This window comes from Dysidea avara, chromosome 4 (assembly GCF_963678975.1).
Source record: "Dysidea avara chromosome 4, odDysAvar1.4, whole genome shotgun sequence".
NCBI classification, from domain to species: Eukaryota; Metazoa; Porifera; class Demospongiae; order Dictyoceratida; family Dysideidae; genus Dysidea; species Dysidea avara.
Window position 1 is genome coordinate 22,652,778 of NC_089275.1, and position 144,179 is coordinate 22,796,956.

Genomic DNA, 144,179 nt, shown 5'->3' on the forward strand with positions numbered 1-144,179 from the left:
CCATTAACATGACTTTTAAAAATGACGGGCTACAACAAAATTACATTGCTATCAAACACTGCTGGTTTTTCAACAGTTATGGAAAGTTAATTAACATAGAAGTTATGGAAGGTCACAAAAGACAGCACGTAGGACTGTCCGATATTGTCCACATTGACAATTGCAAATTTTTTAACAATCGTCAACTTGACCAATGCAGTGAAATAATGCTGGCTAGAATAATATACATAATTGTGACCGGATTTTCGAAAAGGGGTCTTCCACCCACATCCATTTCTATGAACTTGGAAGCCCATAGCTCAGTGTTCAAGGAAGGTACAAACTTGCAATTTTCTACATCTATTAACCTACGTTGGTACTCACTACTCTTCAAATTTCAAGGCAATGACTTTTTCCAATCTGAAGTTACGTATGAATAGCCAAAGTTCACAAATTGGATGTGTGTGGAAGACCCCTTTTCGTAAATCCGGTCACAATTTATGAACCTATAAATGTACAAATCACCAACTGTAACTTTCATCACAACAACTTTGAGGTGCTCCAAAAATCACGTAATTCCATCCCATCATATGCAAAAGTTCAAATCACTATTGCAAATACCACCTTCAAATCAAATAATTATGGTGTGCTGTTATCTCCGTCAGTCACGTCAACCTCCGCATGATTGGTCCTATACTGATTTATAACAACACCAATACTACAAGTGTACTTCATCTAAGAAGAAGTAAAGTAACATTTTATAATTCCACTTAGTTTACTCTAGTAGAAACCAACTGTATTGTCATGTATTATGACTATAAGAATTACTTGCTTCTTAAGGAAAATTCAAGCATTAATTTTGTCTACAATAAGTTTGAAAAGTTTTCCAAGATTGAGCATGATTTGCTTTCAAAGATCAAGAATCAGTATCCTCTTTGCTTTTTCAATACATAAAAGATAACCAATCAGATGACACATACAATTACTCAAATCATAATACAGTAATATCAGAACAACATGCTTACAATAATCTTCCCATCACCCACTGTAGTTGGTTACCACAGTCAGCATTCAATACTACAATACCACTGAAAGTCAACAAGAAATTTATAAAACACACCAATAGTGCAGGTTGATTTAATACCACAAAAAGCTAGAAAGAAAACAATGTGCTGTTGCAATACAAGCACATCCTATGATTGCAATAAAGATGTTCTTGATTCTGTGCGCCCTGGCCAAACAATGACACTTCACTTTTACATGGATGTGACACACATCAACAGGTTTAAATCTCCGGACATGATCATCACAGTTCTCAATGATGTGGATTGGTTACCACCAACAGCTTGTGTTGTAACAAATTATTCTATACAAACTGCCAAAAGCCATAGTTGTATTTCCCTGCAGTATTCTGTCTCCTTTCCTAATGATTACTGGTGTGAGCTTTTTCTTAAAGGATATAGTGATGGCATTGAGAAAATGGACATTTACTACATCAATCAAAAACCTTGTCCTGCCAGTTTCAGAAAAATCAATGGTATGTGTCAGTGTTATCCATTCCTCAAGCAATTCAATATCAAAAGTGACATTGACAAGTAGGCATTGATACGTACTTCTGATGTTTGGATACTGCCAATATATCTCAACAATGATCATGGCTACCAAATTTCACTACATTGTCCTTTCCACAATTGCCTACCTTACTCATCACATGTTAACTTCTCTACTCCTAACTCACAGTGTCAGTTTAGCAGATCTGGTATATTGTGTGGACATTGTCAGCAAGGTTTCAGTACCGTATTTGGATCCCCTCACTGTCAACAATGTTCAAATGTCTACATGTTTATTATTGTACCCATTGCAATAGCAGGTCTTGTGTTGGTCTTACTACTCTTTGTTCTCAACCTCACAGTGACTGATGGAACTACAGTATCAATGCATATAATTGTACGTCAACATCATTAGCATTAACACTACAGTTTCTTTCCTAAATTTACACCAGTATACACCTTCATCTCACTAGCTAATCTTGATTTGGGTATTCAAACATGTTTATACAATGGCATGGATGACAATGCTAAGATGTGGTTATAATTAGCGTTTCCCATTTACCTCATCCTCATTGCTACCTTACTCATCATAGTAAGTCGTTACTCCAATACAGTACAGAGGCTCACTGCACGTAGAGCACTACCAGTACTTGCTACACTCTTTCTATTGTCCTATACTAAAATACTTTTTACAGTATCCAGTGTCTTGTTCTTTTACTCCAACATTATTCACCTACCCAGTGGACACTCTACACTAGTGTGGTCTGTTGATGCCAATGTACCACTCTTTGGAGTTAGATTCATTACAATATTTCTTATGTGCATAATCTTGTTCATAATATTAATACCATTTAACATAATCTTGCTGTTTACGAGAACCTTGTCATTCATCAGTAAATTTAAGCCATTACTGGATGATTACCAAGGACCATACAAAGATAAATTCTATTACTGGACTGGCATGCAACTCCTTATAAGGATTGTGCTATTCAGAATATCATCACTAGACAGAAACATTAACCTTACTATTGGCATGGTACTATTCAGTATCCTTGGAGGACTTCACGGAACATTGCATCCATTTAAAAATGAGATTAAAAATTACCAGGAGCTTACAATAATCCTTAATCTTCAAGTGATGTACACAGTTTCACTTTATGGTAGAGAAAATGTTACAAGTGTTCTCCTCATGTTATGATTGCAATAACAGCAGCTCACTTCATGATCATTGTCTTCTATCATACCATCGCATATGCGAACTGTGGTGTAATCAGAAAACAGATGATGTTACAGATAAACAAATTACTTGGCTGTATTAATGATTTATGTGTTAAGCCACATGTTCTACAGTTTGAACTTGAAGCCTTGACAAGGAAAAGAATTTCTGAAGATCACTATCATGAGCCACTAGTGGGTCTAAGTTACTAGGACATGTAGTTGTTGTTGTTAACTTTTATGCATGCACACAATTTATGTACATGTACATTTGCATGTATATATAGTCCACAATTAGGATTTAGATGCAATGCACACAGTAGCACAGAGTTATGTATTTCAGGCTCAACGCATGCATGCACAACATCAGTTTGATCTCTAAATAAATTTTGTATTTGAGATGTGCACACAATATTGAAATGTATCACTTGGCTTAGTGGCATTACAGATCTAAATGCACATAATTTCTGCAGATTAACAAGTTTCATGGTTTTGTTTCATGATCACTCACGCTGTCTATTAATCATTCACAGACAGCTAAGCAACTGTGAAATCCATATGCATGACAATTACATTCTTCAAAATTTTATATATGTGTATGGTATGTTAGGATTTATAATAATTATCATACACTCGGAAATTTTCGCGGTATAAAATTTTCATGGTTGCAAACCAAAACAGGACTTTCACAACTTCATTTTCACGGTTCCATGCTAATACTGGATTGATTATAATTTTTTCTATCATGGTTCATGTAGTTACCTCAAGGTTTTCATTTTCATGGATGCAGAGCTGTCTTGCATTCGAGTTCGTGTTACACTGACTACGAGACAAATATAACTCATAACTTTAAGTCAGGGCTTTGCCAAGTAGTGTGTTGCAGTCGATCTTGCAGTCAATTTTGTTAACAGAGAGCTGAAAGTGATCTCAAGCAGTACAAGCACCATGCAACTATGTCCACTTTTGAAGTGCTACCACAAAGGGGTGTCTCACATTTCTATATTCCCCTTCACCACCTCTCCAATTGGGGGATTCTGCATCCATGATTGCAGCTACTGATGGTTAAAGTACTGGTCATTGTTGCTGGTTACAAATTTTTACAGATTTTATTTTCACGGTTATTATGTTAACCGCAAAATTCATGAAAATTACATAACATGATAACAAGAGTTAATAATAGTGGAGGGAGAGTGTCTAACACTGCATAAGCCTGTAAAAAATGATCCTGAGAAATTCAAAGGGATTCCTTCAGATGTGTAAAATGTTCACACAGGCAGAACAAGGTAATGTGATGATTGAAACAATCTTCACCTATGGAGAATACTACAAATTACAGAGTTTTACAGAAAGAATCCCTTTGAATTTCTCAGGATCATTTTTTACAGGCCTATGCAGTGTTAGACACTCTCCCTCCACTATTATTAACTCTTGATGATAATGTCTGTACATAATTATGGTATGTATTACACTATAATTATGTACGTTAAACTATATGAATCATTTCGTATCTCTTTATCTTTTTTGATAATCAATCAAACTAACCACACTTTAACCTGATGACACACAACAGAATTAAATGACTCTCCAACTATGGATACTATCAAAACATACTACTCGTGCAGTGAATGACACTAGCTGCGGTGTTTTGTTAACTGGAAGAACAAGTACAATTATTAGCTATACATACATTGCACATACACAGTTCCATGGTCCGTATGGAACCATTTTGAGAGAGAAGTAGACTTCCAAGTACAGTATATAGGGCAGACCATATGCAAACTTTTTACAGCTATTTCAGAGATTAGTGCCAAGCAATATGTGACCGGATCTGCGAAAACCCGATACAATAAATTTACGGTATAAAGCATTGAATACAATGAGTGAAATACATGCATATTGTTTAAAAATTCATTTTTTAAACGCTTTGTTTGTAGTGAAGAAAGGGCCTAACAACACAAACTACTCAAGAGGAATTTGCAAATCTTGTTTCATTGCATTAGACCTAAGGATACAGTGTTTGTTTACATCATGCCGAACAATAGTATGTGGTTGATTTTTCTGTACTTATTTCACCTTTTTATGTACTGAAAAAAAAGATGATACAAGGAAAACTTACCCAGTGATTGATTTCCTATTCATGGTAAATACGATGCTGCAAATTGCAACTCTGTATGTCATTCTGCTCATAAGTTACAACGGTTTTAGTAAGTGACTGTAATTTATTTTCTGAATACTTGCTATACAAATCAATTTTTCTGCTTTTGCCACTTTATATGGCTGTAACTCACAAAGCTATTGGTATATGAGGCTGAAACTTTGCCAAAGCATACACTTGGATAAGCAGATTATAAATGTTTGATAAACAGGAATTTGAAAAATGTTGGGTTTTCACAGATCCAGTCCCATGATTATACTGGCTATTTACATAGATGAACTGTAGTATTTGCTGTTGACACTCTTGACCACTGCAATACATATCATATTGCATACACTGCAATCATATCAGCTTGCCAGCACAATGAGTCTATCATGTTTAGAAGTTACTTCCATGTATATATCTTATTCTAGAGGTGGTACAGAACCAAGACATACATAGCAATAATTTAGTTACATCATGATATCAATCAGGTAGCTATAGTCATATTGTCTATACATGTCTACAGGTATACTATTATTATGAGTTTAGATCAGAAAGCTGGAAGAAAGTTTATTGCAGCATTTGACTGATTTACCAGAGCACACCAAATGCTGTATTATAACTAGTGCTTGATTTTAAGATGTAAAAGAAAGACGAGGACCTCTAATGTATTTTGCTAACCTTTCTGAATATCCTACGTGTGCTCCCTGAGTCTTATGCAACAACACTTAAATCTTTTCACTCAAACTACTGGTACAATAATGTTTATCAGAGCAGACTTAACAGCTAGCAATATCAGCCAAACAAGTAGACCACAGTTAACTTCCTCCTTTCTTCATAGCTAAATTATTATAAGGTCTTAATAATTATCTACCATGCACACTGTCCACAAAATGTCCAATATCTGGTTGTTGTAACTGTCTCTACCTAACTATCCATGCAACCTCTTAAAGTAAATGTTCTATTCTATTAGAGTGGCTGACTGCTCCATTAGAGTATCTCAATCTTTTGTTACAAGAATTGGCCAAAAATGGAGGGAGAAGGAACATTGTCTTCCTGCCATGTACCTGTATTGCATTTAATGCAGCATTTATGCCACAATGACAAAATTATGTACTCCTTTATACCACTGCCTGAGTTGGAGCTAGTTACTATACAATTGTGTTATTTTTGTTTTAGTTTACAGAACACTAACACTAAAATCTACCGTAATTCGCTTTATTTTTGTGCAAAAAATATTCGTGATAAAAATTTTCATGTAAAAATATCTTTGTATGATTTACGTGAATGACTGCTCTATTAGAGTAGTTCGATCTTGTATAAAAATTTTCATGCAAGAAATTTTCGTACAAATTTTGCATATGAAAATTATTTTACAATGGAAAAAAGCTAATTACGGTATTTTAGTAAGCCACTGTATTGTTTTACATAAAGGATGATGTAATAATCATTCCAATCACTTCTGTGAGCAGGCTAAGACGAAAATTGGTAATGGTAATGTCCTGGTGACGCATTTGACACATTGCTGAACATTTTCCTCGACAATTCCACCATTTCACAAATCCATAGTGAACCATAATCATTCCTATACCAAACAAAGATCCTAAGCCCATGGCACTGTTAAACATTCAAAAAAGCAGTGTGTATTGGTATCTTTATTACACTAAGAATTTGAATAATTGGTGTTTGTTCGTCGCAGAGCCCATGAAGCAATCTGATTGGCTCTGCCAACATTCCGGCAGTGGTCACAGAATGTGTGCAACAGTGACCACACGGTTTGTTTACCACCCCCAGACAAACCGTTTAGCACGTGAGATTAGACGCCCATATAGCCACAAATTACATTACATACTTTGTGGGGTCACTAACAAAAGGGGGCCATGCATTGCCTAAATAACTAAGACATGCATTGCTAGGATTCTTCAGTGGGTAGCCATCACTGAGGCCACCACTGCCATAGATTAGAGGGCTCTCTATAATCTTTGCCACTGCATACAACGGTGGCCATACTCTGCGCCACTTAAACATAAACGATCCGCCATGTGTCACCAGTATCGTGCACCCAAAATGTCACAGTTATAGCTAGTACCTCAAAGCTTTAGGCAGTCTCCTCAGGATCCGTCTCCTCAATTCTCACCTCGACTGATTAACTCAGGACTACTCATCAAAGGTTCTCTCTTCGTGAAATTTGGTATTGAGTAGTATACTGTCACTGGATCAGCTCTCAGATTAGTCTGTAGGCGTCCGCCCCTTCGCCTACTCTATGCTAAGGTGCGGGCGCCGCCAGGCTACTCTCAAGTGTCGCTGTCTGCTGCTCACTGCAGCCGAGACAATTATTAATAGATATAAAGACACACGATAGTGTGTCGTGCGGCCCAAGAAGCCGGCGCGCCACACCATGAGTATATTGACAGGAAGAAAGAAAACGTCATTTTCACACATTTGTATCTCGGTGATACCTCATCCGATTGGAACCAAATTTGCTGCAGAGTTGCCCGCCAGCTAGGGGAGTCTACATTCCAAATGTGAAGGAAATCACTCAAGCCATTTCCGAGATACGAGTGGCCAAAGTTTCGTTTCTTTTTCTTCGTTTTTTTTTCTTCTTCGTCTTTTCGCACACTTGCAAAAATTGCTATAAAACGCAAACTCGTACTCCAATCGCCTTGAAATTTGGCACACAGAAGGGGAGTACAAAGGCGAATCCTAGCATCAAATTTGGTGCAAATCCGATGAATGATTCAGGAGTTATGACCGATTATTCGCGTAAAACAAGATCGATTTGTTGTCACGCCTACAGGGTAAACCGCTTCATGGAATGAGTTGAAAATTGCTATGTAGATGGAGTAACCATCGTAGGAGTGCCTTTTGGTGGTTTGAAAGGAATCGAGATAAAGACCACGGAGATATGACACAAAACCCAACCTGTGTTACAATTACGCGATTGATTTTTAGGAATAAAAAAGTATTGGTTTTCACGCCTACTAGGCAAACCGCTTTGAGCAATGAGCTGAAAATCGGTGTATAGCTGGAATAATCTTCATTGAAAGTCCTTGCAGTAGTATAGAAGAATTGGATTACAAACCACTGAGTTATGATTCGAAAGCCAACTCCGTGTAGCAAATGCGAGATCGAGATACTCTAATAGAACAGTCACCCTAATAGAGCATTCAGCTAATTTATTTACTCCATTATAGAATTCTATCACCATATTCTGTAGGGAGTTCAGCTGCAAACAATTAATCTTATAGACAGTTCAGCAAGAAGCAAGTCACCCTATAGAGAGTTCAGCTACAAATATATCGCTGTAGTGATTCATAACATTGCAAGTCACACTGAAGAGAGTTCAGCTATAAACAAGTCATGCACCCTGTAGAGAGTTCGGCTACACTCTCTAGAGAATTCAGCTACAAACAAGTCACTGTGGAGAGAGTTCAGCTACAAAGAAACTATCCTGTAAAGAGTTCATCTATACAAACAAGTTACCCTATAGAGATCACCTGCAAACAAGTAACCCTGAAGAGAGTTCAGCTACAGACAAGTCACTTTATAGTTTATACAGTGTTCAGCTACAAGTAAGTCACTCTGGAGAGAATTCAGCTACAAATAAGTCACTCTGTAGAGAATTCAGCTACCACCAAGTCACTCTGTAAAGAATTTTGCTACAAACAAGTCACCGTGTAGAGAGTTCAGCAACCAAAATACTACTCTGTAAAGAGTTCAGCTATACAAACAAGTTACTCTGTAGAGAGATCAGCTAGAAACAAGAGAGGGTTCAGCTAGAAGTCACGCGCACCCTGTAGAGAACTCAGCTGCAAAGAAACCCTATAGAGAGATCAACTACAAACAAATCACCCTGCAGAGCATTCAGCTATAAACACATCACCCTGTAGAAAGTTCAGGTACAAGCAAATCACCCTATATACAGTTCAGCTACAAAAAAAATCACTCTGTAGAGAGTTCAGCTACAAAGAAGTTATGCTACAGTGAGATCAGTTTGAAACAAGAAATTTCAGCTACAAACAAATTAAACTGTAGAGAGTTCAACTATGAACAGATCATCCTTTAGATAGTTCAGCTAGATACAAGTCACCCTATAGAGAGATCAGCTAGAGGAAGTCACCTTGTAGAGAGATCAGCTAGAAAAAGTTGCCTTGTAGAAAGTTCAGTAACAAAGAAACCATCCTGTAGAGAGTTCAGCTACAAACAAATCACCCTGTAGAGAGTTCAGCTGCAAACAAATCACCCTGTAGAGAGTTCAGCTACAAACAAATCAACCTGTAGAGAGATCAGCTCGAGGAAGTCACCTTGTAGAGGGATCAGCTAGAAACAAGTCACCTTGTAGAGAGTTCAGGTACAAAGAAACCATCATGTAGACAGTTCAGCTGCAAACATATCGCCTGTAGAGAGTTCACACAGCTAGAAACAAATCACCCTGTAGAGAGATCAGCTAGAAGAGGTCACCTTGTAGAGAGTTCAGCTACAAAGAAACCATCATGTAGAGAGTTCAGCTACAAACAAATCACCCTGTAGAGAGTTCAGCTACAAAAAGATCACCCTGTAGAGAGATCAGCTAGAAGAGGTCACCTTGTAGAGAGTTCAGCTACAAAGAAACCATCATGTAGAGAGTTCAGCTACAAACAAATCACCCTGTAGAGAGTTCAGCTACAAAAAGATCACCCTGTAGAGAGATCAGCTAGAAGAGGTCACTTTGTAGAGAGTTCAGCTACAAAGAAACCATCATGTAGAGAGTTCAGCTGCAAACAAATCACCCTGTAGAGCGTTCAGCTACAAAAAGATCACCCTGTAGAGAGATCAGCTAGAAGAGGTTACCTTGTAGAGAATCCAGCTACAAAGAAACCATCATGTAGAGAGTTCAGCTGCAAACAAATCACCTTGTAGAGAGTTCAGCTACAAAGAAACCACCATGTAGAGAGATTAGCTACAAACAAATCACCTATAGAGAGTTCAGCTAGAAACAAATCACCCTGTAGAGAGATCAGCTAGAAGAAGTCACCTTGTAGAGAGTTCAGCTACAAAGAAACCATCGTGTAGAGAGTTCAGCTACAACGAAACCACCATGTAGAGAGTTTAGCTGCAAACAAATCACCTGTAGAGAGTTCAGCTACAAACAGATCACCCTGTAGAGAGATCAGCTAGAAGAGGTCAACTTGTAGAGAGTTCAGCTACAAAGAAACCATCATGTAGAGAGTTCAGCTGCAAACAAATCACCCTGTAGAGAGTTCAGCTACAAAAAGATCATCCTGTAGAGAGTTCAGCTTGAAGAAGTCACCTTGTAGAGAGTTCAGCTACAAAGAAACCATCATGTAGACTCTGAGAGTTAAGCTGCAAACAAATCACTCTGTAGAGAGTTCAGCTAGAAGAAGTCACCTTGTAGAGAGTTCAGCTACAAAGAAACCATCGTGTAGAGAGTTCAGCTACAACGAAACCACCATGTAGAGCGTTTAGCTGCAAACAAATAACCTGTAGAAAGTTCAGCTAGAAACAAACTACCCTGTAGAGAGATCAGCTAGAAGAGGTCACCTTGTAGAGAGTTCAGCTACAAAGAAACTCCCATGTAGAGAGTTCAGCCTCAAACAAATCACCATGTAGAGAATTCAACTACAAACAAATTGCCCTGTAGAGGGATCACCTAGAAGAAGTTACCTTGTAGAGAGTTCAGCTACAAAGAAACCGCCTTGTAGGGAGTTCAGCCTCACCATGTAGAGAATTCAACTACAAACAAATCGCCCTGTAGAAGGATCAGCTAGAAGAAGTCACCTTGTAGAGAGTTCAGCTACAAAGAAACCATCATGTAGAGAGTTCAGCTATACAAAGAAATCACCTTGTAGAGAGTTCAGCTAGAAGAAGTCACCTTGTAAAGAGTTCAGCTACAAAGAAACCACTATGTAGAGAGTTTAACTGCAACAAATCACCAGTAGAGAGTTCAGCTAGAAACACATCACCCTGGAGAGAGATCGGCTAGAAGAGGTCATCTTGTAGTGAGTTCAGCTACAAAGAAACCACCACATAAAGAGGTCAGCTGCAAATAAATCACTTGTTGAGAGTTCAGCTACAAACAAATCCCCCTGTAGAGGGATCAGCTAGAAGAAGTCACCTTGTAGAGAGTTCAGCTACAAAGAAACCATCATATAGAGAGTTCAGCTACAAAGAAATCACCCTGTAGAGAGTTCAGATAGAAGAAGTCACCTTGTAGAGAGTTCAGCTACAAAGAAACCATCATATAAAGAGTTCAGCTGCAAACAAATCACCCTATAGAGAGTTCAGCTACAAAAAGATCACACTGTAGAGAGTTCAGCTAAAAGAAGTCACCTTGTAGAGAGTTCAGCTACAAAGAAACCATCATATAGAAAGTTCAGCTACAAAGAAAGCACCCTGTAGAAAGATCAGCTAGAAGAAGTCACCTTGTAGAGTGTTCAGTTACAAAGAAACCATCATGTAGAGAGTTCAACTGCAAACAAATTACCCTGTAGAGAGTTCAGCTACAAAAAGATCACCCTGTAGAGAGTTCAACTAGAAGAAGTCACCTTGTATAGAGAGTTCAGCTACAAAGAAACCATCATGTAGACTCTGAGAGTTAAGCTGCAAACAAATCACTCTGTAGAGAGTTCAGCTAGAAGAAGTCACCTTGTAGAGTGTTCAGTTACAAAGAAACCATCATGTAGAGAGTTCAACTGCAAACAAATTACCCTGTAGAGAGTTCAGCTACAAAAAGATCACCCTGTAGAGAGTTCAACTAGAAGAAGTCACCTTGTATAGAGAGTTCAGCTACAAAGAAACCATCATGTAGACTCTGAGAGTTAAGCTGCAAACAAATCACTCTGTAGAGAGTTCAGCTAGAAGAAGTCACCTTGTAGAGAGTTCAGCTACACAAAGAAACCATCATGTAGAGAGTTCAGCTACATAGAAACCACCATGTAGAGAGTTTAGCTGCAAACAAATCACCTGTAGAGAGTTCATCTAGAAACAAATCACCCTGTAGAGAGATCAGCTAGAAGAGGTCACCTTATAGATAGTTCAGCTACACTTCAAGTCACCCAGTAGAGAGATCAGCTGCAAAATAATATCCTGTGGGGAATAATGGGCATGTAATAAATATATGTATATAATTTGTATAATTACTAATAAAATCAAAAATAATTGAAGTATTAAAAATCTTCTTTAAGTTCTTTTCTTCTTCCTGTGGTAAAGAAAAAACACATGGGTTAAAAAAAACCCAAAGCCAGCCATTGGCCGGCTTTGCAGTATACAAATACAAAAAGAAGTGATATATAATCAAAAACAGCCAAGCTGTAAAAAAAGGTGCGGCCCCCAAAAAGGCCATGGTGAAAAAAGATGTGAAATCCAAGGTGGCGGCCAAGAAATGGCTGTGATGGTAGGTTAATGGTAAAAATTTTAATAACGACAATTCAGATGAATTTTGTGCCGCTTGGTCTTGGCACCAAATTCACCTGAATTGTCGTTATTAAAATTTTTACCATTAACCTACCATCACAGCCATTTCTTGGCCGCCACCTTGGATCGGGCCTTGGATTTCACAATTTTTTTCACCATGGCCTTTTTGGGGGCCGCACCTTTTTTACAGCTTGGCTGTTTTTGATTAGATAGTAAATATCACTCGTCACTGGTAAATAAACACCTCGTAAAACAACAACGGCGAAACTAAGCGCGTGTACGCTTTTATGGCGCAGCGTCTATAATGAAGAATGTGTGCACCAAGTTATACGCTCATGCGTCATAAACCCAATCGTCCTTGTTGTTCAATATTCACGGCTTGGCGGGTTCTACCCTCTGCCCAGGTGTTGCATGTGTTGTCGCTATGTGGCACGAGGATGAGTATCACCATTACGACGATTACGGGGTAGATGATTATGAAAGCGAGGAAGACAGCTATGAAGTGAGTTGCCATTGTTGTACAACAAAGACTGGTTCTCGGACTGGTTTGGCCTTGTGTCATTGAAAGAGAGAAAGACTAGAGCGATATACTCTTGGTCTGTTCAACGTTGGCTGGGTTGCCAGTATTAGACTTTTAGTTCAGTAAATGCTTGAGGATTCACTCGTGCAAACTTAGGTCACAATTTGTGAGTGCTCCAATGCGTGGAAAGTGAGCTAAGTCTGTTGCATCCTGTGCTATGCTATCTGTGACTTATGCAGAGTGTTCAAAGGTAGAAACCCAAGTTGGTGTGTCCATATATACAGGCTACTAGTACAAATTGTTTAGTCACATGTAGTGGTGGATTGAGTGGGGGTGGTTGCAGTATTGCAATGTACTGTGTTGTTGAAACTGGACATTGAATACAAAATGTTTTGTGATAATGGATCCTGAAATTAACTTTAGCTACTCACAACACTGCAGTAACACAGAAAGTTGACTAATGCAGTCTTAGGAATTTCTGCTGACTTGGTAACCACAACTACAACAAGGTGTTAATGTATAACCATAGATAGTATACCACAGACTGTGGTATACTATCTATGGTTTAGGCATGCCAACCCATGTATTCCAACAAAAAAATTTTCGATGTGTGTTTTGCCATGCGAGGCCTCGTGGTCATTATAATCAGCAGCAGCAGTCAACAGAGTTTCATAGCCTTTATTTGTATACTCAGACATACTGACACCTAAATTCCACACATGACTTTCCCTAACAATGTAAGTGAACTTGTAGGCACTGGTACTCTTAAATGGAACCATTTGTGTAGTGTTGTATGTCATTTGTAATCTGATAACTGAATTATCCTTGTGTGTAAAACAATTTTATCATGTTATTGATCCATAATTGCAATAGCCACTATTCACCAGGTCCTCTTCATGAATGTAACTGTTTATTGGTAAATAAAGTGGGCTCAAATTCTTAGATCACACCAGCGCTGTTCATGCAGAGTGACTAGTAATGTGCTACCGTAATGAGAAAGAAATAGTCCATAGAAAAAAAACAATACCGAGCACTGATTGATCTGGTATAACTATGTGTACAGTGATCAGATGCTGTTACAATGAAACCTGAATACTCCAGTAATCTTAAGCCAATTTAATAGATCAGGCGTGCGTGTGTGTGTGTATACAGGGTGGTATAGCCTCCTGTAGGTTACTAGTCCTGCCTCAGAAGGACTTGTCTGTGCTAGGCTCCTGAAAATGTTTCACGAATATCCCAATGTTGTCTGAAGTGATACTATAACTGCTGAGTATTTGCTTTTGTGTGTACCTGTGTTTTTACACATTTGGAAGCTCTGTGTGTGTGCGTGTGTGTGTGTGTGTGTGTGTGTGTGTGTGTGTGTGTGTGTGTGTGTGTGTGTGTGTGTGTGTGTGTGTGTGTGTGGTGATATGCATAATTGCATTTTTTCCCCATTTTGCTGTACATAGGTTCCTACTGATGAGCTTGCCTCCTTTGAAGAATCATTGGCAAATGGAAAAGCTGCTCACGATAAAAAAGACTACAAGGCTGCTAAAGACCACTACCTCAAGGCCAAAGAAACAATAGTATCACTGATGTCATCATTTCCGTATAGCATCACTGCAGAGGATCGTGCCATTCTCTTGTACAGGATGGCAGAAAATGAGTTTGCCCTGGGCAATTTGGCAGGCGCAATGAATCTGGCACAACATTCTGTTGAGTGTGAGGAGACTGCCGAAGTATGTTTTAAAATGATAGGCCCTGTATTTGTGTACAGCAGAATCCCGATACTTTGTACCTTTCTTTGGAAGTCTTTATTTGTGAGCTGTACAGGTTTCAGGGATTTTAAATTGCTTGTGCACTAATGTAAATGGACAAATGTCTCTTGATTATCAAGGTGTTCTTTTTGAGGGACTCTTTTAGTTACTGTATGTATGTATATATATGTAAAGTCAATGGTGAAGCTTGTCTTGATCAGCTCTCTGTATAATATATAAACGACCATTGCTATCCAGAAGTCTCCATGTACTACTGCATGTCGCTTATGACAAAGTCGCCAGCCTATTGTAGTCACTTGCTTAAGAAGGCCAGGAAATTGTAGCAAAATTGGACAGATATCTACAATTGCATGGTGGCTTTCATTGCTGTGCATAAGCTACACTTTTGTCACTGCCCAGGATCAATAGCACAATTTTATAAGGACATTGGAATAGTATTCATAGCCTACATTGTGACCTGAAAAGAATCATCAAGCTTCAAATCATGTATGCATTCACACATTCCAAGTTATATTTTTATCTTTATTCTAAAGTTCTCATGGGTTCATTGTTGATAGGTAATGGACCGCCTAATTGATGTTAACACTCAAGAAATTTTATGTGTATATATATTACTGTACTTTATGGATAAAAATCTAAGGAATCCAGGGTGGTGTATGACTCTTATTGGGGGTGTATGACTCTTATTGGTGTACACCCAAGCAGCAATATGTTCTCCTTTGTATAGGGATATAAGTGCCTAGCAGAAGGGTTTGTGATCACAGCAAAGATTTCTCCATCGTGCAAAAGCTACAGTATGCAACAGCACCATTCACTGTACAAAGCAGTACAAAGTTATATTGAGTCTTATAATATTGAACACAATGATGATGTTTATTGCAAGGCCCTAATACATGCCGTGGACATTGGTAAGTGACTATACTAGTATTTCATACATGTTAGCTAGTTATAGAGAAGAAAGTGTTTAACTTTTCTGTACATGTGCTACCTGATAACTTTGACTTTTAATAAACCATTGTTCCATTACTGCTGGGTATTACTACATTTTCAGAGCATGGAGTAATATGATATAGTGATGTGTGTTTGTGTGTGTGTGTTTGTAGTGTGTGTGTGTGTGCGTGTGTGTGTGTGTGTGTGTGTGTGTGTGTGTGTGTGTGTGTGTGTGTGTGTGTGTGTGTGTGTGTGTGTGTGTACTCTGTGTGGTGTGTGTGTGTGTGTGTGTGTGTGTGTTACTCTGTGTGGTGTGTGTGTGTGTGTGTGTGTGTGTGTGTGTGTGTGTGTGTGTGTGTGTGTGTGTGTGTGTGTGTGTGTGTTACTCTGTGTGGTGTGTGTGTGTGTGTGTGTGTTACTCTGTGTGGTGTGTGTAGTGTTACTTTGTGTCTGTAGTGTTACTCTGTGTATGTGTTGCATATCAATACTTGTACCATGGTGCGTGGGCAGATCAAAGTGTGCCGCCATGGTATAACTAAGATACACCACTGGTTGTTAGTTAGGCCATGCTTAGCTGGCAGTTTGAACATGAGTCAAAGTGAGGTGTCAATGACACAGCACCAGGTAAGCAAATATAGTTGGCTTCGTGCTAAGTACTGCAGGAGCAAAGGAATGAATCTATGCTTCAACCATAGCTTTAACTAGCTTCTATTGCTACAGCGCACTACTAGTACCGGGTAGACTAGTACACATGGATACACATGTTTATGTAACTTTATTCTAATAAATTAGTGCATGCACGGCTTGTGATTTGTAAGGAAGAGGAGTAGCAGCAGTAATACAAGAGATAATGGGTTTAAGAAGCTATTTTCAGCACAACCCGTGAGTCCAGTCTACCAGTGTGGTGAGTCATGGTACAAGCCAGTTATATCATGTTTACTCGTATGATATCATAGTTCTTAACACTCGTCCTCGGCTTCGCCTCGGACTCGTGTAATAACTACGATATCATACTCATACTGTGATATAACTAGAACATGTCAAATTATGGCTTGAGTGCATGTTTATTTTTTGAAGTAACTTTTCGCTGAATATATGAAGCTGACATTATATGAGACCAGCATTCACATAGTACTTGGGATCAATTTCATATCTCAGTATTGTACTCTCCTTGATGGTGTTTTTCACAGAGACTCAAAGTTAAAGGAAGGCCACAGGACGTTTCTACCTCATTGTTTATCTTGTTATTTACATCTCTACACAGAGATTATTACTACACTAGGTGTTTATTTGAGAACTAGTGTGCAACCACGCATAAAACGGGACTGGCTGTAATTCCAGGTAGTACAGTGCAGTGCTTTTGAAATTTGAATATCTGGTATTACAATATACCAGTATATAGTTACTGTATTGCCTCAGATTACATACGGCCTGGGTATTTAGTAACCTTTTGTCCTAGCCATTAAATGGGACCGGTGACTACACTAGCTCACATATTCCTCAGAATCACCTTTTGTACCTCAGTGCCAGTTACGTATCATCATAAATGTTACTGTATGATGGCAAAATTGAAGTATAATATGTAATGTACTGGAAATAACATTGAGCATAATTCTAGCACAACAGGTGCTTGTTAAGTTGTGAGTAGCATCAACATACCACGTTTGCATAAAGAGATCAAGGTACTCTGATAGAACTAGCAGTCACCACATTTGAAATATCCTAATAGAGCAATTACACCTAGTTAACTTGGATTGCATGATTTGCATCATACTAGTGCAAATACAATATAGCTATCTACAGACATATTGGTATAGGATGAAGTGCACTGCTGGGTAATATAGGGTATTGGATTATTTTGCTATATCAGTGGAACATTTTTAGTCATCTAGGAGAGTGGGGGAGCATTACGACACAGTCGGTTTCCCAGTTCTATACAGCACCAAAAATGGTGAAGTGGAAAGATAACATCAATGAATGTACACCATGGAAATATGAAGAAGTTGACCCCCAGGGAGCATGTGGTAGCTGGTCTCATATAAACTAGTTGTTAGTCATGTTGTGACAAGTTACTTGAAAGAATGTATGACTGAGGTTCTTGTTGTCTCCGCAGTAACGATGGCTGTTCAATTAGAGTAGTTTATAACCAAATGTGTGTTTTAGTAGTAAATATTGTATTAGATAAGTTGACAAATTGGCCCACTTACCTGTACTACTATGGAATGGATTAATATTAAACCATTCTCCATAGGTTACACTGAGAATCTTCCAAAAAGAAAAGATTATACTCCGACCATTGGCAAGCTACTGGAGAGTGAATATGTTAAGGTGCATCATTTGGAGTTTCTCTTCATTCATGATTTCTCTCCAACTAAGAAGCAACTAGCTCTACCAAATTCTGGAATGGCAGATGGGCGATGTCGTACCTCTTCTATTCAGCTGGAAAACTTGTTGCAAAAACTGGAGCTGGGCTACAGTCTGGTTGAAATTTTACTGCGGCATGGAACACTTTCATGTCCCAAATCCATTGAGTATGCCCTTTCCCAAAACAATTATAAGCTTTTTGAATTGCTTACCTTAGAGTATGTTAAACTAGAGAATAGTGATTTGACATTTTTAGATTGCTCACTTCTAGTAAGCAAGTTTCATCAAATTGGTCCAAAGTTTTTGACTAAACTGCTTCAGAAGGGCTGCAAAGTGTCAGGAATTAATCCCAAACTACCAACACCACTGGAGTGTGCTGTGGATAGAGATAAGTATGACTTGGCAGTTGTCTTAATTGATCGTGGTGCTGAACTGGCTAAAATCCACCTCACCAAGTCCACCACTATTATACACGAAGCAACTAAAATTGCTTTACATACAGGTAAACACACTACAGTGGAACCTGCATAATGTGGACACCCTCTGACCCACTATAAAGTGTCTTGGTTTTAAGGTCATTTTACATACAGTGAAACCCACTTAGCAGCCACCATAAGGCCACCTTGTTATAGTGGCTGTCTCTATTATGCCCGAAGGGTGTACTACATGATCTCTTTAATAAGACCACCTCATTATAGTGACCATATCTCCCAACCATTGCTATGGTATACTACATTACCTCTTCAATAAGACCATCATTGTTGAGGCCAAATTTTGTGGTCCCAGAGGTATCCTTACTCACTGGTATTTTATGTACTTAAGGATACTTGTTGACTTCAACTATTTGTATGGATTATGCAGGTGGTCTCAGTGTCCATATTAACAGGTTCCTCTTACTGTATGCATACAATATGCTGTACTTAATATTGATGCGTACAATTTGTTTACACTATAGGTAAAATGAGTGTGCTCATACATGTGCTTGCCTCTACCAAGTTGCCTGAAAATGGAAAACTTGTCGATGGAAAAGGCCAGCTACCTCACCACATAGCAGTAGTTGAGAATACTGAACACAGCAAGGATGTACTTGAGTTGCTCTGCAGGAACGCCTTTGATGTGATGGTGAGAGACCAGAACAACAAGACAGCATCAGACTACTGTATGAAAAAGAGGGATCACTTAAAAGTCATTTTAAAAGGTAGCATTACGGCCAAATCACACAACAGTGACAGTAGTTGTGCAGAACAAACGGTTGACGAGAGTAAACATAAAAAGTCTACTAATTCTTGTAAAGAAAAGGCTGCTGTCATTTCTAATTCTACCTCTACTGCTGCCACTATTACTACCAATACACCTAAAGTGTCCACAATAGCTAAGGCAAAATCTGCCACTTCAAATCAGCCAGTAAGGACCGTTAATGAATGCAGTGCAGATGAGGTGGTATCTGTAGTTAAAGTTAGTTTAGTTGAGATTGAAGAGCAAGCAAAAGCCATGGTTGAAAATATATTGCAGAAGTCTGAGGACTATTTTGAATTGTGTGTGGCTGTTGATGCTGCAGAGAATGAAGTGTCTACAAGTTTTGCAACTCAGAGAAGTATGGATGTTACCTTGAACAATGATGACAACAACGACAATGATAATATGATTGGTAACTTGGATTCTAGTGAAAATGTGCATGGCAGTTTGTTTCAAAGTTGCTCATGGGAAGTGGAATGCACTGAAAATGTCTGGAAGATGCTGTCAAATTTAAGTAAGCCACAGAGAAGAGTAGCTTTTGATCGGATACTCTGTTTGGCTAGAGGAGAATGGCACCATGAGTTTCACAGTAGTATGAATCACCACAGATTGCAACTGTACAAGTTGCAGCTGCCTGGAGACATTTGTATCATTTGGGAACTTGCCATCGCATATTCACCACGCTGCACACAAAACCAAGATCCATCTGCAAACAGCCAAAAGGAGACATTGTATTCAGAAATAATTCGAATATGGAGTATTGTTACTAATCCAAATGATATTGATGATCACGTGAAGCAGATAGAGAAGTCACATGCACGGGGTCAGCAGAGTGCTGTGATCCAGAAGCTACTGCCTAAAATGCAGCCAAGTAAAAGTGCTAATTCAAAGAATGATAGAATTCCAAAATTCTTTTATGCAGTCACTGAAGCAAGTAATACAGGATTAACAACATTTTATCCACCCGCCAGTCATAAGGAGAATGAGTACAATATTGTAACATTTTATCCTGTTACTGATGAATTTCTTATCAACTTGATGTACAGTGAAGACCCTAGGAGAGATTTCCTGTTTAAGGTTTGCCAGGAAGAGCATGACATAATTAACATGAATCAAGAAGAGTCTTTGCTTCTCTTGGGTCGTAGTGGCACAGGCAAGACAACCTGTTGCCTGTACAGGTTATGGTATCAGTTTAGGCAGTTTTGGGAGATATCTGACGAGCCTCGTATACCACGAACACCATTGATAAAGCCCCTATTGTGCAAGTCACCTGTGGTTGGTGAAGATGATGCTACAGATGCTATTGAAGAGGAGGCGGTAGCTAACCCTGTGCGTACTACAGTGGAAACTGGACCAATGAGGCTATCAGTCTCCAGCGAGTACTCACAGAGTAGTGTAACTAGTGTTGCACTCTCACCTGACAGTCATACAGCTAGTGTCAATGATATGATAGACATTGATGCCACTCTGAGGTATGATGATGACATTGAGTCATGGCCAGGCAGTGATTGGGGTTCTGAGGAAGAAGAGGAGTGTATTGGTGAACTAGCTGCCTCGTCTGATAATGTTGTTGACTATGATGATACAATTGCTTATAAAGAGGACCATCTTCAGCAGGTGTTTATAACAAAGAACAGTGTCCTTTGCTCACAGTTCAAGAAAAAGTTTTTCGATTTGGCCCATACTGTACCTGCATTAAGTGAGCACATAGAATATGAGGATGTTGAGTGTCCTACCACTTTACAGGAGGTTGTTCCACATGCGTACCCTCTGTTTCTCACTTTTCGTGACTGGCTTGAGTTGTTAGATGCATCGTTGGAGGATAATTCCAGCTTTTTCCCTCGTGACTCCAATGGCCAATTGACAGTAGAAATTCTTGACATGGACTATAATTACAACAAGAGTATTGGAGCCCTCGTTATGTTGGATGAATTGTCCAGTGAAGATGAAGATGATACTGTGGACAGTGCAAAGCATCCATTACCCAAAGAGAGTGTTACTGTAAAGCAACGTAAAGTTGATGCTAACTTTTTCATTAATTCAATGTGGTCTAAAGTTTCAAAGGCAGTTCCACACAGTAGAACCCAAATAAAGCCAATATTGGTTTGGATGGAGATTAAGTCTTTTATTAAGGGTTCATCTCAAGCCCTGAAATCACCTAATGGACACCTTTCACTTGAAGAGTACCGCCATTTCGGAAAGAAAATGGCTCCCAATTTTGCCAATGACAGAGACACTGCGTATCAGCTGTTTGAGTACTATGAAGATATTAAGAATAGAAGTGGCTTTTTTGATGATTGCGATTTAGTCTTCAATTTGTTCCAGAGGCTGTCAAAACTTGATGATATCAACTGGTGTGTCCATGAGTTCTACATTGATGAAGTACAAGATTTCACACAAGCAGAGTTAATGTTACTTTTACATTGTTGCCGATGGCCTAATGGACTATTCCTAACCGGGGACACTGCTCAGAGCATCATGAGAGGAGTCTCCTTTAGGTTCAGTGACCTGCGATCAGTGTTCCATTACATCAGTAAACACGTGGACACATCCAAAGGGCAGAGATCTAAGGTGAAAGTTCCACGTGTTCATAAGTTGACACAGAATTTTCGGTCACATTCCGGTATTCTACAACTTGCTGCAAGTGTGATTGACTTGTTGATGAACTTCTTCAGGTCATCTCTTGACAAACTTCCCAGTGATCAAGGAATGTTTCCAGGCCCCAAGCCAGTATTGTTGTTATCCTGTAGCTACAGTGATCTTGCTTTGCTGCTGAGAGGAAATAGGAGAGAAGCATCTGCCATTGAGTTTGGTGCTAGGCAGGCCATTATTGTACAGTCAGAGAAGGCTAAAGAGAGCTTACCTAGTGAGCTAAAGACTGGGATAGTTTTGACAGTATTTGAGTCCAAGGGATTGGAATTTGATGATGTCCTTCTATACAACTTTTTTACTGACTCAAAGGTAAGGATAGTGTTTTTGTGTTGTGAGTATAAATGTACATTAGTTTTTATCTTGCTGTGCATGTAGGCTGATAAGGAGTGGCGTGTGGTCACCAGTTACTTGCTGAGACATCCTGAACTGATTTGCCAAGATCAGAATGTTGTAGAAGAGCCACGACCATTGGAGTTTGATGAGCGTCAGCACAAGATGCTGAACTCAGAATTGAAGTTCTTGTACACAGCTTTTACAAGGGCTAAATGCAACCTGTGGATATATGATTCAAGTAGCACAAAGCGAGCACCGATGTTTCACTACTTCCAAAAGAGGGACCTAGTCAAAGTGGTGTCTGCTGACAGTAGTAGTGATATTCAACAATCCAGTATGCAGTCTATGTTCGCTATAGTGTCTACTCCAGAGGAGTGGAAAAGGCAAGGAGATTACTTTAAGAAGAAATACCTTTGGGATCTTGCTGTTGTGTGCTTCAATAAAGCTGGGATGCCAGAATTGGCCTGTGAAGCTTATGCGTATTCATCCGTTTTACTTGGAAATAAACACAAGAGTGATTCAAAGCTGATGAGGGAGCATTTCTTAAATGCTACTATAAATTTCTTCAAGTGTTTACAATTACAGCAGTCGGCAAAATGGATAAAGATGGCTGCACTTTGCCTGTTTAATGCTCGTGAATATGGTCTAGCTGCACCATTGTTTGACAAGATCAGACAAGTAAGTACTGGTGTTGTTTTACAATGATTTTTGTATTGTTGTAATGCTGTGAAGGGCCCTTAATTGTAAAGTGGTTCTGCAATTTGAAATATAATTTTAAGGTGATTGTTAATTATAATAGAGTACAGTACATACCATTGTAGTATTTTTTTAAAGTCAAACCTATTTCATTGCACGGACACATAATTACTTTTTACTTGTGCATAAATTTTTAGGATGTTGCACTTATTGAGTCTGTATACTTGTCATTTTGCAGGATGATTATACCATTAAAGCTTATCAGAAATGTGGAAATTTTCAAGAAGTAGCAAATATTCAGCAACGACAGGGAAACATTGATGATGCCATTCAGTCACTGCTATCTGGGAAACTATTTCCTGTTGCCTTAGAATTAGCTGCTGCTTACTCAAAGGACCCTGTAGCACTGCCGCTTCGACCAGAATGTTCTCTGAATGAAGTAGCCCATTTGACTGCTGATTATTATGTGAGCATTAAGAATAGAAGTCTGGCAGTGGAGTGTGTAAAGCAGTATTTTGATAAGTCTAAAGAGAAAGTTAGCTTTTTCAAAGAGAATGGTTTTATAGAAGAAGCTATTGATGTGCTGTGCGGAGAGCAGCAGTATGATGATCTTTACCGTCTCTTAAAGGCTCAAGGTATGTTTTCTAAAGGAGCTAAAAAATGTGCAGAGCAAAATGACCACTACAATAACTGCATATTTCACCTGTTGTCTGTGAAATCCAGACTGTATGGCAGTGAGAGTAGTGAGAATGCTTACAACAAAAAGGCTTGTTCTAAGGACATTGCTGAACTAGAAAGTGTTAGTGAGACAATTAAGGATCTTGAACTTAAACTTGAAATCGAGCTGTTCATTGGTATATTAAAGAATAGTGTTGAGGATTGTATAAGAGTAAGCAAGAAGTTTAGAAACCAGTTTGGAGTAGTTGAAGCAATCAATGCTTCATTAAAGCTTTCAAGTACAGCACTGTCCAAATCTGTTGATACCATTTTGAAATGCTTACAAAATGCTAAAAATATTATTGTTGCCTTTAAGGAACACTTTCTGCCTTTTAGAGTTGCAGGTGAACTTTTAAAGTTCTACGGTTTTGAAAAATCTGGTGACAGATATTTTCTGCCTCCTCAGCAGTTTTACTGGCTGCCCCAGTTAGCTAAGCATTCATTTGAAATACGAGACAGCGATGGTATGACACAACTGAGAGAATCTGACGTCCATCGTACTGTAAATGAACATGTTTTGAATTCAGCCAGGCATTGGCTTGATGCTTGTAAACTGGACGAGCTCCTTTATGATGCCATCAATGCAGACAACTATAAACAACTAAATGCTGCTATCATGAAACCAGACAAAAACTTTGCTTCACTTTGCACACAGTGTGAAGGTTTATCTGCTTATGTTTGTTGTTGTATTCAGATAATGGAGCTTGGTTATTTTTATCGCTATCTTGATTGTAAGTTATCCATTAGAGATGATGGTGGCTTTCGTTCGGTGGATCACATGATCAACTATGGGTCCAGCAGAATTGTCAACATCTTTTCCAACCAATGGAATATTTATTTGCCAATCAAACAAACTGATATTGAAAAAATTCGATCAGTAAAGTTGGCATGTATAGAAATGAATAAAACCATTGATCGTTTTGTTGAAAGAAGGCAGTATGACCCAACACTGGACATTAATGGCTTTCTTTATAAATGGCACATCCGGAAGGTTACCTCATCTGATGTTTCTGAATTGGAAAATCTTTTAACAGAGAAGGAAGTGGCTTTCAGTGAATCAGATCGTAAGAAACCAAAGACACATTTACCACCTGAAGTCATGTTTCTTGAAGAAAGACAAGGTGAAAGCTTTGTCTACTTACACAGCTTCACGATGTGGATAAGGGCTCATAGCTTGCTTGTAACACATGGTAACTTTATAGAATTTGCCTCTACATTAATAAGGAAGTTTGTGCTTATAAATGCCAGTTTTAGGGAAATTGAAGCAAAGATATCTGTTCTAAATATTGTGTCGCTGCTTGAAGTTGTCAGTGTTGGCCTACTAGCCATGTTACAGGCATCGGCAATTCACTTAGAATATGAGGAGGTGACTATTGTTCTGCCAGAATTGTATTGTCACGCAGTACAATTATTTGATATGATCAATTGCAGTGGAAATGAAACGCATTTACTGAAGGCAGCATCTAGTACAGTTGTGAACATTCCAATTAAAAAACTTGCCAATCTTAACAGGGACTCATTCAAAATGCTATATTCCATAACTAGGCTTTTGGTTGGACTTCGTTTGCAATATTTCAATGTGCTAATGTATGCATTGGCCCGTAGTACTCAAAATAATGGATTTGAAAGATGCCTGGTCTTAAGTTTGATTCTTTTAGCAAATCTTGCTCCACTGCTGTCCAAAGAACAAGCTCGGAAAATTCAAATCAATTTGTACTCTTTGATTAATGAAATACCAAATGATTACCCGGAGCTTAAGGCTGCTGTTTATCGTGTAGGAGCAGCATCAAACACAACTGAAATATTTCATGTAGTACTTTCCTTGCAGAAGAAGTACAACAAAGGGATGGTTAGTATGAGCTATGATTATAACAACACTGCTTTTGAGTTTCATAATTTGGAAGATTCAGCAGACTATCCTGCATTTTGTCTAGATGTGATTCATGATAGTGCACTAGATCAGGCAGAATATGTTGCTAGCACCAGTACAGTATCTAACAAAGTAAGCTTTCCTGTCATCGAGAATCCTTCTCTACCGATGAGGCCAAATAGCAATTTAGGTGATAGTGTTTCCCACCCCGACATAGAAATTGTTGGCATGCCAAGTCACTCTTCAATGTCTTCAGCACAAGAACTGCATGCTATTGATAACAGTGAGACATCATTGTCACAGTCAGGTGAAGTGTTTGCTCCAAGCAATACACAAAGATCTCCAATATCTAGTCCTGTAAACAAACACAGGAGTGACCCACAAGTTAATGTGCCCACTCATGATCATGCTAGTCAAAATATCCCACCTCCTCAGTTCACAATAACAGAACATCAGTTGCGAGCCTTGATTACATCTCCTAACTTTAATCTGTTTGCATTTCTCCTCAATGCAGGCATGGCTCCTGAGTTAATTCAACACCATTTGTTGATGACTCAACAATGCCTTAATCAGTTTGCTGGACAGCAGTTTATGGCCTTTAATCCCACATCAGATCCATTCAGAATGGAACATGTTCAGCCTACATCTTTGCACCATCCTATGCCTGCAGGACACCACCATCCGGGATCATTTGTGTATCCTGATCAAAGAACAATGCATCCTGTACCTCCAAGTCATGATCATAGGCCTCCCATGGTTTTCAATGATGAAAAGCTTGCATCTGTACCTCCTACTGGAGCTAATATGATTAATATCAATTATCCTGCACGGCAAATTCCATCTTCTAGCATAAGGCATATTACTCTCAATCAGACATCTGAGCATATGGCTAGTAAACTGATCCATGCTGGCAATGCAGTTCATGGTACAGTCACATCTAAAGCTGTTGAAATTCCTTCGAATCAAGATGAAAATCAGGCACCATTACAACCTCGTGAAAATACAGAACATCCTCTTATGCAACAGTTAGTTCCTGCCCAGCAGGCTGCCCCTGCACTGATGCATTCAGCTAGTGCGGATGAAGAAATTGAGCAGATAGATGATTATTCTGAAGTGTACACTAACACATCTCAGGAGCCACAGGTTAATCCCAACAACATTTCTGAAGATTTTCGTGGTTATGATAAGTCATTCTGCTTAGTTTGTAAAACACACTTGTATCAAGGTACAGGTAGTGATCATGATGAGACTGTGGAACGATATGACCTTCATTATACGTCGGCTGTACACAAGGATAGGCAACTCCATTATGGCCAGTACAAGCAGACGCTTGCAGATTGCAAGCTTACTATGGACGCAGCCAAGGATATTGTCAGCACTAAGAAGAAATGTAAGAATTCCAAACTTCAGAAGAAGATTGGTAGTATTGATGAAAGTGTGAGGAGACTTGGCTTAGCCTGTTGTGTTACAGAAATGTCTGCTGAGTGGGTGAAGGGTGATGCTTCAGTTAAGAAGATTATCACGGAGCTAACCCAGCTGATTCAGGAGTACCAAGGTGTATTAGAAGATATTTTACGGCAGTCACAGTCATCAGGTCAAAGTGCTGAAGATGATGTTGCATTATTGGATGTTGGAGTGCCTACTAAGAGACAAGTACATTAGTTAATGTTATCAGGTACATTTATATTGTATGGATGATTTTAAGGCAAGTAATGATTTTTTTATTTAAGTCACTTGTATTTAAGCATTTTTAATCACGATCCAGATAAAGTTTTTTTTTAATGTTTGCACTTTATACTATAAAAGTATGTATGGTAGGAATCATGTTTTGTGATTTCCTATTAATTTCATTAAAATACACCATATGGTCGAACTGACTATAAAGGCTGTGCACTTTACATTTTAGTAGCCACTATGCTTGTCCTATTGCAATTACACCCTTAAGCATATGGGAATAGTGTCTCATGTCTAATTAGAGCTACTGTGTACAACGTGTGTAGTCAATAATTCCTACTTTCCATTAGTCCTCTCCTCATGGAGTATGATGAATATCTTAAATGTGGTCACAAGAGCTGTAAACACAACTTCAATGCACCATTTACTCTATCGCTAAAGGTAGCTCAGCTGTATATAGCATTTCTTACACTGAGACATGTGCTGTAGCTACTTTACATGCAAGCATTTTCCTTTCCTCTATATGTTACAATCATTATAGACAAACAGCAATATGACCATAATCCTCATCTCCAATGCATAATAACCTGTAGCTATACACAGTTTTTATAAGCTGTCTCAGAATGAGGTGTCCATTGAACCACCCATAGGCTCTCTAACATCATCTGAAATATCTAGTTCTGATATGTTAAGTACACAAAGCACCATTAATAATAGTTTCAGTACTATAAACCAATTCTTCTGTAAATATTACAATCTGAATGGTATACCATATACCCAGAATTTTTTGCGGCATGTATATTTCACATGTACAGTTACATACTTTGTCAGAATTTTATATTTCACGGATACTGTACCTCTTAGCCCAGTTCACAGATCATTGTTGCTTGATTCAAAAAAAATTTATTCTCAACCATACAGCTATGAAGAGTCTGGAATGATTTTTTACTTCATGCATCACAGAGATTGCTAAAGCGCATCTGAACCAAGTAACACAGTAGCGGCAATCTCTGTGCAAGGCATAGTCTAGTCTTGCAGTACGTCAGCTTCTTTTGTGAGCCATGCCCACTTTAATCTCAAGAATGTGTGATACTGTGTTTGTAAGCACATGTGGAGTCCACATATGCCTACAAACAGTATTACACACCAGGGTAGTCACGCATGCCAGACGGTTTGTGTGGGGGCGGCAAATAAACCATCTGGTAACTGTTGCACACATTCCGGGACCACTGCCGGAATGTTGACAGAGCCAATCAGATCGCTTCGCGGACTCTGTGACGAAACAAACACTAACAATTCAAATTCTTAGTGTAATGCACTTGTCAATTTCATGCCCCACCCCCAGGGCGGGTGGGGGAATACAGGGGATTTGACAAATCTTGGTGTCAAATTCCCCACCCCTGGGGCAAAATCGGCTGTCAAATCCCCACCCCTTAATAGGGGATTTTACAAAACCTTGGATTTTGGTTAAGTAACCTGGTTTGCACCTGCAGCTAGCAAAATTATAGCGAGTATGATTTTATTGTTTAGAAATGCAACTACTACGAAAATCGGTCAGTGAAGTGGACGACTGTCAATTTCCCCAGGGGTGGGGACAAGAACCAATGTCAAATCCCCACCTGGGGTGTGGGGACCCCGGGGATGGGGCATGAAATTGACAAGTAGTATTAGTATTAGTATTAGTGATTTAGGATACATAGGCAATGCCTGTATATGATCCTATTCTATAGCTAGCAAAATAAAATCAAACATAATTTAAATTAGCTACCAGTCATGATCGATAGTAAAAATTTGTGAGGAGAAGTGTTGATCCAGTAGGTTTTTAAAACTGTTGATAGATTGGGCTGCAATCACATTCTCTGGTAAATTGTTCCATACATTAATGCTCCTTACTGCAAAAAAGTTTGATCTTGGCCGGGTAACAGCACGTGGTTTAAAAAATTTGTTTGTGTGGCCCCTGGTAGAACTGCATGTATTGGTAGAAAAGAAGTCAGATAAGTGCATAATAAAGAACTGAATCTCGGCTACAGATTACTTTTTCGAAAGTTTAACAACGCCATATGCATGGGCTTAGGATCTTTGTTTCCCTAGTAAAGGGCTCTTAAGAGCGTAGGTAGAAGAACGATTATAGTTCCTTACGGATTTGCGAAACGGCGAAAATGTCGAGGAAGACGTTCAGCAATGTTTCAAATATGTCATCAGGACATTAGGCCAGGTCAAGTTAATTCACAGTTTATCATCACCGCCTGCATTGATTTTTCGGAATGGAGCAATAATTTCATAATTCATTATTTATCACGTGATAATCATTGCTTACGCTTCCGAACCCGATTTTGTATATTAAAACATGGTGTGTGCAAGAAACGTGACAATTATCCCCGGCTTGAACTCGTTCAAACCTCAGTTCAATAAATGCATGGATTTCTAAAGAGAGATTGTATAAACGAGTAGCTAAGTATTAACAGTCAGTCAGTGACGCAATCAAATAAGCTTACAATTATTGTTAAAGCAGCTAGCTATGTAGCTAGCAACTGTGTGAAGCCACTTTTTAAATGTTTTTCCATATTAAATTATGAAATATGACCTCCCGCCCGCATGACTTTTTCAAATATCCTGGACGATAAACTGTGAATCAACTTGGCCTAGCCTTACCAGTACAATTATCGTATTAGTCTGCTCACAGAGGTGATTGGAACAATTATTACATCATCCTTGGTGCAAAATAATACCATGATGTAATCTAATTACATTCCAGTGAGTTCACGGAAAGTGTGCAACAGTGACCAGACGGTTTATTTTCCGCCCCCACACAAATCGTCTGGCACGTGAGACTAACACCAGGGGTGGATCCAAGGAGTCTTTGGGGTCTCGACCCCCCCATCAGGTTGACCCTCAAACAGGAAATCTAAGAGAGAAACTGCAAAGAAGAAAGCAACGGAATATGACAGATCAATGTACACTAATATATAGAGCAACCCCTCTTATCCGGCAGTCTGGTACATAGCACTTTCCGTATCTCAGAAATGTCCATAACTAAGAAATACGTGCTAATAATTATGTTCAAGTAAATACAAGTAATGGCTATCAGTTATATAGTCCTATAAAGTTTAGGAGGAAATTGCCACGGAGCACTCCCCTGGCCTAGCAATGCATGCAGCCAAGTGTTAGTTATTATTAGTAGAATAAACAAGTCACCTAACAGGTAAACAGCAACCTTTAGGCTCCCTACCTCCTTGTGCTTTCGTCTAACCAAAAGTTCATTGTGGTCATAGACTGCAAGCCACATTACTACTTTTGGGCTGTCCAGACAATGGAGGTGCCCGGATAAGAGAGTTTCCAATGTACGAACTATTCTAAGGCAAGTTATAGTAACTGAATCAGGAATAGAATGGCCAAACTTTATTGCAAGCTGTTTAGCTCCTCAGTCATGCAGATACGTATGTTTAATTACCTCAAGACTGACTGTGACATGCTGTTTGTTATGAAGATTGAACTACTCTAATAGAGCAATCAGATACTATTATTGTAATATACAGAACTGAGAATTGAGTAGCCGCTATGTATGGTGCATGCAAACATTTGAAATAGATGAATTTCTAAAAGTATTTTGAAATAAGCAGTCACCAAGATCCAGGAGCTGGCAAGGGGAGGGGCACAAACAGGCTAAGTTGTAGGTGGGTGGGAATAACAGATTCTCTTGTTAGCTGCTTTTAGCAGGGAATAATCACCACTTAGTAACTAAGTGCCTCACTGTTGATTTTTGCCATTTTGAGCAGTAGGTGGTACCCCTATAGGCTTTGTTGCCACCTGTACCCGCCTTAGTTACTTTGTGGTTAAACCAATAAAAATAAGGGCTTTACAGATAGTTGTGAAGTCTCTAAAACTGTTTACAAGGCTATGAATGTCTTAAAACACCAGAAATAATAATTATTTTTAGAGGCACTTAGTGCACCCAATAGGTGCTGAGTGACAGATGGCTTGACAGTTGGTTTGACTTTGGCTTCAGGTGAGCCAGTTTGCAAAAATGGTGGTAATAATATATAATTATGCATATCTTTCATTTGATTTTGGCCTGACAAGGTAGTATTTCAATCAAAAGAGTGCTGCTCCTCCACAAGGTGAGGGGCATTTGCCCCATGCTGGATCTGCCATTGCATGATACAGTACAAAGGAGCTAATCAGTGAGCATAAAAGTTTGGTTGTTCCATTCTTGATTCCGGTATTATAACTTGCCTCTTCTAATAGCATATGATGATAGTGCACATGATATGGATTGTTTAAGTTCAGCAAATGGCAGAAGGCAAGGGAAGCACTATCACCTTGAATCTGGACTCACATCTATTTCAGTGCATACTACACTTTCCTGCTTTCATCAAAGCATGCTAGTCTAATACAACATTCAGAATTTCCATGGCGCATACTACATAGAAAGAATAATTATAGATTCAGAATGTCCACTTCCACTCACTAAGCTGCCTCTACTATTACTTAATATAGAAGATTACACAAATCAGATGTACCCCATACAACAATATCAGTGATTACAAATGCCATTGCTTCCTTGCAGTTACTAGCTCTTCCACTCACAGTAAATGCTTGTCTTCAGGAAGCAGTGCATACTATACCTGGACTGGATTCTGGACTGTCTATTTTAATATACAGTACATACTACACTCTCCCATGCTCATTGAAGGGCACTAGCTGGTTTCTTGAACACTCTAATAGAATGTTCAGAAATTTCATGACATTTGGCTAACATTTGGCGTAAGCTGCCTGACTATAATGTTTTAGTGCCAGCCAGTACTTTTAATTTCTTTTGTGGTAATGCACCTTACTCTGCCAACATTTGGTCTATATGGACAAGTGATAGTACTCAGTTGTTCTTGAGATCTCACCCAGAAGACACAAAATAAACTGAACTTTGGTCCCCAAAAGTACTCAGCAGTATAAATTACGGAGTGACACAGAAGTTAGCTACTTCAGCATGTCTTCAACTTGGTCAGGAAGCAGTGTGATGAACAAGAGCTGCATCACTCATAATAGCAGGAAGTTGTGTATGTAGCTACAATAGCATAGTATAGCAATAAGCTACACTAACAGCAGTGTAGGTTTCCAGCTAGTTACACATCATGCTTGTTAAAGTTGCCTAAGGGTACATTTATGTATGAATGCTACAGCTGTATGCCAGGATGTGCCAAGTTGCAAATGTGACCTTTAAGGGGTGAGTTTACCCTCCACCCAGCTCAGAACCCCCCCTTGATAAATCCTGGATCTGCCCCTGATCACACTAATTATTTATCAGCAAGGTGAGTTGAAGTTGGTAGGATACACATAAATTTAAATTTCATGCTAGCTTTATATACCGTGAAAATTATGTACCACAAAATTTCCAAGCATATGGTATGGATTTATAAAAAATAATAAGTACATTAATACAAAATTTAAAAGGGGGAAATTGGGATTGCTGAAAAAGTAACAAAACAAGAAGAAATTGCCGGAGTTGTAATGTAAACCGCAAATCCCTAGTTTGACTTGACAAAGCTTTCAAAGAAATATTCAACAAGGTAGAGTCAGGGATTGGTGATTTACATCACCACCCCAGCAACCTCTTCTTGTTTTGTTGCTTTTTTCAGTGATCCTTATTTCCTATTAATTTTCAAAAAAAAATTAAATGTATCTAATGATTATTATTGCACAGTCCAAACTAGCACTTCTATTATGACCACTAATTATCTGTATGATGTGTAGAAATATGTTAAAAGTGTACTTACATAGTGTCAGGGTAAATGGATGTAACTTAACTATTATTGTCTATTGCTTTCTAATTAGTCCAGCGAATTAATGCACACAAAAACAGTAGCACAAAAAGCATCATGTATTAAAGCTGTTTTAATTTCTCCTCAATTATTTCAGCAGCGGCATGAAGGTTATCCACTTTTCTAATCCGCTCCAAAAGTGTCTGCCAAGTGTGAGGTGTGGGGTAATGGTTAGTAGACAGCCATTTAGCAAACATTTTTTCACAACACTTTGCCAAGTCATTTTGAGATTCCCTCTCTATTGCCTTAACCTCATTGAAGTTATATTGTATGGACTATGCAACATTTTCCCATTCATGTTTGATTTGTGGAGTAACAATCTCTTGTAAGTTGTGCATATCTGGTTCTGTATGAAATGTAAAATTTCAAGTACAATTGTAAAATATACTTATAATTAACCACTTACATACCCTTATCACATCCCTAGCTGCTGGCACTGCAGTTGTTGATTGATAGTGTTCTGTAATGAAATTAATGCACATCATAACTTGCAATGAAATTACATGACACAAGTACATACATAAAATACTTGTAATCATCTCAGCATAGTTTACATAATTTTCTTTTTGTTGTCTCAATATTATGTACAGTGTCGAAAGAATGGGTTGCCAAAGTTTCTGTGTATTAGTTATGATGAGTAGTTTTTCGAATTATAGTATACAAGTACATAACAAATTGGAATTTTCAACTAGAGTAGGGACGATAGTACATCGATAAAAAGTTCTGAAACAAGTTGGAGTAGTGCATGATATTAAATTACAATAAACAATATGGAGCATTATGTCCCTACTGTGCATTTCCATTATGGTATCTTGAGCACAGTAAGGATATAACACTTATTATTTTACTGTGATTTAATATCGTGCACTACTCCAGCTTGTTCAGTACTTAATATCGATGTGCTATGGTCCATACTCTAGTTGAAAATTCCAAAACTTTTTTGTGCACTTATTTGTTAACATTTTGTAAAACAAAATTAGTATGACTGGTGAACCCACACATACTGCATCAAAAGAAAGAAATAGTGCTGCACACCCCATCTATATATCAAAATTATTATTTGAAAAGTGAAGTATCCATTGCACTTTGTTGTCAGCTATGTATGTTCTACCCGTTACACACCATTACAAATCAAGAACTGTTCGAAAGCACCTCTGCTATCAAAATAACCACCATGAAAAATACAGATGATTTCCGTTTCGAAGGGAAGTCATAATGTGCTACTGCCAAATCAACACCTATTGCTGTCAGCGAAGATGAATGGGATACAAAGGAGGACACTGGAAAGTCCATAAAGAATGCATTGTACATACTGCAGTGTGCCAAAAAGTACGTGTCCGGCTGAAGCGACGTCAAACATTGAAAAAATCAAGCCCGTGGCCTTAGCCGTTATCGAGTTATGGTTGTCTGAAGGCATCAGTCAGTCAGTCAATAAGTCAGTCACTAGAAAATTCCATTTAATAAATTTTTAAAATTCATAGCAACTTCAATCTAAAGGCTTCTTTGGACTTAGTTTTACCTAACTAATAGTGTTTCATTGTCATCAGGGAAAAGTGAGGCTGGTTTTTGGATGATGTTTTTTCATGGACCATGCCTAAGTGGTTCCTACCGTACTGTATAAAATCAATCTATACTGAACTATACACATCATAAAAAATTAGTAGTGAAATTCGCTAATAATTTCTGCCACAATTCTCACCATTTTAAAGTAGTGGTGTTCACTACTTTGTAGTGACCCTCACTAAATAGTAGTGAATGTCACCAGCGGTGGAGGAAGTAGTTGATATGAGGGGGGGGCTGACTGGAGTGTAGAGTCTCTGGCAGCAGGAGGTCTGGGGGGCTATGTAGCCATTATAGCTTTCACAATGTCTCAAAGTTCACCAAAATTAATTATAGCAATTTTGTACGTACAATTTAACTAAAACACCAGCTTTTAGTCAAAACAGGCTATTTGCCAGTTAAAAACTAGCTTTTAACTGTTGACTACAGGGTTAATGAACATGTAGCATTTATAAGCAGTACAAAACAGCCTATAGCCACCTGGAAACACTTGAAACAGTGGTAAGACATGAACTCTTTAAAGTAAAAGGTACCTGGTTAGATTCCCGCTGTAAGCAACTTTTTTTAAAAGCTACTTTTAGGAACACATTTTTATGAAGGCCTGAAGTGTTCTATTAGGGTATTTGAGCATTCTATTAGAGTATATCGATCTTTATCATGGTTTTCATCCCCCACTCCAAGAAGGATAATTTTGGCATGATATCATTCTGAGGGGGGCTTCAGCCCCAAAGCCACCCCCCCTTTCCACCGCCTACGAATGTTACTACACAAAAATAGTTAGTATTGTGGCAGAAATTAGTAGTAACTGTAGTAGTGACCTTCACTAGTTTGTTTTTTACTGTGCAGGGGCTTATACAGTACATTTGCAGTCATAACTTTCATTTGCATTGATTTACATTGTAATTTGGCTTAAAATGTTCACCATGACTTGGCAAAATGATTAATAGATGAAAGTGTGAACAACGAAATTGAGATGGGTTAATTATGCTGTTTGTGGGTAATATGTTGGACTGGTGTGTTTGTGTAGGGTAATCTCTGACTGGGTGATGGCAAAAGAAAGAATAGCCACTCAATTTAAAGAACATAACTGTTTTATTTCGATGTAGGATAAGTCAATAGTGAATTATTGAGTGAATGAAGCGCAGATGTAACCAAATGTTTGTGTAAGGCAAACTGTGGTAGTGGGAGCATGTACTTACACACATTTAGCACACATGAAGTAGCAGTATCTTTTCTATTTCTTTAGCAACATAATGTAGTGAGTTGGCATCATATGAAGCTACACCACAGTGAAATGTTCAAACAACTATACACCTGGCAACGGAAACTACCAATACACACTCATAGAAACTCAAGCGGGGACTCTTCATTCCATTACCATTCACTAGAAGGATAAGTTATAGAACCAGTTTCGTATAAACATTGTCTTCCTCTGCATAAATGGCTAGTTTCACCATGAATTATGTAGTTTTCCCTATAAACTTTATTACAAGGAATGCTTCACTGTTTCGTGCAATTTATGGAGTCATTTCCAATCCATGTCCAACATATAATCTGTGGTTTTAGACAAGTACAAGTCCACAATTTCTTTGCCACTAATCAGTATACAGCACATCATGATAGTTATGCATGGTGTTAGTGGAAAACAAACACTAGCTGATAGGGCTATGTGATTCTCTGCCTTTTACAGGTGGTCTTCACATGGGTTCCATAATGAGTATAGTACTTACTAGACTAAGAGTGTGGCCGGAGAGAATACACTCTTTGAGACTAAAATTGAAACCTACAGTACGTAGCAGCTTCATCATAGATAGATGTCATTATTACCAAAATTTCATGGAACATTAAGCTATTCGACAAACTTTATGGCTTGACTTCAATTTTAACGCACTCAACTGTTTGCAATTTAAAAGTTTCACAATAGACATAATTATACTAATCATGTATGCATATACATATGCAAATTAATTGGTCAAATTAGATTGACTTAGCAGCATCTTTCACCCACCTATGCACAAATGATACTGCAGAATTTGAACTAACACTCTCTGAATGCATATTGATATATAGTTTTAGTGCATAATAAACAAGTTGCAAATGACACAATATAATGTATTATTTCTATCTAATTAAAAACAGCTAAGCTGTAAAAAAAGGTGCAGCCCCAAAAAGACCATGGTGAAAAAAGATGTGAAATCCAAGGTGGCGGCCAAGAAATGGCTGTGATGGTAGGTTAATGGGCAAAAATTTTAATTACAACGATTCAGGTGAATTTGCGTTGCCTCCTCCACTAGGATTTGGCACCAAATTCACCTGAATTGTCGTAATTAAAATTTTTGCCATTAACCTACCATCACAGCCATTTCTTGGCCGCCACCTTGGATTTCACATCTTTTTTTCACCATGGGCTTTTTGGGGGCCGCACATTTTTTTACAGCTTGGCTGTTTTTGATTAGATATCACTTCTTTTTGTATTTGCATATTACAAAGCCGGCCTATAGCTGGCTTTGGGGCTTTTTTAACCCATTTGTTTTTTTATATATTTACCACAGGAAGAAGAAAAGAACTTAAAGACGATTTTTAATACTTCAACTATTTTTGATTCTATTATATAGTAATTATACAAATTATATATATATATTTATTAAATGTCAATTATTCCCCACAGGATAATTTCTTTGCACCTGATCTCTCTACTGGGTGACTTGAAATGTAGCTGAACTACAGGATGGTTTCTTTGTAGCTGACTTCTCTACAAGGTGACTTGTTTCTAGTTCATCTCTCTATAAAGTGGTTTGTTTGTAACTGAACTCTCTGCAAGGTAATTTGATTGTAGCTGAGCTTTCTACAGGCTTCTTTCTAGCTAATCTCTATATAGGGTAACTTGTTTGTACCATGAACTTTCTACAGAGTGGGTTCTTTGGAGCTGAACTCTCTACAAGGTGACTTGTTTTAGCTTATCTCTCTACAAGATGAATTTTCTAGCTGAACTCTCTACAGAGTGTGTTCTTTGTAGCTGAACTCTCTACAAGGTGATTTCTTCTAGCTGATCTCTCTATAGGGTGACCTGACCTCTCTGTATACAGTGACTTTTATCTAGCTGAACACTGTACAGGGTGATTTGTTTGTAGCTGAACTCTCTACAGGATAGTTTCTTTGTAGCTGAACTCTTTACAAGGTGACTTGCTTCTAGCTGATCTCTCTAGATGGTGACTTCTTCTAGCTGATCTCTCTAAAGAGTGACTTGTATAGCTGAACTATTTCAGGTGATCTGTTCATAGATGAACTCTCTACAGGGTGATTTGTTTGTAGCTGAACTCTCTGCAGGATGGTTTCTTTGTAGCTGGTCTCTACAATGTGACTTCTGCTACTACAGGGTGACTTGTATCTATAGCTGAACTATCTAAAGGACGATCTGTTTGTAGCTGAAATCTCTACAGGATGATTTGTTTCTAGCTGAATTCTCTACAGGGTGACATGTTTCTAGCTGATCTGTCTATAGGGTCACTTGGTTCTAGCTGAACTCTCTGTTCTTTGTAGCTGAACTCTCTACAAAGTGACTTCTTCTAGCTGACCTCTCTATAGGGTGACCTGATCTCTCTGCAGGGTGACTTTTATCTTGCTGAGCTCTCTACAGGGTGATTTGTTTGTATCAAAACTATCTACAGGTGTGACTTTTTATACCTGAACTTTCCACAGGGTGATTTGTTTGTAGCTGAACTCTCTACAGGGTAATCTGGTCTCCCTACAGTGGGTGATTTGTTTGTAACTGATATCTCTACAGGTAGATTTATTTGTAAGTGAACTCTTTGCAAGGCGATTTGTTTGTAGCTGATTTCTCTACAGGGTAGTTTGTTTGTATAGCTTAACTCTCTACAAGGTGATTTATTTGTAGCTGAACTCTCTACAGGGTGATGTGTTTTTAGCTGATCTCTCTACAGGGTGATTTGGTTGTAGCTGATCTCTCTACAGGGTGATTTGTTTGTAGCTGATCTCTCTACAGGGTGATTTGGTTGTAGCTGATCTCTCTACAATGGGTGATTTGTTTGTAACTGAAATCTCTACAGGGTGACTTGTTTCTAGCTGATCTCTCTATAGGGTAGCTTGTTTCTAGCTTAACTCTCTACAAGGTGATCTGTTCATAGCTGAACTCTCTACAGGTTTATTTGTTTGTAGCTGAAATCTCTTGTTTCAAACTGATCTCACTGTAGGGTAACTTGTTTGTAGCTGAACTCTCTACAGGATGGTTTCTTTGTAGCTGATCTCTCTACAGGTTGACTTGTTTCTAGCTGATCTCTCTACAGGGTGACTTGTTTCTAGCTGATCTCTCTACAGGGTGAACTTGTTTCTGGCTGGACTCTCTACAGATGATTTATTTGCAGCTGAACTCTCTACATGGTGGTTTCTTTGTAGCTGAACTCTCTACAAGGTGATTTCTTCTAGCTGATCTCTTTACAGGGTGATGTGTAGCTGAACTTTCTACAGGGTGATTTGTTTGCAGCTGAACTCTTTATATGATGGTTTCTTTGTATGTACAAGGTAACTTCTTCTAGCTGATCTCTCTATAGGGTGACTTGTTTGTAGCTGAACCATCTGCAGGGTGATTTGTTTGTAGTTGAACTCTCTACAAGGTGATCCTTCTAGCTGATCTCTCTACAGGATGACTTTTTCTAGCTGAACTCTCTACAGGGTGATCTGTTCATAGCTGCACTCTCTACAGGGTGATATGTTTGCAGCTGAACTCTCTACATGGTGGTTTCTTTGTAACTAAACTCTCTATAAGGTGATGCCTTGTAGCTGATCTCTCTACTGGATGACTAATTGTTCCTAGCTGATCTCAATATAGAGTTATAACCTTCTCTATAGAGTTATAACATGTTTGTATAGCTGAACTCTTTACAGAGTGGTTTTTTGATTGGTTGCTGAACTCTCCAGCTACACAGTGACTTGTTTGTACTACAGAATGACTTGTTTGTAGCTGAACTCTCTACAGAGTGAGTTACTTGTAGCTGAACATTGCTTAAAGTGACTTGTTTGTAGCTGATCTAGATGAACTATCTACTGGGTAGCTTTTTTTGTAGCTGAACCCTGTACACAGTGATTTGTTTGTAGCTGAATTCTCTACAGAGTGACTTGTTGTAGCTGAACTCTCTGCAAGGTGACTTGTTTATAGCTGAATTCTCTTCAGTGTGACTTATAATGTTCTGAATCTCTACAACAACATATTTGTAGCTGAATTCTCTACAGGGTGATTGCTTGTAGCTGAATTGTCTATAAGATTAACTGTATGTAGCTGAACTCCCTACAGAATAACTTGCAATGTAATATAATTTAATAATGGAGTAAGTTATAAACGTAGCTGAATGCTTTATTAGGGTGACTGTTCTATTAGAGTATCTCGATCTCGCATATGTTACACGTAGTTGGCTTTGGAATCATAACTCAGTGGTTTGTAATCCGATTCTTCTGTACTACTGCATGGACTTTCTATGATAATTATTCCAGCCACACATCGATTTTCAGCTCACTGCTCTAAGCGGTTTGCCTGGTAGGCGTGAAAACTATTAGTTTTTTATTCATAAAAATCGATCGCGTAATTGTGACACAGGTTGGGTTTTGTGTTATATCTCGATGGCCTTTGACTGGATTCCTTTCAAACCACAAAAAGGCACTCCTACGATAGTTACTCCATCTACATAGCAATTTTCAGCTCATTCTTTCAAGCGGTTTACCCTGTGGGCGTGACAGACCTTCGACCTTATTTTACGCAAATAATCGGTCATAACTCCGTGAATGTTCATCGGATTCCTACCAAACTTGGTACTGAGATTCGCCTTTTTATCAGCCCGATTGGAGTACGCATTCGTGTTTCATTGCGGATTTTGCAAAGTGTGCAAAAAGAAGAAGAAAAAAAACGAAGAAAAAAACCCAAACTTTGGCCACTCGTATCTCGGAAATGGCTGGAGCGATTTTCTTCAAATTTGGAATATGGACTCCCCTACCTAGCCGGCACTTCTGTAGCAACTTTGGTTTCAATCGGATAAGGAATCACGGAGCTACAAAGGTATGAAAATCGCGTTTACTTTCTTCCTGTAAATATACTTACGGTGTGGCGCGTCTGCTTCTTGGGCCGCACGACACACTACCGTGTGTCTTGATTGTATTGTATTGTATTAATGCTTTACAGTGACCAGCACTGAAGGTCTGCAGGTCTGCAGCAACATGTGCTGCAGCCTTAGGATTACCTAACCTAATTTCAAGGACTTAGACTTAGTAACTTATAACTGAAAAAGTGTAACAGAAAAGGGGCCAAAGTAAGGAAAAAAATCCCTCCAACCCCAGGAATCGAACTGCAGGTCACCCAATGTCTAGTCGGGGCCACACTCAGTCTCCTCCAGGAGGGATGGATTTTCTTCCTTAATCCTAAAGTATTTATTGTATTAATGCTTTACAGTGACCAGCACTGAAGGTCTGCAGCAACATGTGCTGCAGCCTTAGGATAAAACTGTCCTATATGACATTTTGTCTTTTTGTTATTATAAGCTGTGATGATATCCTGTCTCAACATTTAGCAGTGCTGTGAATCAATTTCCTCTCAAATTCCACAGAATTTAAAAATTATGTATAAAAAATACTGTATATACATTTGAGTATATAGGGGATCCAAGGATCACAGAAATAAAACGTCATGTTGCCTACACTTTCAACTATTCATTGCACATTTTGAAGCTATATACATCAGTGGCATATCTAGACTCTTTGGTTTGGTAGCACCAAGAACAAAAAAAAGGGTACTGCCTACTCACAATGGCAGCCTTCCACCAACTATAAATTACATCACTGGTAATTTAAAAGTGGATGCTTATTTATAATATATGCAGTGCTTCTCTGAATATGTGACTGCTTATTAGAGTGATTGACTGCTCTATTAGAGTATCTCAATTTTGCATACAAATATACCTCTGGTATAATACCAAATTCTTTGATGGGCACAGGCCCACCTAGGCCCACCCCTAGAATGTCAAGTTAATACACTATTATCATCACAACCTTATGCATGATGATACACAATTACACTTAATGGTGTACAAAACGTAGTGATAGTATTTCCTGGAGCTGGAATTCTTTTTCTAGTAAGGATTTTTCTACTAAGTTTGTTTATTGAATTGTTGTCCAAAGGGTGTTCGGAGTACCAATATACCTGATTTAAGATGGCATATGTTCTGCGAACAACTTGTACGTAAGTTGCCACCTACACTAGAAGAGCACATAAAGCATGTACATTACATTTACAAAGTTAGATATGGTACCAAGCCACTATCATGTATCAACAGCCTTTTGAACCACTACAATTTAGTCACTATAATAAATAAGGACACATGCAGATGGTCATTTGCTGCTATAGTCACCACACCAAACCTTCCTGACATTATTGAGTTAGTTAGATATGCCAGTGCAGAATTGACTGCTCCATGCTAACATGCATATACTCATCCTGATGCAGCAGCTTATAATTACCCTGCACAGAATTGTGTTTGTGTGGTACAGATGGTGAATGTCCTGGATTTTCTGGGTATGCAAAATATTGAATATTTGCCGCAATTCTTTGTCAATAAGAGGCTGACATATTGAGAAATTTGCGTTATATTTTCAAACTAAAAATTGGCTATACCATGCAAGCTTCTATGCAATTTATACATTGATTTTAGATTTCCCATGCTCTATAAGCTTTCCAAGTTTGCTACTTTGACCGAATGTTTATTTTTTAATGTAGTGAACCTGCATGGCTGACTACTGAGTGCAGATTCTTATTTACAAAAGTTGCAGCCAATCACTGTCACAGTGCCATATTTTCAATGGGCAAATGCATACTGTATACTCAGAAATTTTTTGCACTGTCACACACTTTGAGTCATAAAATGAAAATGACTAAAGATGTGAGTTAATGGAATGCTCCTCTACAATGAAAAATATCCAACAATAGGCAATTACTGGTTTGAAATCGCTACTATACTGAAGTCCAAATCACTAGAGGGTTCCAGAAACTTGAAAAACCCTCATTCTATACCGGCACCATGCATGCATGCTTTTTAAATACTTCAGCACTGATTAGGTAACAGTGAAACTTGAAAGGAAAAATTTTGTGGTTTGAATGCTTTGAGATGGAATCTGAGAGTATTTTCAGTGGTATACATGTGTACATGAATAGGATATACTCTTAGCTATAATACTATGGTGGCAATGACTATCTCTAATAAGATACTTATACAACTATATACATCAGTTAATGAAGACTGGCATTTCAGATAGACTCATGCTCTTGATTATGTCATTAATGGAGAGAGATTGAATTAATTGCATATAGCAACTTATATAGCAACCATGCAGCTTATAAATTCCGTTGAATGTTCTATTAGAGTAGTTAGCTATAGGTGACTGCTCTATTAGAGTAGCGGCTATCTCGATCTCGTGCACTCCCAGCACTGCATGTTCAGTCAATAGTTGGTTTACTTTTTTAGCAACTGCATGGGCATTGCAGGGCACTGCCCTCCTATTTTTCTGCCCGTGAAGTTATACAGACCAATTCCAGGCTCCTTATCAACCACTCTTCTGCGTAGTCGGTCTGGTCCCGCCTAGTCTGGCGCGGCCACCCCTTCGATTAGAGATTAAGCCTAGTCTGGCGCGGCCGCCCCTTCGATTAGACCTTAATCTCTAATCGAAGGGGCGGTCGCGCCAGACTAGGTCCCGCCCTCCCTTATATGCGAAGGGGAGGGGCGGCGCCAGATTACCTTCTGCATACAGTTCCTCATATTACAGCATGAATAACAACGTAATGACTTCTCTCTATATAGTATCACTATACCGTTTATTAGTGTTCCCGTAGATAATATATACGGTATATATTATCTATGGTGTTCCATTCCTGATTCCAGTAAATTCCGTGGGAATCACGTGACTTCGTGGTTACTCTTGACAACCAGCTCTCAATTCGAAGACCTGAGCCACCGAAGGAATTGACAATTTTAATTCTCTTGACTAGAGTAAGTAGCTGATATTTGTATATGCTCGGCACTAAATAGTTTATTCGGAGGGCCGTATCACCTGGGGCTTCGGAAATTTTAACTTGCGTTCGCAGAAACTAGCTATCTATACAGGCCGCAGGGCTTTGTACAACAGGAAACTTAAACTGATTTCTCAAAAGTGGGTTACGAAGAACAAGGCAAGGAACAAGGGTTTTTAAGGAGGGATTTTCAACCAAATTAAAATATTTACATTCCTTAAATTCTTTGATATGGCAAATAGTGTGCTATCTCTTAGAATCATCATAGTGCAAATCCCACCTCAATTGATGGTTCCTATTAAGAGATATCAGCAAAAGAAGTTGATAGATCGGTGATTTTTGATTACGGCATTTTCAGGCATTATATGGCACCAAGCACAATATCATAAGTGTCATAAAGTTGAATATGAAACTCCTAATGACATGAAACTTTCACCACAGAACCACTTAGTGTAGTAAAATGCATGAGCTAGGTAAAACTTCTCAAGAATGACCACTCCTCTGTAGAATGACCAAATGTAATATGTTTGATTACTGCATGTTCTGTGCAGAATTAATAATACACATAATCAAGAGCAATAATAAACCGTCTCTAACCAAAAATACAGTCATTGCAGCCAATAACTGGAGTAGGTACATCAGTATATCTCAACAGGTGGTTGTACAACCTTACAGGTTTGTATTACATGCTAAACACCGTTTTCTCAGAAGTTATCCATGACTTTGCATGTAATAAAGCAATTCTGCACAACACAACACACTACTCACTTTCGAACTACACTTGGATAGATGCTAATAGATGCCTTGAATTCCAGGGTGGTTGTTACGCAGGATTCTGTACAGTCCTAGATGGTGGTATATACTGTATACCTTTTTACTAGGTGTATTTTTGTCATGAATCACCGGAAAACATCTTTTCACCAAAAAAAGATGGAAAATTTGAAATCAGCATATCTTCTTTGCCCAGGGTCACTTCTTTCAGCTTCATTGGCCACAGAAACTTGCAGAAAACTCGACAACTTTTGACTATAAGTGGTGCTGTAAACTCTCATAGAATTCTGCATACGATTATTTTTGTATGGGGAATTTTATTTTCCAACTTTGATTTCATGTATTTAAATAAATACTGCATGAAATTTAATTCTGTAAAGTCTGGAAGATCGTAGGAAACAGGCACGTCTGATGCTGTTGTTTAAGTTTGTAAACAAATTAATTTATGTTCCAAATCAGTATCTGCCAGTGTTATCTCCTGCAACAAGTACCAGGGCAAACCATCCCTTGAAGCTATTACAGTTGTATGCCAGAACAAATCGATATAGTAACTCTTTCTTACCAAGATCAATACCAGACTGGAACAATTTAGATATGGAAGATCTTGACAATATAGACTTACTTACTTTCAAAAACCGTTTGCAAAATCCATAGACATTAAAATTTTGTTTTTGTACATTAGCGATTTACCCAATGGGTTTTGCTAATCAATAATAATAAATAAATAAAAAGTACATTACGAAGTATGAAGCTTTGGCTACGACATACTGTAACAGTAACTCATCAAATATTTGTTGAAGGTGTGTAATTTGATTAGCAAAAATATACATGAAAATTCGATAGGTTGGAAATTTTTAATGTAAGTGCAAAAACCTTTTTAAGATAGAGATACTCTAAAAGTAATCAAATAGAACAGTCATAAGTCTTCAAAAGAATCCAAAAATGCGTATATTCATGGGACACCATTATGTCATGTGAATAGCCACAGTGCACTAGGAAACTTTGGATGAATGGATGTTCTATTGATCTCAAAAACCATCAGTGTCAATTGTCTAATAACTGAACGTAAAGTACTATATATCCATATTGTCTGCAGAGTATTATAGCTAAATTGTGGTTTGTAGGGCGAATTTCTCATTTGGCCCAAAACTTCTTGGCATCAAAAGCGCCCTTATTTATTTATTATTAATTTCTTACCTACTGACTGTTCTGGATAGTCTTCGTTACAATATCCATCCTTCACCATTCCTTTAAACAGCCCCTAACGACCACTACCGAGACTATGTTCATCCTGGCAGAGTATCAAAACATGTTTTTTATTCTTGCATGCTTTCCTATATTTCTTGTACTGTAAGTTATCGTGGCTATTCATATGGGTATTTGTAATTGTATTGTGTATTTTAAACATCTCAATGATTATTTTTTCTCTCACACAATGCACTGTTTTTTGTTACTTTTTGTTGCATTTATTTACTTTGCTCCTAGACAGTTTTCTGGTTTACTGTAATGAAATGTGTACTTTTCTCAATATTTGACTGCCACTTATTAAGACCTCAGATAGTAGTATAGTAAGGTTTAATTTTGAAAATTCAACTTTCTGAGATTGAATTTGGTGGAAATTTTGACTAAAATTTGTAAATGTTTATGGAAATTCAATAATGGAAACGTGAATGCTACTGAGCTTGTAGTAGCTATAAGTCGGTCTACAAAAATATTGATCTTTTGAGAATGATTTTGGTGGTAGTTTTAAAAACACAGATATTGCTGGCATGTGGTGTGCAGGTGCATGATTTTCATTTCCAGAGAATTTCTAGTCATAGGGTGTGGATAGAGTCAGTACATAACTCAATTTAGAACAGGTGTTTTAGTTAGTTGTTTAAACTGACAAGTAGTATGCTACCCTTATTAGAATAAATGACTGTTCTATCAGAGTATCTTGATCTTTAAATGTAGAGGGTACTCTAACCCACCTAGTTCCCCTTGTGCTATGCTTATAAGGGTAAAAAATTGCTAGAGACAGATTTATTATATTACACAGTCATAAATTGTAAAATGCAGTCATAAACTGTAAAATATTTGAATTATGTCTAAGGTACCTAGCCATATATTCAATGAGCAACACTGTAAAAAAATTCTGAAGGATGGAGGGGCACTGGCCCCCCTACCAGAATCTGCCCCTGTATGTAGTGATGCTGAGAAGATTAAATATCATTTTACAACTCACAAAATGTCTTTGAAAATACATTTTAAATCTTTATAGCCTATTGTTGCTGTAATTCCAGACATTTTTTTTTTTTTGAAAAATGACCACCGGCCCATGTATATGAAAATCTGAAATCTAGTCCAGTTTTTCTGCATAATCAGGGTGTAATTCAGTCACCAACCAAACTAACTTTGACTCAATACTGTTCTTTCCTCAAACATTTGGGTGTATGGCTATAAGGCCTGTGATGATAATTTTGGTCAAGGTCACATTAGCATGTTACACAGCAACAGGAAGCTGGTGCAACTACTATACGAGAACTCAACCAACATGACTTTCACACAAGGGCAACTAGCTCCATGACCTGATAATGGAATGAGAGCACATACAGCATAGTATAGATGCAGGGATATCTGGGAGGCACAGATCCCTACATTTTCAGTATATACACATTATACGAATTGTCAACAGATGTTCCTAAAACATGCCTTTTATATGAATTTTATGTAATCATTATGAACAATGCCAAAGAAATTCTCAAGATCTCTTTTTATAGTAGATATAGGTTGGCTGATGCTGCTTCCCTTTTAAAATAATACTTAAACAAAACTGAAAGAATCCATGAAAAATATTGGTGCTGAGCTCAGACAACCCTAATAGTCAACTTTGAGGCAAACCGGTTGCATACTTATCTGTTTGATAGCACTATATCAACGATTTTGTCAAGGCAGCAGCAAAAAGCACATTAACAAAAACATAACCTTTCGTTAAGTGTAGCACTTACTTGATGCAATAGTACCATCAAGGTAAGAAATATGTATACAGCATATGTTTGAATATATGAAATCGTATTTTCTTTATTCCTCATATGTACACTGGTGTGGCATGCTAGCTTTCTTGGTCACACAACACTCTACTGTGTATCTTGATCTGTGGTAAAATGTAGGATATAGGGTTAGCACCAGTAGTAATTTCATAAGTAATTTCCAACCCAAATCAGCACAAAAACTTTTGCTTATTAATCATTTGTAAAAGTGGAATGCACTTGTAGGGTTGCTTATCCTGTTTACCATTTTACTTAGAAGTAGTATAGCATGTAATGAAAGCTCTACTATTAGAATATCTCATTCCTCAATGAAATTAGTCTGTATTGTCTTGATTGGAGGAGAAGTACTTGCACTTAATGTCAGTGAACCCCCTGATGCTATCCCATAAATTGGAATGGTAATATACCAATACTACAGTACAAAATAAGACACCTTTCATATGCTTTTACTAGGCATTTTTAAGATTTATATGCTTCCAAATTTTGCCTCAGTTTTTTTGTATCTGATTCACTCAAATCATAATTTTATGCACTTTCTAGTCAAAGCCAAGATTTTCTTGGGGGTCTGGGGCACAGCTACAGCTGCAGAGCGACCTTGAATATTGTAATGGTCCAGAACTCAACAGGTAGATTGCTATGTTTCATGGGTGAGATAGTTAATCATGTCCCTGGGACAAAGCTACATATCTAGTGGGCCTACACATGCAGACATAAATCTACTGACAAAAATAGAATGGCTAGTAAACAATCAAAACATGTTTTGATTCCAAGTATGTGTCTTGTATACCCAAGCGCATGATATAAATACAGGAAGTCTATCTATTCCCACGCATGACAAAAACTGCAGGCTAGCACCCACATTCATAATGTTCAGTATTATTATCAGGTCTAGAAATATTCCTTCTTCAATAAAAAACTCTAAAATGTAACACTGTACATCATTTTCAACAATATAGTTCCTTTTCACAGTAAAAAATCTGTTAATACATGGATACCTATATGACTGCTCTATTAGAGTATCTCGTTCTTAAAACTGAACTTTTATAGGCTCATCTGTAGATCATTTCTCTGAGAGATGATTGCAAGTTTTATGTTACTACAAATTGTTGTGCTATACTGCATGCTGTTACTCATTCACTCTTGTACTGCCAAACTTAGTGTATTATAAACTAGTGGAGTCTAAATTTCAAAGGGAGGTTTCCTGGAAGCACCCCTCCCCATGCCCTGATGTACTGAATTTGTACAGTAAGTGCAAGTGACAAAAGTGGATTTAGGGGGTGCATGGAGGGCTGAAGCGGGCCGCCCACAGAGGGTGGCAACTGGGGAATTTTTCCCAGGACCCCAGCCTGAAAAGGGCCCCAGGAGACCCCATGAAGGGACCCTTGACTACCTGTTTAAAAGATCGATATACTCTAATAGAGCAGTCAGATCTAGATACTCTAATAGAGCAGTCACAGTATTCTTCAGAGAAGCAGTGTAGCAAGCTTATAAATAAGGAGATATGGTTGGTGAGGGGTAGCTATTGTCATTATTAGCATGCAATAACCTTTTTTTTGGTCTTCAACTTACAGCTTGGGTGAAGTTGTGATTCAGAATGGAAACCTACTTGGCCCTGGGGCCCCACTTTACTCTTTTCCCTGGGCCCCTTAATTTCTCTGGGCAGACCTGGCTACAGTACAGGCGCAATTACATCTAAAGTGTACATGGGTGTTGTAACAATAGAAAGAGTGAGAACAGAAGAGGTGATCTCTTCTAGGATTAAATTTATGGGGTAAAGCTGCTAAAAAAAACTGCTGAACATTGAAATACTCTAATAGAACAGTCATCATTAAACTTCTTTAAAGCTATAAATAACAGAGACCACTTCCTAGACCCATTGAACTTGAACTCAAATCATACTGCAGCATTTATGCTGTGCCCTTTATAATTACAAAAGCTAGTTTACCACTGCAAAAAAACAATAGTGATTTCACTTTAATAGCTAAAGTGGCTCACAACACTTATTCAATAAGGTTCAGTCAAAATTATTGCTCAGAAAGCTAAATTTTCTATGAGGACATACCTCCAGACATCTGTAGATAAAGCATGCAGAGAGTGTGCTTCTCACACTGTACTGCTAGTTGTATTAACCAGTTGTTACTTTTCTAAGCTTCCACTACAGATGTTCTTAGCTTAGCACCCTCCTTGGGAAATCCTAGATCTGCCCCTGAGTGAAGTAGTGTAATTCACATGCACAAGTATAATTTATTGCAATGCCTAGTATTGCCTACAAGGCAAAACTACTACAAAACATTTTTGCAAACCTTTGTGGACATGGTGCAACCTTTTATATAGCAATCAAACATAAATGAAAGGAGTTATGTGTGAAAACAAAATTGTAACACCTTAACAAGATTTATATTGAGATCAAAACACACAATAATGTGTCATGCGGCCAAGTACAGCTGCAACAGACTAGTGTGTATTTTACAGGAACCAAGAAAACACCATTTTCGTAGCTCCATAATTCCTAAATGGAAATTAACCAATTTTGTTATGAAAACTTCCTTGGAGTAGGGCACTTCCCATTCCAAATTGAAATATAATCCACCAAGTCATCACTGAAATATGTGCCTTCAATTTTTTTCTTCATATTTTTCTTTTTATAATCTCCTTCTAATGTTAACCGTGGTCAATGCACTTTATATTTGGAGTACTACAGGAGCATAATACAACACGTGTACGGTCCAATTTTCATACGAATCAGATAAAAAACAATAGAGTTATGTGTGATTCTTCAAAAATACAAAAGTAATTTATTGTCACACCTATAGAATAAACCACAACTTGAAAATCAGTTTGTACATGAAATAACTATTAATCATTGTAGAAGAGTCTTTTAGTTGTTGAGAAGAAATTTAGTATAATGTGAAAACCAACCAGTGTGCAATCAAGATACTCTAATAGTGCAGTCACCCTATTAAAACATTTTAACTACGTACATTAGAAGCCACCCAACAGAGAATTCAGCTATATTACAGCTAAACCAGTAAAGAGTGAAGCTATGTCAAGTTACCCTGTGGAGAGTTCAGCTACATTACAATCTCCCCAAAACTCTTCTGAAGAATATAATACCTGGATATAGATATAGGAGTTTTCAGTAACAGCTCCATCCCCCCCCAGGACAGAGTAGAAACTTCAGCTACATTAGAAGTCTCCCTGTAGAATGTTCAGCTACATTACAAGTCTCCCTGCTGAGAGTTCAGCTATGTAACAAGTCATCCAATAGAGAGTTCAGCTATGTTCAAATCTAGCTCTAAGTTTATAAGGAAGAAGTCAAAACCTGCTTCAGAGAATAATACTCCTACTACAAAATGGCCACAATTGTATTACATATGTATGGTATTAATTTGGCTCCTGTGTAGTATGTATTTTTCTGTGGCATGTCTGCATTGATTAGGAGTGTGCTACCTCATTTCAGCACTACATTTTAATGATCCCTACGAACTCATAAATTATACTTTCACTTTCCACTTGTTTGTTAATTCTTATTGTCATTATAGCTACTGAAATGGGTGACGGTACTGCTGCAGCTAGTACTAATATGCCATATTGTACTGGCCAATGGCTGCCCACTGATAAAGCCATTGTTGAAGAATGGTTACAAAGGAACATAGAAGAGATTGATGGCTTTGTTCCTCATGTACCAAAAGATGATATTGATGAGCCTGATGATGACTACCCTTTGCACCCAGTTGTTAAAAGCTTTAAGGATGCCATTGAAAATAGTGCTGAACTTTCAATGTACTTTCATCAGATGTTTAACAAAGTCCCAGAGAACAAGTCACCACAGGTTGGAAATTATCATCAGATGTTGCAACTTTTGAGCCATGTCTTGACAAAAGCCCCAGAATTTAGCCCAAATGGTGTCTTGGTGTCCGTTCCCGTGTTTGCAATACTCAGTCAGCCAATAGTAACGGTGGGTGGGTATGCTGCCTTTTTAAACACCACTGTAAATTTTCATTTGAAAAAGATTCTGAATGCCTGGGGAATATTTTTGAAGTCACCAGCATCTTGCTATGTCCTCACTGGTGATGGATGGTTTAGCCAACAAGCACTTGAGAACTTGGGAGGAAATTTTGAGAAAGATTTCAAATGTGATCCTAGCAAGCCACATTATGGGTTCATCTCTTGGGATAATTTCTTCACTAGAGAGTTGCAACCAGATGCTCGACCTGTTGCTGATCCAGACAATAACAAGGTGATTGCCAATGCATGTGAGTCTGCACCATTAAGAGTTGAAAAAAACATTGCAAAACACAGCAAGTTTTGGATAAAAGGCCAACATTACAACTTGAAATTCATGTTGGCAGATGATCCACTAACTGATGAATTTGTTGGAGGCACTGTTTACCAAGCCTTCCTTAGTGTCTTTAGTTATCATCGATGGCACAGCCCTGTGGATGGTACAATTATTAAAGCATATGTTCAAGATGGTACCTACTATTCTGACCCACTACTAGTGTTCAAAGAAGGCAGAGATGATCCTGTCACTGCTGTTATTGATGCGCAACCTTACCTCTCTGAGGTAGCAACAAGGGCTTTAATTTTCATTGAAGCAGACAACCCTTACATAGGCTTAATGTGCTTTATGGGTATCGGCATGGTAGAAGTGTCCACCTGTGATATCAAGGTCTATGAAGGACAGAAGGTGAAGAAAGGCCAAGAGACAGGGATGTTTCACTTTGGTGGTTCTACTCATTGCCTAATATTTCAACCTGGTGTGGAACTTGATTTTGACTTTCATGGTCACACACCAGGTTCTTCTGCAACAGATATCCCAATCAATGTAAAGATTGCAACTGTACCAAAGTAGTATACATAGTAGTCTTCAGGTATATGCATATATTTATAGCATTATGTGACTGTATCTATTGAGCCATATAGACAGTTTTTTTTTTGTAAAAATATACTCCAGGTTATTTTATGGTTAGTAACATGCAGCTGGTCTGCATGTATGTAGACTTCATTCTATATAAACAATTACATAGCACAATGTGTATTAATTGATCGATGATCAGTTACTCCCGTGAAATATAAATGAACCTGTTTTCCATGGTACAAAGAATTGGTTATGTAATAATAATTATTACAATTAACAATGACATGTTGCCTTTATACAAAACGCTCTCACACACACATGTACACACTGTATCCAGACAGAATCAATTTTAAGTAGAATCAGTTGTGATAACTGTAGGTAAAAAATTCTGCTGGCTGCCTCTACAAGATATAACATCCCACAAACTTTGATTCTATGACTTAATACCACAACCAACTAGTGTTGCTAATTGTGAATTGGATACAGTTGAATATAAATAATTAGAACAGCTCATTTAGAGGCTTAATCACTTAGTTACCTGTGTGCCCGCAAGAAATTTTGTACATGATAAGAGTTTATATCACAAAAGACACACTACAGTACTCAGTGTACATGTCTTTCTATGTCATATACTCCAGCATTGTGAGCAGCCATTTTTCAATGTTCTTTGACCCCACACTCATGCTGTACCTATAATGGTATGTACTTTATTTAAACTATTGCAATGCCTAAATAAGTTAAGCACGGCAACCAATGGGAGCTAAGCAATTTAGTAACCCCTCAGGCCCTTAGTAACACCCTCACTGTGCTACAGCTTCATGCCTACAAGATTACTAAATCACTTCGTTCCCTTGGTCTTAGTGTCTAACTATTATTTATGCATTCCTCTAGGTTAACAATGGCTTTATTTAAGGTTTAAGGCTGCTTGTCTGGGCAGTTGTAGTCCCCATGCACCAAAAAGATTGCTTGAATTTTGGAAATTGAAAATAATTATAATTATTTGATTACACTGCATGAATTAAGAAATTAATACTGACACTGATGGGTTTGGTGAACAGTGAAATGACATTGTCTTGGTTTCTGGCTGCCAGATTAATTAATTGATACTGACTATATATCACTTGGATGATCAATTTTGTCCTGGGTTCAGAATTTCAGACATTTTCCAAGAAATTATTAAAGTTAAGGATTGCACAGAGATGGCACTTTAGACAAGTCGTTGGAACTTTTGGTAACTACATACATTAATATTTTTAGGGTCTCTTTCCTTTAAAATTACTGCTGTATAAGCATATGCATTTAGCATATACATTTTCAAATATACCTTTTCATTTAAAATATTTGGTCTCCTATTGAAAGTGCTACTGTATACTTCCAACTGTGATATAGTATCAATATTGGACTTGGTAAAAATGCTAGACTTCTTAGTGTCGTTGCTATTATAGTGCAGTCAAGCACTCTAATAAGCATTCAACACAAAACAGTGATAAGTAGATGTAAAAGAATAAGTGTATTCCATTCACAAAAGTTTTAGTCTTAATAATGAAAGATTATAGCATGCTCCCCTTGTTAAAAAATCCTAGATCTGCCCCTAGTATATGGACCAGACTTTGGAAAATTAGCTATGGTGTCACATTTGACAATGAAGCCAATGTTTATGACCAAAATAAACTATACCATGGCCAACCAGCTTCACATGTATTAAAGTCATTAGTCGGTATCTTAAAATACAACAAACTCTGATTGGTACACAGTTTTAAAATGATTTGTAGAATTCCATTGTTATGCTTCGTGTGAATGGAGCATTTACACAACGTCATAATACAGTGTCGCATCATTCTGTTAGAATACATATACAGGTGTAGAATTGAGATAACTCAGCTTCCACACATGCACAACTCACTTTTTACCACAAATGGATTGCTGGTCTAATTGAGAGGCTACCATATATATTGTATTTTAATCTGTCCTTTCTTCAGTCTGGTATCTGCAGTAATATCCTATGAAAGCCATGAGTCAAGCAAGGTTCAATGGCCATTCTTTGTTGGAATGGTATTTAGTGAGCTGGTGAAGTCACAGAGGGCTGGCTAGTCTAGTCATGATTTGAGTGCAAGAAGGGTCCATGGAGACAGTAAATTTTATTTCCCAAATACCACTGGCTTTCCAACAGAAAATGAAATTGTTATATATGTATTATTAATGTAAAATAGTAATTTTACTGAATGTTAGTTAAACAGCAGCGGGGTGTATTTAACAGCCCCACATCTTCAGATAAGTATACTAGTATATTAAAAATTTTGAATTTAAAAATGAAGTAGGGATCCAAACGATAAAAAGTAGTGAAACAAGAGATGAACAATGGTAGTTATTACAGCATAGCTCAGTGGGAAATCCCTACTTTGGCAATGAACACAAAATAATTGTTATACCATGCCAAAGTAGGGATTTCCCACTGAGCTATGCTGTAATAACTACCATTGTTCATCTCTTGTTTCACTACTTTTTATTGCTTGGATCCCTACTTCATTTTTAAATTCAAAATTTTTAATATACTAGTTTGTTTAGTTTTTTGTTAAAGCATACAGCTAGCTATAAACGTATGACTGTTCTATTAGGGTGACTGCTGTATTAGAGTATCTCGAGTCAGCTTGCAAAAGATGTGTACTTGTCCAAAAGGGCTCGAAAAAGGGTGTGTTCATCGTGGTTTTGACCACACACCTTCAAGTTAGTAGGCTGATTCGAGATACTCTAGTCTAATAATCGATCGAAACCATGATGAACACACCCTTCAGTTTCCTAGCCCTTTTTGGACAAGCACACAGCTAGCGTAAAAGGGGCGTGGTCTCGATCCATAGATCGATATACGTAGAATAAAGAATGGGCGTGATCTTGTGGTCTATCGTGGAGTACTGGTACCTCCGTAGCTACAGTACACAGTAAAAACAAAGTAGTGAACGTCACTACTTTATGTAGTGACGTTCACTACTTTTAGATTCACTACAACGTAGTGAATTATCAAAGTAGTGAAGGTCACTACCAATGTAGTGACGTTCACTACATTTTAATTCACTACGTTGTAGTGAAATCATAATGTAGTGACGTTCACTACAAAACGTAGTGACGTTCACTACATTTTAATTCACTACATTGTAGTGAAATCATAATGTAGTGACGTTCACTACAAAAAGTAGTGACGTTCACTACATTTTAATTCACTACATTGTAGTGAAATCATAATGTAGTGACGTTCACTACAAAAAGTAGTGACGTTCACTACATTTTAATTCACTACATTGTAGTGAAATCATAATGTAGTGACGGTCACTACAAAAAGTAGTGACCTTCACTACATTAAAAATTTTACTATACATCAATATAACAGCATGTCAAGAACACTGTTACTGTCAAGAACACTGTTACTGTCAGTAACATTTAACATTGGTATATAAAGGACAGTTTCTGAGGTATCATAACAGACTATAAACCAAAATTGCAGGTTGATAGACTTCTTTAAATAAAATGTTACCTCTGAAAAATGACAACCTCTTTATAACAGTATGGTCACAAAGTGTCCACTAGAAGTATCATCTGCATATTTCACCACAACTATGTAAACTTGCTGTGTATTCACAGTAGTATAGGCTAAATGTAGCAAAACCAAACAAAATATCCGATTGTACATATGTGAGTGTGGGTGTGTGTGCACATGTGTGTGTATGTGATAACACTGGAAAACAGCAGTCATGTATTGTAGCCTCAGATTTTCTATTGGTAGGGACTATACAGTACATTTGATAAATTTCTAATTTGAAGATTAAGATTCCCACCCGAAGCCATTTATTGATGTGAAAAGGATGCTTATAAGAAGATACTAAGAGTTTGCACATGAAAGATCACGACAACCTTTAGAAATTTGCAGGGGATATGGTATGGGATGCTGCTGTCAATGCTAAGGAGCTGGGATTTACTTCACAAAGGACTTTCATTCATTGATTAGGTTCAATATGCACTTCTGCAGGAACGTCAATGAAGTCTTTGCAGACATTCTACTAGGCTGTAGTAAACCAAGTAAAAAAGTTTTGACTACTTTTCTGGACATGGGGAAACTAGGCAAATCTGATGTCAAACTGTACTCATAAATTTTAGTATGTAAATGCTATAAATACCTGCATTTATGAAACCACTAAACTTTCACATTCATGTAATCAAAATGGTAAATGTAAAATATTATATAACATCAACTATACGTACTGTTAAGTTTAACAATGGAATATATGTATACGTATAATGTACATACGTAACAAAAACACATCTTTGACCAGCTTCTGCTTTTCTTTTCATCTTTCATCCAGCAGCGGGCAGAACGAGCCTGTAAATGAAAAACAATATATCATGTACATGTATCTGGAAACATAGACATTTTGTGAAATGTGCCTTGTTCTGTATTTATTAGGGATGAAAAAATTACTCGCTAAGGAAATTCACTTAGACAGTAAAGATGTGTGCTTCCTAGAATCCACTCAAATTAGCTCATTATGTCACACGACCATACAAATCCCCTTCTAGCCTGAGTATTTCTAGGGTTTGCAGGTCGAGACATGGTCGGGGTTTACATTGTCAGTACTTACCCGGTAGGTGGGGAACTATAATCTTCAGTGATGCAAATCCCCACCTTGGCCAGGCAATAAGAATGTAAAGCTTCTCTAATTGCAAGTCCTGATTTTGACTTGAAAGGCAAGCCATGCAAATGGTAACCCAGAACCTTTGCATTATGCAATGTTTCAGAGTCTAACTGTTATGCTTTAATTTATAATACAAATACTGTATTGCCTTGAGTTATGCACCTATCAGTGTAATCCCCGACTACCACTGATACGGGGTGAGGTGGGGGCAAACAGGCTGTGTAAAATAGTTCACTTGTGAAGGTGGGTTGATATTTCCCTGGTTGAGAATATGTAGCTGACACAGATAGATAGTCTGGGCATGTGAAACTATGTTGGGTGGAGGTGCATGTGTGTGGAGTATTTTCTGTCCAGCTTTAGACTATAGAACAAGTGCCCACAAACAACATATATGTGACCAGATTTGCGAAAAGGGGTCTTCTACACACATCTATTTTACCAAATTTAATGACTCATAACCAGACCTCTTAACTATCACAATTTGGTCATGAGACGTACGATTCCAGCCTTCATATCACGACCACTTGTTGATCTCACAATTTCCAATAAAATTTTCTAAGGCACACTAAATCTCCTTGATTTAAGCCCCAAAAGGTATCACGTGATCAGTTAATTAGAATAGTGGGGCGCCTCTGTATTTTGAGCTGAAAATTTTGGCGGTTTCCCATACTTTTGAATATGTCACGATCAAGTCACTTTGCTGCCAAACTCAATGAACTGAGCCCTATTTAAAGGTGAAATCCTTTGAGACTCAGCACACTGAAGAATTAGGTGAAATCCTACCAGTTGTGTTATTACAAATGTTTATTGCTTAATTTCGGTTGTTGTGAGGTGTACTTGTGTGGAAAATCTGTGCTGAACACTAAATCCACAGCTGGATACTGATTACTCAAGAAATGGGTGGTGATTTCAACAATGAATCACTGGTGAACCAGTACATCAGCTGAGTTGAAAGACTGATATCACGTGATTCAACGATGGAGCAAAATAGTAGGTTCTTCTCATACAGTAGGCTACACTATAGTACAGAGATATTATAAGCTGCGGTAAACAGCAGTACTGCACTCACATAGCTAGCTAGTTGTGCCTTTTAAAACATTTTTTTGTTAAAACAAATGTAGCTATGTGCATGAGCCCCAGCACAAAGATGGTAGGATTCACAGCTGCATGGGGATGGGTGGCTGGCTTTCTCACAACCAGATCTGCTTCCAGGTTGAGAGGTCTGTCATAACTTTAGACTGAAAAGGCTATTGATTACAAAATTGGACAGTAGTGAGCACTAACATAGTTTAGTGGATGGACAAATTTTCAAGTTAATACATTCCTTGAGCAGTGAGTTATGGACTTCTGAGTTCATAGAATTGGATGTGTGTGGAAGACCCCTTTTCATAAACCCATGCATGGCCAGTCACATACCGAGTAACCATTAATTATCTATGAAGGAACACACCTAACACTCACACTTAAGTTTCATGATGATTCTGTATAAGGCCACCCCATGTAGTTTCCCATCATCCGTCCAGCATCGTGTCTGGGCTCCACATATGTCCCAAAGTCAGCAATTGCGCCCTGAACTATTAGAATAGTAAAGTTGTACGAAAGTATTAGAATACTCGTACAGGATCCATGTATCAACAGATCAGTGAATCTCTAGACGTAGACTCGTATGAACCGAGAAGTTTATTACCATCACTAAACTGGCAAGCGTGAGTTACGTGTGCAGTTTGCTCAGTAACTTACATAGCACGGTAAATGTAACTGTATCGTCCCAGGACTGGGCAGAGTTTGCCTCTCTGCCCACTGTTTAAGTGTTTATTTATATTATTATCATTGTCAAAACTGTATCGTTGCCATTTCTAAGCTTTATAGTTAACACATTGATTCGAGACAATATAAAGTCAACTCATAAACTGTTGCATGGTATGACTGATCATTTTTTTCTCGGGCTAAATGGATTGTGGTACGTGCGGTGCCAGCAGCTGATCGAAGAGCGAACTTGTACATGTACCTGAAAGCCCATCCTTGGAGAGACATCATCTGATCAGCAAAATAAATACCTGTGGATGTTTTTCAGTATTAGCTCCTACTGTTTATCAGCTGAAACTTATAACAGCCCATTGCTTTTCAACTCCTTCTAGACAACAAAATCCATTTAACAGAGCCCGGTTGGGGGTAATGCATTACGTTATATTACTTTCTGCAGTAATTATGTATGTGCTGCATGACAAAGCAATGAGTAATGTAATTTATAATGGACATTACATCCGGAAATTGTAATGCATTACTTCTAATGTGCATTGTATCCAGCACATGATTGATTACATTTGGGCCTGACAACACTGATATAGTGTATGGGGAGTGTCCTTCTATAACAAAGAAGTTTTTATGGCTGAACTATACCAGAGAAAGTGTGGTTCACTGGTGTCACTTGTAGTTATAGGTGTCAGAAGGTTGCACTTAGTTTAAAGCTTATAGTGAACAAGTGTATAATGTGTAATAATAGTTACTGAGTGGACCCCTGTTTACAAATTACAACTACTATAGTATGTTCACGTTGAGCTGAACCCTCAAAAACATTTAATAACTCATGGATGTAATTACACACGATCTTGAAATTTGGCTCATTTGTAGTACTGCTTGACCCGCTAAAAATATTTCAAAATCTTGTTGTTCAAATGTTAGACATAATATTTACAGTCAATCAAAATTTTCACAATACATTTCCTATGGGGAAGCCATATAAGTACAGTGTCCAATACAGCCCTTTCCCAAACTTGTAATGGAACCAAATCGTACGTGTCTGTTGTTGACACCTTTGCTGTTACCAAAAATCATCTAGTTGGCTGAAATGTTAACTCTGTTGAGAAAAAATCCACTTTTAATTTTTAGGCGTTTTTCAGGATTTAGCTCAACGTGAACATACTATAGTTGTAGCCCTCAGAGTAATGACTTTTTCTGAGAGTAAACTTTACTATAATGTGTTCTACTGTTGTTGTCATAGTTGTTGTATATACGTGTAATATTTTGAATATGTGTGTTCACAACTAGTTGTCAAATACATGATATTTCAAACAGATCATTGTTTTGCGTTGCATTCCATAGGGCTTTGATACTGCCAACGAATGATAAGTGCTGAGTGTTTGTTGTCGCCGAACTGTTATTTCAGATGTACCAAGGACTTCATAGCCATGAAAATGATGATGATACATGACTGTATGCAAAGCTGATGTAACAAATAATACTTCTTCACATGTTACGATGATCTCCATTATCTTCCCAAAGGACGGTAAGTTATTGTCAAATTCAAGTATAACAGCCATATCTTTGTGATATCTTACTCCATCAGTTGTAATTTTGGTATTTCTGTAAAAACATGTACGTACATGTCTAGTGAGTTTGTGAAACAGTATTAATCAGTTTTGCCTTTCCTTTACTATGTACAGTATGCCTTAGCAATACAGTCTCATATAGCCAGGTCACTGTACTTTTCTTTTGTGTGTGGATAGGAAAAATGGGACTAAACCTATAGCGGACTAATTGTATATTGGGATGGGGTGCATTATATAGACATACTAGAATATCTATAGACTTGAAATGTTGTACAACAAAACTAAATGGTTGTCTTTGGTTTTCCAGAATTTAGTTAGGCTTATTGTTGATCCAGAGTGCTAATAAGGACCTATGAGTTGCAACCCACAGCTGAACAAATAGCTGGTCCTTTACAAGCAGTTAAGCCTTCAAAGCTGCTTTTAATATAGAAATGTAATAAAACAAGGTTGTTAATTTTTTTCTTTTATATGACCATGGCAAATTATTTGATCGGTGGCATACTAGTTGATGTAAGTCAAATTATATACACAAGCAATAATACTGCATGTGATGACATACAATCAAGATTTCATGCAATCATAATTTTGGAATTTTAATTAATACTTAGAGCACATGTCTTACAACAAATACATTGGAATGCATTCCCTCAGTATTTTGTATGTGCATAAGTACGCTAGACCAACTTATTGACATTTTTTGTTGCATTTGAAAGGATGGAAGCACAGAAGATGTGGTAAAACAGTTGCCCATGGCACAACCATGTATTGTTGTAAAGAGGGATGAGGAGAACAAACTACAACCTGCTCTTGTGGTTGAGAGATCAATTCTTTATGTGGTGCCACCAGAGCTGGCTGCCATCCATCTATTGGGTGCATTTTACATATTTTATATGCACTACACAGAGGGCTGCAGCAACTTCTACGCAGCCCTTGAATCCATTTTCCTTGGCTGCAATAAGCCAGGTAGAAAGACTCGTTTGGCTGCTTTTCTGGGGAGACTAGGCTACTCCAATGAAGAATGATACTAAACTCTATAAACAAACATGCAGTACTGTGTACTCATGGCAATGCTCATATTGTGTGTATGTACTCATAGCATACTTATATGCACTCTCATAGCGTATTCATTTACATGTACTTTCATAGTGTATTCATATTAGTAATAATGTACAGTACTCATGTAAACTTCATACTAACGTATTCTAAGGAATATACAGTATTTTATGCTCCATAGTATATACTACGTAAATAAACCACATATAGTCTAAAATTATAGTACCTTAACATCTAAGATAATATAATACTGAGTATCTAGTTTTGTTTTTAAATGCAACGTAGCCACCCTGAAGACACATCCTTTGCCAGCTTCTTTCCAAGTTACAACTTCTTTTTTATCTTTCATCATGCAGTGGCCATTACAGATCTGCAATAGAAAACAATACTTAAAACTGAAAAGATATAATGAAATAATTACAAATATTTTGTGACTGCGTATGTGATTGGCTGAGCAAAGACCGGTTATTTTCGCCCATTCCTTGGATTCTATTTTATTGCTTCTCCGTTATCTATAGTAACAAAGGAGTGGACAAAGAAGAAGACCATTCCAACAATGAAGTGACCATGGTAAACTTAATTTTTACCGCATCACCCATAACTCATATGGCTTCTGATGTATATACATGAAATAAAGATTGTCTTACTCCCCATGAAAAGGCAAATCTGATGGTTTATATAGGTTTTATTGATTCGTGCTTTGTTTCAGTACATAAAAACTAAAACATGCATAATTTTTTACGTAGCATGCATATTTTTATACTCAATACTTTTTTACTGCAAAATAGAACCACCATATAAAAACAGCTGGTTTTCGCTCACTATTATAACTGTGGATAATTGACTCTGCTATATCTGATTACTAGAGTTCCATTAGCTACAGTATTAAGTAACTCTTGGTACCTCCGAGTTTACCCTTAAAGCTTCTGAGAAAGCTGGTAATGTCTCAGTGACACTATCATTTGGCAGTGTTTCATGTAGGGCTGGTGGTGAGAGTATTCACGGCAGCAGGCAATCACATATTATATGTATGATTCAATTTGTGAATGGTTATCGCTATCATACAGAAGCGATCATGGAATTGAATTGAATAAAAAAGCCGATAGCATATAACAGGTTTAGCATCATCCTGTTTCTTGCAGTATTGAAATGTTAAATATTTGCTCAGCACTTGCATTTACTGGAAGTGATACAATACAGACTGGAAATACGGCTGGTCAAATATAAACACAGGGGCAGATCCAGGGAGTTCAAAGGGTTCCATGGAACCTCATTCTGGAAATTCCCCATGCTAAATCCGCCATTGCCTTGGTTCCATTCCAAGATGCCAAAATGCTCCAAATGGCTCTCTATAAATTCTCTCTTGAAAAGCACCCTAGTGATATGACTATGGTTGACAGTCTCACAGTAAACAATGAAGGTGCAAGATACTCTAATAGAGCATACCAATACTACAAGAACAATGGCTGGTCTCCGTAGTCAAGCGATGAATAGATGTTTGGTTCCCCTTTTGCATTGGTCCCATCAGCAGCATATGGAGAATATAGTAATTGTTTAAACAGAACGACTTCTGAATTTATTTCTGAAGGCCGCACAATGTAAAAATGTAAGGATTCCACCCATACCCTACTAGAAAGAGTACTACCCTGACAGCACCCACTCCTTCACAAAAAGAGGAAGGGTCTGGTCACTCTCACTATAACATTACAGAGTTGCAACTATGGAAGATAATTAAACAATGAGATCACAATGGCAGCAAGAATGGCATGTTTAACAACCATACGAAGTAAGCATAGTTATAGGTTAAACAAACTCAACCAAAAAGCACAACCAAAAAAATAGTTTTTATATTGATTAGGCATCACGAGTACATCAGCTCCAACTACATGGCCCTCTACCTCCATCTTTTGTTCTTTTAAAGAACACCCTATTGTTGACTACAAGCAGCCATTACATCTTCACAAAACATATTACATAATTCCAAGAGCTATTATTAACTCTTGATAATTCTATAGTATCAATGCATGGTAACTTAAAAAAAAAATTGTGATTACCAACAACATAATCTGATTGGCACAGCCTGTTTTCTGTAACATGCTACTGATTTGAATGCTAGAGTAACCGGACCAGGATGGGCACCGGCACATACAGTAACTGAATTAAAATAACTCGACCAGAAATGAAAATCTTCTAGCACTTGCAAAGTCGAGGCTTCATATTCTGGGAATGGCATTACAGGACCAGTGAGCTCTTTAGGATGTCTTCGGAGTGAGCTCCATAAAAGGTTATCACAAAATGATCTCAGTAGTATTTCTGACCCTTTAAAGAACTCTTAGATAACAAGGGAAGAACAAAAATTTTGGTCTCAACAGTTATGGTTAATACATTTTTTACCTCTGAAAGAGGAAAACCTGCAAAAAATGGATAAAAATTCTGGGTCCCAAAATGTCCAAAATAGCACATGAATAAATAGTACATGAAATCAGTCAATAGTGAGGACAAACCTTTCCATAAATATTAATTGAGGTCTGGCTGACATTGACCACAGTTGCAGGTCGCACAGTGGACTGGCAGCTAGTATCCTAATTAATGCCTGCACATCCACAAACTTTGGCACAGTCGCAACGTGTCATTGGGTTCAGAAAAGAAAAGAATGCCATAAATTCATTTTCCAGGTCAGTAGTCTGGCCATGTAAGTATATATATATATATATAATAATAATAGTGAGAGACTATTGACCACGGGCCATCAATAATAATGTCAGTAGCATATAGACCCTTTTGCAGGTGAGCTGCTGCCATAGCAACATTTACCATTTTGAAGTACAACCTGATTTGCAACCCTGATAGCATAGGGGAGAGTGTACGTTTCACCTACATGGTCAACCTTTGCTGTGGAATGCAGGAGAAGCAGCCCTAGGTATTGTTTTACTCTTATGAAAAGCAATGCTATCAGGTTTGCAAAACTGGTTGTACTCCAAGATGGCGGATGCTGCTATGGCAGCAGCTCACCTGCGAAGGGTCTATAGCCATACCAGGGATGGCGATGACCAGGGTTAGAGCCCTGGTAATCAGTCAAAGCACCGGTAATTTGTCAGTTTAAAGTGCTATTAGCCCTGGTAATAACATCTTAAAACCTTCGTAATTATGAAAGGCTGGCCATAGACAGTATATTGTACGTAGAATATACTATCTATGGGCTGGCTAACGCCGATTAATTCAAATATGTGTTTACAGTTACAGCTTGTTTACTTACGATTTTAAACAGACTAATCAGGAACGGTTGATTACAGACGATAAACACTATAGATCTTCAGATACAGAGTGCATAGCACTAAGCAGTAGCACCAGAGGTAGCACCTCGAGTAGCATCATGTCAAGGAAACTCTAAATAATGCCACATATAATTGATGACGTCATCTACTTGGTAACATCGTTGCTCACTTAGTTACGTGCTGTAGAAGTCGTGTAAGTGGAAGACTAATAATTGTTCTTTTACTTCTGTTTTCTATTCACTAGAGACTGTTTCGTAACTGTGACGTGCGGTCAGGTGGCCGCAGAGTGGTCTCCCGAGTCAACTGAGTAGGCTAGGCAGCTTAGCACTGCGTACCTCTCGGCGTACCTAGTAGCTGTTGCATGATTTAGCAAGTGGTTAACAATTCAGAAAAGTAAGTCTTAAATTGTAATTATTTGTTTTACACTTTTGCACACGTAGACTACCCCAGCCAGCAAAGTTGGCTGCCCGCCAATTTCCCGGCGCCGGCACTGTAGTACCAGAGCCGAGAGGTGATGAAGTTTGGGGCTTTCATTTTAATATACCATAAGGTATAGCACATAGTAACTGAATTGAGTGATGGAGTACTGACACTTATGGTGTGACTGGCGGTTGCTTACAAACTGGATCAGTTGTGTACACTGACGTATTTTAGCTTTCTGACATATCTGAGCTTCACATTTTTACCACTACTAGCTAATCACTTTTTTTGTTTTCTGTATGTATGCATGTTTGTCAGTTTTGTTCTTGTATTTACCTTGCCGTGCCCACACAGATCTTTTACTACGATCTGATTGTGGTTGCACGAGACTGAGCTAGGTCGCACATACTGTAAGTTATCTCTACTTATTATGTTTTCTCATTTATAATAATGATGGTTCTCTCTCCATGCAGTAGTCGATTGATATTCATTGCAGTGGTGTATACCTGTGGGGTACTGCTGTGTGTCTGCAAGTGTTTAAGGTTTGTAGCTTTAAACAACCATTCTGCAGTTAAAATGTTGTTTGGCAGTTTAGGTAATAATGACTTTCCATTGGTAGCAGTTTTAAACAGGTAAATGCTTTAGCTTATTACATTGGAGATTGTTTACGATCTTTGTATTTTGATATAGCGAATACTGTAAGACTAGCAAATGAAACAATTTGCTACCACTATACTGTGGTTACTAATAGGAACTGATCTAACATATCAGATGGTTATACCATGCACCCATCCCTTACGCACAGTTGTGCAATAGTTGGTAAGTGCATATATGTTTATCTCATATTACATATCAACAATTATTTTATCACAGCATAAATCATGTACATCTGCTCTATTGTAGCTATCCTGGTAAGTTTTATTTAGCTACCATAGTTTGTATTATATTGTTATATCTTGCAGTTCAATGAGAAAACTTGCAATATACACTGCACAGTATCTGATGCATCTTTGCTGCTACAGAATCTTCTCACAAGAAATTTCTGGACTAACATGTATGCACCTATACAAAAAAAAACTGACATTTTGTATACATGTATTTTTACTTGTATGCAGTATTATTTTTAATGGAATTCTATGGTGCATGAATGCATAAACTGGATGCAAATGCGATGTAGTGAAATCACCGCAAATAAGCAGTGACGTTCACTGTAAAACAGTAGTGAAGTTCACTACTAATGGCACTGCAAGTAGTGACGTTCACTACAGTTAGTAGTGACGTTCACTACAGTTGGTAGTGACGTTCACTACTTTTTTGTAGTGACGTTCACTACAAAAAAGTAGTGAACGTCACTACACAAAAATAGTGAGTATTGTGGCAGAGGTTTCACTACTAATTAGTAGTGACGTTCACTACTTTGTTTTTACTGTGTAGCGTATTCTAAGCACCTTAAATAATTTTGTGGCGTCTATTATGCTACTTAAAGAAAGTGTTGATATGGAAAATTAACGCCTCGATATGGTTTCGTTGGATGAAGAAGAAGACAAGCAACCTGATTGAAGATAAAAGAAAAGACAAGGCGCACAGGGCGTACACGGGTTTTACTCTTTTCACCACCTTTCATAACCCTTACGTAATATTAAGCTCAAAAGCATCCAGACTTCCTACTGTAGTTGTTGCTCTCTCTCTCTTCGACTTTAGGGCACGCATCTAGTAGTTGCCGCGAGTAGTCGACTTTAGGGGATGCGTCCAGTAGTTTTTTTTGTTTGTTTTTTCCAGTAGTTGCCACGAGTAGTAGACTTTAGGGGAAGCGTCTAGTAGTGTTAGCGTTAGGGTTAGGGTTAGAGTTCAGCTTTGGTTTCTTCTTCACCTTTAGGGTTAGGTTCTTCTTACTATATACAGCTTATTTCGTTAGTCACATTTATAAGATACAAAAGAAGGGAATCAAGGGAGCTAGCAGCGGTAGCATAATCGGTAGCACACTGGACCATCACGCTGTGATCCTGGGTTCGATCCTCCTTCAAGACTGCACTTTTTTTTCGCCTTTTTGGTTCACCATTTTTTTGTCTAAGTTCTGTAGGGTTATGAAATAGGGTAAAAAGAGTGATACCCGGTGGCTTTCGTCTCGTAAGATATCTCTAAGATGATTTTTAAAGGTGGAAAATTTGGCGGCGCGCGAAACATTCACCACGATCCCTACTTAAACGGTACGACCGTACCGTTTGATAAAGTGCCGATCAAATTAAAATCAACACTGAATCACTTGCAATTGTGCATAGTGCACAAGACATAATATGGTGTTTCAGTGAAGTATAATGCTTGAATTTAATGCCTGAAACTGGGTTCTGAATCCCTGTTTAATTTTTAATTTTTTGTTATGCATGACTCAAAATATGAGTGCAGTGCATATCAAGTTAACGTACACTTAATAAGTTAATAAATGAATGTAAGTTAGGAGAATTAATGGATCTGTGCTTCTAAGGCAATGGAAAATAGGTCATATATACACCCCTAACACATGAGCCATGTTTACAGTAATAGATGGTGGTGTAGTGTTGTGTACTGTTTACTGCCAGGTTTGTAACTGTTCCTGTTACAAGTAGCTGTCAAGGTACAGCAACCAAGCTGGGGGTTTGGCTTTTGAACTCCAGGATTCAGTAAATGATGAAACTCTCAATCACTTGCTTATGACTATTCATCAAATAAATAGTGTATGCTATAAACTTATGTATTGTCTGTAAACCTTGACACACTTGATGATCCCATAGAGCTTCAAGATACTTTTCAATCATTACAAGTGCATGATGATGTCACTACAAATGTCACCATTTATTGACATTAATTTTCATAAATTGTCACTTTTTCAGTGTGTTTCTTTGTACTGATATATACTTCACAATCATAGCTATTTATATTTTTAGTGGTTTTACACTTTCTATATATGTGACCGGATTTGCGAAAAGGTACCTTTTCCACACATTTTACATACCAGCAAACAAAATGACATAACACTTGAGTCCTTAGTCTGATTCACTTGCTCTTAGTTTCAAAATATAGCCAGATACTGTAGCTACACTTATGGAAAAATTTCAGGCAATTATATGCCATGACAAAAAAGTTGTGAAGCTTCAAAGTTCAAAAAATGGGTCAAATTTTGTGTGTGAAAAAGGTACCTTTTTGCAAATCCGGTCACATATATTCATTTTCAGTGTACAGTTATAGTTGTAGTCAGCAGGAATAGTTGATGGCATACAGTGTTTTATTTCTCTTTCTATCCCTTACTGTTAGTAAGACAGCAGCTCAGGATTGCACTACTCAGCAACCAGGTGGCAGTGGTATACCTGATCTCCAGCAAGTCAAGACAATACCATATTGTATCATTGATGACTGCACCATCAAGAATAGTATCACTGGACAACAACTGGACATTGCCTACACCATTGATAGCCTTCTCATAGTCATTCCAAATGGCAATCAAACTTCCATGACCATTGCTAAGACTGAAGAGCAGATTCCTTGTATAACAGAAGCTGAGCGTACATTTCAATTTTTGGCACCAACGGTAATAATAGCAGCAATTGTAATAGTCAGCGGTTACATCATTTTTGTGCATCTTGTACTTGAAGAGCGATGGACATCCTTTGGAATACTGCTAATGCTTTACAATGGCGCTATTATCTTCCGTACTCTTTCTGCCTTTGTGCTACTACTGTCACACACATATGTGACTGTTGAGTCACAGATAATCTGCTATGCCATCCAGTTTGCATTTATGCAGGGAGGGATGGTCTCTGAAACGTTTGCTATATGTGCCTTGGCTCATATTGCTGCTATTATGTATTATAGCGACAAATTACGATCAGACATACCAGTCAAAAAGCTGTTCAGGTATTACATTACTTATGCATCTAGTACAATAGCTCTGTTCAGCTTTTTTATAATCAATTATGATTTATCAACGGGTAGGTATAGGGATGTGATCTTGACCAGTGAAATGCACTGCACACCGCTACTTTCCAAGTATGACACTGTAAACATTTCATGGACCAACATAGCTATCAACAAAATGTTTCAAGTTGCCTTGTTTGCCACCTTTCTTGTGTATTTCTACAAGCACAAGAAATCTGCTACTGAGGTTGCAGCAGCACGAAAGAAAATCAACGACATGCTTGTCAAGATTGCCATTGTAATGGGAGCTACCATTGGCCTTTACCAATTGATGTGGCTGATTACCATCATATTTGGATTACAATACATTCTTGGAGTAGTGGGAATTCTTTTCTTGTTTATCCAGCAGTGCATAATCATGGTTATCATGACTTTTACAAAGATGAAACAATGTTGCTGCAAGAAGCTTAAGTAGCCATTCTTCTTGGAAATAAAAGAGACATTACTTGCTGCAGTGTGCATACAAAATATTATTAAGTTTTATTAATACTGATTCTTGTAATATTATGCTGTTTGTGCTTGTAAATATTATTATGCTTGTAACACTAATTTATTATGTTTGTAATACTATATGTGACCGAATTTTGGAAAATAACCCATATGGGTGCGTGTGAAATAATTAGAATTTTCATGTTTAGTGGGTTACTATTATGAGCAGAGTAGAGTTATAAAATTATTTCTAGAATTTTGTAATTCAAGGTATTGAGAATGGCTTACAACCATTAGCAAGTAGGTTAGCACTATAAAGCTTGTTATTTGGTCATTAAATATTTTAAGCGTCAAATGCACCCATATGGGTGATTTTCCTAAATTCGGTCACATATATTATTTGTGCTTGCAATAACAATATTTAATCATGTAAGTTTTAGTTATAATTGGATGTAAATGAATATTTGGTCTCATGATCCTCAAGTTATCTTAATTTCAACAATAATAGCAATTGTTTGCGTTACTTAACTCCTTGCTCATAAATTCATCAGTCACAGCCACCCACCTTCAATCTAAACTCTCCTTAGCAACTGCATGTATGTATGTAAATAAGTAACATAGTGCAAGGCTGTTGGTGTATGTTACCTTCAGGCCTTTGGTGTGTTTACGCCATAAAGTTTAAAATAAATAAATTTAAAAAATAAATTGATTGATTTTAATAAAATATTAATAAGCAACCACTGCTTGAAGTTTCTTAGTTTACTAGAGTGGTATATCCCCAGTACATGGAACAGTTACCGTATAGCGAGTTATTTTCGAAACAGAAATTTTCGTACAAGAAGCAAAATCTGAATTTTGAAAGATTTTAATTTCGAAGAGTGCATATTTCGAAGTCCAGATGGATTTCAAATAAACGGAAATTCGTGTCACAAATTATGAAGATGCGTGAATGTTTGCCGAAAACTGACTTACTGATGGAATAATTCCCATTCCTGTGCACTGGAGAGAAGATTGAGTGAGTCTTGGGTGGAGTGAACTCACTGGCACGATCACGCTCGATCATAGCTAGCTCATAGTATCCTGTTCACCATGGATTCTAGAGCAGACGGCATCAATTCCCATTCTGGATCACCTGTTTTCTGGTTATTGGTACAGTAATGATACGGTTTACCCATTATCATCAGCAATACTGAGCTAAAACTCGAGGAATACACGAACGAATCGCGAAAGTTGAACGGTTGCTTTCACTCACTTTAGGATATTTAGCTCAAAGATTTTCGCTTAGGCTCCTAGGCTATGGGTAAACACCTCGAACAGGCTCTGCCTTCTGTGTACACCCTCCAGTGCCTAACTGGTAAAGTAGATAATAACAACAACAAATAACACTTGTGGGAATTTATTTTCGAAAAACAACTGGACGTGGGAATTTATTTTCGAAGAGAAGGGCCTCTTCGAAATATCCGAAAATAAAAACCTTTCGAAAATTACCAGCTATACGGTAATTGTTTGTTATTTTAGTAGTTTTTCAGTAAACCCGAATTCACTGATGTTTTACTGAGAGTTTACAGTAAAACTTAGTAAAACAATTATGTTCCATATACTTAAAGTTACTGACATTTTACTATCAGTATAACTGGGTACAACTATAGTAAAGCAGCTTAACAAATTAGTAAACTTAGAACCTTCAAGCAGTGAACATTACAGAGATGGCATCATATATTACCTAGATAGACTTTGGGCTATTACTATATATAATAACAAGAGTTACATGTAATAATGGAGAGGCATTATTACTAAATGAATAAACATTGGAAATTTTAAAATGGGAATAGGTATTGCTAAAAAAAGCCACCAAACAAGAAGAAATCACTGGGGTGGTAATGTAAACCACAAATCCCTATTTTGACTCTGTCATACATATTTAGTTACATACTCTGGTCATTTTGAAATGAGTCAAAATAGGGATTTGTGGTTTACATTACCACCCCATGCAGCAATCCATTCTTGTTTGGTGGCTTTTTAAAGAGACCCCTATTCCCATTTTAAAATTTCCATTTTTTTTGTTCATCTAGTTTGTGTACTTTTTATTAATCCAGTAGTGAATAGGGATGCGGCGATTATGCCGGCATAATTTCGGGAATAATAGGTATGTGTGGGAATCAGGAATTATGCTAGCACTTTGAGGTGATTATAAAGCTTTAACAGTAGGAAAATCTGTAGATTGCATAGTTCCGTTAAAAAAGATCGAGATACTCTAATAGAGCAGTCAGAAACTCTAATAGAACAGTCACTGAATATTATTTACTTTAATAAAGCATTCACATTGAAATTAAATACTCTAATACAGCAACCAGTTAAAGAATTCAAGACTATTGAAGCTTAACCATCAATGAAAATAGCCTGATACAGCAATGAACTGGCATTATTAGCCAATTATGGTGGCATAATTTTGGGAATAATTTGCAATTCTCAAAAGCATAATAGGTGATTTTTTGAGCACTGCTCAAAAGCGTAATGCTCACTTTTTGGAGCATAATAGCCTCATGCCTAGTAGTGAATTTGCTTTATTGATAGTGATAATTGTTGTAGATATGTAGAACAATTTACATTAGTGCAGTAGAGCAATATTCCACTTGTTGGGTAGAGTGTCAGTGCTGGGAATTTTGCCATAGCAACTATAGCAACCGTACAAACTTTGGAAAACAGTTTCTGTTCTTTAATTGTTTGATAATCTGATGTGACCTATATACGAACCATCTGAATTTATATAACTATTACTACTGATGTCATGAAAATGAATTTGACAACACAATTGCTGTTTAAAAGTTGCCATTTGACCTCTGAAAACAAAGTGAAACAGAATTGTAGCTAATTATTGACAAATACAAAATTCATAGAATTTCACATGCTTTTAAATGGCCAGATGGCTTAGCATAATAACTCTTAACCATAGTTTAATCACATAGCTACATACCAATTTTTATGTACTTACACATAATGCAATGTCAGCTTATATAGCATAGTGTGTACACATTGAGCTGAGCCCTGAGAAAACAGCTGCGCAAAAGGGAAAGTGGATTTTTTCTTAAGATAAATAGCTTTCCAACCAACTATAGATGATTAGTGCATGGTGACAGTATAAAGTTGTCAAGAGCAGATATGTGTGGTTTGGATCCATTATAAGTTCAGATAATAGACTATTATATGGTTTTTCCCCATAGAAAATGTATGGTGAAAACTTTGATTGGTCATAAATAATGTATCAGACATCTGAATTTAAAAAATTTAGCTGGTCAAGTAGTACACTACTAATGAACCAAATTTCACGAACTAGTGTAATTTCATCCTTAAAGTTATTAAATGATTTTGAGGGCTTAGTTCAACGTGTGATGGGTAAAACTTGGGGTGTAATTTTGTCTCTAATGGTAAAAATTATGCTAAATTTGAAGAAATTCAAGAGAATGAGTTAACATTTTAATTTGTCTGATGATTTAACATTGAATGAACTTTAAAATTTACTGAGCCTGATTTGCCTAATGCTGACAGAGGTCCATGGCCAGCAGGCAATTTTGAACAGTCCAAAGTATGGAGAAACATTTTGTACTGTATGTTAACTGCTGTTCATGATCTCTCTTCAGTTGTGGATCAACCATGAAGTGTGACGGTAGGGGCTACCATCATGTTGCCATCAATCAATGATGGATTAGGCATAGCTACAAACCATTTCAGTGATTGGCTATCAAAGTAAAAGTTTTGCTTATTTTAATTCTTTTGAATTTCGATCTAGATTAGCTACTAGAGAGGACGCTTCGGCTGATTAGTTCAAGGGAGACAACCCAAACATTACACAAACATATACATACATACAATTTTGATGTTGCTTTAAGGTACGTAGAAACAATTTGGTTGAATAATGAAGGGCATTCCATTGCAATCACAGATTTCAGAAGGAAGAATTTGAATTTGCGAGAAGCTGTTGATTTTTTAGGTTAAGTAAAGTGCAATCATGGCATCACCTGGTAGCTATAGGTCAAGTAATTGTGGTACAATAATGTGAATGAATTTTTCTAAGGCTGCAAGATTGTAGTGTACCATAATGTTTTTTTTTGTAAATGATTTGTATTGCAGACTTGCAACTTCAGGCAATATTTGAGAGTTCAACAATCTATATTATTTATAAACATAGATCTGCACTCCACTGAATAGGAAATGCAATGTTTTTTTTTGTAAATGATTTGTATTGTAGACTTGCAACTTCAGGCAATATGTGAGAGTTCAACAATCTATATTATTTATAAACATAGATCTGTACTCCACTGAATAGGAAATGCAATGTTTTTTTTGTTTTTTTTTGTAAATGATTTGTATTGTAGACTTGCAACTTCAGGCAATATTTGAGAGTTCAATAATTTATATTATTTAAACATAGATGTGCTCCACTGATCAATGTTATATAGGAAATGCAATTAACGGTATATAATATAATATTATTATATTATATGATTCTCAATCATGTGCATGCTTGCTGGTCCCTCTATATATCATTATCATGGCTGAATCACCTAATAATTGTATACATTCCAAATGCAAAATTAGGGTAAAGGAGGGACATGTGCCAATTTAGATTTTTCATTTAAAAATTGGAATGGCTTGTTTTAACCAAGTGAATAATGTTCTCACTAAGAATTTAAAAGTTTGTGGCAGTCTCAAATTAACTTTTAGTGAATATTACAATAATTCAAAAAATTCTGTACCATGTGGTCACCTAAATTTTCAAATGGCACTTGTTCCATTTTGCCGCTGACCATGTAGGACCCCTTCAGCTCTAGCTACATAAGCACAATTACAGCGGCAGCTAGAAATCATTAACTGAACTGTACTATATTTTGTGTTTAGTAGTGTTGTAATGTTTCTGCTCCTTGGGATAATTTAAGCTATCAGCTGCTTTGCTACAAAACTAGTGACAATTACATCAGTTCAGGTTGAATACAGGGAGATTAGTATCTTAAAACTTTGGAATGTCAGTGCCAATTTTGGCAGGTTTTCGTACTCTATACCTTTTGCCAAGAGTGGCAAATATTGACCACTATTTTTGCATACTTTTGCCAAAGATAGAAATTTAATTTCTCTCCATGCAGCCATGCATATAATTAGTAATATTCATATATGTGACCCAATTTTGGAAAACCATCAGCAAATATTTTAAATTAATTTTTTACACATTTGGATAAAGCAACTATTAAGCCTTCTTCCTGTGAAATTTCACACCCAAAGCTTCTTTCTGATAGAAGATATGGATGATTTTATCAGACCATGTAGTGATTTCACCATGCATGGGACACCAATTAACTTACAAATGAGGTGATTTGTTCCGGTGCTAGAATGGTTACAACTAAGTCTTAGACAATGATAGATGGCATTTAATTGAAGAAAAGGACCAGGAACACTAGATTTAACTATCAGAAGTCTCTTTGTAATATTTTTAGACAGTAGGAATGGAATTATTTGTAAACAATGTGATTTGTCACTATTTGTCATGCTTAATCACTCACAGAATTCAATGCATTAATATGAAAAGTTACTTTGTAATGTATTAGACAGTAAATTGACCATATCTCTGGAACCCTTCAAGATATCAAGCTTAGATAAACACCCAGTGCCTCATTTTAGCTACAAAAGAGAAAATTGACCAATGTGCCAAAAAGAATGGTTTTCCAAAATTGGGTCGCATATACAGATTCCAATGTCGTGCTTACCTCAGTGAATTCAACACTTTTCCCAATTTGCAAATTAGCAAGAGTTATCAAGGAGGTATGTTTTCAAGAGCTTACCAAAACCAGTGAAACTTTTACTAAAAACCCAATCTTGGCAGGACTGGTCTTGATCCTAAAGCTAAATTTGATCCAACATATTGCCAATTATGGCAATGATTAGAGCACTATAATTTATACACTTTCCACTACTGTCAGAAAGTTCTTCCAAATTTCTATAAACACATTTAGTGCGCATAGAGCTACAAGTAATGATGTATTGTGAGTTTTGCATGGGTTTTGATTTTTAGCACAAACTTACCTTATTGTACAACATGAAGTAGCTATAGTCTGCATGAAAAAACAGCAATAACAAACTCTGACTGTAACAAATTTGTCACATTTAGTTGGTATGAGCATGAAAACTCATAATTAAATAAATTTTATTACCTCATTCTTACAAGCAAACTTTTATAGTTTCCAAATATAAATCAATGAGGAAAGATGCATTCTATTACTGAGTAGTGCACGCTTGTCACATTTATTTTCCTCATTACTTGGATTACATTTTAGACTATAACGCAGAAAATCAATAAAACTTTTTCTTAAGAATCTTAGCCAACCATTCATGAGGTAGCTGCCATAGAGTCTGGTTGTTAGGTGTATATGCCTAATAAAATTTTGCAACAAAAAAAATTGTGATTAACATATAGTTGTTGAGCGCATGCACCTAATAAATACACCTCATCGTGATTATTATAGATTCACTCTCTTGCAGTAGTGTGAATTGCAGTCATTACATGTGCCAATGTTTTAATTGAGTCTAGTTTTTGTGCACTGAATCCTTCATGTGGAGCATACTACAGAAGACCACTTCTAAAGGCACATATTTTGGCTTTGTATTTCGTGAAATTTCATGCTATACAATTCACTGTAATTATAAAATTCAGATGTATGAAGTTCATACTAATGGTATATGCTACCTGTGGTCACTTAGTATGATGATCACTCTTCTGAAGTATGACCATCATACTAAGTGACTGCAGGTAGCATACCATTAGTATGAACTTCATACTTCTGCATTTACAGTGAAACCTCTAGCATTTCTTCTCTTTTATATTGTCTCATGTGGAGCTTTGTGTTCATCCACATGCACTTATCAACCATGATTAAGTACGAGAAATGGGTATGCGCTTAACAGGTAATATGATCTTAATACATATGTGTGCTTAACAACCAGACTCCACTGTATGCTTGAATACAAAACATTCAAGATAGTGCACGCTACTCTTACTTCTGTACAGTAGTCACATTCTCAGTAGCTAAATATTATAGTTCAGACTGGAAAGTTGATAAGTGTCAGAGGGTCAATTACTTCATTTTTGGTCTGCTATCACTGCAGATACATAATCACTACAATAAAAAGTGTATTTGTGTGTATGTGATACGCTCTAAATGTGTTGTACATAGCGTGCACTCCTGTGGTGTATGTGATGTGTAGGAGATGATAGTTCACATTTGCCTCATGCAATAAATAGCAAATGTGAACTATCATCTCCTACACATTATACCCCACCTAAGTACATTTTATGCATATGACATTTAGAGCTCAACACATATGCATAAATATGCATTTTATTGTAGTGGCACTTATACACATGTATAGCTATATGCAGAGCCCTTATGGACAAAACTACATGTACAAATATAGTGCAAATACAAGAGGTTGCCCACTTGCCCTAAATAATTTTTGCAATTGGTTTCAATGCATATAAGGAATACTATATGTATTCATGATGCATACTTACGTAACTTTTTCCTTGTTGCAATCAATATATAATTGCAAGCTATGTTTAGAAGAGCACAGTTCTTGTGTAATTGAGTAGCTGGTCAAAGATGACTGACAGCACTGCCACAGCTTGTACCAGTGTACCACATTGTACTGGTCAATGGCTACCTGTTGAGAAAGCAGTTGTGGATGACTGGTTACAGAAGCATATTGAAGAAATTGATGGCTTAGTACTAGATGTACCACCAAGGGATGATAAAGATGAGCCTGATGTTGACTACCCTTTGCACCCAGTTGTTAAAGGATTTAAAGAGGCCATTGAAGCAAATCCTGAACTTTCCATGTTCTTCCATCAGATGTTCGCCGAAATCCCAGAAGAAGAAAAGGGCAAGTCACCACAGAACTACCATCAGATGTTGCAACTCATGAGCCATGTGCTAACAAAAGCACCAGAGTTTAGCCCAAAAGGTATCACTGTGTCTATTCCCATGTTTGCTATACTGAGACAACCAATTGTGACTAAAGGTGGGTATGCAGCCTTTTTAAATTCCACTGTAAATCTGCATTTAAAGAAGATCCTTAATGCCTGGGGAATATTTTTGAAGTCACCAGCTTCTTGCTATGTCCTCACTGCTGATGGATGGCTTAGCAAACAAGCACTTGAGAAGTTTGGAGGAAACTTTGAAAAAACTTTCAAATGTGATCCTAACAAGCCACATTATGGGTTCACCTCTTGGGATAATTTCTTCACCAGAGAGTTGCAACCAGATGCTCGACCTGTTGCTGATCCAGGTAATAAAAAGGTGATTGCCAATGCATGTGAGTCTGCACCATTAAGAGTTGTAAAGAACATTACAAAGCGCAGCAGGTTTTGGATAAAGGGCCAACCTTACAACTTGAAATTCATGTTGGGAGATGATCCACTAACCGACAAATTCGTGGGAGGCACTGTCTATCAAGCCTTTCTTAGTGTCTTCAGTTATCATCGATGGCACAGCCCTGTGGATGGTAAAATTGTGAAAGCTTATGTTCAAGATGGTACCTACTATTCTGACCCACTGGTAGAATTCAAAGAAGGCCAAGACCATCCCGTTACTGCTGTTATTGATTCACAACCTTATCTCTCAGAAATGGCGACAAGGGCCTTAATTTTCATTGAAGCAGACAACCCTTACATTGGCTTGATGTGCTTTATGGGAATCGGCATGGTAGATGTGTCCACTTGCGATATAAAAGTCTATGAAGGACAGAGGGTGAAGAAAGGCCAAGAGACAGGGATGTTTCACTTTGGTGGTTCTACACATTGCCTAATATTTCGACCTGGTGTGAAACTTGACTTTGATTTTCATGGCCAAACACCAGGTGACAAAGCAAAAGATATCCCAATTAATTCTAAGATTGCTACCGTACCAAAGGATGTTGAGGCACAAAAGCAGATACAATTTGAGGTACAAGTGGCTGGATTTAACATGTAGATATAGTTAGGCCATTAGTTTTTCAAACACAAGTTAGCTTAGTAGCTAGGTTATTTACTGTTACAATTGCAGTGATATCCAGTGGTTATGACAGTTGCACTTATGTAGTTATTGTACTTATGACAGTTGCACTTATGTAGTTAGTGACAGTTGCACTTATGTAGTTGCCTCTCTGCCCACTGTTTAAGTGTTTATTTATATTATCATTGTCAAAAAAAAAAAAAAAGCATTAGACACCATAAAAAAATAAAATAAAAAAAGTTATTGTACATACGTATACATCTTTAGGTTTTACTTAACGAATAATGGATTGCAGACAAACTGTATCTATGTGAACATAACAGTATATGCAGGGATGTTATGCTAGTGCAAGAGTCCCTGACTATGGATAGCGTAACTCACCGGTTATCGACCAGTTAACGTTTCGCATGTCATAAATCAGCCATACAACGTCATAGACAGTGAAATTTTCAACACAACTAGATAAAGTATCCGCCCAATACGTCTGCTAAATATCATTTCCACAATTAGAACTACGCAAGTACAGTGGTGATTATAGCTAAGGGCGTACATTCATCTATTATCGACCGTCTCTATCTATTATCAACTTACACACATTTTACAAGCTATTATCGACTTTTTCCGGTAATACAGTAATAGATTGCTATGAATTTCATGAAGCAATACAACTATGCAAACAGTCTAACCACTATTACAAGAAGGGTCTACACCTAAAAAATGAATCCGTTTGAACATAGAGTTCAAGAGTTATGCACACACAAATTAGCTAAATTTATATTTACAGATTCCACGCACATAGACTCTACAAGTCATTGTTAACTTGTAAGCACTGGTTGTGCATCCACTTCTTGCACCGTTCATTAGTACACTCAACCCACTCCCTCATCAGCTTCCCAGCACTTGACAAATCATCCTGGTATAACCCAAAAGCATATGGCACATTCATTACTAGAAATTTCCTTGTCTTGTACACCATATTGATCTTCGTCCTCTACTTCTGAGTCAGAAGATAGCTCAGCCACCACTGGTGCCTTCTGTGTCTTGTTTGGACCTCTTGTGTTCCTGCGTTCTTTGCTTTGCTCTCTCTTCATCCTTCTTTCTTCTCGATTCAGCTTTTCTTTTCTTCTTTCTCTTGTCATTTTCTATCTCGCTTCTCTTTTCTCTTTGCTTTCTGTTCCTCTTCTTCCTTTTTCTTCTTTTCCTTTTCAATTAGAAGTGCTAAAGACTCAGCACTTGTGAGCACTCTAGCAGTTGATTTAGATTTGGTGGATGCTTTCGATACTACTCTTATTTCACCCAAAATTTCCCGAAGCTCTGACACAAACACTCTGGTATTTGCTAGACTAGCTGAAAGACTGTACGTAGGCTGTTCTGGTGATGGTACTATATTTTCTTTGTCTACTGTACTGTCCATAGGCTGTTCTGGTGATAGCACTACATTTTCCTTGTCTACCCTTGTCTACAGTACTGTCATCTTCGGTACTAGTATTACAGTTCAGTGGTTCAGCTTGCTCCCCATTTACCTGTGTCTCTATGGTGGTGCTCGATGACAAATTCTCTGGAAGGTCATCTGGATGTTGTCGTTGTTGTAGTCATGATACATACATTTGATCATCATAAATGTCGTAGCCATTATCATATCTTCTTTGAAACAGTTCAATTTGCTCCTCACTGTATGAAACAGGTGATAGTCCCGGACCACTTTTTCTAGACTGTGTTCGCTAAACCCATCTTGTGAAACACTTGAACGTTCATTAGGTTGTGTCACTGCTGGCATCATTACTGGTGTTGCTTCTGGTATCTTATTAGATATTGAAGAATTATCATATGGCTTGATGGCAGTGGAATTGAATGGATAAACACCCACCTTTCAAAAACCGGATACAATTGTATGTGGTTGTATAGACAAAAACCAAGCCTTGTTGAAAAGTGATGAGAACTGAAATCTGGTGACCATTTTACCAGAGTTGTCGGCCATGTACTCATGACAAACTCTAGACCAGTGCTTTTTTAAAGAGCCAAAAAAGCTCACATCAAGAGGCTGAGCGACATGAGTGGCATGGGGTGGCAAGCAAAAAGAATAGTTTCATTTTCAGCTGCTAACTTTATAGCCTCCAAATTATAATGGGAGGAATGGCCATCTAAAAGTAACAACACAGGTTGAGAAGGTGGAATACTTTTTATGAACTGTTTACTCTGCCACTCAAAAAACAGCTTGTGGTCTGTCCACCCTTGGGGTGACATTGCGTATTTTGTATCTGGTACCTCTCCTCTAGTCCATTCATAGTTCAAGCGTTCCCCTTAAAAATCACCATTGGTGGTATCATAGTGCCTACAGCATTAGCACAGGCTAAGATTGTTATTTGTACCTTGTTCCCGAAGATGGTCCATGAACTTTTTTGATCCCTTTAAGTGCAACACGTTTCAGCTGTTTATGGTCAAGTGGCATGCCCGACTCATCCATATTGTATATATAACTGGGTTTATCCATCAAGTCATTCACCTCCAAGGTATTCCTTAGCAATAACAAAATAGTGGTCTAGCGCTGACTGGCTTACTGCATTGAACCTGCAATGTGATAGTGAATCTGAGGTTTGCAGGGACAATTCGGAATGTCTTTTCATAAATTTATACCACCATCCTTCTTCATTAAATTTTATCATTTGCAAACCCTCTTTTGCTCTTTTCTTCTCCACCAACCTCTTCACACAGTCTATTACTTCCCTCTTTGTTTTTCCATTCCCCATTTTGCAACACTCTACTAGGAAATCAACCAATTCTTGATCTTCCTCTGGTGTTAGGAAGCCTGGTGGACCAGGCTTCGCTCCATGCTTCACTCGTCTAGAAATTCTGTCCTTTAGTGTAGTTCATGGCACGTCAAATTGTTCTGCAGCTTTATTCACCCCCATCTCCTTTGAAATAACCACGTTCATTGCTTTAGCCATAGATTCAGGGTCCCACAGTTTGCGGCATTTAACAGCGCCAAGATGCTGTACTTCGGATATTTTATTTCTTGTCTTCCATCCTTTCTTAGCGGTAGATGTTCGCTTCCATTTAGGTATTGGATTAAGCCAGACTAAACAGCAACAAAGGTCTCGAAGTTGGTCTCTAGATAACCTTCCCGGAGCTATACTTGCATATTTATTCGTATCATACTGACTGGTCGATAATAGGTGTGGTGTATCTTGGTCGATAATAGGTAGTGGTCGATAACCGATGAGTTATGCTACATTCTATGTTTGTGCATTTACAGACAACTGATTCCAATAAATCACAAATCAGTTAATGAATAATTTTCTGTAAAGATGATAGATTTAATGTGTGTAAAGTATTATCAATTCATTTATATGAAGGAGGAATTACTGATTAAATCATGTTCCTAGTGAAATTATTGGTCTATTAATTATGGTTTTGCTCTGGATTGTTCCAATCATTACATGCATTTGTGGTATATACGTATACTATAGTGCTTGTAAAGATCATATCTTGAAAATGTACATATGAGATCTTGTGATACGCTGTTTAATATTATAGTGCATACACTGTTGTAGTACAGGATGTCATTTAGCACAACAAACTGTAAGTTATATATTTTATAGTTATAGCTACCACGGTTACAAGGGATATGCGGGCACTCATGTGTATATTTTGTCATATCCCAAGTAATCGTGTTATAACTGTTATATTCTACACCCCAGTAGATGAAACGATCATATAGAATAAGATAGCAATTTATAGTGAAACAGCACCTGTTGAAGACCGAAATCAGTAGAAATTCTTGATGGATCAGACATTTTTAGACTCTTTAGTGGTGCCACGTCCATCCACTCATGATTAGTGAGTTATCCATGAAGGAGACAAGAGCTCATGGAAAATTCTTCTCCTTCTTCAGGTGAATAATTCTTGGTTGATTTAGTTGCTTGTTGTAAGAGACTAGTTTACTGTTTAGATTAGAATTTCGCAGAATGTGTGAAGTTACACCATATATGGTAAGTGTAGCCACAAAGCAAGGTATATCACTTATATACCACAGTTTGCCATGGTATATCCACAGCGTGGCACTTTTGATCTCAGCCACAGGTGCGGTATATATAATGAGCAAAAGGCAAGTGATAATGATTTGTGTCTATGGCATGGGTTTCTGACTGTTGCCATCCAGGTTCTTGAATTATATACTTCAACACTGTACTTTTAACTGCGATTGAACTGAAGAAAAGTACTGTATGTAGACTTATTTATGGGGTGCAATTACTGCTTATGCAGCATAAATCCCACTGTGCAATAATTGTGCACCTGTGATAGGCTAACCACTGATGCCTGCATGTGAGAGACAATCTGTGACAGACACTATAGGTCAGATAAATTGAGCATATCCAGTGCTGAAACAACAAATACTATACTCTGTTGATACCTGGCGTTATTGTGAGGTAGCTTGTTTAAAATTTCCTCTCAGGAAAAAAATGAATACAAACTAGCTACATGTACTAACTATACTGTGAATGCATGCACGTGATTGTGCATTAATGGCACTACTGTCTTAAACTTATATATAGGTACACTAAATTTAAGATTGAAGATTGCAAGTCCCTACTAAAGTTAAGTATCCTTTACAGATAGCTATCGTATTTGCATTGTGTGTAAACCATCTTTATCTTGACTACCCATATGATTAAAACTAATGATTATAGTTAATGGATAAAAAAAATTATGTGACTGACATTAATATTAAACATATTTCTTAGCAAACAACATTTCTTTAGAGTTTTGGCAGACAACACTATACCTATACATGGTCTTGTCGAACTTTCATAAGTTAAGTATAATTATATGCGCATTCAATATCAATTTTATTTCCAAAATGAAACTTCACCTGCATGCTTTATTTAACTGCTGACTAATCATCCATAAGTTGTTAAAGTCTATTTTGAACTTTTGACTTACTTGGTAGAAAACACTGCATGCTGTACTGCTATAGCCATAGCCTTCTATAACTGCAGGGGCATACCAGCTGGAGTTTTTGGGAAACCCTTTCTTTTAGTAATGGAAAAAGGATTCTCTCATATGTTATTAATTAATGCTTTAAGAATACTTTCTGTAACAACTTTAAACAGGCTGTAGGACCAGGTGTCCTACAAACCTTCAGCACTTGTGCTGTAAAGCCTTAATATAAATAATAAATAAAAAAGAAAGGTTTATATGTACATGGTGGATTCCTGATTCCTTAATATGGCATGTATGTAAATAAATACTAAATAATGGTTTCTCACATAATATAGGTCCATTTAATTTATTAGAATTATATTCTGAACCAAATTTGAATGAAAAATCTTAAAAACCAGACAGAAAATGTTAATCACATTCACTTAGCTGAAGTGGAAACTTGATTCAAAATTCCTGCATACTCTGTAGGTAATTAATATACTTATGTGACTGGCTAATCAAAATCAGAAATGCATCAAAATTGAGTATCTTGACTCATAATCAGAGCTGGGGTAAGCAACATTATATTAAGAATTCTTTTGGATGAATAAAGTATTATAAAAATTGTCTCCAATCTGTAAGTGACTGTTAGTTTCTAAGTGCTGGACTGTTAGTGTAAAATATTGGTCAGGCCTGGGCTGCCTGGGTGACTCCTCCAGCCCTGATAATTTCATAAACGTGTACCATGCACTACCTATTAGTAGAACGGCTAAGCTAAAAAAAACATTGCTCACTTTTGGTTAAAAGCAACACTTCTATAATAATATTTGTAATGTGAATTTTGAGCACTTTTCCTTGTTTTGATATTCCGATACTTATTCATATGAAATGGCTACTTGATTTCCTTATTGCTTGTAAACCTTTTTGTCAAAACAAGTGTTTCTGCATGAATAGATAAACTATAAGGGAAAATTTAAAAGAGATGACAAACCACTTACTTTAGAGGAGGTCATCAAAGAATGTACAGTGCAAATGTACCACAAATCGGAAATGTTGTTGCTGTTGTTGCACGTTGATTTTGGAGACAATATTACTACATTGATATTCATTGTTAGCAGAGTGGAAGAGTTTGAAATCAAGTTATGTGTCTGGACATTTACAGATGCAGCCATATAGTGTCCACAGGTTACAATGGCATCTAGATTATGGTTGTTATGCAGTGTTGTTGCTATAAGGTAGAGTATTGATAAAGATTGATGCTGAAAACTATCAAGGTAAACCATATTTGTGACATTACTGCATTACTCACTTCTGTCAGTGCTATGGATAAGACTTTTCTATACGCAAATCTTAAACAGACAGGGTGCTCTTTGGATATAAACGACTAGAAATAGTTGGAATGCTGTGGCTCCCAAATTAGGAAATCCACTCAGAGGCTATAAAAGGGGGCTAGTTGTGGCAAAATTGTGAGTGACTTTGGTGGCTAGTTATAAATTGTGAAGGGGCTAATAATAAATCACTTCGATTTCTTTCAAACTACAAAAGGTTTCAGTACGATAGTTACTTCATGTACAAACTGATTTTCAAGTTATTCCATCCAGCGGTTTACCCTATAGCTAGGTGTCACAATAAATTACTTTAACATTTTTGAATAATCACACATAACTCTATTGTTAAACCAGGCGCGAGCCCACAACCGGACAAAGGCCGGCTGTGGGTGCGCGCCTGGTTAACTGAAATTGTTTTCGTAAATGTGTGTGTGTGTGTGTGTGTGTGTGTGTGTGTGTGTGTGTGTGTGTGTGTGTGTGTGTGTGTGTGTGTGTGTGTGTGTGTGTGTGTGTGTGTGTGTGTGTGTGTGTGTGTGTGTGTGTGTGTGTGTGTGTGTGTGTGTGTGTGTGTGTGTGTGTGTGTGTGTGTGTGTGTGTGTGTGTGTGTGTGTGTGTGTGTGTGTGTGTGTGTGTGTGTGTGTGTGTGTGTGTGTGTGTGTGTGTGTGTGTGTGTGTGTGTGTGTGTGTGTGTGTGTGTGTGTGTGTGTGTGTGTGTGTGTGTGTGTGTACGTACCTATCCACCTATGTTTGTCCGCACGCACCCACGTGCGCAAAATATCCTAGATTGCTATTTTTCAAAAAAAAAAGTTCCATCAAATTAATGAAAGTCCAATAGTCATGGTTACTCTTTTTTTACAGCAGGGGCGTAGGAAGTATGGGAGCCATGGGTGCTTGGACACCCATAAATATTTCCAGTGGCGTAACCAGCTAACGGGTGTCAGTACACTTTACTATATATCAGGGCCGCCCACAGGGGGGGGCAACTGGGACATTTTGCCCCGGGCCCCAGCCTGAAAGGGGCCCCAGGAGGCCCCATGAAGGGCCCCCTGAATACCTGTTTAAAAGATCGATATACTCTAATAGAGCAGTCAGATCTAAATACTCTAATAGAGCAGTCACAGTATTCTTCAGAGGAGCAGTGTAGCAAGCTTATAGATAAGGAGATATGGTTGGTGATGGGTAGTAATTGTCATTGCCAGCAGGTTGTGACCTTTTTTTTTTTTTTTTTTTTGGTCTTCACCTTACAACTTGGGTCAAGGGCCCCACTTTAACTCTTTGCCCTGGGCCCCTTAATTTCTCTGGGTGGCCCTGCTATATTACTGAAAAGATCGAGATATTCTAATAAAGCAGTCACAGTGCTCATTCAGAGAAGTAGTGTAGTCAACTATGCAGTTATAAATATTGATTTTGATTTTCAGCAATAGAATATGCATCTATTGCTATCAGCTCAAGACACTTTTTTTTGTCTTCAGCTTTACCACTGGGCACCCATAAGTTAAATATCTTCTTACACCCCTGTTACAGTCTAGTATCAACATTAAAAATCTGATAAAACAATAAAATAATAACTATTGCTTTTTACCTTGAAACTACTATACCTAGTTTTTTATTAATTCATTCCCCTTCAGTTCACTGTTTCGTTTCTTCCAAATCTCCCAGGCCCTAGAACTCCCTTCCACCTTCCCCTCCAGTGATACTTTGCTATGTACATAACCTATCTCCATTTTAACTGTTTGGACAATCAAAACACACCAGTATAGAGTAAAAACCTACCCGAATTCATTCAATTTGCAACTCCTTTTATATACGCTGATGATACCAAACTTCTATATGCAATTAGATCTCGTGAAGATACTGCAAAGTTACAAACTGATATCAACAGAGCTTCTAATTGGACCACCCTGACTGACTTACCTTTCAACGAATCCAAATTTATTCATTTACGTTTCTTCTCGACTACAACAGTCCCCCCTACATACACCATCAATGGAAATCCTATTAAATGTCTAGCACAGCATAAAGATCTTGGAGTAACATTCACATCTGACTTCAGCTGGTCAGCACACTATAACAACATATGTACGAAAGCTTACCAAACCTTAGGACTTATCAGAAGAACATTCCAGGTTAACAGTGCTGAGGCAAAGAAACGTCTATACCTAGCACTAGTCAGATCACAACTATTATATTGTTCACAACTATTGAGGCCTCTCAAGAGACATTACTGCACTAGAACGCATTCAACGAAGAGCCACTAAATATATTCTTAACGATTATACATCCTCATACAAACTCAGACTGGAACAACTGCATCTCCTGCCTCTCATGTATCACTACGAACTCCAAGATATACTGTTTCTAATAAAATCATTAAAGTCACCCACTGATAATTTTAACATCTACAACTACATTACTTTTGCAAGAGGCAACACCAGATCTGGGATTAACCAAAAACTGAATCATCCAAGGACATCATCAGTAACACAGCATCATTTTTACTTTAACAGGATAGCCAGACTATACAATTACTTACCAGTCATTGATCTTTCACTATCTACCAACACAATTAAACATCGTTTAACTAACTACTTATGGTCGCATTTTACTAATAACTTCAATCCTGAGAGAGCTTGTACATTTCACCTTTTGTGCCCTTGCCACCGCTGCTCTAGAGCGCCAATTTCTACCAATTTTAACAAACTCTAACTATCTATTGTAATTATAAGTAACTAACTGTTGTAATTATTAGTTATTGCACTGTATTGTATGTATGTTTCTTTGGCAGTGGGTATCTATTACCCACTGACCTTTAATGCAGTCCTGAACTGCATTAAAAAGTATTAAAATAAAAAATTAATAATTAATTTTTTTAAAAATACATACTATATTGCGGGATTTTTTTCGAGCGGAAACTTTTTTTGCGGATTGCCACCATACAAAATTTTGAGCAGGGAAATTCTTTTATGCGTTTATGATATTTAAACAATTCCATTTTGACCAAGCTGCAAATTTTGAGGAAGAAAGTTTTTGTGGATAGATGCTATTCTGTGAAAATTGTAAAAATTTTCCACCCTTGAAAAAGTCCTGTTATACAGTATTTAAATGATATTGATTACACATAGCTTCAACTATAAATAACCCCCAGGGGGGTAGGACAAGTCCACGTCAATTCGTAATGGAATTGTGTAAGGCACTTATGCACTTGTCAATTTCATGCCCCCCCACCCCGGGGGGTGGGGGGAATACAATGGATTTGACAAATCATGGTGTCAAATTCCCCACTACTGGGGCAAAATCCCCACTATGTCCCCACCCCCATAGTAGGGGATTTGACAACACCTCAAGGATGACTAAACGCATATTTCATGCATGCGGCTAGCGCCCTGTAGCTAGTAAAATTATAGAGCATTTTCAACACGTGATCTTCATTACGTAATTTAAAGTTTCGCCTACGCGTCCACCATATTGGTGAACCACTGTACTGGTGAACCGTGTAATAGTTCGCTCAGTGTTGTGACGGATATCTAGGAGGAGCGTTTCATCAACTGATAGAGCGGAGACGATCCGAGCGCCAACACGTGCCAAGTACCTTACTACTCACGTGACCCAAACTCAAACCCACAATTATATACATACATGATACCTAACCTAACCTAGTACATAAATGAAAGTCACAACAGTAATCTAACTATATAGAGTCAGTCAATCCTCGACATCCTCCGGGGCCACGGATAGCGTGTTAGTCCAATTCTTAATATGTTCACGAGCCTTGGTAGCAGCACTTCTTGATACTCTTGGACAGCTAGTGTTGACATCCATTGAGACTTGAACATCACCATTGTCAGTAGAAGCAGTTTCATTGTTTGAACTTGCTGGAGTGGCTGCGGTTTCACTAGCTGAGTTCACTTCAAGTGGATATAATTTTGCGATTGGTCTATTAGTCCTTCCAGCCTTAGTGCGAATCTTAGCTGACCTTGTGAGTCCATCTAAACCCTTGATCAACTCTTCAATAACTGCCAGCCGCCATCGGGCTCTTGGCACATCATCGTGCACTAGTACTATATCCCCAACTTTGACAATTTGCTCCTTGACACCTCCACCTTTGTGAGCTTCTCTCAAGGCAGTTAAATATTCTCTCTTCCATCGAGTCTGAAAATGATGAAGTAATTGCTCTTGCCTCTGAGCCCTATCTCGGAGCCTAGTTCCTGTTGAATAGGTGGGATCAGCGAGTTCCTCATTCTCAGTAATAGCATAGGGAAGACTGGTGATGCGACGGCCATACAACAAGTGGGAGGGTGTCAAAGGTTCAGGGTCAGTTATGTCAGCAGATTGGTAAGTTAAAGGTCGATCGTTCAAAACAGCCTCAATCTCTACTACCAAGGTCTGCAACGACTCCAGAGTGATAAATGATCTACCAAGCACCTTCCTTGCAACAGTCTTTGTCATTCCAATCAGCCTCTCCCAAAACCCCCCATACCAAGGGGCTCGCTTTGGTATGAAATTCCATCTTACTCCTCTTGCACTCAAGGCCTCCACTAGTTCCCTTGAAATGAATAGTTTTCTTAATTCTTCTGCTGCTGATTCAAATGTTGAGGCATTATCCGATATCATCACTGAAGGTAATGATTTGCGTGAAACAAACCTACGGAATGCCTGCAAGAAGGTTTCAGTACTGAGATCTGTGACCACTTCAAGGTGTATTGCTCTGGAAAGGCCACATGTGAACAGGCATATGTATACCTTACTGTCACATCCAGAATTCTTCACATGAAGTGCTCCAGTAAAGTCCACACCCGTAATCTCAAATGGTCTACCTTCCTTCGTACGGGATTGTGGAAGTGGCGGTGATTCTGGTATTGGATAAGACTTTCCCAGTACCTTCAGACAAACTACACATTTCCTGAGCAGCCGTTTCACTAATTGCCTGCCTGAAGGGATCCAATACTGTTGTCTCAAGGCTGCCACTGTATTGGAGACTCCAGTGTGTAATTGTTCCTGGTGAACGTGAACTGCATAAACTATTAGTCTTGTCAAAAGATGACTCTTAGGCATGAGATAGGGAAACTTGGTGTCAGAGCTTACAGGCGCATTATGTATCCTCCCGCCACAGCGTAAGTAGCCGAACTCGTCAAGGAACAAACGAAGTTGTCGTATAATAGGTATTCGCTTACCCTTGTTAGTCTGAAGGTGGTGTATTTCCTTATGAAAGGATGTGTGTTGACAAACATAGATCCATTGATGACGGGTTGTGTCAATCTCTGCAGTAGACAGTGGTCCTTTCTTGTGGTTGTTATGATGTTTGATATTGTGGATAAATCTGAGGACATACGCTGACACACGTAGTAGCCTTTGTAGGGTACTGTATTTTGACACTAGAACAATGTTATGGATACCTGGTATTGTTGTGCTTGAATGAGTTACCAGTGTGCAGGTATCTGCGACAAGTTCTTCAAATTGTAAATGCAAAACTTCACTGACATTCCAGGTGGGCCATTGGGATTCTTGAGTCAACCAGTCTGGGCCATGGTGCCATAGATCAGATGTTTTGAGGCACTGAGAAGATATCCCTCTTGTTAGGAGATCTGCTGGGTTGCATTCAGTGGGACAGTAATGCCAAGTGAAATTGGGTAACAACCTGTGAATCTCATTGACACGATTGGACACAAACTGTTGTAGTTTCTTCTTGCTGAATAACCAATGTAAGGTGATTTGGCTATCTGACCACATTGTAACATCAAAACTGAGATGGTGAAGAGACTTCAATACGAACTTGCAAAGGCGAGAACCAACAACAGCTGCCATTAACTCTAGTCTAGGGAGAGTGTGACTCTTCATTGGGACTACTCTTGTCTTAGCCATGACAAAAGATGTTTGATCTCCCTCACAGATGTATATCACTGCTCCGTAAGCTTTCTTACTTGCATCGCAAAAAACATGTAACTTCTTAGGTGCATCGCTCATAGGCATTAGGTAGCACCTCGGGAGCAAAATGTCTGTGGTATCCTGTAGATGTTCAACAATCCTTTGCCAAGTGTCCACATGTTCCTGTTGTAAGGGTTCATCCCAACTTACACCACATCGCCACAACTCTTGCATCAATATTCTGGCTTGAATGGTTACAGGTGCAAGAAAACCAAGAGGGTCGTATATCTTGGATGATAGCTGAAGTACCCTTCTCTTTGTGATAGGTTGGTCCTTGAGGTGAAACTGTGTCGCTATATAACCAATGGTGTCTGTAGACGTGTTCCACAAAAGACCCAACAGATTAACAATTGTGTTATTGTCTGCTGTGTCCTCTTTAGCAGAAAGTGTCCGTAATTCTGTGCAGTTCGATGCCCATGCTCTCAAGTTAAATTTGGCATCATTCATTATGGACCTTGACTCCTTGTAATACTGTATAGCTTGTAAGGTAGTCATACAACCAGAAATGATGTTATCAACATATAGATTATTCTTCATGTCATTTGCTACAGGAGTATTGTAGGAGGTAAGGTGACGAAAAAGGGTAGCATGGAGCATGAACGGGGAGCTTGTGGACCCAAACAATACAGTCTTAAAGCGGTACACTACAAGTTCACTCTCTGGGTCAAGAGGTGAAGCTAGCCACAAAAAACGAGTATAGTTCCTGTCTTCTTTATCAAGGCGGACGTGTAGAAAGGCCTTTTCCAGATCAGTGGAGATCCCAATTGGGTGAGATCGAAAACGAAGGAGAATGCCACACATATCAGTCAAAAGCGAAGGTCCAGTTAGAAGACAATCATTGAGACTGGGATTCCCTGAAGAACGGAAACTGCAATTGTAAACAATCCGGATTGGAGTTGTTGGCGACGCCTTCCTAACTGGGTGGTGTGGTATGTAGTGGACATCCGCTGAAAGATCTGGAACAGGCACCCTCTCAATAAAGTCTCGTTGTTCTTGCTCTTGGATGATTTTACCATAAAGTTGAAGGAGTTCAGGTTCTTGACTTAATTTACGAGCCAAGGAGCGTGTCTTCTTTGTACAAACAGTGTAGTTGGATGGGAGGGCTGGGTGGTCCTGTTTCCAAGGAAATTTGACACAGTAAGCACCGTCATCTTCACGTTTGATGTGAGACTGCAGGTAACAATCAAATATGTCCTGGTCTGATGTGTCAGTTCCTATATCTGTAGTTGTGAGTTCAGCCTCCCAGTGGTGTGAAAGATTATCCTCCTCAATTGGTATGGAAACATATAGCACACTAGTCTCAAGCAGGGGGGCGGTCGCTGGGGTGAGAGGTCCAGAGAGAAGGTACCCTAACTTAGACTGCATGGCTGTTGGACCCTCACCTCTTACGATATGGTCACCCACAAACTGCCAGTAATAGTCTGCACCAATTAATAGGGATATCTCAAACATGCTGTCCTTCGTGACTGGGTTAGCCAATTGGAGACCATTCAAATGTTTCATTTGTAATAACTGGGTGTGGCATGTGTTCTGCAAAGGTGCAGCGATCATGGGCACCAACAAAACTGATAGGGTGATATGTTCTCCTGACAGTGTTTCAACATCAATGGTCGTCACCCCTAGCTGTTTGAAGGCTGTTGGTTCTCCTCCAAATGCAGAAATGTTGATATTTTCACAGCTATATGGGGAGATTCTGAGTTTCTTTGCTAACTTGTTGGACATAAATGAGCGTTGTGCTCCCTCATCAAATAGTATATTAGCATCTGTGCGCCTTCCGTTAGCACAAACTGAGGCTACTGCTGTTTTCAATAAGCAAACAGAACTGTTGACTGGTTTAGTTGTAGAGCCTGGTGGAATGATTGCAGCAGTGACGGCTGTTGGATTGTCTGATGTTGTCTCTGTTGTGGTGGTAACTGCTGTCCTTTGTTCCATAGTAGTCTGTGAAGTGGTTTCAGGCTTTACCGTGACATCTGGTGGTTTGGTAAATTCAGCACCACAAAGGCTAGAGTGGTGTTTCTGCTTGCAGGACTTACAACGAAACTTTGATGTACACTGTGAGACTCTGTGGTGTCCCAAGCAGTTAAAGTAATTCTTTCCCTTCTTTACTATTTCAAGACGTTGGTTAGGATTTTTCACTTTCTCACATCGTGTTGAAGGGTGTGTCCCTTTACAAAACAAACAGCTACTCCTGCTTCGTTGTGTATGGTGACTATTAGTATTGGTGTGGAGAGCAGTGGTCATTGGGTCCATATGAGTTTCATAAGAGTGCTTGTGTAAGGGTGACAATACAGACTCTAGTACCCCTATCTCCTTCAGAATTGCTTCTTTGAGTTGATTAATGGTCCATTCAGAGCTGCCATGTTCACGGGCAAGGTTTCTACGGATGTCAATCGGTAATCTAGTCAGTATGATAGGGACAAGCATGGCTCCATAAGATTCCTCAGTTGTTCCCAGGGCTTTCAATCCTCTGATATGCGTCTCAATCGTGTCGTAAAATAGTTGCAGACTAGACAGGGAGTTGGTTGGGCTAGCAATTTCTATGAGGGCTTGCATATGTGCTTGGACAATTTTGTGTGGTTGACCATACTTCCTTGTCAGTAAGGTAATAGCATCGTCATAGTTGCTTTCTGTAAGTGGCAATCCTGCAATTGTCCTTAAAGCATCTCCGTGTAGCTGTGCTTTTAGGTAGTTAAACTTCTGTATCTTGGTAATTGAGGGACAGTTGTGCACAGCTGCGTCAAAGGAATCTCGGAAACTTTGCCACATTAATGTATCTCCTGAAAAGGTTGGCAAACTTAGCTTGGGTAGGCGACTTACAGGTTCTCTTGTAGGTACTGTTGGTGTGAACAGTGGAGCAGTAGCATTTAAAGGCCGTGAAGCCGGTGGAGGTGGGCGAGTTGACTCCACACGATGCTTAACCATGCTGACATATTCCATAACGGTATCTTGGATTTCTTCTGATTCCAAGATGTCACTCTGTAGATCATCACTGGTCTGCAATGCTGCAGCTATTTGAGTGTTCAACTGTTGTAAAACTTCTTTCTTCTGGGTTAGTTGTTCCATATGACAAGTCAGCTTAGTAATGTCAGGGTCTGAAAGGGGGTCATCTTTCTCTAAAACATCGTCAAGTTTCTTAAGAGTGCGCGTTACATGGGAGCGGTAAGCTGCACGTGATCCTTTCAGACGCTGGATTTCGTCCATGGCAGGTTCTTCTGGAAAGGAAGACTACAAACAATAAATGTTCAATTGAATAAAACGCTTGCCTCTGCGGGTACCGTTCGAATCCAATGCCACGGTACCAGACGTTTCCGTTTGAGGTTAGAAGACTGCTCGAGGTTACAAACTTCGCGAAGTTACTTGTGTCACAGCACCATGTGACGGATATCTAGGAGGAGCGTTTCATCAACTGATAGAGCGGAGACGATCCGAGCGCCAACACGTGCCAAGTACCTTACTACTCACGTGACCCAAACTCAAACCCACAATTACATACATACATGATACCTAACCTAACCTAGTACATAAAGGCTAGTTATAAAAACCGGAATCGAAACGGGAAACGAAACGAAACGAAACGAAATCAGCCTACACTCTAGTAGAGGACAAACACTATATTATGCACAGTTACACTATAATATATGCACGCAGTACCTGTTTATGCATCAAGCAAGACTCCATGTGGCAGATTTCTCTGCACGGTGCTTATCGATTAGAGATATTAAACGCCTGCTCCTATCCGAGGGTCTGGGGACTATACAATAGAAAAATTCTGTGTTTGGGTAGGTGAGCCGTTGATTGTCCCTTAACCACTTTCATAAGAAGCGTGCCATAATAGCCACAGATGGATCCCTATGGCTTCAGACTCGTCAACCCACTGCTTTTTATTTTATTATTATTATTATTAATGGACAAAAATTGCTTGGCAGTACAAGACTGTCAAGCTAGGCCGCAGGCCTTTGAGAGTGCCCATATCTTGTTGTTCTCCATAAATCATCAAGATTCTTCTTAAACAATGCCACGGTTGGTGCAGAAATAACATCTGCTGGAAGAGAATTCCACAAATTAACTACTCTGTTGGTGAAAAAATTATGCCTCACTAGCAGCCGAGGTTTTTTACCGTAAACGGTTTGTAATGATCAAGTAGTTATTCCTAGTCACTCCTCTTATAAAAGTGGTCAAGGGACAATCAACGCTCACCTACCCAAGCACAGAACTTTTCTAGTATAGAGTCCCCAGACCATCGGATAGGAGCAGGCGTTTAATATCTCTATCTAATCGATAAGCGCCGTGCAGAGAAATCTGCCACCTGGAGTCTTGCTTGATGCATAAACAGGTACTGCGTGCATATTATAGTGCAACTGTGCATAATATTGTGCACTATACTGTAGGCTGATTTCGTTTCGTTTCGTTTCGTTTCGTTTCGTTTCCCATTTCGATTCCGGTTTTTATAACTATCCGTACATAAATGAAAGTCACAACAGTAATCTAACTATATAGAGTCAGTCAATCCTCGACAAGTGTATCGTGTCAGTTTACAGTATTCTACTGGTGTTGAAGAGAACTCATACTAGAAGTGGAAGAGAAGTACATCTCTGGCAATTCTTTACAAGGTTGATCAGTATAACTGCACGAAGGGGCGGCGGATTAAAATAGATTCTCGAATAGAGCCGTTCACTGTGACAGGGAATTTCTCTTAAAGGCTATCCCGGACAAGTTTCGTTACTCTGTTTGCTGTTGTTACTAAAGGTATTGGCTACTGGCCGGAGTACCGCCTAGGATTTAACTCAGCAGATCTATCATGGCCGAGTCAGTCAGTCGAGCTACAGTATGAATGGTTCAGCCTCAGCCTGATTTTTAGCGAGATATGAGCTCTGTATGTCCTTGTAAATGTTGTTCCATGATAGAAAGCTTAGCTATGATGTTATATGATTCTTTGGTCCATTGTATATATATGTAGCCAGCTGCCACCTAGAAATGCTCAGTGCACATATTGCAATTGGGATTGCTGAAAGGAAGACTCTGGGAGATGTCTTTCACAGATCTTGCAATCAATGCTATAAGGTATTACTGCTGAGGTGATGAGACTGAATATGTTGAAGTGTCTTTATGTTTGATGACTTATTACAGTGGTCCTACCTTTATACAGCCATATCTGAACTGTAGAAATGATAGTTTTTGTTAGAGTGTTAGACTAATTGAACAGTTCTGTACAGAAATGAATGAGCTTCAATTTCATTTTGATTATCTTAACACACTCTGGGTTCAGATAGTAGATGGGTCACTGTACTAATCTCTGCCCCTCAGATGTATACAAATGTAAAAACTTACAAAACCAAACATGTAAAATAATCATACACTAAATGCAAGGACTTAGTGAAAATTATAATTTTGGGTGATACACTTCACAACTGTGAAGTGACGGGTCTCAGTGGTGGTTAATACAATAAACCTTTCTGACATGATTGTCATAACTGTGGTTTATCCAGTGTACGTATAGGTGAGAAGTTAAACTACATTTATGTAGTGCTGATGGGACACATGGACAGACATGACAACATTTAATCAGAAGTGATTGATTCCCCTGATGTGTGTACTGTTTACGTCATAAATTGCAGATATTGGTTTCCTGGTAAACAGTGCATGGAGTCCAAGAATATGGTTGTTTTTCTATAACAAAACACCAACAAATCTTACAAACGACACAAACACGTCGACTGATCCATTTGTTGTTAACAATAAAAATAAATACATATAGATTTTGTGGACATCTACTATCTAGTCTACTATAATTTTGTAGATGATCATGACGCTTGAGTTTGCATGCCGGTGTGCAGAAGATCTTCACGTAACTCTGTTTGTTTGTGTGCAGCACTCACCATGGAGAAATCACTACTATATTACTGTATCTGTATACTGTCCAATAAGACAAAGTGTCTAGTCATACCATCACGGCATAGCTATCAAGAACAGAACACATGTGGCACTCAGTAAAATCCGGTTTATTGAGATTTGCACTCGCTGGACATACTTCAGCAGTCATAATTACTCTTGCCTTACTTTCATGTTAGTTCTGACAACCCACGCCTATCCAACACCTAGTAAGCCATACTAAGTGATGTACCTGGGTGTTGTTATTGCTGGACAGCAACCTAAAATGGGCACAGCATACAGGTATCAGCATGATCACTGCAAAGGCAGATTCAGTAAGGGACTTTTTACAATGTAACATAACAAAATGTCTGGTTTTTAGCAGTTAAAATTAATGCTGTTATAATACATGTGTTGATCCTATTCCTGTATTATCATACAGGCTGGTCTCCGCCATACCATGAACAAAATATTTACAAACTAGAGATGGTGCAGAGAAGGCCAATAAGGTTGTTGCGCTGAACAGCTGCAATATAACAAACCATAGCTAGTTAGTGCCTCCCTTACGCGGAAATGCTGAACAGCCTTACCCATCCCAGTCCTTTGACATTGAACCACTACACACTGGAAAGATCACTCTTGTCAGGGATACCAAGAAATGGGTGTTTAACACGAGAAATTCCCTCGAGATTCTTTATAAAGAATGGCTTCTTTCAGCTCAGTCCTGGCGCCTTTCGTGCTTATTAATCACCATCCTAGCCTCTAAAACACTGCCAAAGATGCAATTCTCTTCCACAGCAACCATGACTTCTCTCCACTGTCAGAAGAAAGCTGTAAACACACTATACTGAGCGAACTATTATACGGTTCACCAGTGCTTGGTTCACCAGTATGGCGGATGCGTAGGCGATATTTGAAGTTACGTAATGTAGATCACGTGTTGAAAATGTTCTTATGCGATTTTATTGTTTAGAAATGCAACTACCAAAAATCGGTCAGTGAATTGGACAATTGTCAATTCCCCCAGGGGTGGGGACAAGAAGCAATGTCAAATCCCCACCTGGGGTGTGGGGACGCCCGGGGGTGGGGCATGAAATTGACAAGTGCATTAGCGCTACTAAAATATATTCAAAAGAAATGGATTCTTCCACCTCTCTATAGGGATATATCCAACATGGACCATCGTCTGTGGTCGTTTGATAAATTCGGAGATCGTTAGTGGTGAATTGGTGATCTCCATGTGTCGTCATTTCAAAATGCTGATTTCTTCATAACAGTTTTGTATCATTTTCTTCACAACAATCACACCTTCATAAACACGGTAGAACTCAAATATCTAATGAATCTTGTGGAACCTCTTCATTGATATTTTGTACAGTAACCATTCGCTCACATGAAATATTTTCAAGCATCACTTAAGTGCATTGCATGATCAGTTCACGTGGGCTTGTCCTACCTCCTCTGAATAACCCCCACCCCCTGGTCTCATGTTTGGCTAGTTGTTGGTCACTTGAGTGGAAAATGCTCTTACTGTATGAAGAATTTTTTCCGTTACATTAAATCTCTCCGTAAAGATAATTGTGGTGTGCCTATGTTACAGAGCGAAGGGGTTACATATACTGATAATTTGGATAAAGTAGAAGTATTAAATAAACATTTTGCCTCAGTGTTTACTCATGATAATGATTCACCAGCTCCACACCTGGGTCCTAGCCCATACCCTGATCTTCCATTATTTGAAACATCTATTGAAGAAGTATATACCCTATTGACACAAGTCGATCCTTTCAAGGCTACAGGTCCAGATGGTATCCCTCCCAAGCTATTGAAAGAGATGGCATCTGAATTATCTCCTAGTTTAACATTGCTGTTTAATTCATCATTGAAACAAGGAGAGGTTCCACACGACTGGAAAATAGCCTCTGTGGCCCCTATATTTAAGAAGGGCAATCGTAGTAACCCTACAAACTATAGGCCAGTTTCATTAACATCTGTGTGTTGCAAAACTCTGGAACGAATAGTACACACTAATATTATGGAACATCTGAATAGTCTGAATATAAAGAGTGTCAATACGGTTTTCGTGCCAAACACTCTACTGAGCTACAATTGTTACACACAGTTCATGACTTAGTGTCAAACCTTAACCAGAAAACTCAAACTGATGCCATCTTACTTGACCTATCTAAGGCATTTGATAAGGTGTTACATCGTTATCTCTTACATAAGCTGCAGCATTATGGAATACGTCATGAGATCTTAGAATGGACTTCATCCTTTTTGAGCAGCCGCACTCAATATGTTACTTGTAATGGTTCTCAATCATCACCCATCGATGTTATTAGTGGAGTGCCCCAGGGCACTGTCCTCGGACCCTTATTATTCTTAGTTTGCATTAATGACTTACCTGATTGTGTATCATCTTCTTGTGGCTTGTTTGCTGATGATTGTCTGCTCTATAGACCAATACATACTACAGATGATAGTCGTTTCTTACAGGAGGATTTGTTAAGAATTGAAGAGTGGGCTAATAAATGGATGATGACATTTAACACAGATAAATGTGAAGTATTACAAGTTACTTTAAGTAATCCAAAACCCACAAGCTATTTCCTGTACAATAATCAACTAAGAATGGTTAGTCATGCAAAATACCTTGGTGTGATATTGGACTCTAAGATGAACTTTAACAAACATATTACCACTATTTGCAGAAAAGCTAATAGTGTATTGGCACTTCTTAAGCGTAATCTATATCATTGTAATTCTCAAATACGAAGCCAAGCCTATTTCTTGTATGTGCACCAATACTAGAATACGCATCAATAGTTTGGGCACCATATACTAAGACTAAAATTGAGAAGCTTGAAAGTGTTCAGCGACATGCTGCCAGATTTGTGGTGTCTGATTATGATTTTTCAAATAGTGTTACCAGTATCTTGAATGAGCTTAAATGGTGTAGCTTGGAGGTTAGAAGACAAGTAAGTAGACTGATGATGTTTTATAAGATATTGCAAGGTTCTGTCGCACTAGAACTACCTTATGAGATATCTCTCATCGACACTGTTACTAGAGGGCACAATAGAAGATATCAAACATCTTTTTCAAAAATTGATATACACAAATTCAGTTTCTTCCCAGCTACTGTCAGATTGTGGAATAGTTCACCTGACTCAGTTGTTAATTTGGATTCCTTTGAAGCATTCCGTAGATCTGCTACTGATTTCTTAAACAATTTATAATTCTTTTTATACTTAATTAACTACTTAACTTAACTACATACTATATTGCACGTATACTCTTTCAGAGTCCTGCAATTATTATAATAATAATAATAATAATTATCAAGTCTTATAATTAGCAAATTTTGTGGGAATTAACCCTATCATGTGATTGAATAAAATTATTTCACAGCCAATGGACAGGTTAGGCATGACAACACGATTAATTTTAAAATAGTGGGAAATAACCCCGCCCAATCACAAAATGATACTGGTCTTCTGACCGACAGTTTAGTAGTTAATTACTGTTTCACAGTCTGTGTGGATTATACTTATTTTTACTAAAGGAGTGCATCGAGTCACTATACAATACATGCAAGCAAGTGGGCTAGGGATGCAGATTATCATACAGTATGATAGTACTGTATAGTAGGGACATCAAAGGCGTGGGCATGGCCAGTGATATAATATAACCCAAAAACCTGCCTTGATTTTTCCTCACAACATGACAGTATTGGTTGGTAAACTCAAGCCCAAAAGTGTCTTCAGATCGACCCAAAACGTTGCTATAGATTTTTTTTTTAAATATTCAACAGAATTTTCTAATGCCTGTCTGCCTACCTGATGTGAGGGAGGAGCGGAAAACTGGCAACAGCTACAACCCTAATTTTTTCACAGAAACATTTCTAATTTTCAATGAAGAAAAAGCCTTTGGTATATTGATTAACATACAATGCTTGCGCTATATCTTACCTTTTATCCTTCTATACCATGGCCATCAGTCATGGTTCTACTGCTGATAGTGTTAATAGACTACAGTAGGGCTTCCATCTATGGGTATATCAAGCTATTCGAATACACGTGGTTAGTTTAGCATTGCACCAAACTATCTGAACACACGTGGCTTGGTGGTTTATGAAGTTACCGGTAGTTGATATCCATCAGTGAGAACAACTCGCGACGAACTAGCCATATGTAAGTCAATAAATGTAGTAACAGCATTAAAACCAAGTCGGGTCATCCAGGACCCGCTTTACAGATTATCCGGGTCTGACACGGATTGGATCACGTGCTAAATTAATTAGTGTAACGATGTGGACATGTAGTAACACGTCATAGCATATCCCTGCTTCTTTCATAAGCCTATTTAAATACCTGTGTGTAGGCATATGGTAGCCACACCCATTTATCAGTCTGTAGGTATGCACGAATCCACGTCTGTCTGCAGGTTTATGTAGAGCCATGCCCACTAACCAGTTGTTATTTTATGAGTCATAATCTAGTACATAGTGCTGTGCTGGGATGGTATATTTAGCGGAATGGCGGAAACAGTAGAATCATCATTTACAGATTATGGACAGCCTTAGAACACCTACCACCAGTTAGTTGCTTACTGTTACATATATAAATACAGCTACATAGAACTCACCATGATTGAAGCACATGGCCTTTGTAGTGCTGTCTTCTTGCAGCTTACCATCATCTGTGGCAATCAATTCTTAGACTATAGATTTATCTCGAGTCTCATCAATTGATTTAATGATTTATTGATCATCATCACTTTCCAATTAACACACCATATTGATTGATTGATTAATTGTTTATAACACCATATTTTAAAGCGCATGTTACTAGAAGCACCTTATAGCTAGGTACCAAACAGCATTCTAGAATGTTCTTTAACTTATGTGACTGATTACCACATTTTGAATTGCAGAACAATTGGTTTTGAATAGTCAGGCTTAGCCTCGGGTGGCCATACTCTATTTTCTCAGGGAGGAGTTTACAGATTTTCAATTATAAGTGCCCCCCCTTGAAGGCACTTCTAGTAACATGTGCTTCAAACTATTGAGTGTGAGGGTTGAGGTATGACTACACTATAAGAATTGATTGCCACAAATAATGCTAAGCTGCAAGAAGACAGAAAATCAGTGCTACAAAGACCATGCGCCTTGATCGTGGTGAATTCTATGTAAGTGTATTTATATATGTAACAGTAAGCAGCTAACTGGTGGTAGGTGCTCTAAGGCTGTCCATAATCTGTAAATGATGATTCTGCTGTTTCTGCCAATTCTACCGTTTCCGCCATTCCGCTAAATATACCATCCCTGCTGTGCTTAATTCTTTTAAAATATTGTAACTGGTTTTGTGAAAAGCAGGCTATATAGTGGTCATGAGCTTGCAAAAAAAAACTTCACAAACAAGTATAAGAAAAAATTAGGAATTAAAGTAGGGATAGTGTATAGTGCTGCAATAAAAAGTACTGGATCGGAGTAGTATGTAATGTCCAAATACTGTAAAACAATAAGAAGTGAATATCCCTACTGTACTGAGATACTCTAATAAGAGCAGTCACTCAGTAGAATTTATTACGTACTCTATTATTGCAATAGTCACAAAACATTCATCTTGCTAACAAAAACAGTTTTCCTGACAAATCTGTGCAGATAGAGTTAGCAACATTTTGCTGTTTCAAAGTGCTGAACATTTTGATTACAATTAGAAATTAATTATAGAGAAGTTATAAAATTGGGAATAATTTTGAGAGTATACAATGACTACATTAAGACAATGGTAAAGCTTATGTCAAATTTTGGAATAGAATAATAAACTTTTAAAGCATAATATCCACAATCCTACAACATTGTTAGTTTTCTAATTAGCAGCCAGCCTTTATACACGAAAGTTTGCATTCTACACCAGTTGTAATCATGACATTTTTGATGATTCATTCACTTTGCATCAATTTATGTTACATTGCGTAAAGCCCACGGTTTTAACTTTATCTTCGCCGCCTTCTTAAGGCTGTCTGAGTGCATGGGATTTTATGCTCTATGTACTGCATACCTGTGTGACTTGTAGTGTGCCTTGTCACTCTAAGCTTGCCATGCAACCCAATGCTCTTTTCAAAGCAGCATAAGCCATGAACAATTACTTCTTTATAGTTAATTTCCCTGAACTAGAGAACCATAGCTAAATCATAGACAATCACTTATAAGCTACACAGAAAGCCATACAATTACAAGAAACTATACATACATACTTTACAGCAATAAAAAAGACATCCTCATTATACAGAAATTAATATCCCTTAATCCGTTAAGTTCAGTTCTATATACAAGTACAAAGTATTCAGCCAGAGGAGGTTGGATGCACTCTAAGTGCCACTAAAACAAACCATGTACACAATACGTACGTGACAAGTCTGATACAGCTGTATACAACTGATTATAGTCGCAAATCACAACTGATTAATTTCACACAGAATTCAAGCGATTGTTATGAAACAAAGTACAAACAAAGTACAATACATTGCCTTGAAGCTTACGTGAAGTACATTCTGAATATCTGATGAACCCCAGCAATCCCCATCACTTTTCAATTTTGCATTGCGACTATTGCGGGTCATGTGAAATACCAAACAATGCAATTAAGAGTATTATATTTAGGTAGCACTTAGAGCACATCCAACCTCCTCTGGTATTCAGCTATACTGTGTAAACATATTACACAACATTTATGTATTAAAGTTCCTTGACTATAATAAGCTAAAATACAAACTTATGTAATAATCATATTGGATAAAAACATTTAGTCTCAGAAATTTCCGAATATTGATAGTTATACATATATACTGGGATTGGAGGAAGTAGATCTGGTAGAAAACCAAGTGATAAAAGAATATCTCTCTTAATATTGTGTTGTATTATTGATAACTCTACAGCACCATTGTTTCTTGCAGATGCCAGAACATCAATTATTAGCTGTTCAACAGGAGAAAGTGTTGATACTACTGTAGTGACAGTAGCTAGTGCAACTTCCGCTGCTTCAATATATAATTCGTACCTGACAAGGTCAGTAATGCTATCATCATTTTCCACTATGAAAGTAAACACATAGTTGGGTATAGCTGAACACAGATAATAATGAGAAAAATCTTCGTCATTGAAGATTATTCCAATCTCAAACTGCGAAGAATACTTGTTCACAAAAGCTGATGCTCTGGGAACATCTTCTGGATTTATTTTCCTCCACCCAGGTGTTCTGGGAGAATCAGGCAGAGAATAACTATTAGGTGAGGCAAACTGATAACACCAATTAGTGAAAGTAACCACAGGTTTCACAACATTTAATGATTTAAACAGACCATTGTATACAAACTGATTGATTTTATACAGATTGACTCTTCTCTGTAATTCTTTATTTAGGATGTACCACAGTCGCTTGTTCATATATTTATCGTGACTCAACAAGAATGGAGAAACACAATGTACTAATACTCCTCCAATATTAATGCTAACAGGACTGGCCAGTACTACACCTACCAGTGCACCCTTAGTTGTTCTGATAGCAAAATGCCAGTCACTTCTTCGGTTTGGATGTGTAAAAAGAAATTTGAAAGAGGCATCACATACAATGGAATCGTCCATAGACTGAAAGCTAGCAACCTCTAAAACATCACTTTTAGTCAATGGAACCCATTGAAATCCTTTTTGTAAAGAGTATGGCTCTTGTCTAATGTGCTCTGGTAATGGCTCAATAGGACCAACTTCCTTTACCTCTTGTCCATGCCACAAATATGGAAGACCTCTACATTCATCTGCCGCCTCGCACACTAGAGACTTGATTGTTATTGAAGATAATTCACTGTGCTTCTTCATTGAGGTATATGCTTGGTAAGCCAGTTCTCGTGGCATCAACCATGTAAGCTCAACACAACCTGTTTTAATACAACTTAATACTAGTTCCCCTTCATCTATATCCAACACTTCATACTCTAACTTGTACTTGTGTTGTAGCAATTCCGAAACAGTCAAATCTCTTGGATTTTTGTCAAACTTCTCAACCAATTTTATAAACTCATTTAGTGGTTTAACGTTTACATAAGGAATTAAATCAAATATGTTTTTGCTGTAATAGGTTGCTTTAAAGCTTTCCAACCATTCCTCAGCCTCAGCTGATCCTGATGCAGTCACAAGAGCCTGTAAGAGTCTTATATCAAACCAATTCCAGTATGGAGACTGAGCAAGCACATCTAACATGTCATTCAATGATTTAGTTTGTTGTATTTTGGGCACTAAGCTCTTAGGAAGTGTACTCCCAAGTGAGTTAACTTCTTGAACACAAGCTCGACGCAGTTGCTCAAATCTTTTGCTTTCCAAGAGAATTCCAACGTTTGAGGTTAATTTGCCATAAGCCCTACTTATGCTCCAGTTTATAGGAAACTTGGCTGAAACAATCTGGCAACTATTTGTTTCAGACACTGAAAACAAAACATGATTAAATATGAAATAATAGCTGTATGCACTATATATGCATGTATAGTGTTACAGTAGCCTTATATAACAATAATTTTTCTATTAGAAATAGCTGGTTAAGCATACAATGCAGTTGTAAACTAAGTACTGTGACTTTTCATATGTTAACCTAAATAGGCTTGTGGAGAAATTTTGATGGCAGATGGTGTTATGGGAAATAATCTAGATGAAAAATAACTGCAGGGATTCATTTCATCTTTGGCATTTAAGAAGGTAATCAAACATCTCAACAGATTTACTGCATAGCTTCCTTCCTATGTCATTCTCCATGTCCATGACCCATTTACATGCAAAGCATTTAGGCCTGCGTCAAACATGCCAGCATAATAAAAAGCATAATAGGCTGAAGTGCTATGCTAGCATAATGCTAGCATATTAGGTGGATATTTCAAACTATGGAGCTTAATTCCATGAATTTAGATTGATATTTCCTATTAGAACAGTCAGAGGAAACTGCAATAGAACATTTAAATGCATTGTACATCACTCCTTAGATCAATACTCTCTAATAGAACAGTCACTTTGTAGTGAAATACTCTAATAGAGCATTCAATGATTTAAATGTTCCAAGAAATGTTGCTAACCTAGGAGCATAATCCAGGAGCATAATCCAAACATAATGGGAACACTGAAGAGCATAATAGGTGAAAATTTTGGGAAATTCCTGAAAACATTTTGGGCAAAATTTTGAGCATATTTGACTCAGAAAAGCATTTATTTGAAGTTGCTTGGTTCATGTAGGTTAATTCACTTTGCCATTGAGTAGCTATTGATCTTAGTAGCAAAGGATCCCATGCATGTGTGTGTGTGTGTGTGTGTGTGTGTGTGTGTTTGTGTGTGTGTGTGTGCGTGTGTGTTAATATTTATCCAATTATTCAAGTTAACATCTTCTGCAGAAACCCTATTCTGTTATACCTGTTTTACTACCCTGTTATAGACTGAAGTTAAGGAATTTAATGTCCACTAGTATATCTGCAGGTATGGGTAACCTCTTGTTTCACTACTTTTTTTCTTTGATCCCTAATCCAACTTATTACTCTTTCTACTTGTTAAAATATGAGATCACTGAAAAAAAAACAAAGGAAGCAGGAGTCAAACAAGTCAGCATGTTAAAACTACAATGGAGCATGTTAACCCAGTACAGCCTATACAACACTTGAAATTGTCACACACAGATCTCTGTTCGGAATCAATGGATACAATACATGTAATAGCTGTAACACAGGCACGAGGGCTTTGCTTGATATGTATGCCCAACAGCCCAAGGGCTGCAACCATGAAAGCTGAGGACATACACATCAGGCAAAAGCCCAAGTGTCCCGTGTTGCATGCATATACATAACACTTCTAAGCTAATAGCCCGCACCTGGCGATCAATCACTCAAGCCAATAGGAATGCAACCACTGGATATATGTGACCAGATTTTACAGAACCGATCCAAATCGCACATCAGGCAAAATCAAACTAACACCACCAGTGGATAGCTACACTATCGTACTACAAGTTTTGACCCTCAGCACTACTCATACTACACAAGGCTGGTTTTAACAGACGCCTTTTCTGGGTGGTGTGGAGTGCTTAAATTGCGATTTCAGGCCTTATGAAGGACCTGGTTGGCAAGAATCAGTGGTGCGCTGGTGGACAGCCTTATAATGTTGGCCAGGCGTGTTCTCTGTTGATTTTGCTACATATCAGCTACTAAGGAGCCAGCACAGCCCTGTAATCTCGTGTCTGGACTCCAATCGTGGTCTGCCTCCATTTTGAGGTCTATCTCTTGCCCTCCCCGCCACCCCCCAGCCTCCACCCCTTTGTGAGCACTCGTGATACTACTTCGCTCGTCCAACTGCTCAGACTTTCTATCTTATTTGGCGGGAAACTGTACAAGCAGCTACAAGTACTGGAAGTGGCTTGAAAGGTAACAGATTGATGCATCTTTAGTGTAAATTTCATATGCGTGCTTGCTATCCTTGGAGAGTTATGCTGGCTTCAATTCTTTAAAACCGTTTATCTTGAAACTTCTAATGTGCGATTTGGATCGTTTTTCCAAAATCCAGTCACATATTATATACACATTCCTGAAAATTTTGACTATGGGTTAGCAACTGGTACGCTTCAGTTATGTTTGGTTATTAAAGTATACCGTTTTTGTATGATGGCTGTCAGCCAGGTAGGGCGGTCACACTTCAAATTTGGTTTAATCCACTCCAGGAAATCCCTGAGATATGAAGAGCCAAAGTTTTGAGTTCTTCTTTGTTTATTTATTCTTAAGGTATTAATGAGGGCCAAGATTTTTCTTTTCTTAGATTTTACAAAATTTGTTACAAAATGCAAATGCATAATCCAATCACCTTGAAATTTGGCACGGATGAAGAGCATACAAAGATGAATTTACATACTAGTTTTTCTATGAATCTGACTAATATTCACAGTGTCATGGAACACTTATTCACGTAAAAATACCATCTAATATTGTTGACCAGACAAATCATAGAAGTATCATGAAGAATTTAAGTTATGTAAGTTCAATGTTTTAATCAATGCTACACGTACAGTATACTAAAGGTCTCAATGGGTAAGTTTGTTGACTTTTCCATGGAATCAGTAATGTGGGTGTGGTCCATATTCAAAAAGGTGTGATAGCACTTGTGAATCAGTTATAGCACTAGTCCTCACCTTCATGTAGCATATTTCAACTGGTAGAATAACAAGGATAACGAAACACTTCCTTTTTATGGCAAAATCCAAATCATGTTAATCATATGAGACTAATCATGGTATGTACTGTGTTGTGCGGCAAAGAAAACCAGCACGCCACACCATGCACATATTGATAGGATGAAAAAAGATACCATTTTTAAATCTGCATATATAGCTCCATGGTCCTATCTCTACATAACTACAGGGTAAGCCACATATGGCTTTATTTGGGGGTGGGGGCAAGTCCTCCATAGCCTTGACAAACTCTTGCCCCCTTAAATATTACACTGATGCCCCCCTCCTCTCCTCACTCTCAACTTTGCCCCCTCTTAGGCCACTTCCTAAATGAAGGACTGAAGAAACTTGAAAATTGCTATGTACGTAGGCCAACTATCATAAAAGTACATTTGGAAGATTTGAAGTGCAAAAGGGTAGCTACAAAGCAAACACCACACAAGTATAAAATTGTAGGGTCAACATACTGTAATAGAACAGTCATTGTGGGGTAATGAAGTACATGAAAAATGTTGAGATAAATGTTGCCAGGGTTTGAACAAGGGATCCGGACCCCTACATCTAACACCCAAATCTTGAACCACTAAGGCACTGCTATCACGGCTGTTCATCTCACTTAATTTCTACCTTACAAATGAAAGATCTACTTCATACCTACTGAATTCATATAGATCTACCAACGGAATTCCAGATTGTTCTAAAACATGTGTTTTGCTAGTATGTAAGTCCTCATAAAGATGTGTTCTATAACTTTCGTTCTATAAAATGCATTCAGCAGCTAGGGGCTATGCCCACAGACCCCTACATTTGAGATATACTGCTTACACTCAAAACCCATTCAACTATCTTGCCAGTTTTTCCCATTAGACATCAAATAAAGGTAAATAGTAATTAGTGGGCATGATACCATGCATGTCCACAGAGAGAAGCGAACAATCCTGATAAGTGGAAATGGCACCACTTATGCCAACATCCCTTCCTTAAAGGTGGGATATAGCTGCATGTAAATTTCTTATGTATGATATGTACTACTACATTTCTGTTAGTAAAATTGTGACTGTCTCAGCAAAAACATGCCTATTGTCATTTTCTCAGCATCATTCTAGATGTCCAAAGGATGGATCACTAAAGTGTCAGCCTAGAGTAGTTTTGGGATTATAGTGCTAGGCAGTAGGAAGAGCTAGGAAATCAATTAGTACATGCAACAACTATACTGAAAATAAACTACAGCAACATGCATTCACAGCCATAACTTCCATTTGTAGTAGTTTACAGAGTTGGGATTTGGATTCATACGGATTGGCAAATTGGCAAATCAACCAAGGTATAGTTTTAGCCCTGTAGTCACTTGTGCATACACGTATGAAGGCCGAAGAAATGACGATAATTTTGTTTACATCTACTGCATTATAAACAAACACACGTGACACACATACTGTTTGGCTACAGAAATGAAACAAAAGATTTCAAAATCTTTATGAACAGGTGAATAAGATGGCATATACGTGTGAGTGTTACTCCTCTAAGTAATGGCTCAATAAAAACTTGTGTATTTTTCTTTGTAGCATGGATTTTTTTTTTTTTTTTGCTCTTCTCAAAACTGTGATGCATGCTTGTTAACTAGGTAGGTTTTTTCTGAGATGTTACAAATGAGCTTGTTAATTTACACTATATGGTTAATCATGATGTGAGTGAGACTTGGATATCCAATAATAAAAGTGGATGGGACCCACTTGACCAGGTGAAATGTGACAGCTCTGTTAGCCATGCTTGCCACAGGATTTGGAATTAGCAGCAGCAAAACTGATGACTTTACTAGATTTGGACACAGTATATTCAAATCGTATTTGCTGTCACAGATGAATCGTATATCGTATTTGCTGTCACAGTATATATATCGTATATCGTATATATCGTATTTGCTGTCACAGTATATTCAAATCGTATTTGCTGTCACAGCAAATCGTATTTGCTGTCACAGTATATTCAAGTATCGTATTTGCTGTCACAGATGATAACAGACCAATTTTCCCAGACCTGGTCACACTTGCAAGTTGATGCAAAAAAGATATGAAATAAAGGAAACAGTCCTTGACATTAAACTGCATGACTATCACATTGTTTGGGAAAAGATGCAGAAGACATCCTAGACTCAAAATTTTAATGAGTATCACAAAAGCTAGAGACAAAGTTTGATTCCTTCATTAATGATCAGCTTTATTTGAAGACATTGACTGTTCTATTAGAGCATATCATTCCTCTGACATGAATTTTCACCATCAGTCTATTGACACAATGTTTCAGTGTTAAATTTTTCCCCAAACATATTGCAAGTGCTATCATGAACATGGTTCATAACAAAAATCGCCCATGTTTATTGCCAAAATCTTGATCATCTTAAGAAGCACCTCCAACTTTAAAAATAAAACTTGAAAGTTAATTTTGCAAGAAGTATATGTCCACAAGCGAGTCAGTATTAAGTCAAAATGAACTAACAAAAATACTTTTTAAAACACTGTAAGTCACTCACTTGTGAAGTCATACAAGTGAACAAGAAGTCAACAAACTCCAGGTATTTGTGCTATAAAATTATGGAGCATGATACGTTGTGCAAGCAATCAAGCTACACAAGTACTTAACATGCTTACCTTCAATAGGGGGTAATAAGTTTCCTTCAACGTTAGATGCAACATCATTTAATTCAATACCAGGAGCTCTGATAGCTTCAATCAACTGCTTCCAGGTTGCCTCAGGTTGCCTCTGCAACCAAATATCCAACATCTCTTCACAACGCTCAATAACACTTAAAGAACTGTTCGTCTTGATCACACGTAATGCCTTTTCATCTTTTGGATCCAACAATTCCAATCCAACATCATACCAGTGAGGAGCAATCGACTCTCTAACATGTCTCAAATATTTTTTGGCAGGGTGATCAGATCCTGCATTGGTAACAAAGACTTAAAAGGGTTATAGTAATAAATGCAGTGTATGTACCACATCAAAAAGTTGCAAAAAAACAAAACAAAAAAAAATAATAATCCTGGTCACCTGGTCAATTTTGGGGAATTAGTAGGACCAGAAACACCTAATTAGCCTTAAATAAAACAATGTAGGTTTTGGATATTTCCAGCAGTGTGTGGGATCACAGACAATAAGCTGGTCTAGTATAGCAGCACAACCAAAAAATTGTGCACTTTTTCATAAAGCCATGAAACTTTCCACATAAATAGTACTCCTCAATACGTGTATTTTTAGATATAGTGCCATCACTGATTTGACCTTTGGTGACCTTTACTGCCATTTTTGTACAGAAACTTGATCATTTTTGTCTTTAACTCCCTGAAGCAGTAATAACTTGTTAAAATGTGGTACCAAACAAAAGATCTTGCTGTTAGGTTTTAATTTGAAGTCAATAGGAGATTTCATTCTTAAGTTATATATGAGTATTTTTATTAGCTGTAAATTTGATAAATTTATGTATAATTATCTTCCCACAGGTAATTCACACCTCGAGGGAAGGTAAATTTATCAAATTTTTGCAGCTAGTAAAAATGATCATAACTCTGTAATAAAATCACCTATTGACTTCAAATAAAACCAAGTTGTTTCTATCAGCAAGAAAGTTTGTTTGGTACCATGCTTTAACAAGTTAATTACTGCCTCAGGGAGTTAATTAAAGACAAAAATGTTTTCTGTACAAAAATGGCCATAAAGGTCAACAAAGGTCAACTCAGCGATGGCACTATATCTAAAATTACATGTCATAAGGAGTACTATTTATGTGGAAAGTTTCATGGCTTTATGAAAAGTGCACAATATTGCCCATTTTGCTACGCCACTATACTAGTCCTTTGCAGGCCATAATATGGTTCATATCCTTAGACCTAACAAACCTAATATATCAAAAAGTTCGGGACAAATTAGGTGATTAATTAGTCCAGTTACACCCAAAGCAATTAAGCAGCTGCAAATAATTCAACTTGCAATATTTCTTTGATAAGCGCTTAATTGTTGCCGATTTTTAATTTTGTAGGTGTTTATCAAAAGCTGCTCTTTCTCAAGGTACTCACAAATCTGTAGCTAACACAAATAGAAAATTTTTTTTACTAAAGTCAGTGTGCAGAAAGTAGGCAATGGAAGCAAATAGAGTCTTAAATTTCTGTTTCTTTTGTCGAACAATTCTCAAATTACATTTTGAATGAAAATATATAATTTAATTTCATAGTCACAGTGAACAAATCGGTCAAGTGCATGGACCTGGAGCAAATCTCTGCATAATAAATATGGCAGTGGTTACTGAACTGAAAGTCGGTTCAATAAGGCGTACGGGCTATTGAACTGACAGTAAAACTTAGACAAAAATGTTACTAAATCGAACAAAAAGTGCAGCATCCAGGGTTTGAACCCTGGCCCATGTCGGTGTGACAGCTCTGTGTACTATCAACTGTGGTATCACTGCTAGTTCCCCAAATCCCTTACTTTTCTATCTTATTAAAATGTCACTCAAGAAGTGTATATATAGTAAGAAGAACATAACCTAAAGGTGAAGAAGAAACCAAAGCTGAACCCGACCCTAACCCTAATACTACTTGTCGTGTGCCCTAAAGTTGAATACTCCGGGAAACTACTACACATGTGCCCTAAAGTTGAACACCTGGGGCAACTACTAGACACGTGCCCTAAAGTCGAATACTCAGGGCATACCAACCCTAACGTACAACTAGTGTGCTTGACTGATACTCGAGTAGATGGATGACTGTCAGTTAATTTGATTTGTGGTATCCGCAGAAAAAAAAACTTTTTGGTTTAGAAACTGTATAGCAATTTGATCGCAACTTTTCGATTTAGCAATTTGATTGCAACTTCGTTCGTATTTGAGAATTTGTCTGGAAGGAAACAGAAAGTTAGTCTCCAATGCCGGATCCAGGATGAGACATTTGGGGCAAAATGCCCCCCTCCTCCACTGACCTTGTGGAGGAGCCAGCCATACTTCTAGTAAATGCTAAGGCCAAGATCAGTTTATAAAACTCATGAAAATATGCATATTTTACTACCATTATTACAAATTCACCTAAAACCAAAGTGAATCAAACTCAAACTAGCTGTGAAATTGCTAACCAGCACCTTAGTGTGTACTAAGCGCCTCTAAAATAATTGTCGTGTTGCTGTTATTTAAGACATTCAGAGCCTTTTAAATAGCTTTTAAGACTTCACAACCATCTGCAAAGGCCAAAATGGAAAAATCAATAGTGAGACGTTACTAAAAGGTGATTATTTGCTGCTTCAAAAATGCAGCGGCAACTTAGGAATCTACTCTCCCCAACTACCTACTACTAACTACGGACCCGACACTCACACAACTTTAAACTAGTACCTTACCAACCAAGAATTGATGTATATAAATATTCCTTCCTCCCAAGAACTGTACCAGAATGGAATAGATTAGATGATGAGATTATTGAGACTGATTGTGTTGAAGAATTTAAGCAAAAATTAGCCCCTTCTATGTATATAGTTAAGTAACTTATCGTAATAGTATATTTTTATAGTTTATTATTGTAATTGTACATATGTATATACAGTAATTAAGTAACTTGTCGTAATTGTACATACTTATATAGTTAAGTAACTATTTGAAATTGTACACATGTAATTGCACATCAGCATTATACCCCTGGAGGGTCCTACTGATTAACAATAAATAAATAAATAAATAACTTAGCCTGTTTGTGCCCCTCCCCTTACCAACTTAGCCTGTTTGTGACCCTCCCCTTACCAGCTCCTGGATCCACCCCTGGTCTCTATTTACTTCCATGGCCTACTTTCTACACACTGACTTCGACAAAAAAAAAAAATTCTGTGCGCGAGAGACAGATACTATAGCTAGTAGTAGGCATTCCAGTATCCAAGATTTTTTAATAAAAAATTTCTCCGTACATTCCCCAATAGAACCCTGGCACAAAACAACAACTCGCGCTTAACTTGGGATTGTTCTGTAGTCCGAGCTCCAATGAGGATGAAATTCGCTATGGGGTTTGTCCACACGCTAATCATCATGAAAATCTTAGTTTTAGCATGTGCATTACATATAAGTAAGTTTTGTGTTGTTTTGTAATCTTTTCAAGCCTTGTAATATGTATGTAGTATACTTTAAAAACATACTATCGGGTGGAAGGTAGTCACTGGTACTTACTTTAAAGTACGTAGTTACTTCGCTCGGGTTAGCGATTTTCAGCTCCAGAGCAATTTTCTGATGGCTGTGTCATCAGCTCAAGAATGCAAACCACTTCAAAGTCAGCATAACAATACCATAATTGAAACCACAACTCCACCTTAGGTATTGTTGCATCATTGTGGCACCTCCACTTTAGTTGTTTACCTTTATAAGTTGTTAACTTGATGTTTTTACTTACTTGAGATAGCCACTTACCTATGGATATACACCATTGTATTGAGAAGTGTGCAGTAGGTGAAACATATTTGCTCACCACAAAGCATACAAAGATCACTGAGATCCGATAACGTCTGAAGTTACTCTCATTGCATGTACAAACTTACAGCTAGATGCAACTGCAGTTTCAAGACAGTCCAGATTGCTAGATGGCTTCCTGATTCAATTGTGCCATTTTTCCCTTTAAAATGTATAGGGAGCCCCGGAGAAAAAATGTACCTTTTTCAGTTTTAAAGCACTGTGCATGCCAAAGTAGTTAATTCCAACCCAACAAACTATATATTTCTGAGATCGGCAATCAATACTCTATCTATTGAGCATATAAATAGTCCATTTTTCCAAAATTTAAAAATCGGGCTGGAATGCCTACTAGTAGTGTGTGCAGTACTGAGGTATAAGAAGTTGATTTTCTGGGTAAGATAACTGTTTTACTCACTTAGTAACGCGCTTAGTAACTTTAATTTGCCTTCAGTATATCGCGCTTGAATTACTTGATTAGATATATGGCTAGATCGCAATGCAATCAATGTCCGCCGCTGTGAGAGAGATAAACGTCATAATAATTGACAATTACATGAACAAATAATCACAAGGGGTCAGGAGTCCAGTCTCAGGGTTTCCAAGTTATTACTAAAAAGTATGGAGCCCTGGCAAGACCATATAGCTATAGCTAAATGATTATAAGTTCAGTTATAACATACTACAAAAGCTCTCACCCTTTTGAGGTATCTTGAAAACATCTTTACCTGCCATTTTTTATACCAAAAGCCCGAACAGGCCACGCCCTTTTCATCGCGTGATATGTACCTTCATTACGCTGCTGTCATGTTGCTGTTCATACTGCTTCTGATACCTGTTGGCTGCTGCATGCTGCTACTGCTGCTGCGTGCTGCTACTGCTGCTGCGTGCTGCTACTGCTGCTGCGTGCTGCTACTGCTGCTGCGTGCTGCTACTGCTGTTGCGTGCTGCTACTGCTGCTGCGTGCTGCTACTGCTGCTGCGTGCTGCTACTGCTGCTGCGTGCTGCTACTGCTGCTGCGTGCTGCTACTGCTGCTGCGTGCTGCTACTGCTGCTGCGTGCTGCTACTGCTGCTACTGCTGCTGCGTGCTGCTACTGATGCTGCATGCTGCTACTGCTGCTGCTGTTTCTTCTGACTGATACCATTATTGCTGACTGCTTGCATGGCTGCTACTAATGTTGCTGCTAGCTGCCGGGCTGTTGCTGCTGCAGTCACAGCATATAGCTAGTCCTTGTTGCAAACTTCAAAAATCTTCCAGTGCATATATCATCTGTTGTCTACACTGAAGCCTAGTCTACTGCACTGATGCCTAAGTTGTCTGTTGTGTAATCTGGTGGCCTATTATTAAATTTTCCATTCTAGCTCAACCAGCAATATATTATGCTCTTTTCATTGATTGGCTCTGCATACAAAAGAATAGAATTGGATGCATGACCAGGCTGCTGCTATAGTAGAAAATATATATCTGTAGCAAGAAGGACTAAGGTAGGGAATTGGTGCAGGTCATTGTATGGTAAAACTGCATGTGGAATTTTACATTCTATGGCTACTCAACTTATGCGTCATTTTGTAATTAATTAAAATTGTGATTTGTATCCAACAGAATAGCTACGTATATACGTATTATCCAACAAGATAGCTATCTACATTAAACTGGAACAGTTAGAATGTGCTTACGGACATAGCTAATTTGTAAATGCTCAACTAATGAACAGATGACATTCAATCACCAATCAGTTTAATTTTTTGGCTCTCTTTATGCTTGCAGCTCTATAGCTGTCTGTACATTTGCCATGCATATATTATATGGTCTATATAGAGCACAATTATACATATCATTCTCCATCTCACTGTCAAGAGGTCTATATTCAAAATGAGACTGCTATAGTCTCATAATCTGTGCAAGCTCCTCCTTATGAATGTTACCTTGCTGCTACCATTACTGCATGGCTGCCTGACTGTTGCTGCTGTCATATAAGGTAGTCATTGTAAAGCTTTCAACAAATTGCTCCTATGCATCATCTGTAGTCTACAAGCCTATTATTAAAATTCCTAACCAGCAATGTACGTAACTATATGCTCCTCTTTTATTTTATGTTAATGCGGGCTCTAATGGTCTGACTGAGTGCCTGGCGAAAATGTGCAACTTGGACCAGAGCAACATAAAAAAGTGAAGAAATCAAGCTCGTAGCATTAATCATATGCATAGTCTAGTTTTGACTGGAAATCATGACGAAACAAGTTCTGTGAATGCTATCCCACTATAGGGACCTGTGAAAATGCTTATGTACCCCAACTACTTGATTTTACCGAGAAGTGAAATGGCCATCTGTTTCAGTTTGTTTTCATGCAGGTAGCTATGTTCTACATGTTTACAGCATTACAAATGAAGAACAATATTGGGGGTGCCTCTGAAATCAGCATTCTAGCCATGGACGATTGTCATGAAAGCCCACTACTTTGAAGCCATCAAACTTTACCGTGAAAAATGAAACAACATGCACCTACGCAGTAGTGGGCTGGAGAAAGAAAATGATACAAAGGAAGACAAAGGTAAGTCCATGATGCATGCACTGTAGCTCTAGTGAAAATGACATAATTGGTGATATCAAATGATTTAATGGTAGCTGGATTGATTTTATTTTACGAAGAATAGTATGTCACAAAGATAAAAGCATAGATGTCACAAAGAAGGCAACAGTGCTATAAGGACAAAGCTTTCTTAAGTGAAATGTCAATTGTGTGGTTGGAGGTATGTCTCAGTAGTCAAAGGCCGGGGTTCTGTGGTTTCATCGATTAGCTCTTTATATACAGTAGCATAGTATTGGATCACCAGATTGTTATATGGAAAACACACACACACACACACACACACACACACACACACACACACACACACACACACACACACATACACACACACACACACACACACACAATTTTATCAATAATGTACAAATTCAACATGAGTATCAGGTATATATACTACAATAATTACAGTTGACCTATTTTATGTAGTGATTGCAAAATGATGATTTATAGTCTGTCTTTGAAAATTTTCATGTCAAATGATAAAACAATGTCCATTGGTATAGCATTCCAGAGTACTATATAGACGAGGAGAAAATGACAGTTTGTATGTTTGTACTCTGAACTTTGAAGTGATGAGTACAGTGGCTGCATGCATATTGGGTAAGGTGGTATGGATTGGATTTAGTTGGAATATGAAGGTTCCAGTCATCTTATGTTTATGTAGTAGAGTCAAAAACTTCATTTATGAGATGTATTTTAAAAGACTAGCTAGCTAATTTATTTATCCATGTTGATGTCAGTGACATGGTCAACTACCTTGTATGCAGTCAATACCTCCTCCAAAAGATGTATGCAGTCCTTATCTGCAACTGAAATGAGAACAGGGTGTAAGCTCCTTACAGGGATGAGCAACATACGTGCTGACAGGGATCATTGCAACATACGTACAAAAGCAAATGTTCAATTTCAGTTCACAACATTTCTACAGATCAAGTTGCATTTCTCCATACTAACTAACTCAGTACATTGCTTCAGACATGGGGATTGAGTGAGAACAAGTTCAGGTGGTATAAAGAACAAGGATACCCACCACTATGCCCATCAGCTTCTGATTGAAGTCAGTTTTTTATGTCTATGAACGTGTATGCCCACCTGTAGACCTAGCATGCTTTGCATGCTGAGTGTCAGTGCTTTGCAAATTATCAATATTTCATTAACTATGAATTATCATGATCCTCTTGCTTTAAATGATTTACATTATAGCATTATACACTAGCTGATGATCTTTCAACTGATTAACTTTTAGAACCGTTTTATGTTAAGAGGACTCCACAAACTAATTAGCTATAATTGTATAATCTACCTATGATGTTGTACTACCCACAACCATGCAACACCACATAGTTATATTCTTTTGAGGTCATTTGTGCTACCACTGACTATAAATATATCTTGTGTATGCATAAATGATGATAAATGTCTTATTGATTATTAAGAAATATATAGTATATATACAAACAGGGGCCTAGACTCAGGATTACCATACACTGATAGCCAAAAAGTGATCAGTGCAGGAGCCCTGGCAATACTTACAATGCAGTACAAGATTAACTACACAGTAACAAAGTTCAGATCAAGAGGTCCAATGGATCTCACTCCGGGGAAGCTCTAGAATTGAAAATTCTGTAAGAGCAGAAGATGGCAATACGAGCAGCCTGCTCAAACAGTGACCGTAGTTTTCTTCGGCACACAATAAGCAGTAGCCACTTGAGCAAGTGCTTCCAGCATAAAGTGACCCAGACATCCTATCTCAATAGAAATGAGATCAACAACTAACCCAGTACATTGAAGATCATACAGTAAAGAGCCATATTTATCTTCCTTCCAAGCTCTTGCAGCCAATAAGTATTGCTGGGTATTAGTGGGAACGGTCAGCTCAAACAGGTAGATGGAATCCTTAGAAACCAAGACCGAGTCAGGTCTGCTAAGGGAGGTAGAAAGTTCAGTGGGGATAGTGCTAGGAGGGCTGACACTGGCAAGATAACCTGGAAGGTCAGCATAAAGTTTTAAAAAATCTGGTAAATACATCAAAACACCAAGACAACAAGTTCAAAGTTTGTCTCGATCTGTATAATGAACTCTTGATGCTTTATACTTTACATAGATAGCTGTGCACCTGGTAATATAGATAACACCAATGCCATATGACATAGCTATACTGCATGCATATGCATGTCAGTATAACTAGCTAATGGTTAGTCTAATGCCCAGACCTCCTTTTGTGTTTGGGTAGGGGAAAATGGTGTAACTCCAATAGCCATTTCATTCTGAATCCTCATGATAAAATTCTGGGGATTGTTTGAAGATGCAAATAAGCTGCCAACAAGCAAAAGTTATGCTTTTGGTTTTTGTGTACTTCAGTACAGCAGGTGCAAGGAATAAGAAACCATCTTATTTGCAGCTTGCTTCAAACGATCCGCAAAATTTCGGGATTCAGAACAAAATGGTTATTGGAGTTACACCATGCAGACTTTTTTCCCCACTCAAAAAAGGGGAAAAGTAGTCTGGACATGAGACTATTCAGTTAGCACTTTGTTTTAACAAACAAAATTAGATGAATATTCAATGCATGCAACTGAGAAATTTGTATATGCATAAATAAGGATTGTTAGTTGAGGTGGGTTCTGTGACCATATACCGATATATTATAGCATAGGGGGCTATACCTATCTACATAATTATATACTGATTGTAATTATAAGATTTGTAACAAACAGGGTAACTATGGCTAAATAGTATGCATATAATTAATACAGCAATTTTGATGAACTGTACATGTAGATATGTTGCAGCTGAAAGATAAAAATTGCACAAAAATTGTGTTTCTTGAGATTTTGTTCATAATGAATTGTGACATTTCCTTGAGTCAGAAATGCCCAAATGTGCTGGAGTGAAGGAAATGTAAATGGAATTGTGTAAGGAATTGTCACAATTATTTACTCTTCAGTAGTTTATGTAAAGGAATGTGCATGAATTATGACAATTTTTGGGATAGACGTATAAAAATTTCATTAAAGTTTCATTACAGAAACACCATGGAAACATATCTTTTTGCACATTGTGAGCATGCATGCATGCAGGGGCGGATCCAGGGTTTGGCAAGGAGGGGAGCAACAGGGTAGTAGGCATATGGAGCAGGGGCCAGTCTGGGGGGCTGAAAAGGTACTTTATGCTTCAGTACTGAAAATTTTGATGTAGAGCAGTTTATGCACAACCATGCATTTTAACAATAGTAATAAACTATGCTAATTATAAGTGGTCTGTACTGATCAAGAGTTGTTGGGACCAATGAGTCATAAGTAGTTCTATTAGCCAATCGTCATATAGAATGGCACACAAAAGACCATGTGTATTTTGATGTGCTAGTGGCCATGGGATGGTGCTGCAGATGCCAGTTTTTCATTATGCTCAGCAGCTCAGTGTTGAGGATTCTTAATAGTGTAACATGTGTTGACTCTATTTGACTGCTCTATTAGAGTATCTCAATCATGGTTGTTATTTGGGGGGGTGCCCTTGTGCCCCCCCTTATATCCGCTACTGGCATGCATACATTTTGGCTGCCATCTCATTTACTGTATAACTAGTAGGATAGCTAAACGCATACTATCACTCCTGAAACTACAAAGCTCAGTTAATTACATATGTAAGATAATGTAACCATATTTGTTGCCACTACCAAAACACTATAATACTATAGCACCAACCACTCTGTATGCCATTTACATCACCCCTAAAATAGCTACTGATCAATGAAGAGTCATCATGTGCTATTATGATGAAAGCAAACACATGCAGATACTTAACTAGTCAGAATAGCTGTATAATAACTAGTATGTACTTGTCCACTATTTCTTGTTATTCGACATTGTGTGTAGCTAATTCCAAGAAGTTGCTGAGTTGGAGCTTTAGTGTTCCAGTTGCTAAGTGCCGGGACTAGTAAATGGTTTAGATTCATGGACCGAGTGAAATAAACAAGTTGGTTATTCGCTGTGAGCATAGATAATATACCCAGGCACCGCACTATATATTGCTGTGAGCAAGCCTTGGTGTGTTGTTAAAACGTGTTCATCATTTAAAAATTAAAAATTTAGCATTACAGCCTTGGAGAGTGAGCTGTGAGTGATTCTGGCTAAGTTAGTACTTTTTTTGATCGGAAATAAAAAAGATGATATAGCTAAATCAATAATAAAGTGGGCAGAGAGGAAAACTCTGCCCAATCTTCTGATGACTGAAGAAATTGTTGCCATCGAGGTTCCCATTACACCTAGCGCAGCACTAAAGGCCTGTCAAATTTAACTGTGCTAATCAAATGAAATACAGCAAACAGTTGCAAGCATCAGCAACAGAGACTATAAACTTATTAGAAGATTACGGAAGATTACGTAAGCACTACACTATAATTATTAGCCTCCATATTAGTGTTTTGCGGAAGTGGCCTGACCCCAAAGTCTGACCATACTTGGATTCTTGGTTTCATTCAGGTATTTCGACGGTTGGTGCTAGGGCGAGTAAAGAGCGAAGATGGCAGAAAGACCGAAGGGATATGGAATGACCGCTGAACTAGCTGAAAAGGTTAGCTAGTCTATTACGAACGCGCTTGCTGGCGGGTCCCCTTGTTGCTGGGCGCGGTTACCTAGTTTATTTCGTCTGCTCTAGTATAAGGTATGAAAAGCGTGCTCAAAAAGGCAGAGCTATCATACGGTATAAAGTGGCTGCCAGCCTTCAGGATTCTGAGGATTGCCATGCCAGCAGAGCAGCAAGAATCAGTTCAAAAATTGAAACTTAGGCTACAATCAATCGATACGACTTTTTAGTACACGTAGAAGTGTGATAAAGTAGGGTTGTATGCCTTCAACACTCAGTGGATAGCTAGCTACCAGTTGTTTACTGGTTTAATAGTCAGTCAATAGCATCATGAATATTGTTATGGTACTAGGTTTACCAATTTTATTAGTTTAGCTAATCACTTAACAATTATTATAAGTCAGGCATCACTGCAAAGTACAAAGTAGAAACAGTTGACAAAATACTTCCGTAATTATTCGTTCTTGCTAAGTGAACCTCCCTCTGTAAAAGTTTCGTGGTACGTAACTATTTGATACTCTGATGTGTGAACTAGAGTGCTTGCATTTCTGTTAGAATTGTGTGGTGTAGGGCGCTCGGTAGAATGTGACCGTGGCATCATGCATAGTGGTTAGCATGATGTAAAACTGAGCTGATGATCTATATTTGTTCACACCCCCTAGTGGGATTTGAGCATTATTACAATTGTCAGTATGTATGTGCGTGCGTGCGTGCGTGTGTGGAGTGTACTAAAATACTGGATTGGAATTTTTGATGAAATATAAGCCCATTGTGTTAACCATTATGGCACATTCAGAGTATTTGGTGTGAAGACCGTATAAGGTAGCTACATAGCATGACTTCGATCCAATCAATTATCTTTCACAACATTAGATATCATCTCCTGAGGTAACATTTGTCTCTATTGGTAACTAAGAGTAGAATGTCAATCAAGTATAATCATATAGGCTGTGTATGCCTGGGAGGGAGTTGGGCTACTCCATTTTTGTGGTACAGAATATTTGTTTATTGGTCAGTTCTGTTTGTATGGTATCCGTACACTTTGATTTACGTAATTTCACCTGTGAAAACAGAAACCATATTGTAAGCCCAGAAGCCATGCATGAAGGGATTCTGTGGTGTATGTTGAGATATTCATTTGGCTAACCAGAATAGCTAGCATACATGTAGACTGAAATAATGTTGAGTCAGTACCTCCATAAAGTGGGATTTCATCAAGGATCTCACCATGCACTTCTTACATTCTCCATGAACAATTCACATTCTGACTAGAATATATATTGTTCATAGGAATATGAGAGCTAGAGTAGGTAAATGGTGGTCATACTGGGAAATAAACTTGACCATGTAGTGGTGATTTATGAGTTATCAGTCATAGATCAAATTGAAGTTTACACCTTTGTAGCACACACTAATGAAAGCATGCAATATACAACATACCCCAGCTCTCTTATAAGTTAATATAATTGTCTGTTTTGCCATGCACACTATGCAAAATACATGACACTGGTTGCATTGGCCAAAGCTTCATACCACTGATGTAGAGCTTTTGCGTAATGTCAATTTCTTACAGATTATCCTTCTGCTTTTCTTTTATATCTTCTCTATTCTAGAAAGCTGCTAAGAGAGATCCTCAACTTGAGAATGAAGCTAAGCAGTGGATGCAAGCTGTAACTGGAGAGTCCTTTCCTGCTGGTAGTTACGAAGAAGCTCTCAAAGATGGTGTTTACTTGTGCAAGTCAGTGCATATACATGCAGCCTGTATGTATGTGTTTATAGACTTGAACTGAATTAGATGATAAGGTTTTTGGAGGGGTGTTCGGTTAAGAGTGGAGTGTCTGAGTGCTTCCAGTTTTAAAACACACATACACAAAATGTACCCTTAAGCAATAACAGTAAATATTGTGCAACTACTACCCACTGTTGTTTATGCAGCTCAAAGGTACCATAGACCTACTTTATTAACTAGCTGATTTTATGGCATACATACAACTGACTTCAATTGTTTTAAACTACAGTCTCTTCCACACCTAAATCCCCATTGTGTTTTTATAAGCATGAACATTATTCTAAATTCTCCTCTCATAGTCAACAATAACTCCAGATGCCTTGCACTACATTACGTAATGTTGTACCCATAAACAAACGTTCAACTATTCAGCAACTTATGCTAACCTGGCACATGTATAACATGAGGACCAGTCAAATTTACTCTTGTAACTAATTTGCCATGCTGGTTCTCTGCCATTTCCATCAGGTATCACATTCACAAGTGATCATGTTATACACCCACATTGAAGAAAGTGATTTCATTGTTGATAATTCTCCATTTGTTCCACAAGAGCAGTAGAGAACTGCCAGAGTGTACCATGGCTTCATGGTTGAAAGTTTGGTGGTGTAATTTTACAATTTTCTGGCACTGAAAGGGAAGGTTCATGCAAACCGTTCACTGGCTACGCCCCTGGTGCAGGTCACTCAATTTCATAGCTGAAAGATTTCAATATTGTGATATTATTTATATAATATTTTTGTTTCAATAATAGTTAAAGTCTCAATTGTACAGAGAAACTAGTATAGTGCCTTATTTTTATGGTGAGAAAGAGCTAGTCAGTAATGCATTTCTGCTTAGTTGAGCAGAGTTGTACATTTGTCTTTGTCTATACACACAGGGTCATCAACAAGCTTCAACCAGGATCAGTTTCAAAGATCAATACTGGGAAAATGGCATTCAAGTTGATGGAGAACATCAGTAATTTCCTGGAAGCTGCCACTCGCTACGGTGTTGCCAAGACTGATCTCTTCCAAACTGTTGACCTGTATGAAGCTGAGAATATACCACAGGTGTCGTTGACCTTGTATATAAAAGTATGTATTTATTTAATTATTTAATACACAACAGGTGACAGGTTGCATCCATGCCCTAGGACGCCAGGTAATCTTTTACCACAACATTAATGTTACATCACTTACATTTCTAGGCACAGAAGAAGGGATATTCAGGCCCCGCTCTCGGGGCCAAAGAGTCTGCTAAAAATGTACGACAGTTTGATGAGGCAACAAAGCAAGCTGGTGCTGCAACTATAGGGCTTCAGATGGGCACTAATAAGGGTGCTAACCAGTCTGGAATGAGCTTTGGTACCCAAAGGAAACTGTAGACAGAGCTAAAATAATATTTAAGTAGTAGCTATAGTGATTTATTGATTTTTCTTGACGCTGAATTATTAATTTGTTCAGAGTAGCTAGTTAGTGTGCAGTATTATCAAAAGTTCAAAATTATGAACTATACCACAACTTGAATGTAAAGTAGTATATTATGTTAGCAAGGCTGTAATTTCCATGTTAAACCTCATGACAATTTGCCAGCTTCTTAGTTGGCTGGCATCTGAATTTTCACCAAAAATGCATGTATAGATAGGGATCTTCTAGATGCCGTATACTTTTTATTATGCCCTTGTGTTATAGCTGCTTCCAGCACCTAATTGTGAGAATGAGGTGCATAGATCCTGAGATATCCATATACTACACAGCAAATATATATTACATGTGGCATTGATAAATGTGTAGGTAGCTAGTAGTGAGGAAAGTACAGTAAGATTGTTTGTCTCCATCTTGATTACTCTTGCATCTTGACACATTTTGTCTAGAGCTTTCGAGATTCCAGTACATTGCTTAATACTCAAACGATAGCTTCTTGCCCTTCTGCCCTGTTGACAATAGGATCCAGAATCCATAGAAAGTGTAAATGTGCCGTGTTTTCAAGTCCTTAGTTTTGTTGTGACTGTTACCTCTTACCATGTGGCTGAATTTGCAAAATATTCTTTTTTTTTGTACAATCCTCATATGGAATAGTTGATCCTCCACAAACATTTAGCACACAGAAATAAGACGATACCCTCCAACCTTGGCCTAAAAATCCAGGTGCAAATTGACTCAGTAAGAGTATATCAATAACCTAATGCTGGAGTAATTTCTGATTCAAAAATCATGCCATCATAATTTTGGAAAGGTCTAATAGAGCAGTCAGAAATTCTAATAGAACAATCATACAATTATACTACATACGTAAACCAGAAATGCTCTAATATAGAAACTAACTGACAGAATAATCAAAACTGAAATGTAAGCGGTCTAATACAGCAGTAAGCTGATATTGTTGGTGGCATAATTGATTTTCAAAAGCATATAATACATGCTCAACGTAATACTGTATATACATGAATTTGTCGACTGTTCATACAATCTGTGCTAAACCATTCACCATAAACAATTATTAAACTTTGGGAGAAGTGCATGCAATATTGAAGAAAACCTTTTGTGGCAAAGTAGCCATATGATAACAGAACACAAAATGCAGTAATGTAATAAAATTAGGTCTAGAGTAGGTGGAGTTAACATAATTATTTCTGTTATGACTCCTGCACAAGCAGCTATTGTAAGAGATTCTAGTTTCAAACTGTGCTTATAATATGGAGATATTCTTTTTAGTTGCAGTGCAAATAATTATTTTGTACCGTAATGATCCACAGCTGTTAATTGGTGTGCATTACATGTGTACTGTACATTTATAAGCACGAGTGCATAATATATCAGGTCTGGTGATATAACCATACATATTAGTATCATATATAGTATACAGGGGCATATCCAACCAAAGTGATTTCAAGATTTGGTAGTGAGTTACAGATAAAGGGGTCTGGGGGCACAGCTCCCAGCCACTGACAGATTTTGAACATTAAAATGCTTCAAAATTTAATATATTCACAATTTCATGGATAGTATAAACTGTTTCAGTACATGCTTGGTTCTCTCTTAAGTTGTAAACTTTATCATGGCCGGTCAGGTATTGTAGTGACCCAAATGCACATATCCATATTTTCCAATTTAGTTGCTAATTCATTCTTTAAATTTAGTCTTATATTTATTAAAAATAAAATTGTATCCTGCTATGAATGTTGTTAGAATAATGACTGCTCTATTAGAGTGTATAAAGGCATTTCCATGTCCACTTTTGAGGAATCCATGCATGTTTCTCATTTACGCTGTAGCTATACTACCATGCCCTGTTTCCATTTATATCCTTTATATTTGTACTGCCAAATAGATAGCTAGTTTGGTGCTCCTGCTGCAAGCCCACAAGTTAAAATTTCAGAGGGGGTTTCCAGAACCCCACTGCAGGAACCCCCTCAATACACATCCCTGCCATGGTGACCCAAATACCACACTAAGAGAAGGTTGACGCTTTAAACACCATATACCCGTGCTATTAAACTGACACTACAGATGTGGATTCAGTAAATTATGAGCTGAGGATTGTGGTAAGTAATAATCCATTGGACAGTTTGAATATTTAGTGTCATGTATGTGTGAATAATCTATGTGTTAGCTGAGTGTGAATGTAATGGTTGTTGAGAATGGGATCACAATCCCACATTCCATTGTATTAATCCAGCTGGACAAGGCTTCAGTTTTTCGTAAATGTGGCAATGAGACTGTAAAAAAGTAGTTCACATATAATTATGTACAGTATCAATTTCTGAAATAATGGTCAAGTTCACCAGCTTGATTAGAGGAAGCAGAATCAAAGAGGGTAACGAGCTATAGAAGGTGACAAAAATGTATTGAATGTCTCTTTATGTAAAGTAGCATTTTCACCACTACATGGTATACAGAGATCAATTGCAACTTGTACTAGTAGTTGTAGTGTTTGACCTGGATAATACCTACAATTAACAGATAGCTAGGTTAATGGACAACGAAATATAATTGTGTGTACAATTACTGGTTGCTTAAGAGACTGTATAGCTATCATTAATTTATATCATTCTAATCACCAAAGATGTGATATCCATTTACAGTGTCAATGGGAAGTATAAGGATAAAAGTACATTTACATTTAGTTATTATCAGCCATTATTGCCGGTATATATAAATAGTGATTTTATGATCTGTTGTACAAATTCTACTTGTTTTATTTATGAATTATGGTTACCTTCAAATACGATTAATTCATTATTACACTGCAATCATTGCTTCTATATAACTGGTGTCAAAATAAAGCTATTATGCATTTGATTGAAATTAAATGTGATTTTACCACTAAAACCAATTTCATACGCTTCAAAATTTATTATAGATTCCTTTTATGTAATTTGGTGAAATGATAATTGGTCTGTAGACAATCAAGATACTAAACTAAACCATGAATGGCTATTGATATCCCAAATTCCCTTTGGTATGTTTCAGCAACCCTCATTGGTCCCAAGAGGAACTGATAAAGGTGATTCTACTTCATTTACAATCATTAGAGGCGACATTTTGTTCATAACAAGTTTGCAAAATTTAATGTATTAAATGTACACAGTATTAAACTCGTGCTTTCATTAAATTGAAGCAATCTCCATGCAGTTGTAGTCATTGTCATAAGCACTTGAAGTGGCCACTTTTCATTGAATAAATGTACACAGTTTGCAAATGTTAAAACAATACAGCATAATTCTTAGATTTTAATGACCATTTGTACTAGCAGACATTGCGCTCAACAATAATACAGCTAGTTTTCAATTAATGTTGCATTGTATGTTACCGAGTGCTTATTGTCAATATTATATCACAGTTCCTGCACGTGGATTTATTTTTCATAGGAAGAGAGGTCCTACCGAACAACAATAACCCTAATGACCACTTAGTCTATTATCTAGGTATTTCCTGAGGACATGCCTGGATGGGCATGCAGTTACAGGATACTATATGTAGTACAGCTTATGTACTTGCTGACCCAAGGTGATGACCTACACTGTAGATATGCATACAGTAAGAATTTGGTTTTATTATGAGGTGATAAAAGCTAAAGTGTTGTGGTTTTCCTATAAAAACAATAACCTTGCTAGATTGAATACTCCTGTGTCCCTGGCTAGCTATAGATTTCAAAATATCTATAATTGAAGCTCACTATTACATTGCTTGGTACATATCCTGAATTATTCCAAATATAGTTATAGTTTCTATTAAATAATCAGTTTTCATAATCTCTAGATCTGTATGAGTGGGACACCTCCTAAACTACATGAGCAAGGTTAATGGGTGTCAAGAAGACATTGGATTTCTACTGAGTTGTAAAGTGCTGTGAGTAAGGAACAATGCTACTAATCACTTACAGCGTGTAGCACTGTAGCTACATACCTTACTGCATCATCCACCTCTAAAAGCAAGAACTACACAATTTATGTACAGACTTAATGTATAAAATGAAAGTATATACTAGCTACTTTCCCTGCAAAAAAATATCATTGTCATTATCTTTGGTTGTAAATTTTCGATTGTTGTGCCTTTCTCCAATTCCAGTATACTCTCCTATGGTTAGTGGATATTTTGTGCAGCAGTTCCTACACTAAATTGAGTGTAGTGCATATAGGACCAGGTCTTGTCACTCTTTTGATAGTCTAATCTCATCTCCCACTCTACCCTTTTTGTTAGACAATGCATCCATTTCAACCCACACCAAAACTCAGTGTTGAGCTCGAGGTCTCCAAATCCTTCCTCATAATCAACCCAGATCCTGTTAAAGCTAACTTTGCTACCTTTTCTGTTTCTTTGTATGACAGTCCATCCTCCACCAGCAGTGTTCATGTCACAATAAGCATCAATATGTACTGAAGCAAAAGGAGAAGATGGCTCACAGGTGTATGGTTTTCATCTGATAGATAGCAGAAGGTACTTCTTTTTCAGCAAAAATAGTCAGGTCACAGCAACTACTCATGGTTATATTTTGTGGCTTACACCTGTCTTTGAACATGTTACAGTAACCGAGGAGGTTATCAGGGAACTGATTAGCATTGACCACCAGTATAGAGACAACCAAGTGATGGTAAATTGTGCAGCAATCTTCATCACTGATCTTTTGATAACAATCTGGAAAAGCACACCCAGCTTGCACTAAGGCTGTCATGTAGTCCAGTAAACACTGATGAAGTGCTAAGATTTTGGAAACTTCCCAACTCTACGTAAATTCACAAAGGATCACTTTGATCATAAAAAATGCTACATTGACCAAATTTGTTTGTGGTTTGGTTGGGCTGACAAGATGAAATACTGGTACTTGAAGAAGTAAAGTGCTTAAGAAAACCCATTATCAGTGAAGGCCCTAAAAATCAGACAAAATCAAATGTAAGAATATTGTGTCAATGGTTAACTTGCATGTCCGTGATGGGAGACGACAATAAAATGAAGAACAGCCACAGATGCCCTGACTCCTATCTTTTTAATGTCATTATTCTATGGTCATGCAATTTTCAGTCCTTATTGAACTGTTAATTGGCTGTGTATCAATACAAGTTGCAGAATGCAGCTAAATATTCTATTCTGGTATTGAGAAATGTAATGACAGTGCAGTTTGTGCCCACATTCCTGGATTGTGCATAATTATTGTGGTTTTTAAACTGAGATCATAAACTATCTGCCTATTCCCCATTCTATATTCTCAAAATTGTTTGTTATCATAATAAATGCAGCGTTGACACAGTTGGTAGTCTTGGTTTACTATATTTGCATACATAGTTGAAAATGTCTTTTAGTTGCACATACTTTCAATCCTTAATTTTAATAGAATACAAGCAGCATGCATGCTAAACTATTAATCTGCATTCCTAAAACTATTATGCTGTATCTACAGACTGGGATAAATAGTTCATGTATATCAACTCAAACATACACAGGATGTCACAATGTATAGTTGGAAATAGTTATACGTATGTGCTCATATGGAACCACTATGCTTGTTTGAAATATAACCATCATTGCTAATACTTAATGGAACATATTCATTACGTGATTCATGTATTAGTAAGCACAGTCATGTGTATTAGTTAGATAAACTGCTGGCACGTAGTAGAGAATTCCAATTAAATGACACTCCATACTTCATTGATATGACAAATATTGCGCTATCTTTCAGGTATCATTTTAGTCCAAACCCCTCCAAAATTGGTGGTTCTTATCAAGAGACACAAGAATATAAATTGACAGTGCAATAATATTTGTGTATATAGCATATTCAGTGCTTTTAAAGTACACTGCAGTGTAAAGAAAAAATTAGGAATTGTACAAGCTGGTAAGATAAAAGTCCTTAAACAAGGGAATCTTCACCTGAAGTGCAAATTTAATTCCTACTTCAGCCAATATAATTAGCAATAAACCAACATGATTCACTGTAAAGTTCTAATAACAATAAATACTTGTATAGATTTAAAGGAAGAAAATCTATCCCTTCTGGAGGAGCACCTGACTAGATATTGATTGGGTGGCCTGCAGTTCGAATCCTGGGGTATAGGAGGTTTTTTTCTCTCTCTCTTTGTCTCAATAATTTTTCTGTTTCACCTTATTGTTAGGTTAGGTGATGTTGAAGTCTCTATTTCCTGTTTGTTTGGTTAGGTAATTCAAAGGCTAACACTAACAGGCATCAACAACTAATTCTTTATGGATCCACCAATGAATCCCATTCAGTTAATTCTGGTGTTACCCAAGGAACCAGCTTATGTAGCTCCCCAATTGTTTTTATGTTGCATTGATCAATGACTTTGATGTCTGTCTGCAATGAATCCTATGGAACGAGGTTCTAGTGGAACTGCGAGTCTGCAACACAAGGTGAAGGAAACAAATAGGTGTGTCCATGAGCTCTTTCAGAAAGTGTTGCAAGAGCACGTTAGTTGGGGGAAAGGTATCATTAAACAATGAGTGAAGATTATCACAAAGTAGTGCAAGTGGTTGCACATGGAATCCTTTGACCGAAATGAAATTATTACTAATATACAAAGTTAACAGGTTAGTTCTATGTGTTACTATATTTTGATAAACACTAGACACCCATAACCTTGTTGAGCTGAGACAGCCATGTTGAGATTGTTGACTATTTAATGTATCATTTAATAGATAAATATCGACTACAGTATAGCAGATTACTGAATCAGCAAAAATGATGCTTAAGCATGAAAGGCAATCTAAGTAAAACTACTATAGTGCTCGAGATGTATTCTATATACTACCTTAATTTTACAAAAATAAAGTGTATAACTGTGCTAAACAAATGAACAAGAGTACTGCAACTAATAAAATTACAGCCCATAATGGTGAAATGGTATCTATAGATACCTCAAAAAATATGCAGTCATTTTTACACCACTGATCATCCATGGCAGTATCAACTGTAAAACTATAAATCATCACTTTACCAGTGGTCAGGTTATCATATGCACTATATGAAGCAACTACAGGCAATTTCTTGTGATTCTCATTGGTAATCTGGTTAAGTACTTGCACCTTTAACCGAGTAGATGATGACTTTTCTCCCTGGTAAAGAGTAGGATCATGTCTATTCATTATGACATATAAATGCAACAGAGCAGTGCTATCTCTAATACTGCTTGATGCATCAAAGCACAAATACATCTTGCGTAACTTTCCATTATAATTAACAGAAAAATGTGCACTTTCCCACTTTTCTCTGTGTCTTTTCTTGTCGGTCACATGAGATACCTTTACAACAACTGGAATGGTCTGATTGCCTGATGTGGATGCTGTAGCCATTGCAGCTAAGTACCTAGGCCAGTCTTCAACATCTCTACCATAAACCAAACGGTTATAAATCTGATATATTGCAGTCTTTATGGTAGCACGTGGTTGTGGTGCCACTATGGTAGTACGTGGAGCTTTAGTAATGGTGAATTCTTGCTTGATACGTGCTAATTCAACTTTAGTAGTAGCAACCTCTTTGTTGGTATTAGCTAGTTCCAGCAATACCTGCTGTAGCTGCTGCTCAACATTTCTTAATCGGCTTTCATTTCCTGCCATTGGTTTATTCTATTGTACAAACAAAAAATAACCAGAATAATATCTTTATCATACACAAAGACTGTATATTAAAACCAGATACATACATACATCTAATGATATACAGTAACCTCTTTTATACATATTCAGGCTGTAGTAGATTCAAACCCTAAGAATAGCTGCTACATATGTCTATAGCTACTGGTTGCTTACATAGATTTCACTGAGACATTATCATACAGCATGATAGTACTGTACATGAGAGATTTTGGGCTTTTCTGGCCAAAAATTTCACCCTAAAATCAGTCTCACAATACCTTCATGGCACCTTGACAGTATTGGTTACAAGCCCAAAGATGCCTTCAGTATGACCTGAAATGCTTTTAACACGTAGGAGGAAAAATTAGGAATTTTAAGTTGGATATTTCAAAAAATTTGGAATTTATAACTAGAGTAGGGACCATAGCACATCAATAGAAAGTACCGAAACAAGCTGGAGTAGTGCATGATATTAAATCATAGTAATACAATAAGAAGTGTTATATCCCTACTGTACTCCAAGATACCATAATGGAAATGCACAGTAGGGATATAACACTTCTTATTGTTTTACTGTGATTTAATATCACGCACTGCTCCAGCTTGTTTCAGTACTTTTTATCGATGTGCTATGTTCCCTACTCTAGTTATAAATTCCAAATTTTTTGAAATACTTGTTTGTTAACTTTTTTTTGTAAATAATATTATGATTGGTGATGCATACAGCATTTGAAATGGCACCATGTGCCCCAGCTATATCGTCTGAAAAGTGAAGTATCCATTACGCTTCGTTGTCAGCTATGTTCAACCTGTTACACAGCAGTACGAATCAAGAGCTGTTCGAAAAGCATCTCTGCAACCCACGCATACCGAAAGAAAGGGTTGGTGCTGCGCACCTCAGTTATATAAACTATCATCTGAAAAGTGAAGTATCCATTATGCTTCGTTGTTGGCTATGTTCAACCTGGTACACAGCAGTACGAATCAAAAACTGTTTTATAAAAACACCTCTGCAATTGAAGTAGCTACTATTAAAAATACGGACAATTTTCGTTACGAAGGGAAGCCATCACATGCTACCACCAAATCGACACTTTTCGCTGTCAGCAAAGATGAATGGGACACAAAGGAGGACACTGGTAAGTCCATGAAGAATGCATTGTACGTACTGCGGTATGCCAAAAGGCACCTCTCGGGCTGAAGCGACGTCGAACAGTGCAAAAATCAAGCCAGTAGCCTTAGCCGTTATCGAGTTACGCTTGACTGAAGGCATCAGGCAGTCAGTCAGTCAGTCAGTCAGTAGAAAATTCTGTTGAATAAAAAAATTTTAAAATTCCGTAGCAACTTGTTGAAAGCGTTTCGAGTCAATCTGAAAGCTCGTTTGGGCTTAGTTTTACCTAACCAATACTGCCTCATCGTCGTCTGGGAAAATTGAGGCTGTCTTTTGGGTGATGTTATTTCGTGGGCCACGCCTACTCCTTTGTGGTCCCTACTATACACTACTATCATAGTGTATGATACTATCGTAGTGTATGATTAGGGATCAAAGTAAGTTATGAAACAAGGGAATGGCTAAAAAGTAGTGAAACAAGAGAGGTTGTCTCAATAGTATATCTGCTGGTATAGACAACCTCTTTTGTTTCACTACTGTTTAGCTATTCCCTTGTTTCATAACTTTGTTCTTTGATCCCTAATCCAACTTAAACTTCTTAATTTTTTCCTTCTACTTGTTTGTTTACTTTTTTATAACATAATTATGACTGAAACAGCACATACCACATCAAAAGAATGGTGCTAGGCAAGCCATAAAGCTAATTTTGCATCTGGATGCGTGCCCCGACAATCAATTACTTAGAAGTGAAGTGGCCATTACACTTTGTTTTCAGCTATGTTCCATCATCATTACACAGAGTTGCTAACAAAGAACAGTACAAGAAGCATCTCTGCAATCAATCCAGTCGCTATGGAAAACGGATGGTAAGTGTCATAGCTAGTCAACACAGCCACAGGGAAGCCATATTACGCTATGACGAATCAACGCCTAACATTGTCAACTAGGACACAAAGGAGGACAAAGAGAAGTCCATGATGCATGTATTGTACGTACTACAATTGGTGAAAGGGCATGTCTCAAGATGAAGCAATGTCAAACAGTGAAGAAATCAAGCTTGTAGTTTTTCCCATTGTTGAGTTATGTTAGGGTCACTCTGAATATGTTTATGGGCTTGGGTGTGCGTAACTAATACTGCCAAGCTGTAATAAAGGAAAGGTGAGGCTGTGTTTTGGGTAATATTGTAACCCAAACCACCATGATCACTAATATACAGTACGATACTACTGTACTGTATGATAAATTGCTACATTTTTTAAATCATTCAGTGGAATTTTCTGTCGAGATTGATGACTGAATAACTCTATTCGTAGCTAGTGTACATTCATTTATTTATTGTATTAGGTTAGGTCATAAACTTAGGTATTTCCCCTTGTGTGCTTGTACACGTGAGCTATTGTGTGTGCGTTAGATAGAGTTCTCCCCGCCTCGTGTTGCAAGGTTACAAGAGTCGAGTGGCTTTCATCGGGCGTTCCGACCTGCAGAACCTGGTAGCTGTTACGACCGGTATAGAAGATTATCGTACATCCGTAACATTGGTGCTGTGACGCAGTTGAATCGCGAGCCTTACACTTCTAACCCGCCATTGAAAAGTCGTGGTACCGTGGCATAAAGGATAACGGTACCCAGTAAGGCAAGCGATTTCGTTAGTGACACTGTTGTTCTTGCTTGTTATTTCAGTTGGCGATCGGAATTTGTTCGACGGAAGTTTCACACCTCCGAGCATCAAGAAGGGCTCACCGCGCTCACCTGACACGTGTATTTGGAAAGATTGCTTCCATCCTGGAGAGTGATGAGGCTCCCAACGAGAGAGATGCTGCCACCCTTCAAACATCATTAGAACAAATTGAGGCTAAGAAAGCCACACTAACAGAGTTGGATGCTAAAATCCTAGCCACCATCAGTGATGCAACAGAATTAGAGACAGAAATACTGGACTCAGAGGAGATAATTTTCACATTGGCAGAGAAGATTTCCTTCATTAAGGCAGTGCAGTCAAGACCGAAACCACTCAATGTTCAAGCTCCACCTTTTCAACCACTGAGTGTCCAAAGCCCACCACCAACACCAGCAAGTGATTCAGTTAGTGATCAACAAGGAAGTGATTCAGTTAGTGATCAACAAGGAAGTGATTCAGTCAGTGATCAACCAGGTAGCCATCCGGCTAGTGATCAACAGTCTAGTGAGGCCACGCTGGTAACTAATACCACTCAACAACAACCAAGAGAAACCAATGAAGGATCACAACCTAATCAGGCTCAGGGGTATGTTAATACATTTGCTGGTGTCCCCCAGAATGTTAGCCGCCTCCCTAAGCTAACATTACCAACATTTGGAGGTGACCCATTGAAGTGGCAAACATTCTGGGACTCCTTTGACTCTGCTGTGCACTCCAATAATGTGTTAACAAATGTTCAGAAGCTTAATTATCTAAGGGCACACCTTGAGGGTGAAGCTGCAAGAACCATTGCTGGGTTTCCTTTAACTAGTGTCAATTACCAACAGTCAGTAGACCTTTTAAAGGGTAGATTTGGTGATCAACAAAGGATTGTCAATGCCCACATGCATGCTTTGATGAACTTGCCACTAGCTAAGAACAACATCACAAGTTTAAGGGGTTTTCATGATGCAATTGAGAGCCACGTGAGGGGACTGTCAACATTAGGGCAAGCAACAACATCGTACGGAGCCCTACTAGTTCCCATGATACTAGGGAAACTTCCAGTGGACATTAGAAAGAACTTGGCCAGAGAACACAGCAGTCTTGAGTGGACACTTGACAAACTTAGAGAGGCAATCACAAAGGAAATACGAGTCCTTGAAGCTGGTGCCTTGTTCCTCCATCTCAGTTTGAAGATCATCACTCTACCGCATCATTTCACACAGGAGCCTTAAGTAGACATGAACCCAGGAAGCTGCCGAAGTGTGTGTTTTGTAAGGGATCACATCCAGCCACACAGTGTGACTCCGTCTCAGACCAATCCAAACGTATTGACATTGTCAAAAGGGATAAGTTGTGTTTTAATTGTCTTGGACACCACAGAGTCAGTCAGTGCCAGTCTAAGGGTCGCTGCAAACATTGTAAGGAACGGCATCATACCAGTTTGTGCCGAGGAACACACAATCCCCAGACTCCCAGTAACACACAGAAACCAGCTTCCGAACAGCCATCTGTCCCTCCTACGCAAGCTTCACAGAATCTGATCAACTCTGCAATGTCACAACCCCAGCTAGCTAAGGTGTGCTTCCTGAAGACAGCCGTTGCCACAGTTAGAGCTAACAACTATTCTGCACAAGCAAACATTCTTCTGGATGAGGGAGCACAACGCTCATTTATCACACAAACTCTTGCAAATTCTCTACATCTTAACACTCAAAGAACAGAACGTATTGCTATTGCTGCATTTGGAACATCAGAAGCCTCCAACCAAACCCTTCCAATTGCCACAATCCAATTACAGACTACTGAGGGCACAGAGATTCCAATATCAGTCCTTGTCACTCCAAGAATTGCTCAGCCACTCCGTAACCTTCCATTTTCCTATGTTAAGCAATTGTCATATTTGAAAGGGTTACAGCTCAATCATGCAGTGTCAGATAGTGGTGACATTAACATATCCATGCTTATTGGAGCTGACGCCTACTGGTCAATTGTGAAAGAAGCTGTAATTAGAGGACCAGGTCCCACTGCTGTGGAAAGCAAGCTTGGATTCTTACTTTCAGGACCACTGTACAACTACACCCCTGCTCTAACATCTGGCATGTTCCACCTCAGTTCTGTATCACTGTATGACTCAACTGATTTTACCAACAGTGGCAACGTGTGGGAAACTGATTCTGAGCAAATTAGCCACTTGTCCACATTCTTACAGGAGTACCTACGTGACTCAGTAACTCGTCAGAGTGATGGTACCTATCTTGTGAACTTTCCGTGGAAATCTAACCACCCCGTATTGCCTACCAACAAGTCTACTTGTGAACGACGAGTGCAGTCACTCACCCGTAAACTGAGTAAAACACCTGAGCTGCTCAAAGTTTACAACGGAATAATTGAAGAACAATTGAGACGTGATTTCATTGAGAAGGTGCCAGACTCTGATTTATCGAAGCCGTGCCACTACATACCACACCATGGGGTACACAAGGACTCGACCACAACCCCCTTGAGGATAGTCTATGACTGCAGCAGCCGTGAAACTAAGCACTTGGCCAGTCTCAATGATTGTCTAGAAACAGGGCCTCCATTTTTACAAGAGCTACCAGCTATCCTCCTCCGTTTCCGTTCCCGCAAGTTTGGTGTCAGTGCTGACATTGAGAAGGCGTTTCTGCATGTGCAGTTACACCCCAAGGACCGTGATTTCACCCGTTTCCTGTGGCCATGCAACCCTGATGATCCTGAGAGCCCACTTCAGACCTACCGCTTCAAAGTTGTTTTGTTTGGGTCAGCCAGCTCTCCGTTTATGTTGTATGCTGCTCTTCACTGCCATCTAACACAATGCAGTTCAACCACAGCAAAGGATCTTCTTCACAATTTGTATGTGGACAACATTTTGTCAGGGTGCTCAACTGAAGAAGAAGCCATTCTATACTACACTGAAGCCCGAACAACACTTTCTGAAGCCAATTTCAATTTACGGAGCTGGGCATCTAACAGCAAGCAAGTTTGTGCAGCAGCAGAGAGGGATCATGTCGCAGACAATAGTGAACAAGTCAACACTCTTGGACTAGTGTGGAACACAAGTAATGATAGTTTGTCACTTACTCAGAAGGCCTTTCCATCATGTGATTCTCCAGTTACGAAACGTGAGGTGTTGCAACAATCATCAAAGATCTTTGATCCACTGGGTTTTACCTCCCCAGTTACAATTAGTACTAAGTTACTACTACAACAGCTATGGCAGAAGAAGTTATCATGGGATGACCCACTCCCACCAGAGCATCAACAACAATGGCAGACACTACTTCAAGATCTTGAACAATTGCACATTATCTCTATTCCTCGATGTTATTTAAAGAATGGATTGAGTACAGCTGCACCAATTGAATTACACATATTTTGTGACGCAAGCACTAAGGCTTATGGCGCAGTGGCATACTTCCATCAACACTGTGAATCATCATTTGTCATTTCCAAAACTAGAGTAGCTCCACTGAAGCAGCATACACTCCCCAGACTGGAATTGATGGGTGCCACCGTTGCTGCACAGATGTACACTTGGATCAGTTCCTCAATCAATTACAAGATTGACGTAGTTCACATGTGGTGTGATAGCCAAATCGTACTCCATTGGCTCAACAGTGACAAGAGACTGAAACAGTTTGTTTCAAACCGTGTGTCATCAATTACCAAGGCCTGCCCTGCTCAATGGTGGGGTTACTGTCCATCTGCAGACAATCCTGCAGACTTGTTAACCAGAGGCATTTCACTTTCAGCACTACGAGCTTCCAGTATGTGGACACATGGTCCAGAGTGGATTGTCCGTGAAGAGTTACGGCCACAATGGAGTACGACTGACATACAGCATGTTCAACTCACTGTTGCAGAGACTGAAGTGCTATCCCCCAACCCAGTTGAGGAAACAAGTGAAGACAATCAATTATCCTCTGTAGCAACCATCATTGACATAGAAAGGTACAGTACACTGTCTAAACTGTTATATGTCACTGCATATGTGCTACGATTCATTGAGTGTATTAAATCACATGGGTCCAAGCCTACAGGACCAATTACAGCTGGTGAACTAAGCAAAGCTCAGAACATGTGGATACAAAGCTGCCAACACTCAACATACTTGAAGGAAATCAACTCCTTACACAGAAGCCAGACATCTACTAGACGTTTGCCACTAGTCAGACAGCTTCGATTGTTTTTAGACTCCTCCAATTTTCTCCGCTGTGGCGGGAGGATACATAATGCTCCTGTTGACCACAACACCAAGTTTCCTTACCTCCTCCCTGAGAATCACAGACTGACCACATTGATTGTGTACGCCACTCATGCCACTCAATTACATGGAGGCACTCATGCTACTGTCACAGCCCTAAGATAATGCTTCTGGATTCCAGCAGCACGAAGAGTGGTAGCCAAGTTACTAAGGAAGTGTGTGATCTGTCGCAGAGTCGCTGGTAAACCATTCCCTACCCCTGATCCCCCACCACTGCCGCTGGCCAGAGTCCAAGATGGGCCTCCCTTCAGTGTAACTGGAGTTGACTTCACAGGAGCCATGTATGTGAAGAGTGAAGGAGCAACTGGTGAGTACAAGGTATATGTCTGCCTGTTCACCTGCGCCAGTACCAGGGCAGTGCACCTTGAAGTGGTGACTAATCTTACTGAGGAAACCTTCCTACAAGCCTTCCGTAGATTTACAGCACGCAGGTCATTACCTCGGTTAATTATATCTGACAATGCTTCGACCTACGCATCAGCAGCAAAGGAATTAAATGAGCTTTTCCAGTCACGAACACTGCAGTCTGCTCTCACATGCAGGGGCACAACATGGAAGTTCATTCCCAAGAGAGCCCCTTGGTATGGGGGCTTTTGGGAAAGGTTAGTCGGGATGGTGAAGATGTCTTTGAAGAAGACTTTGGGCCGAGCCTTCATCACTCTGAACACCTTACAGACTACTATTGTGGAAGTAGAGGCAGTACTTAATGATCGACCACTGACCTACCTTCCATCCTCCACAGGAGACCTGGTGCCATTAACACCATCTCACTTACTGTATGGTCGCCGAATCATTGCCCTACCACACCCTGATGTACAGGAAGAAGAGATTGCAGACCCAGATTATCCTTCAGCTGAACAACTGCGAAGTAAGGTGGGCCGGCAGGGGCTGCTGTTACAACACTTTGTATCTCGTTGGAAAAAGGAGTACTTGACCTCCCTACGAGAAAGACACCGTACAGCGGGCTCTATGGAACAGACAGTGAAGACAGGTGATGTGGTACAAATTCATGATGACATACCCAGAAGCCGTTGGAAACTTGGAGTAATTGAGGAACTTGTGAAGGGGAATGATGGGTATATCCGATCAGTGACGGTACGCACAGCGAGTGGACGTACCAACCGTCCCATTGCCCGTCTATACCCCCTGGAAGTGGAAGATCCCTCGACAGATGTTGAGCCAGTTCAACAGGAAACTGAGTCAACTGTCCAACAGAATACTGATCAAGTTTCACCCAGACACCCTAGAGCCGCTGCTGTAAGAGCAAGGAAACAGTTGAGTGAATGGACTGAAACTCTACGCCGCCCCCCGGAGGATGTCGAGATTGATGACTGAATAACTCTATTCGTAGCTAGTGTACATTCATTTATTTATTGTATTAGGTTAGGTCATAAACTTAGGTATTTCCCCTTGTGTGCTTGTACACGTGAGCTATTGTGTGTGCGTTAGATAGAGTTCTCCCCGCCTCGTGTTGCAAGGTTACAAGAGTCGAGTGGCTTTCATCGGGCGTTCCGACCTGCAGAACCTGGTAGCTGTTACGACCGGTATAGAAGATTATCGTACATCCGTAACATTTTCTACTGACTGACTGACTGCCTGATGCTTTCAGACAAGCATGGCTAAGGCTACGGGCTTGATTTTTTACTATTCAATATCGCTTCAGCCACTGCATTTAATACCACAATATGTAACACTTTCACACCTCAGATCAAAGGAGCCGCCTGGGCTACAACTGGGCAGTGTTTATATAGACGTTGATGTTGAAATCGATTGTGGGAATCGATCAACACTAACGTGATTAGGATGCACGACTTGGATTTTACTATGAACACCACTCAGATGGAGAGTGTTTCGTTATCCTCGCCATCCTACATATCGAAAAATGTTGGGCTAAGGTGAAAACTAGTGTTATAGCTTATTCATCGATCTTTTCCACACATTTTCGAATATGGACATGCCCCCATCACGAAGCTGCCACTCTGCATGGAGTAACCACTCTACAAGCAAGCTTACCTGTCTAGGCCTTGAACTGCGTAGTTTTTCCATAAACGATTCAATAGCACTGATTAAAACATTAAACTCGCATAACAGAAATTCTCTGTGATACCTCTAGGATATGTCCATTTATCATAACCGAACGTATCCAGAACGTACTAGCTACTGACCCATAATCAAAAATTTTAGGTATGCATATATAATACATCCAGTGGCTGCACTCGTATTGGCTTGGGTACTATTCTTCGATTTTAATGCTTTGCAATGGGTTGAACATAGCTGAAAACAGAGCATAATGACAACTGCACTATTTCAGTAATTGATAGTTGGGATGCGTATTCAGATAAAAACAATAAGCCTGGAACCATTCCTTCTTGCAATGTGGAGTGTGCAGGTTCACCAGTCATAATAATGTTATAAAAAAGTGAACAAACAAGTATAAGGGAAATTGGGAATTTTAAGTTCAATTATGGATCACAGAAACAAAAAATAGTGAAACAAGGGAGGTCACCTACACCTGAAGATATACTTGTGGACATTCAATCCCTAATTCATTTGTGGGTATAAACTGAATTAGGGATTTAATGTCCACTAATATATCTTCAGCTATAGGCGACCTCCCTTGTTTCACTACTTTTTATGCCTATGATCCCTGATTGAACTTAAAATTCCTTGTACTTGTAGTTTTTGAATGTATATCCCAACTGTAACTATCAAATAGGTGTGAAATGGCCATTATGCTTCATTTTCAGCTGGGGTCTTGAACCTATCGTTAAGTTAAAGGTATCTAGCAAGCGTGAGCACTTTAATAAGTTTGAATATGCTGCTCAAGGAAAGTGTTAATAGGGGCAGTGTTGGGCAAGTTACTTTGTAAAAGTAACTAGTTACATATTACATATTACTTGCAACTGAACAATTTAGTTACAGTTACATATTACCCATAAAATAAAGTAACTATAATAATATTACATATTATATTACTTTGTGTCCACAGCCTTAAGCTGTCACGTGTAAAACTACCACTTTATCACGTGACATGATTGCGCCGTTGGACAATGTGCAAACCTTGGTTATAAGTAAGAAGCTGGTGAATAAGCTTCATTCAGTAGGCTTCGTTACTTCATTGTAGCTAGGCGTTTCTCAGAGGATAACTATCGAGCTTAGTAACTTCGTTACTTGTAGTAATAATATTACATAATATTAGACTCGTTACAGTAACTACATTACTTAGATAACGCGTTACATTTGTAAGTAAAGTAACTTGAGTTATATTACCCGTTTTTATAGCATATTTCGTTATATTACTTAGTTACCACAAAAGTAATAATATTACGTAACGCGTTACTTATGTAACGCGTTACTCCCAACACTGATAAGGGAAATAAATGCCTCGATATGGTTTCATTGCATGAAGAAGATGAACAACCAGCCTGATTGAAGATACAAGGAAAGACAAGGTGCAGAGGGCACATACTCATGATAATCCCAAAAGGCACATACCACTGGCGAGTTTGTTATTGTGGTGTAAAATGGGGGCCGTGGGCTGCTTCGTTTGGGCTCCAGCCTTGTGACTGTGGTCAGGCAGGCAAGCAGGGTTGCTGGTAGTCAGTCAGTCAGTCAGGCAGGCAGGCAAGCAGGCATCACTTAATTTCTGCTTCAAATTTGAAAATTTTAGTTTAAACTTGCTTATAAAATAAAGATTACAATTTCATAGATCCACTAATAGAAGTACTAGAACATTCTATGTAAGTTCTGTAACTCTTATTGTAGAATTTATCAACAGCTGGCGGCAAGACTGAACAGGTGACAACAAAGTCACAATGTCATTGTTAAAGTATTTAGTTGGAAGAAGACCACCAGTGTTACTAAGGAGATACTACCTGATCCATCAGGCAGTCTTTCGAAAGAAGTTCCATCGTCAACTATCGCGGCAGCCAATGAAATAGCAGTGACTGTATTGACAGCCAGTAAAAAGAAGAAAGAGTACACTAAGCTGACTGATGCCCAGAGATTGCAAATAGGGAAGAAGGCCAACAAAATTGGGATAGCTGCCGCTATACGATTTTACAATGACAAAGTACCAGATCTAGGCCCATTGCTAATGGAGCCTACTGTTCGTAGGTTAAAGCATCAATACAATGATGAACTAAGGAAATACAATGAAGAACTAAGGAAAAGACCACAAGATACTGACCCTGACCAGGACCCTGGTGAATTACTCGAGTTGCCATTGAAAAAAGGGGGGAGGCCACTTTTACTCGAAGAAAACCTAGACAGACAGGTCTGAGCCTACCTAAACGCAATTCATGAACGTGGTGAAGCTGTGAATATATCACTTACAATTGCTATTGGCACAGGTATTGCAATGAAGATAGCAAGTTTGCCAGCATACACTGCAATGATGGCTTCGAGTTATCAAAAGACTGGGCTAAATACCTTATGCAACGTATGGGGTTGGTGAAACGTAGAACAAGCACTAAAGCATAAGTGGATGTTAAAAATTTTGAAGAGATAAAGAAGGGGTTTTTGCTAGATGGACATAATGTTATGGAAATGGATGAGATTCCTCCAGATCTGGTCATAAACTTTGATCAAACAGCTGTACACTATGTACCAGTTGATAATTGGACGATGGCAAAAGAAGGTAGCAAACACGTAGAGATCATAGGGAAGGATGACAAGTGCCAAATTACGGCAGTCTTAGGGGGGACGATGAGTGGAGATTTTCTTCCGGTGCAACTGGTGTACAAAGGGACAACAAAGCGCTGTCTTCCCTCATTCAAGTTTCCAAATGACTGGGACATTAATTACAGTTGTAATCACTGCTGCAATGAGAAAACGATGTTGGATTATGTGCACAAAATCCTTTTTCTATGCTGTGCCAAAAAGTGGAGTGAATTGGCATTACCTCCTGATTACCGTGCTTTGGTTTTGTTTGATAATTTAATGGGCAGTGTACAGAAGAGATCTTAACTCTATTGGATAATAACCACATCAATGTTATTATAATCCCAGCA

General features: G+C 38.2%; 7 protein-coding genes and 5 long non-coding RNA genes across 15 annotated transcripts; 7 read left to right on the plus strand and 5 right to left on the minus strand.

Moving 5' to 3' along the window:
• Positions 1 to 12,627: 12,627 nt before the first annotated feature.
• LOC136254375 (TPR and ankyrin repeat-containing protein 1-like) lies at positions 12,628 to 27,155 on the plus strand. Its single transcript, XM_066047056.1, has 7 exons — positions 12,628 to 12,796; positions 14,263 to 14,532; positions 15,299 to 15,479; positions 17,753 to 18,367; positions 18,821 to 22,062; positions 22,129 to 22,764; positions 23,021 to 27,155. The coding sequence occupies exons 1-7, from the start codon at positions 12,719 to 12,721 to the stop codon at positions 27,029 to 27,031; spliced, it is 9,033 nt and encodes a 3,010-aa protein (XP_065903128.1). The 5' UTR covers positions 12,628 to 12,718; the 3' UTR covers positions 27,032 to 27,155.
• A 5,569-nt stretch (positions 27,156 to 32,724) lies between these two features.
• Positions 32,725 to 78,899, minus strand: LOC136254401 (uncharacterized). Its single transcript, XR_010700465.1, has 3 exons — positions 78,694 to 78,899; positions 33,270 to 33,319; positions 32,725 to 33,205 (listed from the first exon to the last, which is right to left on the minus strand). It is a non-coding gene; the product is annotated as an uncharacterized lncRNA (long non-coding RNA).
• On the plus strand, positions 43,361 to 52,345 carry LOC136254389 (uncharacterized). Its single transcript, XM_066047085.1, has 2 exons — positions 43,361 to 43,460; positions 50,823 to 52,345. The coding sequence occupies exon 2, from the start codon at positions 50,831 to 50,833 to the stop codon at positions 52,133 to 52,135; it is 1,305 nt and encodes a 434-aa protein (XP_065903157.1). The 5' UTR covers positions 43,361 to 43,460; positions 50,823 to 50,830; the 3' UTR covers positions 52,136 to 52,345.
• On the minus strand, positions 56,451 to 58,750 carry LOC136254397 (uncharacterized). Its single transcript, XR_010700460.1, has 2 exons — positions 58,285 to 58,750; positions 56,451 to 56,510 (listed from the first exon to the last, which is right to left on the minus strand). It is a non-coding gene; the product is annotated as an uncharacterized lncRNA (long non-coding RNA).
• On the plus strand, positions 58,395 to 61,392 carry LOC136254398 (uncharacterized). Its single transcript, XR_010700461.1, has 3 exons — positions 58,395 to 58,529; positions 59,926 to 60,109; positions 60,866 to 61,392. It is a non-coding gene; the product is annotated as an uncharacterized lncRNA (long non-coding RNA).
• On the minus strand, positions 61,276 to 64,627 carry LOC136254395 (uncharacterized). Its single transcript, XR_010700456.1, has 2 exons — positions 64,462 to 64,627; positions 61,276 to 61,575 (listed from the first exon to the last, which is right to left on the minus strand). It is a non-coding gene; the product is annotated as an uncharacterized lncRNA (long non-coding RNA).
• LOC136254396 (uncharacterized) lies at positions 64,241 to 66,058 on the plus strand. Of its 3 annotated transcripts, none has more exons than XR_010700458.1 (9): positions 64,241 to 64,673; positions 64,725 to 64,873; positions 64,921 to 65,030; positions 65,255 to 65,310; positions 65,374 to 65,442; positions 65,496 to 65,532; positions 65,591 to 65,719; positions 65,774 to 65,811; positions 65,863 to 66,058. It is a non-coding gene; the product is annotated as an uncharacterized lncRNA (long non-coding RNA). The 3 variants fall into 3 exon arrangements; XR_010700457.1 differs by having other exon boundaries at positions 64,243 to 64,673; positions 65,491 to 65,532; XR_010700459.1 differs by lacking the exon at positions 64,921 to 65,030 and having other exon boundaries at positions 65,491 to 65,532.
• On the plus strand, positions 76,877 to 78,407 carry LOC136254387 (uncharacterized). The gene has a single exon (XM_066047081.1). The coding sequence runs from the start codon at positions 76,924 to 76,926 to the stop codon at positions 78,289 to 78,291; it is 1,368 nt and encodes a 455-aa protein (XP_065903153.1). The 5' UTR covers positions 76,877 to 76,923; the 3' UTR covers positions 78,292 to 78,407.
• Positions 78,900 to 88,262: 9,363 nt separating the features above from the next.
• LOC136253677 (uncharacterized) lies at positions 88,263 to 93,683 on the minus strand. Its single transcript, XM_066046337.1, has one exon. The coding sequence runs from the start codon at positions 93,681 to 93,683 to the stop codon at positions 88,263 to 88,265; it is 5,421 nt and encodes a 1,806-aa protein (XP_065902409.1).
• An 8,893-nt stretch (positions 93,684 to 102,576) lies between these two features.
• LOC136254379 (uncharacterized) lies at positions 102,577 to 114,903 on the minus strand. 2 transcript variants are annotated; one of them, XM_066047072.1, is made up of 3 exons: positions 114,773 to 114,903; positions 110,251 to 110,544; positions 102,577 to 104,834 (listed from the first exon to the last, which is right to left on the minus strand). In XM_066047072.1, the coding sequence occupies exons 1-3, from the start codon at positions 114,807 to 114,809 to the stop codon at positions 103,144 to 103,146; spliced, it is 2,022 nt and encodes a 673-aa protein (XP_065903144.1). In that variant the 5' UTR covers positions 114,810 to 114,903; the 3' UTR covers positions 102,577 to 103,143. The 2 variants fall into 2 exon arrangements, with proteins under 2 accessions (XP_065903144.1, XP_065903145.1); XM_066047073.1 differs by lacking the exons at positions 110,251 to 110,544; positions 114,773 to 114,903 and adding an exon at positions 110,133 to 110,179.
• A 6,174-nt stretch (positions 114,904 to 121,077) lies between these two features.
• Positions 121,078 to 124,542, plus strand: LOC136254394 (muscle-specific protein 20-like). Its single transcript, XM_066047092.1, has 5 exons — positions 121,078 to 121,239; positions 122,865 to 122,989; positions 123,921 to 124,092; positions 124,151 to 124,183; positions 124,230 to 124,542. Exons 1-5 carry the CDS (start codon positions 121,189 to 121,191, stop codon positions 124,404 to 124,406), a joined length of 558 nt encoding a protein of 185 aa, XP_065903164.1. The 5' UTR covers positions 121,078 to 121,188; the 3' UTR covers positions 124,407 to 124,542.
• Positions 124,543 to 136,123: 11,581 nt separating this feature from the next.
• Positions 136,124 to 143,649, plus strand: LOC136253678 (uncharacterized). The gene is made up of 6 exons (XM_066046338.1): positions 136,124 to 136,145; positions 136,199 to 139,240; positions 139,289 to 140,424; positions 140,617 to 140,711; positions 143,005 to 143,385; positions 143,520 to 143,649. Exons 1-6 carry the CDS (start codon positions 136,124 to 136,126, stop codon positions 143,647 to 143,649), a joined length of 4,806 nt encoding a protein of 1,601 aa, XP_065902410.1.
• The last annotated feature ends 530 nt before the right edge of the window (positions 143,650 to 144,179 follow it).

What these genes read in the sequence shown, in the direction of transcription:
- LOC136254375 (XM_066047056.1), top strand. Translation starts at nt 12,719, where the DNA reads ATGTGGCACGAGGATGAGTATCACCATTACGACGATTACGGGGTAGAT. An exon ending in GCGAGGAAGACAGCTATGAA is followed by an intron (nt 12,797 to 14,262) that starts GTGAGTTGCCAT and finishes TGCTGTACATAG; the next exon opens with GTTCCTACTGATGAGCTTGC. An exon ending in ACTTTTTTACTGACTCAAAG is followed by an intron (nt 22,063 to 22,128) that starts GTAAGGATAGTG and finishes CTGTGCATGTAG; the next exon opens with GCTGATAAGGAGTGGCGTGT.
- LOC136254389 (XM_066047085.1), top strand. Translation starts at nt 50,831, where the DNA reads ATGGGTGACGGTACTGCTGCAGCTAGTACTAATATGCCATATTGTACT.
- LOC136254387 (XM_066047081.1), top strand. Translation starts at nt 76,924, where the DNA reads ATGACTGACAGCACTGCCACAGCTTGTACCAGTGTACCACATTGTACT.
- LOC136253677 (XM_066046337.1), bottom strand. Translation starts at nt 93,683, where the DNA reads ATGGACGAAATCCAGCGTCTGAAAGGATCACGTGCAGCTTACCGCTCC.
- LOC136254379 (XM_066047072.1), bottom strand. Translation starts at nt 114,809, where the DNA reads ATGGCAGGTAAAGATGTTTTCAAGATACCTCAAAAGG. An exon ending in TTTCAAGATACCTCAAAAGG is followed by an intron (nt 110,545 to 114,772) that starts GTGAGAGCTTTT and finishes TTACCAATGCAG; the next exon opens with GATCTGATCACCCTGCCAAA. An exon ending in CTTATTACCCCCTATTGAAG is followed by an intron (nt 104,835 to 110,250) that starts GTAAGCATGTTA and finishes TTTTGTTTTCAG; the next exon opens with TGTCTGAAACAAATAGTTGC.
- LOC136254394 (XM_066047092.1), top strand. Translation starts at nt 121,189, where the DNA reads ATGGCAGAAAGACCGAAGGGATATGGAATGACCGCTGAACTAGCTGAA. An exon ending in GATGGTGTTTACTTGTGCAA is followed by an intron (nt 122,990 to 123,920) that starts GTCAGTGCATAT and finishes CTATACACACAG; the next exon opens with GGTCATCAACAAGCTTCAAC. An exon ending in TCCATGCCCTAGGACGCCAG is followed by an intron (nt 124,184 to 124,229) that starts GTAATCTTTTAC and finishes TTACATTTCTAG; the next exon opens with GCACAGAAGAAGGGATATTC.
- LOC136253678 (XM_066046338.1), top strand. Translation starts at nt 136,124, where the DNA reads ATGAACCCAGGAAGCTGCCGAA. An exon ending in GACACCCTAGAGCCGCTGCT is followed by an intron (nt 140,425 to 140,616) that starts GTAAGAGCAAGG and finishes TGTGTGCGTTAG; the next exon opens with ATAGAGTTCTCCCCGCCTCG. An exon ending in CCTGGTAGCTGTTACGACCG is followed by an intron (nt 140,712 to 143,004) that starts GTATAGAAGATT and finishes TAAAGTATTTAG; the next exon opens with TTGGAAGAAGACCACCAGTG.